Source organism: Notechis scutatus, chromosome 2, assembly GCF_049901735.1.
Source record: "Notechis scutatus isolate UNSWTSFEM ecotype Mainland chromosome 2, rNotScu1.2, whole genome shotgun sequence".
Lineage (NCBI taxonomy): Eukaryota > Metazoa > Chordata > Lepidosauria > Squamata > Elapidae > Notechis > Notechis scutatus.
Window position 1 is genome coordinate 155100108 of NC_142010.1, and position 144179 is coordinate 155244286.

Consider the following 144179-nt stretch of genomic DNA (forward strand, 5'->3'; position numbering starts at 1 on the left):
TTTGCAGAAACACCGAGGCCCGTGATACTTTACAAGAGTATTAATTATGGGAAGGAAATAACAATACATCTTCGGTATATTAAGATATAGGGTTATTTCGAGGAAGCATGCCTATTTAATAGATCGAATTATATAGAGTGGCATAAAAATCCGGATGCCGACTAGATGGCAGCAAAGAAAAAATATCTAGCGGTCTCGATTTTTGCTGAAATTATAGTAGGTACCTCCCATCCATTTACTCCTCATAAAATCACTAAGAATCCAGTTAGACTTGGAGAATGTAACTTATCTGAACTTTGTTTCAATTTTTGCACGCCGTAATTTACGTTCAACATTACATGATTATAGTTTTCAGGGTTTTTAAAATAACTGGACTCCTCAGGAGGTACACTGATACTGAAAGTTAGATACTGTCATACATATGTCATATTGTATCAAATATATATTTATATAAAACATCAATTTGGGTTGAGCTAATCAGATCACCTGGAGTTCTAGTTATAATGAATTCAGAAACAAATTGTTCAACCTTCTCCAAACCATTTTGTTTTCTGGTGGTATTACATTTAAGTTGGTGATCTAGACTAGGCAAACATCGAATATGCTTTTAATAGAAAAGTTAAAACAGGATACTTGAGATCTTAATCAGCAGTTCCAGATAATCTCTTAGAGATATCAGCATAAATAATAAAATAATTCCCAAATAACTAAACAATGAGATCATCATGAGGCAAAGTAATAATTCAGGGTTGGTTTTTGGTATGTGTATGCATATGCATGCCTTTGAATCAGTCTCCATGCAGTTTTCTTGGCAATATTTGCAGAAGTGATTTCTCATTGCCTTCTTCCTTGGTTGAGAAAGTACTTGGCCCAAAGTAATTCAGATTATTTTAAGTGTTCAAAGCGGGACTAAACTCAAGCTTTTCCTTATTCCTGGTCCAGGTCCTCATCCAATAGACCGAAGGAATGAGCTCTTGCTCTCAAAAACCTTCTCTGTATTGTTACAATATTAAAGTAAATGATGTCAAAGGAAGCACAATACCTCAGTATTACTTTCTAAAATTGATTACTCAAAACAGAAGTGGAATCATCAATGCATTCTCACATATCCCACCTCAGGAAGCATCTCCAGAAGGAAAGATGAGATATTATTAGAAACTCAAGAGAACCAGCTAGGTTAGATGAATTTTGTTTTTCCCTCTCCCAATGCAGAATTTTCTCACAAAAGCTAGCAAGAACCATATCAAATGTCACCCATAAATATTTTAACTGTTCAGTACCAGTAACAAATCAATACTCATTAAGCAAATGTTAGTGTGTATAGCTTTTTGGATCCAAATTGTTTCTTTTTTTTTTTTTACACACTCCCCCCCCCCTCACACACACACACTGCCATCCAGCAGTTAGGCAAGTGGGACAAGCATAAAATTCAGCAGAATTTGCCCACACATCTCATCTACGTCCTTGTAGTTCAAAACTGAAATACATCTAACTACGTAAGGCGGGTTTTGAGGGAACATGTAATACGGTTTGATTATGAACCATTCCAAAACCAGCACAGCCTTTTTGACTTCAGAACATGAAACATTTTTTAAAACTTTATGCCAAGTATGAAACAAGCTGGCTCTTCTGAGAAACATATATTTGAAAGTGCAACTTGAAACCATTTCTTCCTTAAAATAATCATTTTGACTTTTCCAGTACAAAGCAACATGTTTGGAGGGTACACTGAGCATAAAAACACATTTTCTATTTCATGTTCATCCTAATTTTTTTGTCGCTCAATTTCTGCATTGCCTCATTGACAATGAGTAATTCGAATATGCTATTCAAACTTTGACAGCATTGTTGCCAAGCTTAGTATCTTTTTTCCACATCTCACCCCACCCCACCCCAAAAAGGCTAGCTGAGTGACATTTCACAATAAAATGAAGATATGTATGTTAAGTCACAACATAGATTAGATGTTATTTTGGATGGACTGAAATTCAGTTTCAGATGAGTGGACAAGGTGGTAAAGGCATCAGGACCTTTTGCAGTTACAGAAGAAACAATAAAAAATAGTATCTGATTACTTTTTCATAAAGTGACACGTTAATTGTAAATACATTCTTAAAGTATATGTATAAAGTATATGTTAAAGTATAATATGTTTTAACTATATTTTAGAACTGAGATTTTGAAGAAGCACTCTGCAGCAATTTGAAAGATACATGATATTTATTTGAACAAAACATGAAAGACACTACCAGGATATTACATTATTCTAAGCTGCTACTAGTCTAGGACAAAATAGATTCCCATCACAGCAGGTTCCAATGTAGAACATTCATGCTATCTCCTCACACTTTCTGAATTCACACATGCATGCACACAGCAGCTTTAGAAACAGAAAAAACAAGAGTGACTGAGCTGAATTTGCCCATGCTTTTGTTGGGGGGATCCTTCTCCAAAATGTTCAGTGCAGTTCCAGATGCAAAAGGCACAATGCTGTGAAGTTTCTCAGTATAATATGTATGCCAAAGATAATTTCCTAAATAAGAATATGACATTATTCCATATTCCAAAGCTTAGAGCCGGCATTGCAAGTTGTAACTGTACCTCAAAATAGAGATAAAAATATAACAGAATGAATTGGAAGGGGCTTTTCAGGGTCTTCCAGTCCAACTGCTTTGAAAGTTTTTTTTTTTTTTTTACATAGAAAGCAGTTTTTCATGCACTCTAGGGAAGAGAGGAAAGGCTGTTCAATAAATATAAATTTAAGGCTGAAGTTGTATATACATATATTTAGCTCATTAAAATAAGTAAGGCTCACTTCCAAGAAAGCACACTATTCAGTTTCTTTAACCATTTACCTGTGCTAGGGGTGGGGGGTGGAAATAAACAAACTATAATTATCTTTTATGTGGAAGATAAGTAGTCCTTGACTTAACAATTCATTTAGTGACCCAAGTTAGAATGGCATTGAAAAAAGTGACTCAGGACTTTTTTTCACACTTATGACCAATGCAGCATCCTCATTGTCACGTTATCAAATTTCAGATGCTTGACAACTGACTCATATTTATGCTGCTGCAGTGCCCTGGAGTCATGTGATCACCTTTTGCAATCTTCTGACTAGCAAAGTCAATGGGGAAACCACTTAACAACCAAGTTACTAACTTAACTATTGCAGTGATTTACTTAACAACAGTAGCAAGAAAGGTATAAAATGGGGCAAAATTCACTTAATAACTATCTCATTTAGCAACAGAACTTTTGGGCTCAATTGTGGTTGTACATCGAAGATTACCTGTTTTAAATCTTAAGTTTCTTCCCTCTTCCATAAAAATTGCCAGTGCTCTCTCTGTATTCTTTAAATTAACTTGACAGGTATATTTGGCCCTCAAGCTAAAAACTACTCATGCAAAGTTATACAGGTGAAACTCGAAAAATTAGAATATCGTGCAAAAGTTCATTTATTTCAGTAATGCAATTTAAAAGGTGAAACTAATATATGAGATACTCATTACATGCAAAGCAAGATAGTTCAAGCCGTGATTTGTCATAATTGTGATGATTATGGCTTACAGCTCATGAAAACCCCAAATCCATAATCTCAGAAAATTAGAATATTACATGCAATCAATAAAACAAGGATTGTACATAGAACAATATCGGACCTCTGAAAAGTATAAGCATGCATATGTACTCAGTACTTGGTCTGGGCCCCTTTTGCAGCAATTCCTGTCTCAATGTGGCACGGCATGGAAGCTATCAGCCTGTGGCACTGCTGAGGTGTTATGGAAGACCAGGATGCTTCAATAGCGGCCTTCAGCTCTTCTGCATTGTTCGGTCTCATGTCTCTCATCTTTCTCTTGGCAAGGCCCCATGGGGTCAGGTCAGGCGAGTTTGCTGGCCAATCAAGCACAGTAATCCCACGGTCATTGAACCAGGTTTTGGTGCTTTTGGCAGTGTGGGCAGGTGCCAAGTCCTGCTGGAAAATGAAGTCAGCATTCCCATAAAGCTCGCCTGTGGAAGGAAGCATGAAGTGCTCCAAAATCTCCTGGTAGACAGCTGCATTGACCCTGGACTTAATGAAGCACAGTGGACCAACACCAGCAGATGACATGGCTCCCCAAATCAACACAGACTGTGGAAACTTCACATCTTGCAGCGTGTGCCTCTCCATTCTTCCTCCAGATTCTGGGTCCTTGGTTTCCAAATGAGATGCAAAAGTTGCTTTCATCAGAAAAGAGGACTTTGGACCACTGAGCAACAGACCAGTTCCGTTTTTCTTTAGCTTCTGACATTGTTTGTGGTTCAGGAGCGGCTTGACAAGAGGAATACGACATTTGAAGCCCATGTCCAGGATCCGTCTGTGTGTGGTGGCTCTTCATGCACTGACTCCAGCCTCAGTCCACTCCTTGTGAAAGTCCCCAACACTTTTGAATGGCCTTTTCCTGACAATCCTCTCCAGGCTGCAGTCATCCCTGCTGCTTGTGCACCTTTTTCTTCCACACTTTTCCCTTCCATATAACTTTCTATTAATGTGCTTTGATACAGCACTTTGGGAACATCCAACTTCTTTTGCAATTACCTTTTGAGGCTTTCCCTCCTTATGGAGGGTGTCAGTGATGGTTTTCTGCACAACTGTCAGGTCAGCAGTCTTTCCCATGATTGTGATTCCTAGTGAACCAGACCGAGAGACCATTTAAAGGCTCAGGAACCCTTTGCAGGTGTTATGGCTTAATTAGCTGATTAGAGTGGGACACTTTGAGTCTAGAATATTGAACCTTTTCACAATATTCTAATTTTCTGAGATTGTGGATTTGGGGTTTTCATGAGCTGTAAGTCATAATCATCTCAATTATGACAAATCACAGCTTGAACTATCTTGCTTTGCATGTAATGAGTCTATCTCATATACTAGGTTCACCTTTTAAGTTGCATTACTGAAATAAATGAACTTTTGCATGATATCCTAGTTTTTCGAGTTTCACCTGCATCTACCAGACCCAATTGTAAAACTGTGAGGACAAGCAAAAGGATATTTCTGTCTCTTTGTCCTATTGTATCTAGGATTACCTTCACACTACCAATTTCTTCAGCTACCTAAAATCACATTATGAGTGGGATGACCAAATAAATTGAATATATAAATCCTCAAATCATCCCCCAAAGTTTTCAAAATTATGCACAAAGATATTTTTTTCTCATGTGTTACAAAAATAAGTTCCAATAAGAAAGGCTCAGCATTAAGTATCTTAAAATATTCTCTCCGTCTTTACTTCTGAGCAAATGAGAATTGGAACCATTTACAGATACCAGTTAAACAAAGTTTTCTCCACTGAGCCAAAGGGAGAATCCAGGATTGATAGTCTCTAGTCTCATAGCTCTGCAGACCGAGTTGGAAAACTGAGGACACTCCCCGGTAAGTCCCCAGTTCTTCACTCAGTCTCAGCGTGTTCAGACCACCCTTAAAGGGCTCTGAATAGTTTAGATTGTTGAAGAATCTTCACCCCCTGGATAGAGATTTTTTCTTTAGAAAGTCTTAGAACAGGTTTGGCAGCTAGCTAGCTAGCCGGTTTAGCCAAATTTGTTTTTTACGCTTTTCCGTTAGCACTTTTTTGATTGATTTTTTTAAACTTTATTTGCTGGTGGACTGGATTTTTGTAATTTGTTGGTTGGATTGGGTTGGAGGTGCCCCTGACAACCCATGTGGCCCGGGCAGGGGGGGAGTCAGTGTCTTATTTAGATCACTTTCTCCCGGTCCGTTCTTTTTTTAGTGTGTTAGCTGTGAAAACCGCAAGGCGCTTCTACCCCTTTTTGGTGTCGGCGGCCATTTCTGATGTTTAGGGACAATTCTGCAGTTTACCTCCAGGATTGTCCCTTGGGGGGGGGTATTGGCCATCTGGATTGAATCCTGACCCCCTGACCAGTCACCAGAGCACCGTGGCAGCTGCGAGACACTTGAGCCTGCCAGTTTGATTACAGTGCAGCCAGCACTCGTCTCCCAAGCCACTCCCAAGCCGCTGATCTGTCAGGGCTTGTTGCAATTTAAAGTGTCAGCCGTTTTCCCGCCCCCCCTCTTTTTTCTCTGACCCTTGCTTTAAGTTGTGGCGCTGTGCTGAACTCACGACTTCTGGGTCACACTAGCCTCCTGAAGTGGTGGACAGCTACTGTAGCCAAAGCAGCTTGCCTTAGACCAGAAAATATTTTTATTTTTATTCCCCCTTTTTTCTTTTTTTCTCTCTCTCTCTGTCAGTGACAGTTATTTTTAGTGGGCTCAAAATGGCGGCCAGGGGAGCCGATCAGGAATTATCAGCTCCTCAGCAGAGTAGAGAGAGACCTGCAAGGGGATCAACTAAGCCCAGGTCTGCTGGACTAGAGGCAGCAGCTAGGATCAGAGCTAGGACCCTAGCCCCTAAAAGACACTCTAGAGCAGAGGATAGGCAGGCCAGGCATAGACAGAAAGCCCTGGATAAAGAGTTTGATAAGGCTGTGAGAGATTCCAAGATGGCAGAGAGCAGAGCCATCTCTCCTCTGATTCCACAAGAGGGCAGGCAGCAAGATCAACTGGCAGATAGACAATATTTGACTCCCTGGTCTCCTGGTGGCTCAAGTACTCAGGATTTGCAGGGAAACCTCCAAATCAGAGCAGAAGCTGCTCATAATGTTTCTGAGCCATCACAAGGATTTTAGATTGCTGCACCAGGAAGCCAAGCCTCCAGCGGAACCAGAGCTGTGCCTGAGGCCACCTTTACCCCCACAGTGGCTGGATTGCGGTCTGAGGAAACCCACATGCAAGAGATGCCATCTTTCATGAGAGCCTGGATCTCCCAAACAATTAGACAAGAATTTCAGGCAGAAGTCAACCAGCGGTGCCAGCTGTCTTGTTTGGACATTAACAGAGGCATTCCTCAGTGGCATGGCCAGGCTTCAGCAGAGCAGCTGATCTACCACAGAGATCATTCTGCATCTCCATCGGAAAGAAGCCAGTCTTATGTCTCCAAAAGGGACCTCCCTCCAGAGAGGAACTTTTCGGATGAGGAGTTGGAGGTAGCAGGTCCCCCCTCCTTCAAGGACCCTTTCCAGACGTCTCTCTTCAGGACTCTTCTGGTTAAGGCTAAGAGTACAGCCCATATTAAAAAGGACACGGTCACCCGGGATCTTCCCCACAGGGAGAGGATCAGGAAGATTACCTTTTCACTGAAAAACATCAGTGGTGGACACTGTGCCTGTGCCCCAAATGTTTTTGAATGTGATTAAAAGACAGTGGGAATCCCCTGGGGTATACACTCGCCCCAGTGGATCTGAGTCTACCTTATTTAATGTGGACAAAGACCTTTTGGACATTTTTGAAGTCCCAAAGGTAGATAGTCCAGTGGTAGCCCTAGCATCCTCATCGGTCATCCTACCTGACACTGAGGATGTTTTAAAGGCAGAGGACTGGAAGGAGGAGATGGTGCTCCGCAGAGCTCATCAAGCTGATGCCTAGGCTATCAGAGCATCTACGACTGCGTCTTTCTTCACACTGGCCTCTTTGTGGTGGCTGAGGCAGTTGCAGGGCAGAATTCCACCTGAGGACCTCAGGGTGCATCAGGACCTGAATAAGATAATAGCCACAGCTCAATTGTCCACTGATGCCACCCTCACATCAGCCAAATTTTCTTCCAGAGCCATGTCCTTATCTGTAACAGCACGTAGGCTCTTCTGGCTAAGAAATTGGCAGATGGACGCCAGAAACAAATGGAAGCTGGTGTCAGCTCCCTTTAAGGGAGAGAGGCTTTTGGGGGAGGTCCTGGATCCCTTTTTAACAGAGACCAGGGACAAGCGAAAGATCCTGCCCTCCCAGGGGAGGCGTTTTGATTACAGGTCTCCGCCCTATTACAGGAAGCCCTCCTTCAAACGGGGAAGCTAGGGCAGGCTTTCCCTGTCAAAGTAGGCCCTTCTTCCAAAGATCCTCGTTTCAGGCCGATAGACTAGCCTTTGCTGCCAGAGGGCATCAGAGGCAAGAAGGCAAGAGCTCTTTTCGGGGTTCCAACAGACCTTTTAGATGCAACAGTGATGGATCCTGACAACCTTACGGTCAGGTCTCTCCCTGGAGTTTCTTTCCTTCCCCACTCCCAGAGCCTTTGGGTGCTGCCCCATCTCCAGGGATCCCTCAAAGAAGGATCTCATGGAATCAGCGATTCACCATCTGCTGGACATTCGAGCCATCCAGCTGGTTCCTGGAGACCAGGAGACAGGAGTTTTATTCAATTTTGTTGAATAAAAGGCCTCGGGGGTGGGGGTGGCGAGCAATCCTCAACTTGAAAGGGCTCAACAGGCATCTAATTTACCGCAGGTTCAAAATGCACTCCATCCTAGAGGGGATCTGGGAGGGAGACTTTTTGGCCTCAGTAGACCTAACGGAGGCCTACCTCCATGTACCAATCCATCCTGACCACTGCCAGTTCCTGAGGTTTTGCTATGGCAGCTGCAATTTTCAATACAGAGCTCTCCCGTTCAGCCTGTCATCAGCCCCATGGACATTTACCAAGTTCCTGGCAGCTGTAGCAGCATACCTCAGGTCTTTACCCATAAGGATCCAGTGCTATCTAGACGACATCCTGATAGCATCCTCTTCCAGGCCCCAGGCGGAGGAAGATCTGATGTCTACAATAAGGATACTTCAAGAGCACGGGTTTTCAATAAACTTGGACACATGCCACCTAGTCCCATTGACTCGTCTCTTGCATTTGGAGGCAATCATAGAAACTTTGGCGGGTCAGGTCTTCCTCTCACAGGAGCATCGAGACAGCATAAGGGACATCACATTACAGATCCTGTCCTCCAGAGAGGCCCCTATCATCTTGCTGTCTCAACTTCTCAGCAAGATGATATCGTGTATCGGCATCATCCCATGAGCCCGCTTCCATGCCTGAACCCTGCAGTGGTTCCTGCTCCTCTATCAGAGGGCGGGCAGGGGCGACTCAGCAAAGAGGATTCTTGTCCCCTTGCTGGTTCTTTGCTCTCTCCATTAGTGGCAGTCCCGGGCCATTGATCAGGGATGTTTGTACAGAGAGCCCCAGAGGATTACCATCATCACCAACGCCAGTCTGTACAGTTGGGGGGCCCACCTGGGAGTCCAGGTTACCCAGGGGAGGTGGTCACGGGAGGAGCTCATCCACAACATAAATTGGCTAGAGCTCAGGGCTGCCCGCTTAGCTCTCAAGGATCTAAGGTAGGATGTGGTGGGGAGACATGTACTTTTCCTCACAGACAATGTGGCCATCAAGGCCCACATAAATCACCAGCGGGGCACTCGCTCCAGAACCCTGATGCAGGAGGCAACTCAATTGTGCAGGTGGGCGGAGAGTCCCTACGAGCAGAACACATCTCGGGAGTTTCCAACATGCAGGCAGACTGGTTGAGCAGGGCCACGATCGACCAGTTGGAATGGCAACTGCATCCCAGTCTGTTCCAGGAGATGATGGAACGGTTCGGCCATCCGATTCTGGACCTCTTTGCATCTCCAGAGAATTCGCATCCCCCGAGGTTCTTTGCACGGTTTCCAGCAGGACGGTTTGGACAGAGGCCTCGCCCCCAATACCTTGAAGAGACAGGTGGCCACTTTTGCCTCGGTGCTTTCATTCAAGGACTCAACCACTCTGGCCCAACACCCTAGGGTGAAAGCCTTCCTTAGGGGAGCCACGAATTTGAAGCCACTGGTGGTCCACCGTTACCCCACCTGGGACTTACCTAAGGTCCTGCAGGCACTGACTGCTCCTCCATTTGAACCTTTGCATGAAGTCAGCCTTCGTCTACTCACGTGCAAGGTGTCATTCTTAGTGGCCATTACTTCAGCCAGGCGTATCTCAGAGTTGGCGGCCTTATCCATCAGAAAGGACCTTTTTCATGCAGACAGGATGGTTCTGCGGTTGGACCCTACCTTTCTGCCCAAAGTGAACTCCTTATTCCATCGTTCACAGGAGTTGATTTTGCCTGACTTCTGTCCAGGGCCTACCCATGCACTGGAAAGAAAATGGCACACCTTGGACATTAGGAGGGGCTTCTGTATTTACATCAAACGAACCTCTTCCTTTAGAAAGACTGAAGCCCTGTTCGTTTCCTTTCAGCTACCAAACTTTGGGCCACAGGGTGACACCTTCCACCATGGGATGCTGGCTCAGAGCCTGTATTGCTAAAGCCTATGAGTTGCAGGCTCTTCCTATGCCCAGGAGAACCACCTCGCACTCAACCAAGAGTGTGGTGACCACTGCAGCCTAGGCAATGCAGGCATTGGTTCTAGACATTTGTAGAGCAGCAACGTGGTCCTCTGTGACCCCATTCATAAGACATTATAGAATTGACTCCTTTGCCTCGGCAGAGGTGTCTTTTGGAAGATGAGTCCTGCAGGGCATTCATGTAGAGCTGGGGACCTCCGACCAGTCCAGTTCCCACCAGTAGGACAACCATCAGCCAGCTTTGGTATGTCCCATCCTGGATTCTCCCTTTGGCTCAGTGGAGAAGGGGCGTTGGTCCTACCTGACACACCTCTTCTCGGGGAGCTGAAGGGAGAATCCAGTCCCACCCTGTATTCTGCCTGGTCAGCATAAGGAGAAAATGTTTTTGTTTTGTTTTTTATCACCAAGTAGACTATCTTTCAGAAGACGATGAGCAGCTGAATTCGCTTCAACGTCGTTCAGAACTGGGGACCGTTAAGGGGTGTGTGTCCTCAGTTTTTCAACTCGGTCTGCAGAGCTATGAGACTAGAGACTACACATCCTGGATTCTCCCTTCAGCTCCCCAAGAAGAGGCATGTTAGGTAGGACCAACACCCCTTCTGGGCAAAAATGAGCAATAACTTCCAGGAATCCTATCTATACCTTTTCTCTTCATCACTTTCTTGATGGTATACTTCAAATCAAATGGCAATCTGAAAGTGATTGCTTCTAATTTTAAAAAAGCAGAATGGTGATTGAATGTTGAAGAATAAGCAGTCACCTCAAATATTCATAGCTCAAAGACACTTGCTGGTATGGCAAAGCTAATAAACTGTTTGTTTTACATCACCTTGCTTGCTTGTTGTTGGTCACAAAGTCGTGTCCGACCCATCACAACCCCATGAACAATGTTCCCTCAGGCCTTCCTATCCTCTACCATCCCCCAAGTCCATTTAAGCTCAAGCCAACTGCTTCAGGGACCCCATCCAGCCATCTCATTCCTGTTGTCCCCTTCTTCTTTTGCCCTCAATTGTTCCCAGCATTAGGCTCTTCTCCAGTGAGTCCTTGCTTCTCATTAGGTGGCCAAAGTATTTGAGTTTCATCTTCAGGATCTGGCCTTCTAAAGAACAGTCAGGGTTATCTCCTCTAGGACTGACCGGTTTGATTACCTTGCAGTCCAGGAGTCTTCTCCAGCACCATAGTTCAAAGGCCTCAATTATTTGATGCTCAGCCTTCCTTATTGTCCAACGTTCACATCCATACATTGCAACTGGGAAAACCATAGCCTTGACTATACGCACTTTTGTTCGCAGGGTAATGTCTCTGCTTTTTAGTATGCTGTCTAGATTTGCCATAGCTTTCCTCCCCAGGAGCGTCTTTTAATTTCTTGGTTGCAGTCCCCATCTGCGGTGATCTTGGAGCCCCGTAAAATAAAATCTGTCACTACCTTCATTTGTTCCACATCTATTTGCCAGGAATTGAGAGGGCTGGAAGCCATGATCTTAATTTTCTTAATGTTGAGTTTCAAGCCAACTTTTTCACTTTCCTTCTTCACCCGCAACTAGATGCTCTTTAGTTCCTCTTCACTTTCTGCCATTAGAGTGGTATCATCTGTATATCTGAGGTTGTTGATATTTCTCCTGGCAATCTTAATTCCAATTTGTGATTCATCTAGCCCTACCTTTCTCATGATGTGCTCTGCATATAAGTTAAACAGGCAGGGCGACAGTATACAGTCTTGCCGAACTCCTTTCTCAATTTTGAACCAATCAATGGTTCCGTGTCCAGTTCTCACTGTTGCTTCTTGACCCGCATATAGGTTTCTCAAGAGACAAATAAGATGGTCTGGTACCCCCATCTCTTTAAGAACTTGCCACAATTTGTTGTGATCCACACAATCAAAGGCTTTAGCATAGTGAATGAAACAGAAGTAGATGATTTTCTGGAACTCCCTAGCTTTCTCCATGATCCAGCGTATGTTGGCAATTTGATCTCTAGTTCCTCTGCTCTTTGAAATCCTGCCTATACTTCTGATAGTTCTCAGTCCACATGCTATTGGAGCCTAGCTTGTAGGGTTTTGAGCATAACTTTGCTAGCATGTGAAATGAGTGCAATGGTGTGATAGTTTGAACATTCTTTGGCATTGCCCTTCTTTGGAATTGGAATGTAAACTGACCTTTTCCAATCCTGGGCCATTTTCCAAATTTACTGGCAAATTGAGTGTAGCACTTTTACTGCATCATCTTTTAAGATTTTGAATAGCTCAGTGGGAATACTGTCACCTCCACTAACTTTGTTGTTGCTCAGATTTCCTAAGGCCCATCTGAGTTCACATTTCAGGATGTCTGGCTCAAAATCAGTGACCACCCCATCGTGGTTATCAGGGACGTTTAAGCTCATTCTTGTATAGTTCTTCTGTGTAATTTTGCCACCTCTTCTTAATCTCTTCTGCTTCTGTTAGATCCCTGCCATTTTGGTCCTTTATCATGCCCATCTTTGCATGAAATGTTCCCTTCATATCTCCAATTTTCTAGAAGAGATCTCTGGTCCTCCCTATTCTATTGTTTTCTCCTATTTCTTTGCACTGTTCATTTAAGAAGGCATTCTTAACTCTTCTAGCTATTCTCTGAAATTCTGTATTCAATTGGGTGTATTTTTCTCCTTCTCCCTTGCCTTTCGCTTCTCTTCTTTCCTCAGCTATTTGTAAAGCTTCCTCAGACAGCCATTTTGCTTTCTTGCATTTATTTTTCTTTGGTATGGTTTTAGTTGCTACCTCTTGTACAATGTTGCGAACCTCCATCCCTAGTTCTTCAGGCACTCTGTCTATCATATCTAATTCCTATTTGTCACCTCTACTGTATATTCATCAGGGATATTCATCAGGGTTCATACCTGTGTGGCCTAGTGCTTTTCCCTATTTTCTTCAATTTAAGCCTAAATTTTGCGGTGAGAAGCTCAGATCTGAGCCAGTCAGCTCCTGGTCTTGTTTTTACTGACTGTATAGAACTTCTCCATCTTTGGCTGCAGAGCACATAGTCAATCCGATTTCTGTGTTGACTGTCTGGTAATGTCCATGTGTAAAGTCATCTCTTAGGTTGTTGGAAAAGAGTGTTTGCTATGATTATTCATATTCTCTTGATAAAATTCTACCAGCCTGTGCCTGGCTTCATTTTGTACTCAAGGCCAAACTTGCCTGTTATTCCAGTTATCTTTTGGTTTCCTTCTTTAGCATTCCAAGCCTTCATGATGATAAGAACATCATTTTTTAGTGTTAATTCTAGAAGGTGTTGTAGGGCTTCATAGAACTGGTCAACTTCATCCTTTTCAGCACCAGTGGTTGGGGCATAGACTTGGATTACTGTGATGTTGAATGGATCCAAACTGAGATCATTCTGTCATTTTGAGGATTGTATCCCAGTACCCTGCTTGTTATAACCACATAAATACTTTATTCTGACATTCTTTAGAAATGAAGAGCTGTATGGAAGTCAATGTGACTATGACTAGAATCTCTCTTATAAGGCAACAAGACTGCTCTAAAGTGATACAGGTGAGACAGGCTCATCAATGTTCCACAATCTCAGATTGATAAAACATGGCAAAAATCAACCCCCACTTAGAAAAAGCCAGGAAACCAGAAATACATGTTAGTAATAAATCAATACTAAAAGCATTGAGTGTATTGACTGCAATGCATCAAGATTTATATCATCTAGAGCAGGGTGTCAAACTCGCCAGATCATGTTTCCATCATGTGACATTTCTCAACATTTTTCCCCTTCATGGAGCTGGGGTGGGCATAGCTGTGTGTGACATATCCGGCCTACAGGCCGCCAGTTTAATACCCCTGATCTAGAGCCTGCAGTTTCACTCCCAACAAATTCTGATACACATCAATGAAAGACGAACTTCATTTGAAAGATAATTTGGGGAGAACAACCTGAAGATCCACAATGAAAACAATTGTTTCAATTACTTAGGAAGCAAAATTATAGTACAACAGGGAAAAGAAACCACAATTGTTCTGAGGTTATATGGCAGCTAGTTTTTTTTCCCAGGATTTGGGATTACCAGCTCAGGCCACCTTTATTTTGCTACATAAAGCTTACATGTCAGAAGGTAGCAACTAGTTAGTGACCAAAAGGCATTTCTTGTCTTCATTTTCAATATTTTTTAAGGCCTATAGTTTCTTTCCACCTCCCTTTAAATTCAAAGTTTTTGATTGACAAACATCAGGGGATTGGTTATTTCAAACCACTAATGGTTTGGGAAATGGTTCTCAGCCCCCAAAAAGATACAATTGTTTTATATCATTTTTTAAAAAAGATTCTTGATTCATCCATCTGGGAGACAGTAAGGATTGCTCTTTGGGAACAAAAATCTCTGGAAACATACATTATCAGATATTTACTTCTCCAGCATTAAGTCAACTATGGGTGCTTCTCACTTCACATAGGCAGATGAATGACCCTTAACAAGCAGATGTGCAAATAATGCTATGCTATAGGTGATAAAGAGATGTAAAAAGAGTGACTGAGGAATAAATGCCACGTTAGAAAAATGTATTTCCTTGTAAAGATGCTGCAAATAAAGGCCAGATGCCTTTCATTCTGTTTGGTAAGCAGTTCTATGTGATACAACAGGTTTTTCAAATAGCAAGTCAAAATATTGCATTCCATTTTCAGGGTTCCTTGAATTACAGATTCATACTCTGCATCGGATCATAAGCTCAAGAGTCCATTAAATGCATTAGATACCAACTTCTTTTCCTATACCAGAAAATCTCATAATGAGACTTTACAAATGACTTGCATCCCAGCTGGATGTAACAAAGGACAAAGTTTCTCAAGCAGCTTCTGCCTTTCAGTTAGACAAAGAACTTGGATGGGCTTTTCCTTATGCCCCATCACATTTGATTAAGTGCAAAAAAATTCAGACAATGCAGAGACACTGCGCAGAACAGAAAAAGTCAGAATCCAAGATCACTGTCACTTGGAAGCAACTTTCATGGCACTGTGGCTTTCCAGACATGTAAGCACTAGGACATAGAGTGCAAATAAGACTTTGGTCTTTGGTACAAAATCTCTTCATTCTCATCAACACACACTGAAAACTGAAGGGGCCTGGGTCTTGTACTTTTCATGGAAGGCTTTGAGAATGGGCACTAGGTTTGTAAAGGCTGGACGGAATGAAGCTTCAGATTCCCAACAGTTTTTCATCAGACGATAAATCTGTGGGAAAAGGCACAGATTTAGAAAACCAAAAAGCACAAAAAGAAAGAGAGAGAGGAAAGGAAAGGAAAGGAAAGGAAAGAGAAAGAGAAAGAGAAAGGAAAGGAAGGAAGGAAGGAGAGAGAGAGAGAGAGAAAGAAAGAAAGAAAAGAAAGAAAGAAAAGAAAGAAAGAAAGAAAGAAAGAAAGAAAGAAAGAAAGAAAGAAAGAAAGAAAGAAAGAAAGAAAGAAAGAAAGAAAGAAAGAAAGAAAGAGAAAATTATCCAATATTTATGTGGCATTGCTCTATTGGTAAACCTAACCAGCTCCCCTCCCATCAACTTGTTTTCTAGATTCCAAGCTAGCTGAAAAAAAGGAAAATCACAGATCAATATGTGACAGTGGAGACACTCTCACAGTTACACTGTTCTGCAGTTTCTGCTCTAAAAACCACCACTAATGGGTACATTAGTAATCACTGAGAGATATTTGATATTTCTTAAACTTCCAAATCAGATTATTTGCAGCATTAACTGCTCTGGAATACAAAGACTATGCTTTCTAATCAAACCTAGTGTAGCTGTGCCTATATATTTACACACTTGTTTATAGTAAATTGAGATATATTTAACTTGATATATTGAACGAGATATATTTAATTTAGGGATTATTTTAATTTATATCAGGAAGCATCCTCAAATTACAGTAAACTATCTGAAGGAGTGGGAATATGTTCAGACATTGGCTAATATTATAAATAATTGGAAAATTTATGCCCTAATATTTGTGAAGAAATATGAATTTAAGAATAGAATGCAATACCATTTACCTGAGATTAAGACCCACTGAATTATGGTATTTCTAAGTACAGAATTGCACAGTAAGTAATGCAGCATTACTTGTGGAAACTAAAAAGATTGTAGCAAGGGTATTTATAGAATACTTATAATGTGCTTCTAATGTATCACAGACTTTTCCTTTGCTTACTACTATATATCATTATCTTCTAAAATGTATCCCTGGCATTAGCAACTCACCTTTATCCATTTAAATATTAATTAACAATTCTGATATCTAGCTATCAGAAATGAATTTGCATTACTTACTGTTGGCTCTTTTGACTATTTAAGCTTAGAATGGGAAATGTCTTGCGAATAAATCCTTGATTCCATAATTTTCAATAATATACTGTTTTCTATACCTTTAGGAGATACTACAAAGATGAGCAACATAGTTATCTTAATTTTGTTTGGGAGCTCTGGATGCAGCAAAATGTCAAGATCCCCAGACTACAATTTCTACAACAAAAAGACAATCAAAGGCAAAGGAGCACAGACTCACCTCACAAGGGCAGTCTTTTGGACTGGGCAGCCTTTCCCCTCTGTCCAGCAACTCAATAAGCCGCAGCACTGTCATCTGACCCTGAGTCATTCCAATCATTTCAATAAATCTCTAAAGCAATACGGGAAAATCAGTCAGTGTTTTCATTAGGTAACATGAAGATGGCTCATGCCAAAAGATCCTTTCTTCAAAAAACTTTACAATGAACCTGTACACATTTTTATCTCAGAGGCAACAGATGTTTGAGAAAAATAATTTCAGAAAAATAATTATATTCTAAACATACTGAATGATGGTGCATTCAGTCAGTCAGAAGGATCTGAAAACATACTAAAATAATATTGCATCATGCTACACCATTCCTGTAAATCATGATAACTGAACAATATATGCAATAGCATTGTGTGATGCCATTAGTCCCTAGGCCAGCATGGACTTCAACATCCCTAGGTAAGTGACTATAACTCAATAAGTAGTCAACATAGTCAACACAACAAGTAGTCCTTAATGGTACTACATATACATGGAGGAAAGTAAGCAGTGAGGTACCACAAGGTTCCATCTTAGGCCCAGTACTGTTCAGTATCTTCATAAATGATTTTGATGAGGGAATAGAAGGAGAACTCATCAAATTTGCAGATGATACTACACTGGCAAGGAATAGCCAATACCCAATAGGACAAGTTCAGGATCCAAAAACATCTTGACAGACTTGGACAATGGGCCCTATCCAACAAAATGAAATTTAATGTGGTGAAAAGCAAGGTTTTACACTTGGGCAGGAAAAACCAAAGGTACAAGTATAGATTACGCAAAACCTGGCTCAAAAACAGTAACTGTGAGAGGGCCTTTGGAGTCCTAGTCGACAATCACTTAAACAGGATCCAGCAATGTGCAGCAGCAGCCAAAAATGCTAATATAAGTCTTGGTTGTATACAGAGGCATAAAATCAAAATCATGTGAAGTATTACTACCACTTTAGCCTTTGGTAAGGCCACACCTAGAATACTGCAACCAATTTTGGTTATCACATTACAAAACAGATGTTAAGACTTTGGAAAAAGTACAAAGAAGAGCAACTAAGACGATTAAAGGCCTGGAAACTAACACATGAAGAAAGGCTGCAGGATTTGGGTTCGGCTAGTCTAGAGAAAAGAAGGACTAGGGGTGACATGATAGCAGCATTCCTGTATTTGAGGGGCTGCCACAAAGAGGAGGAGGGTCAATTTATTTTCCAACGCACTAGAGGGCAGGACAAGAAACAATGGATGGAAACTAATTAAGGAGAGAAGCAACTTGAAAGAGAAACTTCCAACAGCGAGGACAATTAACCAGTGGAACAGCTTGCCTTCAGAAGTTGTGGATGCTTCATCACTGGAGGTGTTTAAGAAGACAGTCTTAAACTGGACCGTCACTTGTCTGAAATGGTATAGGGTTTCCTGCTTGAGCAGGTGGGTGGACTAGAAGACCTCCAAGGTCTTTTCCAGCTCTATTCTGATTCAACTAAAGATAACTAAATCTAACCAACATCCTAGATAAGAAAACTACAATCAAAATGGCACAGACAGTCCTCTGAAGTACAGACATAGTAATAAGCAACTTTTGGGGGCCAGGAATATACAGTATATAGAATTTTGAATGCATGTGGTGGGTGCATTTATAAAATGGCTACTGGAGCAGCCTACCCAGGTACAAACATCCAATTACCAGAAACCTATTAAGCTCTCAAAATGTTATCTACAATTCCAATAAGGTTTAAAGATACCACTGTTAAATATAATGCTAGAATCCAATGCTTTGCTTTATTTTTTTATTCTTTTTTTAATCAGGAGGAGCTTATGGGTATCCAGGAAGGAGCCAGAGAACATGGGCACTATGTTGTCTATGCTAAGTCACCTAAATGCATTCAAGCAACAGTTATACTGAATGTTTTGAGATGGTCCTAGGGCTACAATAAAGTGAATCAGAATAATTGAGTTGGAAGGGAGCTTGGTGGTCTTCTAGTCCAACTCCTTGCTCAGATAGGAACCCCTATACTATTTCACACAAATATTTGTCCAATCTCTTCTTAAAAACTTCCAGTATTGGAGTATCCACAACTTCTGGAGACAAGTCGTTCCATTGATTAATTGTTCTAACCGTCAGGAAATTTCTCCTAAGTTCTAGGTTGCTTCTCTCCTTGATTAGTTTCCACCCATGGCTTCTTGTCCTGCCTTCAGGTGCTTTGGAGAATAGCCTGACTCCCTCTTCTTTGTGGCAGCCCCTGAGATATTGGAACACTGCTGTCATATCATCCTAGTCCTTCTTGTCATTAAAGTAGACATACCCAATTCCTGCAACGATTCTTCATAGCTGCTGTGGCTTGTTGCTGCTAAATAAATGTTATGGATATTACTTTTACTCACTTGTGGAGGGCTCTGACTTGAATCACACCGTGTCAACAGTTCATATAAAGTCACTCCAAAGGACCAGACATCAGAAGCATAATAGAATTTACACTCCTTAAGGCATTCCACAGCATACCTATATAAATAGCAATAAAGAGCTGACAAACTACATCTTAATTAGAGTGAAGTTCATCTAGCTCCTTTTACAGTAGTCCTTTGCTGTAAAAGACTGCTCCCTTGAATAGCAGTCAAATGGCTTTGAAAATTGCCAAATGAGGCATTTGCAACTCATTTTTAAGATACTGTAAGACTGCAATCCTTCTTTTCCAAAGCACTCTTCTATATAAAAGAATGCAGTTATCATCATTCACTCTAATTATTGAAAACAAGATACAATAGTCGACTGCTTCCAGGAAAGTTGGGAATGTTATCCCCTCCAACTTCCACAAAAGAATATCAGAATTAAACCACACTAAATTGTTTGAAATCTTCATTTTAGATTTTACCTTTTTCCTCTCAGCACTTAGACAGGTAAATACTGTTTTAAGACTACTACCTTTTCTCCATGATTATGATTAAGATCTTGCTTTCCACAGATATAATGCCTGTATGAATGAGTTATAGTGCAGTCAGTTCTCTCAAGTATCAAAAATCCATAAAATAGTGCAATTGTTTACATACCAGAAAACGGGGCTGTCTCCATCTTCACAGACACGATAATATTCATGTCCTTCAGGGATGGCTTTGGCAAGACCAAAGTCTCCAATCTTTACTACATTCTCATTCTCTAGGAGCACATTTCTAGCTGCTAGGTCTCTATGGATATAGTGCAAGGAGTGGAGATAAGCCATTCCCTGCAGAGAAAATAGAGCCACCTTACATTCTTCAATCAGATGCCAAAGCAATCAATAGCTATGTATATACCCAAAGTCAGAACTGGCAATCCTGAATTTCATGTATCCTATTCCTTTTATAAAAATAAAAAAAATTCCCAGCATTAAGGAACAATTATGTAAACAATTCATTTTGCTTTATCTATTGGAACTATGATCCAAGAAAAAGGCATTCCCTCAGTCGAGAACCACACAAATGTTGTATCCAACACTGACAAGACTTTACCTCACAAATCTGTTGGGCAAAAAGGAGAATGTGGGCCAAGCTGACATTGTGCTTGGGAAGATAATCCCTCAGACTTCCCAGTGGCACATATTCCATGATAAGCTGTACAATTCTTTCTCCTGGAATTGAAAAATGCAAGAAATATTAGCTAAAAAAATATAATTGCTTCCCCTAATTTTTTTTGTCTTTAAAACACCTGGTTTAAACCCTGCAGACCACATTTGATCGTCAGTATCTTTTGGGCAGTTCATCAGGTCTACTTGCAATATTCATTTCTCCCCCCCTGCTGATTCTGCATACTTTCTGTTGCCACATGAAGGCTTTTGTCTTGCTACCAATATACCTGACACTCCAGAGAATCTATAATAATTTGGCAGATTTAGCAATTGTCTTTCTGAGAAATTTGTCTTCAAGACGATCTACTGGTAGCTATTAGTAGAAACAATGGAATGGACTGGTTGAAGGAGAAAGTGTAAGGGTGAAAAAAATGGTTGAATAAATGGGCAGAAAGTGTAGTTTGCATGTACAGGATATATTGTCTGCTCATATGGGTATGCAACCTAAAAATGTTGCCCAATATGCAAGTTAAAATTATAGGGGCTATTTCAAAAATCACGCCTATGATGAAGCCAGGATACAAACTGGGAGCTCTTGGGACAAGTTCTGTAAGTAGCATGCTTATGCTAAGCTATCCACCATCTTGCTCCTGCAGGAGCTACTCAACAGATTCCATACCTTGCTCGCTGCAGCAGCCTTTGTATTTTACAATATTCTCATGGTAGAGTGTCTTCAAGATCTCAATCTCCTTTTTCCAACTAGTCAAGAGCTGCTGGCTGCAACCTGATTTCAATGACTTCACTGCTACCATCTCACCAGTGCCATCATTGGCAGGATCATAACAATACAGGCTCACTTTACCAAAGTGCCCCTAATAGAATGAGAGGGAGAAAGAAACAAGGTAAGGATTTTGAATTTCAAAAGACAAATGCCAAACTATATTTTTTTGGGAACATTTGCTGTAACTGTCAGGATGTACAGAACAGCTTTTGGAAGGAACCAATCTTAATCATCTCAGAACAATCCCTTGTTACATACAAGTCAATATTTCACTCAGTTGTTGTTATGCTGTGAAAAGAAAACATTCACTTTCACAATCAAGTCTAAATAGTATTTATTTTTCTCCATTATTGAATCTTTCTATGACTGAAGTTAATCTCTGTTTGTGATCCTATTTCACAGTTCATGTGGCTGATACATAAGCAAAATAGGCTCAATCAGCAAAGTAAGATCATTATTTGAAATTGGCAAAACCATGGAGCAAATATTGAATTGAAGCCAATTGGCTTCAATTGGATGTGTTGAATGGGTATGTTGCACATGACTTGTTAAAAATGAAAATATAGTTTCATATTTAACTCAACACAGGTTGATAATTTTGGAAACTATAATTTGGCGTGATAAGTAAAATAATAAAATTATGTTTCATAATTAACAAATAAAAAAACAAAAGCCAGGATTTGTTGTAGGTTTATGAACTATAGATCTGTTTCATAACCAATGAACCTTTCATTGAGCCCTATAATGTATAATCATAGTAAAACCTCACTTTAACAGATTAACTGTTGGTGGGAAGTGTCTATTATGCTTCAGAAATCAATAAAGCAGAGGATATACAATTGTGATAATACAAATGGCACCAATTACATCTTTGTTTCATTAGTGTAATGATACTAATGTAAGGACCCAGACACTAGTATGAAAACCCAGATTGTTGAGGGCAATATGCTGACTCTGTAAAACTGCTTAGAGAGGGCTGTAAAGCATTTTTATGAAGCAGTATATAAGTCTAAGTGCTATTGCTATCATTACAAAAATGGGAAAAATGGATGCAAATGATATAATTTGGAGCATTCACAACTACATCATTTTGTATACTATGGCATTATCTGCACACACATAATGTAAAATACAATCTGACCCATTGCATGCAAAGTTCATAGGTCTGAGATCTATACAATTGAATTTCATTGAACTGAACTAGACAAAATAGTATTAAGCTCTTACTTTTTAAGAATGGAGGAAGAAAATAAGTTGTTATTCCTAACAAAAGCAATTTACCTCACCCAGATCTCGAATCTTTTTCAGGTAGCGCTTCTGAAAGACAGTAGGATCTGATACAGGGAACGCAGGATTCACAGAGCTAATGTCAAGAGGATCTGGAAAATAAGAAGGAAGATGTAGCGGATATACAATGGCTAGAAGGAAAGAAACTTACAAAGCACTCTCAGGAAGCCTACAGCATACAGATCAGAAGAGGCTTTTAGTGGAGTTTAGTACTGAAGGATTTTTCTAATTTTCTAATTTCTAATTCTATTTCATAATTTTCTATTCTCTCTGAGCCAAACAAATTTCTAGATTAGACTAAACATTGTACAATCTCTTTCTTCTAGTTTTTATTGTTAGGGCTAACGTTTATTTTCTCTCTCGCTGGTATTGCAATTTAAGCAGTTGTAATCAGGCCACAAATTGAATGTCTGCTTATCCTCATAGCATCTTAATTGAGCCTGCTTTACAGTTGTCCTTTTGTATCCACAAAAGGGAGTGAGAGAACACCATTATGTTACACAAGACAGAGATTGCTCTCATTTTTTGCAACCTTTGGAGCATCTACCCACCATGCTGTCAGTATTCAGTGATATGCTTGTAATTTTGTTTAAATGAACAAAAACATATACTGTTACTGCTAACCATAATACACCTAATTTTCCTTTTTCAAAAATCACCCCCACAAGTTGGAGCACAACTCCTCTGGGAATCCATTGTCATGAGCCCAATGGATCCCATTATTTTAGCATAACCCTGGCATGCAGAAAGGTTGCTGTCATATGGCTAACAAAATGCTGTTATCCAAGAGTTCTTTGGGATTTTTACTATGTGGCTGCAGTTGAGTGAGGTCTCGTAAGATAGTCCGGAAAGAGGGTCGCTCTCCAGGAGCATAGTTTAGGCACTGGCTGATTAGGGTAGCTAGTTCTTTGAAGGATGGCTCTGGAAGATGATGCTTCTTCTCATAAAAACGTTCTTTCTGCAGAAAAAAAAAATAGAAGTCTGTGACTGGTGAAATGAAATTAGATTAAACATAGAAAATCCACTGACATTTCTTTTGTAATAAGTTATTTCTGGTCTTCACTATATGCCAAACAGCTTTCAAAGGGGAACTAGAAGCCTAATGATTACAGTTAGGTTTTAAAGTTAGTCATAAAAATCTCCTTGGTATCCAGTCTTGGATTCCTATTTCTATCACTCCTCTTCTATTATTTCTGTTAGTACATTTTAAAAATACCTTAGGAAGCTATTCCATTCCAATAATTTACCTGGAAATGGGGTGCAAATTATGTTATTGTTACTTTGCCCTTTCAGACTTTTCAGGAGCCAATGAACATACAGTAATTTCTCCAGGATGGTCTATCAGTAACTTTTTAAATTTCTTCAAAATTCATGATTGTGCCATCAATGACTGTGCCTAGCCACTTTGTCCTCTGTCAGCTCTTTTGTGATTGCCTTCAGTTCTTCAAGCATCAGGTTTTTCTTCATTGATTCTTATCTTTACATTATGTGCCCCCAGGGGTGGGATTCAGTTGGTTCCGGCGAACCGAATGTTAATTTTTACATCCAGTTTGGTGAACTGGTAGTTCTGAAGACCGCCCCAACTCGCCCCTCCCAGGAGTCCCCATGCGCCAGGTTCTGGCTCCCAGGTAAGTGCAGGGAGGCTTCCTAGGCACAAAACAGGTGGGTGCAAAGAAAGAAAGAAAGATGAAAGAAAGAAAGAAAGAAAGAAAGAAAGAAAGAAAGAAAGAAAGAAAGAAAGAAAGAAAGAAAGAAAGAAAGAAAGAAAGAAAGAGGGATGGGAGAAAGAAAGGAAGGAGAGAGAAAGAAAGAAAGAAAGAAAGAAAGAAAGAAAGAAAGAAAGAAAGAAGAAAGAAAGAAAGAAAGAAAGAAAGAAGAAAGAAAGAAAGAAAGAAAGAAAGAAAGAAAGAAAGAAAGAAAGAAAGAAGGAAGGAAGGAAGGAAGGAAGGAAGGAAGGAAGGAAGGAAGGAAGGAAGGAGAGAGAGAGAGAGAAAGAAAGGGAGGGAAGGGAGGGAGAATGAAAGAGGGAGGGAAGGAAGGAAGAAAGAAAGAAAAGGGAAGGGAGAAAGAAAGAGAAACAAAGAAAGAGGGAGGGAAGGAAGAAAGAGGGAAGGGAAAGTGAATGAAATATGGATGGATGGACAGATGGATAGAAGGAGGGAGGGAGGATGGGAAGGAAAAAGGAGAGGAAGGAAGGACCACAACCCCTGGTACTAGACGCAGCTTCAGAGGATGCTTTGAAACAGCACAGCAATCCAGGGCTGGAAAGGACCTCGGAGGTCATCTAGTCCAAGCCCCTGCTCCAAGAGCATTGTTAAAGTGAGTTTCTCTCTTTTGACCCACCCAGTCACATGACCACCTAGCCACACCCAGCCAGTTGCATGACCAAGCCACGCCCACAGAACCAGTTGTTAAAAAATTTGAATCCCACCCGTGTGCCCCAAATATTTAAGCTTTAGCTTTATTATCAGTGTTTCTGTATGTAGACTAACATTGAATAAATGGTTCTTTTGCAGTCCAAGATAATATATCCACCATATTTTTCTCCAGCACCATTATTCAATTTCTTCTGTGTTCTGATGGTCAAGTTTTCATAGAAAATCATAGCCTTGACACTATGTACCTGTGACATCTGAGTGATGTAGCTACACTTTCAGATTTTGTCTAGCACTATCATATTTCTCAAAAGTAGTAGATATTTGTTTCATAGCTACATGACTATCCATATACATTTTTGAGTCTAAGAAGATAAAGTTGTTAGTACTTCAACTTCTCCAGCTATTAGCATTAAGCTAGGATTTATTGCTGATTTGGTTTTTATTTGTTTTATTACAGCTTGTGCACTTTCTTCTTTCATCTACAAGAAGAGATTCTTCAAGTTATCCATCACTTTCAGCCATCAAAGTACTATCATCAACATATCTGAGGTTAATGCTTCCCAACAATTTTAATTAACATATTTCTTCTTGTTCTTACTTCTACCTAATAGCTACAATATAATTAAAGCAGCAATTCTACATCCTTTTTTGGAAATATGTAAAGCGGAACTCAGTGAAATATTTCTATATTTTATTCAATCACTTTAATTTCACCAAACTTATAAAGTAGATTTTTCTGCATATCTAGATGAAATGGTCTATTTTTCAACAGTGATGTGAATGTTTTAGAGTTTAAAGCATAATTTTTAAAAAATGATTTTCATGTCAAAATGTGTTTATGCCTAAAGATCTTTCTAGCTTCCAATCATATTAGTTCCACAGTTAATATACTTTATGTATTCTTATCACAGAATGTATTATTTAATGCAATAATACAGTTATGCATTTATAAACAAATGCTAATATCACTATAAACTAATAAAAAAAGCAGCCCAGTATTCCTATGGAAAAAGTTTTCAGTGATGTTATTATTCTTAAGGTGGGACTAGATCCACCCTTTTCTATAAGAAACCAACCCTGAAGTCTGCAGCAATATAATGAAAAGAAAAGCAGAGGAAGACACTACCTCAGAAGGAGTGCGTTCTTTTAGTGGCACATCTGCATCAAAACATATTTCCAGCAGTGTGGTCCCAAAACTCCATTTGTCAGCTGCTGTGCTAAGGTTGTTTACATCTTTGATACACTCTGGAGCAATCCATGGGATCCGGTCAACCCTTTCTTTACAGAGAAAAAAATCAAAGATTAGGAATTGCTGGACAGAGAACAGAAATTACGCAAAATCTAGTAAATAGATTGATTAGAGTCAAGATAAGAAAGGTAAATTAAATATTTATTCAGATAGTGGCATGCAGGCTATCATGTGAGCATGACACATAGAGATCTATCTATAATTTTTTCCCTTAAAATTGTGGGCATAACAAGTGTTTTAACCTCATTTTCTACAAGTATAGTCCCCTTTAAAAAAACCAGCAAACAAATGTATCCCTCCTTAAATAATCCACACTACTTTGAAATATGGAAATATTGTCTTGTAGCAAGGGTTGGGTCTGCTGAATTATTTCACCAGCAGAAAAAATAGCTTTGCACTCATAAAACTTTATAGCAAGTTGGATGTCCAAAGGCCATTCTTAATGTTCTTTGGAAGACTGAAGGCCATAAAAAAATGAGGTCACATTATATATTAGGGTGGTGGAGAAAATAAGTTTCTGAGTTGGCATTTGGTAGTTTTCTTTGTTTTTCAATTATATGTACAGTATATTTGGTGGTAATTATAATACATATATAATTATATGTATATTTTAGGGCTTTAACTGTGATTTTTATCTATTCCCCACTTCAAATCACAGGAAAGTCTCTCATCAATTCTCATCAATGCAGACCACAGATCATCTTGAGGGCCACAAAAATGCAACTCAGAGATTGCCATCTCTGCTTTACAATATCGGCTGAATAACTTGGACAGTTTCTCGCCAAAGTAGGATTTACACCTATATTTTCCAAGGTAATGAATGTCAGTTTCAGCAGTACATATAAGAAGAATGTTTTTCCAAAGAAAAATTATGTAATGCTTATAGAAACTAGTATGGTAGGAAGAAGGCCAAGTTAGAAAACATTTATAAAGTACAATCTAACATGAATGAGACGTTGTGTTAAAAATGTTCCTGAAAGGCTTTTCAGGAACTGTGAGAATATCAGGACAGACTTTTCTAATGCACATTCTGCCTTTGCAGAAGATTGGGAATGCAGCATAAGGTCCATTTGGAGTCCACTTTGCTTCTGATAGAATAAGGCAGTTACTATCACTACAAATACAAGATCATCTATTAAAAAACCTTCATCCAAGAAGGTCCAAATGCATACAAGCACGCATTTTAAGCAATTTATATTGATTGATTTGATATGCTTTCACAGAATCCTTCTATTCAAGCTTGCTAATATAATACATTCAGCTTGATCACCTCTATGTACCTCAAATGACCACAAACGTGAAGAGGAAACTACTTTCCAAATATTAACAGCTTACCTTCTTGGGAAAGCACAGTGAAGCTGACTCCTGGGTCACTGAGCTTAATGAAGGGCAGCAAGCCATCTTCCAAACCTTTCCTGGCCAACAGGATGTTTTTGGCACATACATTGCCATGTACTAGGTTTTTATCTTCCTACATAAACAAACACAATGGTAGATTGTGACATACTATATTTAACGTGTGTCAGGAAAAAAAGTTCTGCTCTTTTGAAAAAAGATTCCCGTACAAGCTAATCTAGTCATTTTTGCATTGTGCTTCAGTTTTCTCAAAAGAGAGCTGTTAAATAGAAAATTTACAAATTCAATAAACAAAAAACCATATTTATTGTTCCTTAACCAAAACTCCCTATAAACACAATATTTATTCATCACATGTATAAACCACCTAACTCATTAAGACTATGAGCAGAATACAACTTAAATGCAACATGCACTACAATAAAATAACAGGGTGGGAGACACTGATAAAATCCACCACCCACCTCAAGGGCACATACTATTTAGCACCTGTGAAAGGATCCAGGCTTTCAAGGATTGTTTAAAAGGTAGGAGGGTTAGAACAACTTGAACATCTGGGGAAGTACTGTTCCAACAGAGAACACATGCTTACATGAATCCCATCAGATGGTACTGCTTTAAGGATGGAACCTGGAGAAGGTCCACTCTATCAGATCTTACTAGATGGGCAAAACAATGGGTCCCAAAATATATAAACCCTATTTACTAGCTGTTCCTCTTCTTCTCTAGGAATATAACCTGCCCTATAGGTATTGTTTCCTTGTTGGTTCTTCAAGCTGAGAATCACAGGAAATCGTATTGCAATTCTGTCCCTCGAGGTGATGCTTTGAAGTGTATGGATGCGTGTTTGTGGTTGTCTACAACCTTTAAAGCAGTTGTGTCTTTTCTTGGAATCATTGGGGTATAAAGCACCTTTTCAGAATCTAATCCAAAATACTTCTGATCAATATCCATACTAAATTACAATTCCAAAGAGTTCAAATTCAAGGGCTGGTAATTAAAAATATGTATAAGAAAAAGAATCCTACAATTCTACCATTTGGGCCACTGTGCATAACTCCAATAAAAACTGAGAATGGAGATCATCCAAAATGACATCCAAACTTTTCAAGGAGACCCACCCACTGCAAATCCCAACCAACAGACTTACAAGGTAACTGAGGGCACTAGCTAATTGTGTTGCAATAGTGAATTTCCAGCCTACTGTTATCCGGCCTTTGTTATTGCGCAAAAAGACATCCAGGGGACCATGCTCAATAAATTCTTCCACCATTATATCTGAAAACCAAACAAGAAGTAGGAATTAAAAATATGAAGCAAACAAATGGATTAGCATCTTTGCTCTACAGCAACAGGTGTTAATATTAGCTACAAAATATGAGCAGATAGGAATGGACTATTTTCATATACTTAAAATAGATGTAAGACGGGGTGCACACACTCAGGGCCACATGCACCTGAAACTTCTTTTCTGCAGTTTCTAGAACCACTATTTCTCATCATTTTGAGATATAAATTAAGTCAAATCATTGGTGTAAGACCTACAAAAACTTGTTTAAAATTAAGAACTTCCTATGTGAAAAAGGAGGAAAAATAAATCCCACTCATTTAGCACAATAGTCCAATTCCTTGTGGCTTCTGAATATCTCAGAAATATTAAGTGTACTTCTTAGCTATCAAAAACTAAACTAAACTAAAATAGCCGCAGAAGAAAAATAACCTATTGGTTAGAAATTGGACAATCCTGTCAAAATATAGTTGGTATGATTTAACACATTTTTCTGCTAGACACAAAAGGAGATAAAACAGTATTAAGCAAGTCAGAATCAAAAGTGATGCAAAGATACATCTTTAAGTCTGTGGGTAGTTGAGGAAACAGAATAAATATATTTGAAAGAAGCAGACAACACATGTATGGACCTTGCAAAGGATACAATTAATACTCACTCTCTGAACCCCATACACAAACCCCATGAACAAAGGCTAAGTGGATATGGGACACCTGGCTCATCAGGCTGGCTGTTTCAAAGAATGCCTGCAGAGAAGAAAGGAAAGGCGTGACATCCAGATCACTGTCCAAGGAACATAGCAAGAGCAGTCTAATCCAGCCATGGGCTCCTAAATTACCAATTAGTTCTCAGCCTAAAGATGGAGCATCTGTTGTTATAAAGCAATAGTTAATTTCTTATTCATTATTTTGTTTTTCTCCACAAGAACAATAGGTTCATTTTAAAATATAGGCTAAATAAGCTTTCCTAACCAAAAAAAACTTTCTCAAGTCCTTGTTCAGATGTAATTTTATTTCTCCTGCTTATTTTTAAAACAATATTATATATCATTTAGAGACATAAGAGTTTAAGTATAAGGGAATAAGATGTTAGAAATGCTGGTAGCTTATGTTGGTAGGTAAATAGCCTTGGTTTAGTTAAAAATGACATACATCTTAAGAATATAGAACTAGTTTTCCATCATTGGCCTGAATTAAGCTGCCAAACTGAAAAGTCATGAGTGGTATCAACATCAACACAAAGAAGGCTGCTGCTCAGCAGTTGTCTCCTGACAAGCTGGATCAAAACCCAAAGGCCTGATTCAGGCATTTCCCACAATGCTCAATGCTAACAGTCTTTGGAGCATTGCTCTTCAGCACTGAAGAGCATTAAACATTGCTCTTCAGCAGATAGCAGATAAATAGAATATTCCCACAAGATTTACTAATGTCCTGCCCCCCTTCCCCTCAAGATGGCACGTCGAATGGCAGGAGGATTTGTCTCGCCAGCTGATGATATTTCTCTGCCAAAGTTGGTTTTTCTAATTTACTAAAGCCCCACTCCTAACATGTATTTCTACTCACCAGAGCAATGTCTCTATGACTTGGGTCCAACATCTTGAGTACCACATGCATCTCACAGCTATTGTTATTCTGCTCAGTAGAAAAATACTCTGCCTCATCATCACTGTTCATCCCACTGCATACATGAAGTACACCATCATAAATATTGGTTCGTGTTCCTTGTCCCAAGTGTGCTCTCTGATGGAGAACAATTCACCAGTGTTAGTTAAACCACTTTCCCTTGCAACAAAAAAGCTACTCAATCTTTCAATTCCACACTGAGCCAGAACTGATTCATAATTATTTGAAAAACAATAAATTCAAAATCCTACCTGTGTCTGCCAAAGGTTTTTTTAAAACAAGATAGAAATCTCCATTGTCAAGCATTCATCTTGCTTTACCCAAATCTTTACTCAAAGTCTCCTTCCAAAGCCCCAGAAATAAAAGTAAATTGGATCTATTAGTAATCTAAGCCATAATTTGTATTTGTTAATATTACTTCTGAAACTGGCAAACAATGCTAGATCCGTTTTGGCTGTTATCCTTACAAATGCAGCCTTTTATCTTCTGATGCAGTGGTGGCTAACCTTTTTGGGCTTCTGTGCCAAAAACTGCACATGCATTAGTGCGCGCGTGCAGTCGTGCCAGCACCCAGAATGCAATGCATGCCCCCCCCACTCCCCCCACTTGCATGTGCACGCAATCACCACCCCCTTACCTGCATTGCGCCTCACAGCTGATTTTTTGGCTGGTTTGAGGCCTTTTTCGGCCTCTCAGAGTCTTGGAAAAAGCCTTTGTAAGGCTTTTCAGGACGAATAATATGCCCATTTCATCACTTCCGATATTACAGGAAGTGACGAAATGGGCCTATTCATCCTGAAAAGCCTTGCAGAAGCTTTTTCCAAGCCTCTGGGAGACCGGAAAAGGCCTCAAACTAGCAGAAAAATCAGCTGTAAGGCACGCGCATGCATAGTGAGGTAAGTTTGCCTGCGGCACGCATGCCAGCACAAATGGCTCTGCTTGCCACTTATGGCACGCGTGCCATAGGTTCGTCATCACGGTTCTAATATATACAAGCTAACTCTGCTAACCTGTGTAATCTCATTCTTCCGAATCTGATGAAAACTCAGCTGAGTTAAATTCAGAATCTGCCTTGTGCTGTCTTTCACTTTTCGTGTGATGAGCAAGTCTGAGATCTCTGTAGAACATAAATAGTCCAAAAGTTCTGATTAAGAAATTACACTAAAACAATAGCACAAAATCAGAACATTTATAAGGAAACATTTAGCAATTTTATTCATTCCCAGAAAATAATTAGCATGGATGGCAATTGTTTAATACTACCAAGGAAAATATGTTTCCTAGAAACAGCACTTAATTTTAAAAATGTACAATGCAGATGTTATAAAAATTATTCCTGAAAGTATTCAATCAACAATTCTTCCTGAAACTCACTATTTCTAACAACACGTTAATGTCCAACAGTACATTTTGCTAGATACTAGTTCTGGCAACTTTGTCCTCCCTTAATAGCATATGTGCTTGCCAAGGCAATCTAGACCATTTCACAGTTTCTCCTCCAACTACCATTACAAATGAAGCTGTGGGCTGTGCTTGGATACAATGGAGTTAATATTCTAAGACTTGGCCTAATCTATGAAATGCCCATTCTAGGAAATACATCTTGTATTCATGCTCATCTATTTTGATAAGAGTTTTTATCAGCTAGATTTAATTTTAAATGCCTGCACTACAAAACAATAGAGGCTATTATGTTATATATTTATATTTTCATTCTTTTTCTTGAGGTCTTTACTATCAGAATTATTATCTTTATTTATTAATTTATAACATATGTATAGCTGCCCATCTCGTATAGTTACTCTTGATAGTATACACAACAAAACCATCAAACTAATAAAACCATTAAAATAACCAATTTAAACACCAAAATTAAAAAATAGAATAGTGGCAAAACATGCAAAGAGAACATTCAATTAATTGTCATATGGCCATCTAGTAGGTTCCACTTTATCATGGGATTCCCAGGCTAATTGACATAATGTTTTAATCTCTTTCCTTCCTTCTTTCCTTCCTTCCTTCCTTCCTTCCTCCCCCCTTCCGTTTTCCTCCATCGTTCTTTATGCAACTATCCTACTATGCAACTATCCTACTCAGAATCATCATACTACAACACACATACACACAGAAATCTTTTATCCGTTCTTAGAACAATTATCCACAATAATCCTGTTGGATAGGGAAGGAAAAGGCTTCTGAACGTGGTATTCTGAACTTTCTTCCCTCTAATTCCAGGAATGTCTCCCTAATGTGATTAATAAAAGTGGCCAGGCAAAAGAAGAATCACAATATAACTGGAACATGTTTGTAGCATGCTTTTTGCCTAACTGCTTGCCTTCTTTCCTCTACTAAGGATCATATTCAATAGGCCAGTTACTATTCTAAAGAGATAAATCCCATAGAGAATATTTTTGGCAGATTTAACACATCAATGAATAAGCAAACAAATAGCAAAACACTTACAATAAACCTCAACAGAAGCTTATACTAAAAAAAAGAACACAAGCATGTGTCTTTCCTATGAAATAAGAATAAATAGGCAACCAAAATATTCCTTTTCATATTCAAAGGAGGATATTTTGTGAATTTCACCCTCAAAAATGTTTTGAAATTAAAGATTTTGCACATATTTAGAGGCCTATGTTACTTGCCTAACAATTTAGATGCTTTCTTACTATAAAACCTAAAGGCAAGATAAAGGCAATTCTTGCTAGAAAGTCAAATTTAATAGATATAGCTTCTATCTAAATAGAGAAACAGTCACTTCTGTAAATCTTAGCCATAATTTCATCCTAAAATCTGACATTTTAAAGCTACAGTTTATAGAAATTTATTTTTTCAGAAGTGAGAAACTGTATTTAAAAATTATCTAAAACCTGAAGTTTTACTTTCCTCCTTTCACATACATAGGACACCAGCATGCTAGATTAAGATTATGGTTTTGGTTGATTTAATAAAAATGTATCTGCTGAATCAAGGCAAATGCAGATATATATGCTAAAGATATAAATGTAGACTGTATCCACATTAAGGATAACATACTATAACTGCTGGTGTCTCTTCTTTCTATAGTACATCACTATGATCTAATCCATTTTATTCACTGGACAAATTTCACTTTTAGCCTATATAATGGGAAAAGATAATTCTGATTTGCTCTGTACCTCCTGGTTTTGGGAGGCAGCATCTCTTCAAACTGAAGATGTCAGTTCCAGATTTTAGAGTACAGCCTTTGAGAGCATTCATTAGTTCTTGGACACTAGGAAACTCTTGCTCCCAGCCTTCAAGTACAAAGGAATTTCCTTTCCTCTGGATCCGGAACTGTCTATAGTTTGCATTACCTTGGTTACTGGTACTCTGGTGAAAAAAAAAACAGTAAGGAAAAAAGTAAGAGATGGATACCTATTTATATAGTCAGTCAGTAGCATGTTCTGGAAGCAGCTTACCATGATTCTAACAAAAATTCATTTCCATAGATAATTGCAGGGTTTAACTTAGTGGATAGCATTTATTTTTAGAATGGTACATATAGTCCACCTTCCTGTTCTGAAATTCTCAGATCAGGGAGTTACAGATGCTACGATACATTATGCTCTCATATACAAAGTTTTACATGTCTTCCAACTTCACTGTCAGGAGGAAGAGGTAGATTTCTCTATTTTTACGTAATGTATATTTTCTATTTATATTGATCACAAAGAGGCGGTGCAGGACCACTTTCATTCTATTTGGGATTCCTCAGGAAACTATCAGGCATACTTTTTCTGCAGTTCAAACCTGCTAACAGAAATAGAATTCAGTTCCTGGTAGAGTGTTCAAATTTTACAGAAAGATCTCTGGCTACCTATGCCTGATGAGTCCCAAACAAGACAAAGCTTGTCATTCTTTAGTTCATATTAGTGATAGAGCATATTTTACGGAAGCAAAAGTTTCTACATGGTGCTAGATAAGCTTCTGTCTGAAAGCCTGGACAGTTATTCTGAATCCATGTCAATAGTTCTGGGTTTGATTAAAACTAATTACCTGACTTGTTACAAGGCAATTTCATATATTTACCATACATTAACAGAGGATTTTGCACTCCTACTTTAGAAACATGCTGCCTGTACATCTAGGAAGTTGCTAAAATGTATATTATTTGTTTATCTTTAAAAGAAATCCTCAGAACATTAAAACAAAAATTTATGTAGCTTTTCTCTAGTTTGCACTCTAGAGAGGCATGGACATTTGATCCCAGAATTCTCAGCAATATTTGTTGGCTGGGATTTCTGAAAAGCAAAGTATACATTCAGAGAATACAAGCTTAGGAAAGCTGGTTTATAGAATCAAAAAAGTCCATTACGCCATTCTCCCATCTCTTACTTGGCCATTCTTCAGTACTGATAGAATCAATCTATTGAAATCAAGGACACTCCAACGGAGGGCATACAGCCCGTCTTCCTGCCCTTCCCGCTTCAGCTTAGCCAGAATGAACTCTTCCCTAGGAAAAGAAAACTTTTAGATATGATGTGGAAGCTCCCTCCTTTCAAACCAGGTCATGGAGGACAGGAGGCTTGATTGCTTACTGCATGGGTCCATGTATGCCATTCTGGATGCTCATAACGAGTTGTGGTGGGGCAACTTCATGACACAGATAATGGTTAGAATCAGCTGTTAATCTGAAGTAACCATCTACTAATGAAATCAAGGAGAGAGCAGCTTCATGGGATGACAGAGTCAAATCCTATTTTTTTTTTTAAAAAAAAGGAAAAGCACAATTGTTAGTCCTGAGCTACAGAGTCAAAATAAAAGCCCATTAGAAACTGTACATTTTATTCAGGGAATCTGTACAATTTGTTGCTATTTGTTACCAATATTTTTGCTTACACATCCTCCTCCCCAATTCAGTTAATATCACATTTACTGCCTTATATAGAGCCATCAGATTTAACATAGATAAAAAAATGACCAACTCCACCATAGTAAAAATAATCTGAATTTCATTTAACTCTCAATATTCATGTTTTGTTCTTTAATTACCTACAACATTCATCAAAAACATGTCATAACTCCACACAAAAATTGTAAAATAGTAGCGGGACACACTTTCACCTACCAGACACTTATTGTCTTGGCGATGGATGCTGATGTTGCAATCTTTGACAACAATATGTGTGATCTCTTGAAAATCACAAAAGTGTGCCCATTTAGCTTCACGTTGCTCCACTGGTTGGTAGGACTGCTTGGACTTGTGCTCCTTAGTCTTGACTTTCCTCCCAAAATAAATTTTATGGGGCTGACTTTGTGGTTTCTGCAAGAAGAATTTTAAAGTAAATTTTGGATTCTTTGGCAGTGATTCTAATATAATTGTGTAACATTCTTTCTATCAACTAGGCCTAATATACCATCTTCCAAAGATGTAGAATCAAGACATCCATTCCCTTGCATATACCCATACATAAAAAATGAGTAATTTATTCTTCACTTGCAGAAGCTTAGGATTTCATAAGCCACATTACAAACTTGGCCCTCAAGGTGAACTGGATCTGCATTTTCTAGAAGATGTCAATTATTAACTTCTGCTATGAAGAAACAAAACTGTAGGTGATCATGCTGCCTATTATGGGGAAGGAATATTTCAAAACAGGAACAGTAGCATAATGCCATTATAAAAGCAAATTAGCATTGTAGACTTTTATAAGCATTTTTTTGAGTTTACCAAATCTGCAACCTGAACATTAGACAGAAGTCAAATGGAAAGAAAAGGATGCTTATAGACCCCAGAATTCAATAATCTGTCAACAATATCAAATGTGTGATCTATGCAGAGGCTGTTTTGTTTCTTTAACTTTTATTTAAAAAAAATAGGTGAATATTAAATTGCATTTGTTTAAAGCTTTATTTTGAACTGATTTTGGCTGTTATTAAGAGTTCTATGCTAATTAAGATTCAAGTTGTATTTGAACCAGTTTTCCTGACAAAATCTTTAGAAATTTGGACTTTTAATTGGAACAAATAAAGTTAAGCATTCCCAGAATATCAATGTGTTTGTGTGTGTTAATGAATGTCAAAGTGATGATATGATCAAGATGTCTTTTTAACCTGGATGTTGAAGAAGGGCATTAATCACCTGGTCACATCTGCTATTTTGATATTGTTAACCAACTTGCCCACCTATGTGTATCTCAGGAATAATTTGCTGAGATCTCCAGAATTACATGAAGACAAATCCACAAAAAATCCTACCTCAGCAGGGATAGGCCGCCACTGAATCCCATTAATGCCTGTGACCCAGACTTCATGTGTGCCAGGCCTGCTACCATGAGAAGAGGAATAGGAGTTCTCCAAATGCATATGACCACCATTGATATAAAGTGGCACCTTCTCACCATCCGAAACGGTTTCCAGTGAAACAGCTGCAAACAGCTCAGTCCCAAAACGTGGAGCCAAGTTTTCCAAAGTAGCTAAGTACTTGTGCATGAGATCTTGTTCTGTAAGTTTACCAGTGCTCAATGTGTGCTGCTGGAAACGCTGCAAGAATTTCTTGAAAACATTCTTCATGCGGAACTTGGTCAAAGAATTGTTCTGCTGAATCTGTTGGCAAAAGGACCGTGGGATGCACTCTTTGAAACTGCAAGGAACATAGACAAACTGATACCAAAAGCAGCTTTCATAGGTATGAATATGTTTATTCAGTAAAACAAATGACAAAATTAGTAAGATACATAGACTGACATTCCATCTAATCTCCCCCAACATCAAATGATTACTGGAAACGAGGCTCATTGTTGAATTGGCCCCCACACATATAAAACTCCAATCAGTAGCAACGTGCAAGTTAAAGAGTTCCAACAGATGTAAGTTTTATGATAGTGTTTTTATTTCAATAAATAATATGCACAATTCTTTAAAAGTAAATTTTGGACCACATGACTAAAAAGTACATTATTAAACAAAGATGTAGTTTCATAAATAATGACAATACCTTGTTTTTCCTGCTACCTCCTCAAGAGAAATGCCTTTCTTCAGTGCAAGATGACACAGGTGGAGGACAGCCATTCCCAGGCTCTCATTTTTAAATTGGTGAATTTCTTGTTCGGTGTGCAGGTCTTTTAAGGAGACAATATCATTGATGAAGTCATATTTCCCCTAATAAAGAATAATCCAAAATAATACGAAGAAAGGAATTCTCCAAAACAGTAGATCTGAGATCTATCTCCTTGGAAATTATTCTTGTTCTCTTATTGAGGAATGAACGAAAATATTGTCAAAGATTGGCATAGCAATTTTACATAGGCAAAGCATTTTCTGTTATACAAAATACTAAACTTTCCTGCGAAAAAATAAGAATGATTGCATAATGTATAACTGTAAAGAGAAAAAAACTGCTAGGAATGAAGCCCCAAAGACAAAGGAATAGTTAAGAAGAGAGCAAAGAAAATGAATACAAATGCTAACAGAAATTTTAGGATAAAACTGAGATAGGTGAATGCTATAATACTATTACAGATATTTCTATGAGAATGGTAGTGAGATGTTCAACAGAACAATAGTAATACATTATTGGATTGACTCTGTATCATATCCTACCCTGAAAAGGAACAGGGGGATAAATAGGTAAGTAAATATGTAGAATATTTACTTTTCTACATATTTCTAAAAATGTAGAAACAATAGATGCACAACAGTGAAGACAAACAAGAAAGCTCTCTAGAAGTCATTACTGTTGGGCCACATATTTGAAATCCAATTCTGATAATTTTCATCTGTTTGCATGAAAGCTTGAACTAAGTAACTGAACTACCCATGTTTTCCCAAAAATTAGACCAGGTCTTATTTTCTTTTGGGCTGCAAAATAAGCAGTAGGGCTTATTTTGGGGGTCTCTTATTCCCCCTCCCCCCCCCCATGTACAGGAGGTCAACTTCTTCTGCTTGCTCGTAGAGGGGCAGGATGCTGTGGGGTTTACCAGTACCACTGCTGTGAGGCGGGTGGGGCAGAACTGCCCCACGCACCCTGCACCAGTTTAGTTTAGGGCCCTCGCAGCCTGCCTACCCATGCCCCGACACCTCCTTGCCTTGCAATGGCAGCTCCAGCAGCCCCATCCAGCAGGACCCCGCATGGCTGCCAGCCCACTTCTTCTGCTTGCTCGTGGTTGCAACAGAGGAGACCAAGCAATGCACCAGTCATGACATGAGGTGGGGAGGTGGAGGTGCCCCATGCGCCCTGCATCGGCTTACCTCAGGGCCCCCGCAGCCCAACTTTTATCCACGCCCTGCCACCTGCCTGACCTCGCAGCTGCAGCACCAGTGTGATGCTCAGCCTCCTGCTACATTGTGGTCACAAGCAAGCAAGCAGGCCAGTGGCAAAATAGACTCCAGCTGCACATGATTGGTGCTGCTGCCATGAGGCAGGTGTCGGTGCATAGATGGCCTGACTGCAGGGGCCTTGAGATAAGCTGGTGCAGGGTGAATGGGGTAGCTTCACTACCACCCACCTTGCCTCATGGCCGCGGCACCATGAGCAACCAGACAGAATGGGTGGGTGGCTGCATGCCAGGGCTTATTTTTGGGATAGGTCTTATTTTCGAGGAAACAGGCTAGATTTTAGCAAATGTGAAGATAGGTATTCTTCACATTTACAATATGAAATAATACTCTATCTCAGGGAGAATCAGACTATATGAGTTTTATTGTGTGTACAAAATGTAGGTCAGTTTTCTTACTTTTCTGGCTCTAAATGGATAGGTGTCCGGATTCACCAATCTGTTTCATACAGCTTGGTTTTCACTGTGCAATATTTTGTGTGATCACCATTCTTGTTTATGCAGTCTTGCCATTCCAACATTTTGTGGAGTTTTTGTCAAGTTACTTTCTCCTGAACTACAATCTAGTCTAACACAACACTCCAGATATATATTAGACTTAATCCAAATGGACAAACTATGAAAAGAAATGCCATACTTGCTCAAAGAGATAGGCAAATGATGATTTATCCAGGATGGCATTGCCTTGTTCACTCCTATATGATCTGTCCTCTGAGTCAGCTGAGCGAGGAATACTGCGATATATGGCTGGCTCTTTGTCATTTGTCCCATGCCAGTTTCGGAAATAATATCTGTATGAGAAACAGTAATGCAATCAGTCCAATGGGTCTTCAACAGGGGTGTCAAACTCAAGACCTGCAGGCCAGATTTAGCCTGCAGTGCTTAAATCTGGCCCATGGGGCTGGCCTGGAAATATCAAAGGACCTGCCTGTGGAGCCTCTGCCAGCCAAAATGGGCTGTGGGAGGGCCGCATGCACCCCCAATCCATTTTTGGCTTCCTGCACCACTCTGCCGGCCAAAAACAGACCCCATGGGGGTCTTTCAAGGCCTCTGTGTGGCTGAAATGGGAGAGTGCTGCTGGAGACTGAAAATGAGCCCCATTTTGGCCAACAGGGTGCTGCAGGAGATGTCTGTTCCATCTCCCCACCACTCCCCGCCCCATCCCCCACCAGCCCACGGAGAACTACAATGCTGATCTGGCCCTCAAAGATATCCAGTTTGACACCCCTGGTTTACAAAGAAGTCTATAGCATTAATATGAAATATTAGTCATTAGTCAAATATGGAGCCATCTGCATGTTATATTTATCAACATTATTCATAAAATCTTATAATATTAATTTATATACTCATTCATAAACCTGTAAGCTGCCTGAATCTCAACAGCCTTGGGACAATTCATAGAATAGGAAGGGACCTAAGTGCTCATCAAGTACATCATCCCCAGTAGATGGCTAAAAATATGAATGAGATCCAAGAATTGTTACAAATAAAAATCCCTTGAGTCCTTCTGATTTTTTATTATATACTGTATGTCTAAACATTAATAACTTTAACAGGATCTGTACCAATTTACTTTTTACAATATTTTAAATGTAACCACTTTAAAATAATATCAAGAGAGATAAGTGGCAAAGTGTTAAACTGCACGAGTGAACTAACAATGAACACATTTGTAGTATCAAGCAGCCTTAGTTAGACCCCTAACAATATGAGATTAAAATAGTGTACTGCTGGAAGAATAAAGGATATAATATCTAAATGTGAGCACTTACAACAGTGGTATATGAATGCTAATATTGCTATACGTCAATTATCATTCTAAGAACAGATTAACTCAATTGATAGTTAACATGCGTTTCTCAAAAGTCATGATCAAAGCTATCTTAATATATTACTGCCCTGAACAAGCAATATTGATGTCTTCTAAGAGTTTGACTAAGGTTCCTTGACAAGACTGATTTAAAGAAATCAGTATGCTGCCTATATACATATGTACTAGGAATACCTAAGGCAGCACACAGGTCTTGTAGACAATACTTTCAAATAGCTGTCTTAGCTACTTCTCATAGCTACTGATGTGAAATACTGTAGTTCTGGCAAATTGATATCAATTGACTTTAATTCAGTTGTCTCCAAGAGTAGCAAGAGAGTAATGAATGCCAATGACTCATTCTGCTAGCACCCTCAATGCTGCAACTGTTATTTTTCTGACTAGCTTGCCTATAAATATAACCTCAGTAGGCATAAGGCGAGCAATGTGCCTTTACCTTTTCAAGGCTTACCTTCAATAGAATGCACTAAGTTAAAGCTACGAGACCTACACTGCAAAATTCTGGACAACCACTAGATGGAAGTAAAGAGATACAGATCTAGTGGTTTTGTTGATGTTGTTGATGATGATGGTGATGATGATGATAATAAATATTGAATAATAATAAAGAATAATGAATAATAAGGAACATAATCAACATCAAATGAGGAATCTTCCAAGGGAACTCACTTTCGCCACTACTGTTCAACATCGCATTAATTCCACTGATAATAATCTTATGAAACACAAAACTGGGCTACCAAATCTCAAGCCAGCATAGCAAGATGTTGGCTACATGGATGACTTAAAAATTTATGCGAAAAGCCCCACTGAACTTAAATCAATACTCAACACAGTTCAACTGTTCAGCAGCAACATCAAAATGAACTTTGGACTTGAAAAATGTGCTATATTATCCATGCAGCGAGGAAAAATGGAAAAAAAATAGAAGGAATAGAACTGAGAAATGAAAGCATAGTGAATGCATTAGCAAAGGATGACAGTTACAAATACCTAGGCATATTGGAAGCAGATAATATCTTGAATGGAAAAATCAAAGAGTCAACACAAAACGAATACATCAGGAGGGTCCACAAAATATTTAAATGCTGGAAACATAATTAAAGCCATTAATACATGGGCAGTTCTAGTGATACGCTGCCCAGCTGGAATCATCAACTGGACTTTGGCTGAACTGGAAAATTTGGATCAGAAAACGCATAAACTTTTGAATATGTGCCATGCTCTACATCAGGGGTGTCCAACCTTGGCAACTTTAAGTCATGTGGACTTCAACTCCCAGAATTCCTCAGCCAGCTTTGCTGGCTGAGGAATTCTGGGAGTTGAAGTCCACAAGACTTAAAGTTGCCAAGGTTGGACACCCCTGCTCTACAGCCACAAAGTGACATCGACAGATTGTACCTGCCAAGAAGAATAGGGGGCAGAAGGCTATTGCAAGTCTATCAAACTGTAGAAGAAGAAAAATGAAGTTTGAATGACTATATGAATCAAAGTACAGAAAAACTGCTGCAGGCTGTGAAACGGAGAACACTATAAAAACAGAAAAAAGGCAGAATATAAACTGGATGACAGATTAAATGGATGGAAAACCAAAGCTTTGCATGGACAGCACTTGAAAAACATTGAAGGAAAATGTGATAACAACTTGACATGGGCATGGCTTAAGATGGGAACCATCAAGAAAGAAACGGAAGGTTTAATACTGGCTGAAGAACAAGCACTACAAACTAATGCCATGAAAGCAAAGATAGAAAAATCCACTGACAATCCAAACTGCCAACTTTGCAATGACAAAGTTGAAACTGTTTCAAACTTAATATGTGAGTGCAGCAAAATCGCGCAAACTGATTACAAAGCTAGACATGACCGAGTTGCTAAATTAATCCACTGGTCATTATTTAAAAAATACAACTTACCTGTATCCGAAGTCATGGGAACATAAAGTGGAAAAAGTTGTTGAAAAGGAGAAGGTAAAGATTTGTGGGACTTTTGAATACAGACAGATCATCATTTGGAACACAACATACCAAATATCACAGTTGTCAAAAACCAAAGTGTACAATTTACTGATATCGCTGTACCAGGAGACGCCAGAGTCAAAGGAAAAGAACTGGAAAAAATCATGAAATATTGCGACCTGGCCATCAAAACCATGCAATTATGGATGTAACATGTAACAGTGATACCCATTGTCATCGGGGCACTTGGTACCATGTCCAAGAACTTTGCAAAATACATCAAGAAGTGCACCTTCCTGCTGTAGCACCAGCGGAGTTGCAAAAGATTGTGCTACTCGGAATTAGAAGAATTAGAATTAGAAGAACTTTATTGTCATTGTACAAGTACAACGAAACTGTGGATGCACCCCAGCAACTATTTGCAATACAATAAAACCAAAGCACTTAAAAATGAAGATAAAAAAGATAGAGTACCCACAACATACATTTTAAGAAGATACTTGGTTGATGCCTAGGATGCTGGCAGCAACCTGCATCAACCATCAGTGCCAGTCAATGATATTTGTGATACATTTTTAAAAGTTCAGTTGACTGAGTTTCATGTTTAATTAATAAAAGAAATAATAATGATAACGATAATGATAACAATAATAATCTATGAAACTTAGATGGCACTGACTCCCTGCGACTCTAGTTGGGTGGTTTACAATTGTTACAATCATTTTTAATAGTAAAAAAATACAAAAAAGACAAAAATAGTGTAAGACAAAAGAACAAAGATAGCAAAGGAAACATTTGCCCCCCACACCCACTATCAAATTGAAGCAGATTTCCTCTTTTCTTTTCCTTCTCACCATAATAGCTGTGGCATAAATTCTGAGAATCTGAAGTGGTCTGATATCACTTTATCTAGATTAACAAATATTATTAAAAGGCATACACTTTCATGAAGTTGAGCTAATTTCGTCATATGTATGAAATGGCTAAAATGATGTAGGACTTAAATTGGGATAAGGGGAAAGAGGAGAGAGGGAAGACTTATTACATCTCTATTAAGGTCTTCCTAAAAGCGTTTTCTTGTTTAAAATGCAGTCTCAATATATCAGATAATTGTGAAAAGTAGGTTAGAGTTATACTGAAGGAACGATAAGCTAAGAACCGCTGTGCTCTTGATTCAGAAGCACTATTTTTCATTCTGTACAATGCTCTCAGGAAGAAATAGATAATTCTGTCAAAACATGTGGTTAAACCACATTGACCAAGAAACAGACAAATGCAAGCTCCAGTAGCGTTTGATGGAGTTTTTCATTATTATACCAATGGCCTACTTTTCAGTCACTGAACATTATAATTTTATACAAAACTTTATTATTCAGTACAATATTTAAAAAAGAACATCAACATTACTGATAGTATATATATACCTAATTACTTCTGGAAAAAATGAGAATTATGGATTTTCAATACAAATGCATAATATTCTTGGCACTCAGAATACACAAAGCAAATAAAACTCTCCATATGTCATAGTACTGCATTAAAATATTATTCAATCCCAATCATTTCACTATATATAAGGTTATACTCAGGTTAGATTTCCTTAGACAAATTAATTGACTTAATATGAAAAAAAAGGCCTGTAACAAAATAACTGCAGAATAATCCCATTTCTAAAAATGTATGTACCATTAATAAAAACAAAATTACCCCAAATAAAATGACTCAAAGAGCAGCAACTCTGTATTTAATCCTGATTGCAACATTTAAATATCTTTTTTTTAAAGAACTTGAATAGACTTCCAACCATCTTCAAGAAAACAATTCAATGAACAATAGAACAGTGGCTTCTCTAAAAACCCACTCTTTTTTATTTAACCTCACACAATGACAAAATACAGAAATGGGCATCTAAATGAGACTTCCAAAGGAAGAAATGGCGGACTGAAGATGGCTCCGCAAAAAGCAGAACCAAAGAACAAGCAGCCACTTAGTAGGCCACCTCTTCAATCTCTGTGGATAAAGAAAAGACAGGAGGAGATTGCCCACAAGTGCCATAGGCCATTGCTTCTCATGAAGCAATGAGACAGTAGTCTCTGACAAATTTTGAGTACTGGGAGACAAGGGAATAGTTATTTTGCTCAGACTGTAGTCCAAACCTTTAAAAGGATACTAGTTTGCATATTTCCTTTTTAAACACATTCAGAAATTGCTTACCATATTTGCCGGCGTATAAGACGACTTTTTTGCCCCGAAAAACATGCCTCCAAGTGGGGGGGTCGTCTTATACGCCGGTATATCCACTGCCGGCTTTCGGATGCTTGTTGGACGCAGCGAAGGCGCCTCTGGCTTCCCGGATCCCCTGCGTCGCTTCCGCTTCATCCCGCTCGCCTCGCTCCGCCCGAGGCTGCAGCCTTCCTGCTCTTCCCACGGCCCCTGGCACTCCGCCCTGCCGCTGCAGCCCCGGGGATTTCTGGAGGGCGTTTCTGGTGGTGGTGGGGGGTCGTCTTATACGCCGGGTCGTCTTATACGCCGGCAAATACGGTAACTACTTTTCAGCTATTAGAAACCTTTGAATTGACAAGTCTGAAAATATCAGGTGAGTTTGCCTCCAATATTTAATGAATGAAAAATTTAATTACAAGCTTAAGAACTCAATCAATTTGAAATAAATAGCAAAACCTAACCAAGACTTTGATTTTAGAAAGCTAAAGTGCAGATTAAGTTCCAGATAAATTTGAAACGTTTTATTTTATTTTATTTTATTTCATTGCACCTCGTACAACAAAATCAAACACCATCTTCAGTGCACATCATGACCATGACCATGACCATGAAAAGAAACACAAACACACATCCTTCACCCTCCACACATTGAACCGAAACCCCCTGACACCGCACCAATACTGCACTATACAGCAGAATTTAAAAGAGCTACTGCCTTGGGATAAAAGCTGTTTTTCAGCTTATTTGTCCTTATTTTTATTATTCTGTACCATCTGCCAGACGGTAATAGTTTCAAAAAAAGGGTTCCCAGGATGAGATGGATCTTTGAGAATGTTTTGAACTTTCTTAAGGCAGCGGGAGCTATAAAGTTCTTCCAAAGAGGGGAGAGGGCAATCAATGATCTTCTGGGCAATGCCCAGATCCTCTGGAATGCTTTCCTATCTGCCACTGTGCAATTGGCAAACCATACAGAGGTGCAGTAAGTTAAAATACTGTCTATGGTGCAGTGGTAGAAGGTCACCAGCAGTTTTTCATTCAGTTGTTGTTTTCTGAGAAGTCTCGGGTAGTATAATCTCTGCTGGACCCTTTTGACCAAGGCTGCAATATGAGCACCCCAGGTCAGGTCTTCTTTTATGGTAACACCCAGAAACTTAAAACTGGCCATTTGCTCCACTCGATCTCCATTGATGAGCAAGGGCTGGATGTCTGATCTGTTCCTTCTATAGTCCACTATAAGTTCCTTGGTCTTATTGGTATGAGGACCAAGTTATTGTCTCCACACTACGAAAGCAACCAGTCCACCTCATCTCGATAGGCAGATTCATCCCCCGGAGATGAGTCCCACCACTGTTGTATCATCTGCAAATTTAGTAATAGTATTACTAGCGTGAGTGGGAATGCAGTCATGCACATAAAGAGTATAGAGTAAAGGACTCAACATGCAACCCTGTAGTATACCAGTGTTAAGAATAAGGGCTGAAGAGGTATGATTATCTAATCTGTCCCTCTGGGAGCGGCCAGACAGGAAATCCATAATCCAAAGGCAGACTGAATGAGAAAGTCCAAGGTCCAGAAGTTTAGACACCAGTCTATGTGGAAGAATTGTGTTAAATGCAGAACTAAAATCTACAAAAAGCATCCTCACATAGCCTTGCCGCTGTTCCAGATAAGTCAGAGCAGTGTGAAGAGGGATGGCTATAGCGTCCTCTGTAGATCTATTTCTTCTGTATGCAAACTGGTGTTTATCAAATGTATGCGGAATCTATTTCTATTTCTTCTGTATGCAAACTGGTGTTTATCAAATGTATGCGGAAGACTAGAAATGATGTGCCGGCAGACCAATTTCTCAAAGCACTTCATGATGATCGGAGTGAGTGCCACTGGTCTATAATTGTTGAGGTTATTGATAGGGAACTTCTTTGGCAGCGGAACAATGGTGGAAGCCTTCAAACAAGATGGAATAGTGGACTGGGATAAAGACCAATTGAAGATCCTGGTAAAGACTCCAGCCAACTGATCAGCACAGTCTTTAAGCACTTGGCCAGAGATACCGTCAGGACCAGCAGCCTTTCTAGGATCCACAGCCCTCAGAATGCTCCTCACCTCCTGTTCCTCCACAATGAGGTCGGGGCTACATTTGGCTGGCAGTTGTATTTTAGCTGTCTCTGATGTCTCCACTTCAAAGTTTGGGAATTAATTTAATAATCTTTCCTGTGAAGCAGCTAAATTATTAAGTTAATTCCCAAACTTTGAAGTGTCCAAAAGATGTTTGGAAGAAATCACAGAAGAAGAGCAACTTCATCTGATAAAAAAGTTGGCACTGAACATGGATCTATATATGGCAGGTTACAAGAATGACATGGAAAAAGATGTTTCATTGATCATACAAAAGATATGTTGATGTTTTAAAAAATCAAAAGAGAATTATAAATAATAAACCATAAGATTGACTTGGATAATTCTTTTACAAAAGAGATTTGGATGAATTTTGTCAGAAGGTAACAAAAAAAAAATGAAAAAAAAATCACATTGAATGGACTAAAGATTAATATTGTTAGATGTAAAATGAAGGAATATAAAGTTGGTTTATGTGATCAAAGTTGAAATAGATATTTTACTTCAAGCAACCTTAATGGATTTTACTGATATCAGTTCTGAAATGATAATGCATTAGGTTTTAGGTAAACTTGTTTATACTTGTTGAGATGAAGTTTGGAAATCACTTCTTTATATATTTTTTTAATTTTAATTACTTTTTTTGTGTTTTCTACATTATTTCTTTTCCTTTGCACTTTTTACTTTTTTTTTTTTACTTTTTCTTTCTTTTAGTTTGTATTAGTTTTTACTACTGCAGTTAGCTTTAATAAAGTTGTTTTAAAAAGACAAAATCATAAATCATATTATTTTGTGTTTCATGCCAAAAGTCTATAAGGGGTTTTCCAGTCAGCAATAAATGTAGATATTTGTCTTTTATCTGATCAAAAAAGTCAATTTAGCTATTTCAGCAAGTTCTATCATCTTACCAATCATACCTTCATTGCGGGTAGTGCAGAATCTTTCCATCTTTGTGCATGCAATTATCTTACTGCAGTTATATAGAAAAAAATGTTTCCTGACTTGACTCTCACTATTTGTCCATCATTCCTAAAAGAAAAACCTCTGGTTTCAGGTGCATATTAAACTTATTTTATTTATCTATACTTATCTATCTTGTTTATATTAATCTTTACAATCCATTGAATCAGTGTATGCATTTAAATCCAAAATCTCTTGGTTTTATACACATCCACCAAACACAAAATGTCCTTTCTTGTTCCCATTTCCAACATAAATTTAAAGTGACTGTATACGTTCTAAACAATTTCTCTAGTGACACATATCAATAGTAAATCATTTGATAAAAATTTTCTTTAAGATTATAACATAGTATATATTTCAATCGTTTTAGCTACAAATTTTCTGTTTTATCTGTAAATGGAAACCACATGATTTATGATTTTGATGGTTCAACAGGACAAATTACAGAGTAAGAGATAAATGTATAATTGTATTGCTGTAAATCAGTAACACTCATTGATCAAATTTAATTAATTTTACCAATAATCTTTTCATAGATTCTGAGTAACACAGGAGACAGTGATGAGCTGTCACACTAAAGCTGAGCTTGTTTTAATTATAATTCTGCAAACTGCTCCAAAACTGAGTGTAAACTCCCAAGTATCAAGAAAATGTGCTGGTAACCTGATTGAAAAAAGTCAAGACAAAGGTTTTCCAACCAATTACTGGAAGAAATTTTTCCAGTTCATTCCCAGCTGGGAGACACTGCAACTGCTGAGAAGAAATGAACGCAGAAGCCAGCTGCCAGAAAGTGGATTTTTTTTTAATGTAGGAAGGCAAGAAGCAAAAAAGTGACACAGCCAAGCCTTCCTGGCTTGCAAGTAGGTTGGGAGTGTGAATCTGAGCCTTTTATGCTTAATTCCCCTTTGAAGCTCCTTCAGCTTGATGGGTTTTGTTGTTTCTGATTGCTCTGGGTTTTGTTTCCCTGCTTTAAGGGGTTAATCCTATCCTGGCTTGTGTATTTTCTTGTCCTAAGGGTTAATCCTGTCAGGGGGCAGGAAGTAGTTTAGATTTACCTTGGAGAATTTATATTTAGCCTGATTCCCCTTATCTTAATGATTCTATTTAAGTGTTTCTGTTGTCAGCTGTTACTTTTGTAACAGCCATTAGCAGGGCTGCTCTGAGTTTCCTTTCAGCTGGTGCTTCTTGATTTTCTTAATGAAAGGGCTGGCTTCAGTCTCTTGGCACTGTTTTCTGAGGTTTCTGGTGCTGTGAGGTTTCTGGCACTGTCCTTTTGGGGTGTACTCCTCACACAATTATGTCAGAAATGATCAGCTTCTTATTCAACAACAGTTTTAAAGAAAAGATGGATTGCTGTTTTGGAATACCAATTATTGATGATGATAATTAATATCCCATAACCAAACCAGTCAACCTTAGTTATCCAGAAAAACATTTTGGGTTCAATCTTTCTATAATGGGCATTATGAGGAACAGGAGAAAGAACTGCAACCAAGCCGATAAGCTGAAGAAGCAAAAATGTATTTGACCCTTGCTAGTTCTCATGAAGGAGGGAAAGGGAGAGACATTCAGACTTACAAGATTCTGTTATTGTAAATTTTCCTAGTACAGGATATTTTGAAGGGTTAACATAAGGGTATTTATCACATTTGCTACATTATTTACATCTTCAGAAACACTGATAAATTCTTAAGAAACAGTCATAAAATGAAATCCAATGAACATTACAATAACATATTGAACTCAGATCAGAAGTGAAGATTTTAATAGCAAATATTTCAAGAGAAATAAGCACAATATAGACATAACCTAATAGATTGAAAGTTGGGCATGCTGACTCATTCATCTGCATAGGTTTCCTAAACACAATTCAATTGTGGGAATCCCTGGTCCTCTCTGAACTTGGTTGTTTACTTGCAGGTGTTTCTTTACCTAACTAGGTAACATCTTCAGTACTACAAAGGAATGAGGTTTGATCTCTGTTTATATACACAAATGTTACACCAATTAATAGTTGAAAACACGTGTATTTTTACAATACAGGAACAGACTTAATTCTCATTTCAACTGGGAAACTGTGAGCATCATAGATCAAGCTAAATCCAAAAATGCTAGGAATTCTGGGAATCTTAGCACTCAGATAAATCAAATATCAACAGACACCTAAAGTTTAACAATATTTTCATATCATTCAAAAGAGACAATTAAAAAGATAAAAGAAAACAAAAAGACCAGAACACCTCCTCTCCAGCAATCCAGATAAGCAGGGATTAACAGCAGTATTAACACCAGACAAAAAATTAAGCAATATACAATACCTTAATCAAGGAACTGTCAATTCACACAAACAATTAAGCAGTAAACAACAGCCTAGTCATACCAAGGAGAACCACACTTCCACTAATAATGACATGGCAAACTACTACATATACTACTCCCCAACCCATATAGTGACGCACAGTTCCCCACATACCCTTCCCAACCCACAGTGCCTCTCATGCAACCCACATCTTTTCCAATCCTCTTGCACCTTTGTGCACACTCCCTATTTACCTTCTCCCCAAGACACATAGGTGCCTCACATTCACACTCTCACTCACTTCCCCAACTGGCAGCAGCCACTTACCTACTTATGGACCAAGAACTTGCAACTTCCTGCCAACTTCCAGAACAGAACAGTATAGGAAGGGACCTTGGAGGTCTTCTAGTCCTTCCTCTTTTGGATGACAAAGTCTCCTAAGGAACCTATTTGATCTCCCATTTGATGCAAAGTTTGAAAGTCAGTGTTTAACATTCTCCACTGACTTTAGTTGTGAAAAGCCAGTAGAAATCACCTCACTTAATGATTATGGGGTTCAGTTAATGATAGCAACCATCTGCCAGGGATCTACGTTAGCTGGGTTTCAGGAGGCAGGCCTTCTCTGCTGTGGCACTGGCCTGATAGAACATTCTCTACCACCAAAGTCAGGTTGGCTCCATTCCTATCATCATTCTGGACATTTCTCAAGATCTATTTATGTCGTCAGATCTGAGGATACCAGGGAAATAGACACATTTTTAGATGGCTCCCTTGTGGTTGATCTTTTACTCTCCCCATGTGATTTGTATATTTTAATTTTTTAAGTGTTTTTTATTTTTAATAATTACTTTTTATACTTTTATAATTATTGTTTTTGTACATTTGCTGCATTTATTGTTTTATGCCACTCAGAGTCACTTCTTATGAGCTACCATAATCTCATATAAATGAGATAAATAAATAAAATAAGAACCAGGACTACAGGGACTATAGTTGCTAAGTAATGTGGTCATGCTTTATAATATCACTTAGTGACAACAATCATGGTCCCAATTGCTCTCGTAAGTCAAGGATGTATGTATAGCCAAACTCCATGCCCCTCCAAAATCAGGAAAGCAAAAGAATGTCACTTCCAGAATACGTAAATCCACAAGAGCAACAATCTATCCTGGAAAAATATTATTTGCTTTCTATTCATATGTTAATGATAACAGTCTGACCACAACAAAGTTCTCATCATAACTGTAGTTTGCAGGTTATCAAAAAACTGATTGATGCAACTTGGTAGATTACATCACTATTATATGTAATAGCTACACATTGTAGATTACAAACATCTGCAATAGATTCAGCTCTGCATATCTGATGATGTAAGAATTATTTCAAGGTGTAATGTTAAGTCAAAAATCTCAGACCCTTCAAAATCAGCACATTTCCTTATTTTAACCTTGCCAGCACTCCAGTTAATTTGTAGATTTACAATATAAAAATCAACGTCAGAAGATAATTAAAGACAAATATTTTTTCAGTGTTACTGCTTCATATTCTAATTAATATTTACATATCACAGTATACTGTTCCACCACAATTCTATTTGCTTATCACAGTTATTTAAGCTGTTAAGAAATAAAATGTTTTACCATTTACTCTCATATGAGGACATAACAAAAATTCCCCTTTTGAAAGTTTGAAAGCAGAATATACAAAATAAAAATACACTCACAAGATTAAGTGTAGGAAACTATGGCATTTAGGCTGTTTATGAGGTTGTAAATAATGATGCAATATGCCTAGGGCAGTGGTGGCAAACTTCTGGCATAAAACAGGGGAAAAATGAAGGGACATAAAAGTGCATTTATCGTGTTTTTCTTAGAACAATTAGCTGAACTCTGCCTTATCATTATTTCAGGTAGTAAAACGTCAGTATTCAGGTTAAATGGCCATGTTGGCACTTTGCAATAAATAAGTGGGTTTTGAGTTAAAATTTTTATAATTTAGTAACTAAATTAAAAAAATTGTCATAAATCTTAAAATTTATGGTTCACCCTCACTGGTCTAGAGTATTTAGAAAGCTTTTAGCTCTCTCATTCTACCCTTTAAGGATCTATTGTCTTTATTATTAAATTCTGCAAAAAGTAGAAATTTACTTAACTGAAATTATCTTTGAAAGGTAGAATAAGGATTAATGTATGTTGTCATATATATAAATCAGTAGTTCCATAACTTCTTTCAGACTGAAGAATAAAAGTCATCATCTCTTAATTCTTCCATAAAAAGACTGGATACTGCTTATCAATTACTACTGCAGCTCCTTAAATTTAACTATTTAACTAATAATTTGATTAAATGCATTAAAAGAAAGGCAGCACATTACAAATATACACATTCTCAAATGTATGAAACAAACAACTATTTCAATATCAACTATTCTGAGATTACAACCCCAAATGTACAGGCAAACAAAGTGGAACACACATGGAAGCAAAGAATATTCCTACCTCATACGAAAATGCAAAGTGATCTTGATATCACTATCAACATAAAAGACATAATTGGGAGGGAACCAAAGTTTGGCCTCTGGGTCATAGAGTGCAAACAGACTGAAGCAGGTTGGTGTGATTCCTATCAAAAATAAAAAAATACAGAAAAATGAGAAATTCTTCAGTTATGCCATCAAATCATACTGAGCACAATCCTAGAAGTTACTTTTACTGGTTGACACCAAAGGTTACGTAGTCCAGGATCCAGCTTCTCACAGTAATCAACCAGAAAACCCAAAGCAGGACATGAACACAGCAGCCCTCTCTCTGTAACCTTCTGGTTATTGACTAGTAGCCACTGATTAATGAACTCAGGGGGAATAAAACCAATTGCCTTGGTTAGAACTGCCCAAATAGTTGCACAATGATTCATCTTGTGGAAACAGGTGCCATAACTAAGCTTTGTACTCTTAGAATGCAAATAGAATTAGAATTTTTAACAAATATTTTTTTTATTTTCTCTATTTGAATTTCCTGCCACTCAGCTGCATTGGATTATTTTGGGTTCTTGCAAGAAAAAGAACCTTTTATATCATATTTCATGATAGATAGGTAGATAGATAAAGAATGAGATTGGTGTGGGTGGGGGTGGGTGGGGGGGGGGCTACTTCAATAACCAAACCTTTATACAAAACTTTATAAGCATTATATAATTAAAAGAGAATACAAACTCAAACTCATATGGTTTGCTGGGAAATATGAATGAGTATTAACCTAACAAAAGGTAGCTTCTATTCTTCCTTCTGAGGAATCTCTTTAGGCCATAGTTTTCTAAATTATTAATTGAAAGGATATTTATCAAAAGAATAGGGGCTACACATGTCTACCACAAACAGATTTAGACAAGCCAAAACCTATTGTTTCTTACCTATCTTCTGTGCGATATCAATGCAGATCTCTTCAGCGCAAGGTGTCCCTTTGATGTATGTCTGGTATTGTTCCTCTGCCTCACCCTTCCAGTGCAAGAATACCCTCAGACCTCCAGCAGGTGAAAAATGTTCCCTCTCCATGCCTGATTCACTGTGTTTTACTGCAGAGTGGCAGAGAGGCATCATGCTAATTTTCAATCCTTAGTGGAGGAAAACATAAAAACATCATTTAGAAAATTTGAAACATTTGCAAGAGCAAATCATTATAAGGAAACCCTATCTACTACAGATTACAATTATTCTCAAAATATTAAATGAACCACTACCTGGTTATCAAACAAAATTGCCTATTTCATTTATCTTAGAGAGGAACTCAAGTCCAAGGGTCGATACATTTGGGTGGATTACCTAAATACACACTCTGATAGCCAGCATGGTAAGTCTTACACATTTCCTGTTCTTCACCCCAAAAGAAAAATCCATTTTTTTCTTTTTGCACACAGAACAGGAAGTTACAGAGAAAAAAATGGGTGGAGTGAATATTTATCTCCTCTCTTAAAAAAAATAGGCACATTGCTATCTCAAGACGCAACATGGTATAATTGTAAAAAAATGCCTTATTCTTGTGCAGCTGATGGAACCTTTTAGAGCAGGGGTGTCAAACTCAATTTCATTAAGGGCCACATTAGAGTTGTGTTTGACCTCGAGAGCTAGGGTGGGCATGGCCAACTTCATGTCACTCGTGTTGATGGTATCTGTGGTGGCCCAAGCATTCTGGTAGCAAAAGCGGCTCTTGAGCTCTGTTTTCAGCTGCAAGGGCCTCCTGCCACCCTCTGCCAGTGAAAATCCACAGACCGGTCCTTCACTGCTTCCAGGGTAGACTCGCAAGCCAGATCTAAGCCCCCTGCAGGCCGGATCTGGCCCCTGGGCCTTGAGTTTGACATCCCTGTTTTAGAGATACTATTTCTAAGTGAAACTTATCAGGTATTATTCCTTGGATGTTACCAGAATGAAATCACTTTTTAGTAGTGGCAACCAGATACTATTTTCTAGACTCCTACTTAAAAATTCACACTGATAAAATTAGCAATGTGATCAAAATTACCTTTACCAAATAATAGCACTCTAGCTTCCAGATTTAGTACTTTTCAACTGAAATTCTAAAAGTGAACAGAATCATAGATTCTGGATTCTTATTTTCCTAGAAAAAAGATATTTCAGAAATTAGCATTAACAATAACCAATACAATATTAGTTCAAGCATCCAATCATTCGAGCCATCATGATACTTATACTTAATAAAAACAAAGATGATTAACATTAAGTCTCCCTGGCAGTTACACAAATCAGCAACAAAATATAACTTTCTTAAACAAATTTGAAAATGCCACTAAATATTATTTCTTCATTAATAGTAGGAAGAATAGAATTCTGTCCATAAGCTCAGCTGTTTTTGTTTCTGCCTCACCATTGAACAAACCCCCCCACTTCCGGTTTGGGTCTCTTCAGCGACAGACCGAAATCCGCGATCGGGCGCGGTTTTGATCTGTGCTTGCCGCTGGAGCGCCCCGATCCTTTGGATTCAGGGCTGAAGCCACCCCATAGAGGTGGTGAAGAGGGTGGAGATTGCTAGCTGAGTGGAGGGGAGCCGCATCTCTCCTCCTTGGCTGGTCTAAACTCCCTTCCCCGAAGGCTGTTGCAGCAATGGTCAGAAATGGCCACCTCAAAGAAGAACCCGACTGGACAAGATTGTGCAGGAAGAAGACAAAGAGGAAAGCAGGACAGACCGGGCTAAACAACAGAGAACATCTAAGCAAGGTACCCTGAATCTAAAAGTACCTATAGGGATACTTCTGAAAGAAGATCTTTACGTGGCTAAGGAGAGAGAAAAGGAGGTTAAAAATCCTTTTTTTGCCTTTATATTGACAATTACAAATGGTATGGAAAGAAATTTATATGAATTTATTTTGACACTAATAGGGAACCTTAAGCTGAAATCTAAGTGTCAAAAGGAGAATAAAGATTTTTTCTTGGTCATTTTAAAGCCCTAAAAAGGAGAAGAGTGGAGGCAAAAGGGTGGGACTTGGAATAATGGAAAAATGGAGTGCCACCTGGAAAAATCAGGAGGATTAACAGTGAAACTTTGAAAAGACTCCCAAGGATACATTGTAACTGAAATCTTATTAAAAGATACAGTAACCCACGGAAAGGAAAAGTAAAGGAAAGAAACAGGAAGGAACAGCCTGGGATCATTTGGTGATTTTAAAAAAAAGTTTTTGGCATTGGTTTTTTCTTTCTTTTTCTGTTTTACTTAAAGTAAATTGGGTGGTTGTTCAAAAGAGATCCTGAACTATGAAAAGCAAAAGGAAAAGCTTCAAGAGCAAGAAGAAGAGCGGAACAAAGAAGAAACCATTTTTAATGATCAAATAATGCAAAATGTGGTAAAAAGGGGGAAAAGGGGGAAAGGAGTTAAAAGTTTGAGATCAAAGGCAACAGCCAAAAAGAAAAATAGTCTGAAAAAGAAGTATAACAGCAAGGAGAAGCAGAAAAGAAAACTACAGAAGGGAAAATTAGAGACAGAAGGGTATAAAAAAGGGATGAGAAAAGGGGGGGGGAGATAGAAAGGGAAAGAACTTGTGAGGGACAAAAGCAGGAAATAAAGAAAAAAGGGAAACATACTAGGATTAAAGGTATTTGCTCAGCTAGAAAACACAAGAGACAATGGCTAAATTAAGTTAAAAGTGAGGATTTTGCAAAAGTACAAAAGATAGTGTTGTGACAGTAGAATACTGTAATGAGTTAGAAATGAAATAAGTAAATAATCTATGAGATAAAACTGTATTGTTACGTAATGGTATGTTTATTTATAATTAATGCAATAATAAAGAAGTGAGGGAAACATCGTAATTGTTTCTAAAGATTGATAAAATATTGAAAAGAAATGTGAAAGATATATAAGGAAATTTATACCAGTTACTAGAATGAATTTGAATAATTATTTTGCTTATCAATAGTAAATAATTTATAAGATAAAACTGTATGACTATCCAATGGTGTGTTTATTAATAATTAACGTAATAATGAAGAAGGGAGGGAAACATTTCAATTGTTCTCAAAGATTGATAAATATTAAAAAGAAACATGAAAGATTTACAAAGTTCATACCAGTACTAGAATGAATTTGAATAACTATTTTGCTTACTAATGTTTATACAGTATATATATATATAGTTTTTGCTATGTTTTTAGAATTTTTGGAAAAAGAGTAATAAGATATGAAGTTGAATACATAAGATGAATATGCATATGAAATTGTGTCTGTATGGAAATGTGATAACCCGGAACGATGCTGTACTCAAATAAGATGTTTTATTTGTTTTGTTAAAACTCAATAAAACTTTATTAAAAAAAAAAAAGAACAAACAAACCCCAGATTGGTTATAAAACAATAGAAACAACCAAAATTAAAAATTTAATTTTGTAATTTCAGTCCAGGATACTCACAAATACTTAAACTAAGCATGAAATGAGCTCATTCATATTATTAGAATCCCAAGCTCGATAGCAAAATCAGGTTTTTAGCACCTAGAGCAGGGGTGTCAAACTGGCAGCCAACAGGCCGGATGCGTCACACACAGGCCAGGCCCATCCCAGCTCCGCAAAAAAACGTTGTGATACGTCATGTGACGGCAACGTGATGCAGTGAGTTTGATACCCGTGGCCTAGAGAAAGGCCAGCACTATCTGGGTATGTCTGATTTCAGGAGGGATGAAGGACAGGTACCATGGAAGAAAAGATTCTCCTCCTGTATCCCAACAGGTGACTCTCTCCTGTGAATGTGACCCAGAGCATTCCTCTACTACTGGAAGTAGCAAGAAGGGTAACCACCACTGGGTAACCTTTATAAATAAACTGGCCCCAAGCCATGAAGGGCTTTCAAGGTAACTACAAAAGACTTGAATTGCACCCTAAAGCATATTGGGACCCAGTGCAGCTCACTGAGTAGAGTTGCCATACGTGCTGGACAACCAACATCTATAACTGCTTATGCGGCTGCATTTTGCACCAGCTGAAGCTTCTGACTGCTCTTTTAGGCAGCCTCCTGCAGAACATGTTAAAATAATCCAATCAGAAGGTGACTTAAGGCATGAGTGACTGTGAGCAGGGCCTTGCAGTCAAGGAAAGGACACAACTGTACATAACATAAAGCTTTGCAAAATTCCTCCTGCCACTGCTGCTACATGCTCATTGAACTGGAACTGTGAGTATAGGAGGACACCCCACCCCCAACTTTGTAGAAGATCTGTCTGAGGCTACAGTGTAATCTCATCCAGAACAAGTGATGGAAGGTTCCCAGAATCAGGAGGCTCTAAAACCCAAAGCCAATCAGTGTTATTGTTTCCCATTCAGATCATTCCATTCTCCAGACACCAAGACATGACCTCTATAGCATGGGCCAAGTGAAGATGTATAATTGGATATCATCTACATACTGATTGCATACTTGATGACATAGCATCTTCTCTAACAAGAGGAACTGTTGCACCTACCCAGCAAACTAAGATAATTAACTGCTAGATTCCATCAAGTTAAGCTTAAGGAGATCGCAACACTGGTATAAACACAAATCTCACCAATCCTTCGGTATCCAGCTATTAAGATTTTTCTGGCTTTCCTGATTTGGGATTAAGTACTGATTTAAGATAACACTTTCTATCCTTCTTGATCCAAGCTATATAAGTGTTATCGATGCCAAATTAACAATTATGGTCTGTATTTATATTCCTTAAAAATGTAAGCACTCTACCCACTGTTTTGTGCAGGGTCTGCTCTGGCTCAGACTGATAAACCTACCTCATTACTGACACTTAATACAAGCCATTCCACTGGACGCTTGTATGAGACTGCAGATGGCCCTGAATTTTGCTATCCTCCAGAAAAGACTGCTGGCTAAGCATACAGTAAGGAAGAACAGAAATGTTAGCTAATGAGTTAGCATAAATAAGGAATAAGCCTCTTCTTTATTTTATTTTATGTAAATCACTTTGTGAATATATTTAACTATATAAAACTTCTTTTTAAAGTTTGAGCATGTTTTATTTTATCACCCCTATCATGGCATTCCTAATCTGAGGCAGACTAAGGAGGCAAATCCAGGTGTCCCTCATTAAAATTTTGTTTTTCAATGAGCTCACTATTTTGTCTGCAATACAGAGATAGTACTGTTTGTAGAGTGCTAAATACTTGTACAGCATGCCTCTCTAAAATAATTTATAATGTTGTTACACTGTCATTTGAATAAATGTATTTCTGTTTCAAGTCTGTATATTTTATGATCTCAAATCTTTAGAAAAACTTTGTTTTCCATAACTTTTTTTTCTCTTGCTCATAAGAACTGCTTGGCTGAATCAATCCAAAGACTCATCTGAGAAAACAATTCCAACAGTAGGCAGATATATATCTGCAAATAGGGATTTTTTTTAAGGCTACTTAATCTATAGTCATTGACAGATATCTATCACAAATCTAACCTTGATTTCTTTACTTTTTGAAACGTCAACATTAAAGCTAAAAGTAAAATATAGGAAGAAGTTATTCAAATTAATAGCCATCATCTTGGAAGTTTATGTGGTTGTTAAAAGTAAACACTGACTGAGTGGCAATATCATCACTTCATTGTAAAATTATATTTTTCCAGAATTAAAAATAAATTTTTAAAACTGTCAAACATTTACACATTTAAAGGACGGCTGGTTTCTTCGCCATCCCTTGCTTTGTGGTAGTGCAATATTTTCGTTAGAGAAAACACACCCCGCCTTCAGCAATTTCACGGTTTCGAACTCCCTCGCAGCCCCATTTTTACGAGTTAGTAGATGGAGGAACATGCCCACCCTACCACATACATAGACTGAGGCTCCGTATCAGCAAATGACAGCTGGCGGAAACTTGACAGACCTTCTCCCTCGTCGGTTCCTCAGGCGTTTAGTTCAAACCCCCCCTTTTCTAAAGTCATTTCAGCCTCTCTCGGCGCCCCCGTCATTCCGGACTTCTCGCACCCTCGGCGCGCCATTTCCTCCAGAGCCACCCGCCAGCTCCTCTATTCTCCCGGCCCCACCACTAGGTCCGCGCAGTCTCCACGTGCCAAGTCCCCCGGCCCAACCGCTACCTACCTCACAGGCAGCAGGAGGAGGGGTGGCGGGGGGGGAGGAAGGGAAGCCCACCGCTACTTTCACGCCGCTGCACCGGCGGCGGCCAAAACAATCTCGATAAAAGCTGTCTGTCTGGCTTGCGAAACCAAGACAAACCTTATTATTGGCTTCATGAGACAACTTCTCTCATTGGCTCGTCTTCTGCCCTCCCCCCTCCCTCCTTCCCCCCTATCAGGCTACGCCGCAAAGTTAAAGTCGGCCCACCTCGGAGGCGCGTGATTGAAAGCTTGAAAGACGATTGGCGTCCCCAAGTCCGCGAAGGGCTCTGCATTTAGCCCCGCGTGCTACTGTCCTCCGCCCAGCCCTGATGGCTAGCTTGGACGCATCGCTTGTTTTGGCGGCCGGCCGCCCGCTGAGCTACTGCGTAGCTGGAAGAAAGAGGCAGTCTCCAAGCACTGCAGCTTGAAGGCCCAGGAGAGCTTATAAGGGCGCGATCCGAAAGAAGCCAAAGGGTTAGTTTCAATGTATATACGGTATACCGGCTGAAATAACCAGACTGGCGTGCATTCCCGTGTCTCCAAGCAAGGAGGTTGGAGGCCCGTGAATGAACGCTGGTCTGGCGTCTCAGAAAGCGGGTGTTTCCCCCTCCCCGCCCTTTTCCTGAATGGGAAGGATCCGCATTCTGCATCAAGTAAAGTGTAAAGAAAATTAAGCAGTCTGGCAGCGAAAATCCTTCCTCGTACATGAGCCCCCTCTCCTGGATTTTCTCTGCCAGACTGCTTAATTTTCTTTACAGTTTACTTGATGCAGAATGAGAAGGATCCGCATACTGATACTGATGTAGTTTATACATATTGTTTGAACCATAATATTTTTACTACTTGAGCAATACCAGCTTATTTTTGTGATATTTTTGCCTTGTCCCAGCTATTGGCTTATCTTTTATATATTTTCCTTTTTCGTTCGATTCTAATTATTGCCTATATTCCTTATTCTATAATAATAATCTGGTGGTTGCAGTAATACGTTATAAAACTTTGCATTCTTTATTATGCGGCCTCTTGCTTGTGTGGGAAGAAATATCCATTGGTTCAGTTCCAAGCAGGGAGAAAGGCACTGGAGATAAACTAGATTGGGAAAATGGTTTAATGATGAAGCAGAACCACATGGGTTCTGGGCAATTGATCAAGTGGAGTTAAGGGTGGGGATGGTTTATTTCTCTTGGGCTTTGCACTTGAACTTCCTGTTCTGTATTCTATGTATTCTATTCCCATGGGGCCATGTAGGGGTCATAACTGGCTCTATAGGCAAAGAACAAATCCTAGGCATTTGTCTAAGTTTGGTTGAAGTTTCTGAGAGTGATGCAATGAAAGGGCTTGTGTTCTGAAAGACTGTTGGGCCATTCCTATTGTGGCTTAATGGCTTTTCCCTGTGTTGGATCTTAAGAGAGGGCTGCTAATCCTACCATTCTGACTTTGTTTCAAAATACCCTGTCTTGAATAGATTACCAAATCTGCATTTCTAAAAGGTAACCTCAGTTTGGTTTCTGAATAGGCTGTCCCAATCTTTGTTAATGGGCACAAAATATCTGCTGGGACTATTAAGAAAGTGGGGGGTTGCTTTCTGCCTCTAAAAAAAACATGTTTCTCCATTTCTCCCTTTGGGAAATATAATATTCTGCCCCTTTTTAAAATATTCCTTAAAGTATTTCATTCTGCTGGGGGGAGGTGGCTTCCCACACTTGGTTATTGATGCATACACAATATATTCTGATCTTCAATAAAGGGTATTAATGTCTGTAAATATTTTTATAATATATTAAAACATTTTTTATTTTTTTTCTGCAGTAGCCCTTAAACGGACGAAAAGGCAACAGAGTCTGACAGATTTTTTTCAACAAGAAACCAGTTATATCAGAATTGGCCATGGATGCTACAAAACAGTCACAAGCACAACCACTCCAACTTGAAGAAAGCAGCAAGATGAATGAAAACCACTTACGTATTACTTGTAGAGTATTCAATATAGTTTACAGTGTGGCACAAAGATGCAGACCACTTTCTGACGTAGAAAGTAACATAGAATTGCACATTAAAAATGGACTAGATCTGGGAATAGGATTGCATTCACGTGAAACTGCAGTGAAAATAGTTGATTTCATTGCAAAAGAAATGAAAACCAAATTGTTTACTAAAATTATTGAAAAGAATCTGAAAATATGTTTGATTATTGACGAAGCTCCAATGATCGCTTGCAAGCCAGTTGTGATACTTTTCATAAAAGTTGAGGATTCAGTTTTCTCACCAACAATTTTCCTTGAGCTAGTTGAATTGGAAAAACAAGATGCAGAGACAATATGTTCTTCAGTTATGGAAAGTTTAAATAATGTTGGACTTACTAAGAACTACCTAGAAAAAAACTTAATAGGATTTTGTTCCGATGGTGCCAGCGTTATGCTTGGGAGAAAATCTGGAGTGAGCACTAGGATAGCAAAAGAGTTTCCAAACATCATAATATGGCACTGTTTAAACCATCGCCTCCCTCTTGTTTTAGATGATTCAATAAAGGAAATAAAGGAAGTAAATCACTTTAAAATATTTATTGATAAGATATATACTATTTTTCATTGCTCCTATAAGAACCAAATTGAACTTAGCGAAATATCTGACCAACTTGAAATTGAAATGATAAACATTGGTACGGTTTTGGGAACAAGATGGGCCGCCTGTAGTTTAAGGTTAACACTAGCTGTGTGGCATGCTTATCCAGCACTACATCATTATTTTTGTTCAAATGAAAAGTACTTGGGTATGGCTGCCCGTCTTGAAAATATATATTTTATAACAGATTTGGCATTGATGATTGACATTTTAAATGAGATTTCTCTTCTTTCGAATGCACTGAAAGCAAGTAAGATAGACATAATAAGGGCTGAAAAACTTGTGATAAGATCTATTACAGCATTTCAAATGCTTATAAAGAAAAAGGGTATATACGAAAAAAAAGTTGATGAATTAATTACTTCAGAAACCTTCAAAAATATAAAATTTGTAGAAAATCATCAATTTGTCGGGCTTCCTCGGGAAAGACTTTTAGAAAACATTGTAACAAATTTGCAAAAAAGACTAATGGATTGTGAACATTTAAAAGGAAGTTGTAGCCAATTTCATGATAGGAGTAAATTACAATTTCTCAATTTTTTGGAGCCAGATTACTGGAATGTTAAAGAAGTACTAGTTCCATGGAAAGCAGCTGAAGAACAATTGCTGGTATTTAATGATATTTTTCATTACCAAATTGATATTAATGATTATCGAGATTTTGTGAGAAACATTTTAAAAAATTCCCAGAACTATGCAATTCCTGAAAGTGTTCAAAAAGCTAAAAATATTGTCAGAACAATTGCTGTAAGTTCAGCAGAAGCAGAAAATGTTTTTTCCAGGATGAACATAATATGTTCAGAAATGACAAATTGTCTAACTGTTTCTAATGTATCAAACACGATAACTATTAGTCAAATCGGCCTACCTCTAGGGGAATGGGATCCTACTCCTACAGTGAAAAAATGGTTAAGGATAAATCACACAGATGCTGCTTGGATTGCAAGTGAGGACGCCAATCAAGAAGTAATATGACAATATTTCACATAAGTTTTATTGTTTGTCAGTTATGTAATATTTTTCCTTAATATTTTAAAACTTATAACAGTATAGTTTTGTGTACCTCTTTTATTCTTAAGTATTAAATGCATGAAACTATAAACTACCTTTGGATATATCTTTTTTTATATTTAAAAAGGTCATTAGGGCAGAGAACTGATAGTTATAGTATACCCTCTATAATTCCTATATACCATATACCTGCATATATCTCCCTATATACCAATGATTGCATCTCAAGCGATCCGTTAAAATACTGAAGTTTGCTGATGACACAACAGTGATTGGTCTCATTCGAGACAACGACGAATCCACAAACAGACGGAAGGTTGTACAACTTGCCCTATGGTGTGACTGGAACAATCAAACTGAACATTCAAAACCGTAGAAATGGTGGTGGACTTTAGAAGAAACCCTCCCATACTATCACCTCTTACAATACTAGGCAACACAGTATCAGCAGTACAGAACTTGAAATTTCTAGGTTCTATTATATCACAAGCCCTAAAATGGACACCTAATATCAAAAACGTCATCAAAAAAGCACAACAAAGAATGTTCTTTCTGTGCCAATTCAAAAAACTCTGCCCATGGAGCTGCTGGTACAATTCCACAGAGGAATTATTAAGTCTCATCTGCACCTCCATAACCGTCTGGTTTGGTTCTGCAACCCAAAAAGGCAGACACAGGCTTCAGAGAGTAATTAGGACTGCAGAAAAAAAAATTACTACCAACCTGCCTTCCATTGAGGACCTGTATACTGCACAGGTCAAAAAGGGCTGTGAAAATATTTACAGACCCCTCACATCCTGGACTTCCTACCCTCAAAACTATAGAGCATTGCACACCAGAACAACTAGACACAAGAACAGTTTTTTCCCGAACACCATCACTCTGCTAAACAAATAATTCCCTCAACACTGTCAAACTATTTACTAAGTCTGCATTACTATTGCTATTAATCTGCCCATCCTTCCTTTCACCTATCTCCTCCTACTTATGACTGTGTGACTAACCTTGTCGCTTGTATCCTAATGATTTTTATTGACTTTCCTAGTACGATTTGATTGCTTATTGTACCCTATGACTATTATTAGACTCAAAAGGACTGTTGTATCTTTTGACTCTTGATTAATGTCTCTTTTATGTACACTGAGAGCATATGTACTAAGACAAATTTCTTGTGTGTCCAATCACACTTAGCCAATAAAGAATTCTATCTATTCTATTATCACTGTTCATGATTGCGATTTAATGTATTACCTAAAGTGTAAATTAGCAATCTTTACATCCATTAGATTAGATAGGACAGAAGAATCCATTACATTAATAGTTGAAAGGGACCTTGTAGGTCATCTAGTCCTATCCCCTGCCCAAGCAGAAGACCCTATACCATTTCTTTTTTTTTCTCCAAAAAATTTATTAATTTTTAAGAAAACAAACATACAAACAAAACACAAAACATGAAAAACATAAAACATCTTTTTTGAAAGCAGCTTGATCCCGGGTTACATCTCTTCGTACAGACATAAATTCAAGTTCATGCTCACTTTTATATACCATTCCATATCTTATTACCATTCTACATTTTTTATATAGCTTCTCCCCTCTTTTCACTCTCTTAATTTTATTTTATTTATTTCATCTTAATTTAAATCATTATACTTATATCCTTTGTCTGTCCTGTTTCAACTGTCTATTATCTTTTCTCATTAACACAAAATTTCTCCTGTTATCACTGATTGGAGTATGACGCCTTTATATCTTTCCCCTAAATTTAACACTTAATATAATACATAACTTTCATTCGGATTCTGCTTAGTACATTCTAAAGCTATTTTAAGAAAAGAAAAAATTATAAATATATAATATAATTAAAACAACAATCCATACCAATTGAACTCTATCGTTAAAATTAATATTCATTTAAATCTTAAACATTTTACACATTCCTTTTCAAATAGGTATGCTTCTATGGGAACAGTTATAAATTTTGCATAGTTACTTCCCCCCCCCCCCATTTCACTTATATTTTAAAACATTATGTAATTAAAATGTTCCCATTCCTTCTTAATTCAATTCTCTCATATTTCATTTCATTTATTTTGTTCAAGAAAAAAAGTTTCACTGAATTACATTGAATATTTTATCCCATTTTATAATCATATATTATTCCAATTTTCTAACATTATTTCTAATACAAATACAACAATACAGTCTTATGTACCTTTGCAGAATCTCTTTTTCAGTTATATTTTTACCCATTATCTCTAAATAAATCCTGTTTCTTTACATCTTGTTTCAAACCTTTGTAGCTTCTCTTCCCTTCCTCCCTTGCTTCTTCACTCTGCCCTTTTTACCCCCTTGTCTCTCCATCTCCATTTCCCTCTTCTGTATTCCTCTTTTCTGTTGCTTTCTAACATTATATCCACTTTTCACCTTATTTTTCCCTTTTTTGGTTGTTTTTTAGGTCTTAAATTCTCTATTCTCTTTCCCCCCTTTCCCCTTTCTTCCCCAGATAAAGTTATTTGTTCATTAAAGATGGGTTCTTCTTTGTCCCAACCTTCTTGTAGTTTCTCATAAGTAGAAATCGCCATTTCTAAAAAATGAAAAACGGAGCCAAAAGAGCCCTTCCCTTCTTGTTCCTCTTCTTTATATTTTTTAAATTCCATTTTCAGTTCATCCACAAGTGATGCCAGTGTAAAAAAAAATTTAAACAACCACCCAAGTGTTTTTAATCATTGAAATATAATTTCCAAAAGTCCCAAAGTCACCAAGCAGTCCAAATACACACAAGCTGTTTCAATTAACACTTTCTTTTTTCACTTTCTCTTCCTGGGGTTACAATTCAGTTACAAAGTTCCAATTAAAATGTATCTTTTAGAAGTCTTGTTACAATTTAACTTTAGAGTCTTTTAAATTCCAAGCAGTCTCCTCCAGCCAAATCTTACTCTTATTCTTTTCCTCTCCCTTCCCACTTACAGCGAAAAAAAGTTTTTTCAGTGATCAGAAATCTTTATTGTCCCCTTGGCTTTGATTTTCCAGTTTAATTACCTGCTGATGCCAAAGCGGGTTTTTCCGATTTCTCATTCATCTGCTGTCACTGTAAGGAAGGAGAGTGAGAAAAAACAAACTTTCTCTTTTCACTTTCATTCGCTGCTTCCGGATCTTCTTTGGGAGCAATGTATCCTTTTTTAAAATTTAAATTCCAGGGTATCTTGAATGTTGCTTCTTATCCCGGTCAGCCAAAACTTTCACTTCTTAGCTTCCTCCTGCACATTCTTTTCTGGATGAGTGCTTCTTTGTGGCGGCCATTTCTGACCACTGTTCTACCGCCTTTGGAAAAGGGAGTTAAGCCAGCTGAGGAGGGGAGGTGCGGCTCCCCTCAAATCCTGCCGGGTCTCCCCTATCTTCGACCATCTTTACGGGGTGGCTTAGCCCCGAAGCCGGCTGGCTCGGGGCACTCCAGTGGCGAGCACAAGCAGAAACCCGAATTCCTGCTGCCGCCGAAGCCCTGCAAACCGAAAGTTCCGACCCTACATCATTTCTGACAGATGGCAATACAGTCTCTTGAAAGCTTCCAGTAATGAAGCTCCCATAATTTCTGAAGGCAAACTGCTCCATTGGTTGATTGTTCTGTCAGAAAATGCCTCCTTATTTCCAGGTTGAAACTCCTTGATCAGTTTCCATCCATTATTCCTTGTCTGGCCTTAGGTGCTCTGGAAAATAGCTTTACCCCCCTCCTCTTTGTAGCAGCCCCTCAAATATTGGAACATTGCTATCATATCTCCCCTGGTCCTCTTCACTAGACTAGCCATGCCCAGTTCCTGTAACCGTTCTTCATATGTTTTAGCTTCCAATCCCCTGACCATCTTTGTTGCTCTTCTCTGTATTCAACATCTTTTTTATAGTGTGATGACCAAAACTGGATGCAGTACTCTAGCTGTGGTCTAGCTAAGGCTTTATAGAGTGATATGAGTACCTCCCTTGATTGTATCCTTTGTTAATGCAACTTAGGATTGCATTGGCTTTTTTGGCTGCTGCCTCACACTGCTGGCTCACATTTAGCTGGTTGTCCACTGAGACTCCAAGATCCCTTTCACAGTTACTGCTATTCAGCCTGGTTTCACCCAGTCTATATGCGTACTTTTGGTTTTTCTTGCCTAAGTGTAGGACTTTACTTTTCTCTACATTGAATTTCATTTTGTTAGAATGTCAAAAACAATTTCAGAATAAATTCACCACGCAAATAATAGGCAGCATCAGGTGATGTTTAGAATATGCTTCCCTTACCAAAAATAGCTCAGGGATGGAGGAATGGAGTTGAGCTCTCCACTTTTCATTCCAGAATTGGTTGTCAAATTCTTTGAATGGTCTGGCCACAGGACCCAATACCGAAATCAATACATAGGAGGAGGATGGGGTAGAATTGATTCAGTGGCTGAAACCCAAGTAATCAGATACTTTTAGAATAAACTGGAATCTGTCCACCGAATGAAATCTGATGCACCCAATCCTAAGCAGCACAGTATTTAGGTAACCCCATATCTAATATCAAAGGAGGAGTGCTGTCTACAGAAATCTTAACAACCTGAAGGCAGTGTGACCATAACCTTGATCCAAGGGGTGGGTGGGACTTGTCCATGCAGTTCATAATAGAAATTTTACCTGTGCAGTAGTAGGTTTCAGCTTATCTGAACAATATAGATGCTTGAATAGAAGCAGCGATGCAATAAGAAACACCAACATAAAGATAAGCAAACTTTGTTCTATTTATACTTCAGCAGTCATTAAGATTGAAACAACTATGAACATTGTTATGAGATGGGCAACCATTAAACAAACAAACATTGCCTTGCATAACTCCTTAAACCAAACTGCATTCAGATGTCAAATGGAAAATCTTGCCAACTATTTGTAACTGTTTATGCAGCAATTTAGTATTCACAACCCTTCCTATGCATTTTGTTTAATAATCCTTCAAACAACCGTTCAAAGAAAAACATTGCAGATGAAGAGATCTGAGGCCAATATTTAACAGTTGGCTTAAAGCTACTGAAAATGAAAGCTAGGGTAAGAAGAAACTTGATACATTTTTATTCATGTAGTGATTAGTTACTATCTGAGCTCAGATTTATTTATTTATAAACTCCCTTTATTATTTGTATAAGTACTTCAAGATGGTGAATGCATACAATACTCCTTTCTCCTCCTAGTTTCCACAAAAGAAGAACAACAATTCTGACGTGAATTGGAAGAGAATGACTGCCCCAAAGCTAACAAGCCAGCTTTCATACCTAAGGTGGGATTAGAACTCACTGTCTCCTAGTTCCTAACCTAGTGCCTTAACTACTAGACCAAATTGGCTTTTAGATGCTGTCAGGATTTGCAGAAATCATATTTACTTAGTTACCAAGTGCTACTACTTATCTAAAGTTTTTAAATTAAATCAAGTATAATTCTCTGTTATTCTGTCTGTCTTTTGGAATAAATTTAGATTATTACAAAGAGCTTTTTGATTATGACATACAAGATGCTGCTTCTACATCATACAATTCATGTGGTTGGAAAGGGAACACAGAATGATCAATAGAGGGCATTTGTGTAGGAAACTATAAAAACACTGGGAACAGATTCAAGAGAACAAGATCTTAATTGAGATGACTCCGAGCCAAAAATGCCTGAAAACAAAGCAAACACAAACTTGGAAAAGGATTATTGCTCTACATAGCTGAGTAACCTTACACACTTAAAAAGATTGTGTTGCATAGTTAGACAATGAGAAACGTATTATTCCAAAGGCAGGCATGAATCCTTGATATAAATTATAAACATTTCAAAGAGGAGGTACTGGTTTTAACATACATACATACTGTACATATCCTCAAACTATTCCATTCTGTAAGAAGCATAATGTAGACCACAGAAAAGCAATATGAAATAGTAGGTTCAAGAAATTAAAGGCATGAGAGAGGAGAAAGGAAACAAAGCCAAAGCTAAAACTACACTAACACTACCCACTGTGTTTGCAAACCATCCTTGCTTATCAGAGGTGGTATTCAGCAGGTTCTGACCAATTCTGGAGAACCAGTAGTGGAAATTTTGAGAAGTTCAGAGAACCAGCAAATACCACCTCTGACTAGAGATTTTACAGTATCCTTCCCCTGTCATCCCCACCAAGCCACCCCCACAGAACCGGTAGTAAAAAAAATTTGAATCTCACCACTGTTGCTCACCAGTTTTATATATTGCCTTTTAAATCTTCATCTTGTTCCACCATACAGTACAATCCAATCACAACTTTCCCAGTTTTAGTATTTACTCTTCCTTCCTATGTATGTTTTGTAATTGTAATTTATCCTCATCTATTCCCGGTGCCACTCTTTTTCATAATTTGTTTTGTTTATTGATATAATTTCATTTTCGCTGAATTAAATTCAAACATTTAGGACCTGTTTCTCATAGAAGTTCTAGTAATTTCAGTCTGTTTAATAATATTTGTAATATACCAAATCAGTTTATGTGCTTTAAGTAGAATAACTCGGCTCTTGCAATGTGTCTGTAAGTGGTTGCCCTTGAAAACCGCTCAGATGCTTCCACTGATTCAGTAAGCAGGGGTATGGGCAGTAGTGGGCATGACTTGTTATGTCCAGCTGACATTTCTGCTCTGTAAGGTGCACTGGCTCCCAGTTTGCTTGCAGGTGTGATTCAGAATGCTAATTATAAACTACAAAGCCATCCGTGGCATAGGGCCTCGCTGTCTGAGTGATCAGTTATCTCTTAGAGTTTCTGTTCAGCCAGAATTTGGACTGCTCTGGATCCCTCCAGTTAAATGCTATGATGTTTTGGAATTGATGAAATGTGCCTCTTCAGTTGTAACACCTGCCCTGTGGAATAAGATTCTCCCTCATAATCCCATCTGATTGCATTCTGGAAGGCTTAAAAACCTAACTGATCTCCCAGATCTTGAATTGTAGTCGTTGGAGGCAAATTATGTTGGCCTATGTTTTAAATTGCTGATTGGATTTATTATTTTCCTTTTTATTTTTCTTCATTATCTTTTTTCTCTCCATTTTTTATTATATTGTGCGCTGCTCAGAGTCATTTCAGAGATGGGCAGTGCCTAAATTAAATAATTACATTCTAAAAGTTTACTTCCTGTTCTTACATATTTAAGTTTGCTTGCTTTAATTATTTCTGGGATTGTACATATTTCTGTTCACTAGGTCAGAAGACAGTTTCCACAAATCTGACGTATTAAGCAATAGTAGCAAAATCTTGACAACCTGACTACATTTTCTCTTCCTTCTTATGATATAATGAATTAGAGAGGTAAATCTGAGCACTTTTCTCACACATTGTACAACTTTTCTTGCCATAGTTGTTAAGTGGCAAGGCTACTAGGATTAGTGAGAATATATGAAAATACAAAGATATTTCCTATGTTTTTATATACATAACTGTATAAGAGTGTAAGCTAAGAGTCTACTATAGCACTAACTGCCTTAATTGACAGCATCCATTCCCAGTGTGGTAATAACCCCAATTCAAAAGACAGGAAGAATTGTTAGGTTTATGAAATTCAGTTAAAATCTGTCTCAGCAAGGCATCAAGAATTATGAAAATTGATGTATTCCATCATATTATATTAATTTGTTATTCAATTATATTAACTGAATTATTTATAGATTATAATGTAATCCAGTTTTTACATATTGCTTTTTTTGTGACCATGCTCATTTAGTCAGCTTTTTATTTATTTATTTATTTATTTTTCTCCAGAAACTTATAAATTGCACATCTTCCATAGATGGCAAAACAAGTGCACAACTCCCAGGAGGATCAGTTTTACAATACTGATGCAACTTACAATAGAAGGGGAATAAAACACAAATGGAAAAGTGAAATCTTTTGTAGTTATTTTGCTCTATCTAGTGAAAATTCTAGGGCTCTTAATTCCTCTCAGGATTTTGGGAACCTAGAAGGAAAACACAGGTTTTGGCAATGTAAGGAGAGCTCCTTTATAATTAAGTAGAAAAACTTTTTAGAAGTGGCAGCAGCATTGGAAATATCTATTGTATTCTTGTTAAAGCACATTAGAAATGATGGGATTTGACAAGTATCTCCAATTCACAGACAACCTTTGTGGTTTTTCCAAATTATATTATTGATTTTTCAAGTTATGCACTTGTCTTTTCCCTTAATGGGTTTGCCTCAGACAATTAGATGGAGTTGGATCTCATGGCCTTGAGTTAATTAATTCTGCCTTTGTTAAGATACGGAGTATTTATTTTTTATCTTGACAAGGAAAAAAATTAAGAGGCTTTGTCCTGGAAAGAGAGTAGGTTCATTAGGTGGGGGAGATTATGGGAATTGGACTCAGTCTATGTCACTTTGATGTCCTAAAAATACATTTTCTTTTCATTTCAGCCATAATATAGTTCTGCAGAGGTGGTTTTCCACTTCCTGAAAGGCCTGTCCCAGTCAAGCCCTACTCTGTGGGGTACTTCAATGCTCTGCCCATCCCCCACCCAATTTTAATATCTACATGAAGCCATTGTGGGAGGTCATCTGTCAGTTTGGGATCAGGTATTATCAATATGCCAGATAATATCCAGCTATATATCTCTGGCCGTGGCCTGTCAAGGTTTTTTTTTGCAATGTCTGAAGGCTATGAGAGTCTGGATGGTGAAGAAAAGGTTGCGGCTCAACCCTGCCAAAAATTGAGTAGTTACTATTTTTGGGGAGCCCCAGATCCAGGAGTTGCAGTTTGCATCTATGGTTTTGGATGGAGTGGCACTATCGCCATTCATACTTGGTACACAATCTGTTTTTTTTTTCTTCTTGTACTTGTTGGAAGAAATATCCTTCTGGGTTCAGTTCAAAGTGGGGAAAAAGACACTGGAGACAAGGAGGCTGTTTGGAAAGATGGCTTAATGGTGGACAGGATTACATGCCTGGGAGCTTTTGGGGGGAAAAGGGAAGAAATGCTGAGAGTCCCTGGGTTTTATGCCCTCTGTTGCAGAGGTGGTATTCAGCAGGTTCTGACCAGTTCTGGAGAACCGGTAGCGGAAATTTTGAGTAGCTCAGAGAACTAGCAAATACCACCTCTAACTGGAGATTTTACAGTATCCTTCCCCTGCTACACCCATCAAACCACGCCCATAGAACCAGTAGTAAAAAAATTTGAATCCCACCACTGCTCTGTTGGGATTTGAATTTGAGCTTGTATTCTGGTTGTCAGACTCCCATGGGGCCATGCAGGGGCAACTCTGTAGGCTGTCCTGAGTTCCAGGGTTGGTTGAACCTTGCTGGATGATGATGTAAAGAAAGATCTTTAGTTATGTAGAATAGACTGGCTCAGGCCCATTGACAAAGGTGGGGGGTGGGGTGGGGGCTGAGTTTCTGCCTCTCTGAGTTTCTACTTCTCTTTTAGAGGAAATATTCTGCCTTTTTAGTATATCTTAAAATATTTTATTTTTCTAGGAGGGGTGGGTTATAACTTCCAACATAGCCTAGCTTCACCTTCTGCTTCCTGCCTGTTAGGAAGCTTATGATCCACTTACAAGTGTGTTCAGGTACCACTAGTTGGTTTAACTTACTTAGATGAGTGTCTGGAATGATGGTAGTGAATGCTGAACTGAAGTCTACAAAGACAGACTTCTTCTGTTGACAGTTGCTCCAATTTTTAGACCAGGACACCCTGCCCATGGTCACTCAGACTTTAGTCAGCTCCTAATTAGTATTGTGGCCTGCCAGCTGACCTGGCAGAAGACTCCCACAGTGAGGAGGATGAGGAGGAACTTGGGCCAATTCTGGAGCCTGGGAAAGGCTCTGATGGATGCTCTGCGTGGGAAGCAGAGATAGAGCCAAGGCTGTCTGACATTTCCCAGCCACCAGAGAGGCAGCTGCCTTCGGAGGCTGAGATAAGTGGGGGAGAACAGCTGGGGCCTGTTCCAGATGCACGGATGCACAGAGCTTTGAGGAGAACAACTGAGGACCAGGCCCCTCCCTGGCTGGGGAATAAATAGAAGGAGAGGGAGAGTGGTTGTGGGAGACAACTGTTTGGATTTCTGTCAGAAGATTTGCTCATCGGGCCTCAGCCGCTGCTTGCAAGAATTTTATTTATTTTTATAAATTAATTTATTTGATTTGTCAATCGCTTACAAGATAACAGGTATAAGTATAAACATGAGTAAGAATACAGGAAATACCGTATTTGCCGGCGTATAAGACAACTTTTTTGCCCTGAAAAAGATGCCTCCAATTGGGGGGGTCGTCTTATATGCCGGGTCGTCTTATACGCCGGCAAATAGTAATTGGGAAGCACTGCGGCTGCCAGCGGCTGAGGCACTTTGCGCACCGTGGAAGCGAATCCCGTGAAGCCGAAAGGAGCAGCCAGCCTTCTCCCAGCTCCCAGGAAGCAGGCTCGCACCGCCCGAGCTCCGCTGAGGTATCCGGCTGGGGCTGTCAGGAGTTGTTACCGCTGGCGCGGCTCGCGCGGCTCCAGTCCCGCGTTGCCTCGGGAAGGAAAGGCAAAACCAGGAGCCGCTGCTGCCATTGCAAAGCGCCGCCGCGGCTCTTCCTTTTGCCTTTCCCTTCCCGAGGCAACGCGGACTGGAGCCGCGGGAGCCGCGCCAGCGGTAACAACTCCTGACAGCCCCAGCCGGATACCTCAGCGGAGCCCGGGCGGTGCGAGCCTCGTTTCCTTGGGAGCTGGGAGAAGGCTGGCTGCTCTTCAGCTTCACGGGATTCGCTTCCACGGTAGACAAAAGTGCCTCAAAAAAAAAAAAAAAAGTGCAAAAGTGGAAGGCGTGCGGAAGAGGGGCGAGTATATAACAAACTATATTTTGAGTGGAAATGTTGGGGGGTCGTCTTATACGCCGGGTCGTCTTATACGCCGGCATATACGGTAGGTATGAATAAATGGGGATAATAGGATAGGGATGGTAGGCACGATTGTGCATTTATGCACGCCCCTTACAGACCTCTTAGGAATGGGGTGAGGTCAATAGTGGATAGTTTGAGGTTAAAGGAGGTTAGAGGATGTAACAACAGAGTCAGGTAGTGCATTCCAGGCATTGACCACTCTGTTGCTGAAGTCATACTTTCTGCAATCAAGTTTGGAGCAGTTTACATTGAGTTTGTATCTGTTGTGTGCTCTTGTATTGTTGTGGTTGAAGCTGAAGTAGTCATTGACTGGTAGGACATTGTAGCAGTTAATTTTGTGTGCGGCTGAGAAGTTCAAGGTTGTCCAAGCCCAAAATCTCAAGCCTGGTGATATAGGGTATTCTGTTGTGAGCAGAGGAGTGTAGTACTCTTCTCATGAAATACTTCTCAATTGTATTAATGTCCAATATACAGTGTGGATTTACAGCTTTGTGGCTGGAAGCTCTCGGGTTGGCATTTATCCCAAGGAACTGATAAGGTCTATACTTCACTTAACCCTTGGAAGGATTATTGCCTGGACTTTTCCATGTGCGAATGACAATAATTCACAGTAGCTAAATAAAGAGGGATTTTTCGGGACCAGGAGCCTGTTTATTGTTTCTGCTAAAGCTCAGTCAGAACAATTACATTATTGCAACATGTTTTATATGGTGATGTCATCTGAAGCTTCAATTGATCTGCAACACAATGTTGGTAATTATGCACATCATATTATGCCCATGTAACACTCCTGCTCCATTAACTGCACTGGCTCCTGATACAAGATGCTGGTGATTACCTTTAAACTTGCTTGAGCAGGGAGTTGGACTAGAAGACCTCAAAAGTCCCTTCCAAATGTTATTCTGAACAGGACTGTTTCAGAAGGACATCTGCCTGCATCACACATTCCCACAGGAAGGGCACACTCCAATCTTTTAAATTTTATCATCTTATGGGAGCTAGGAAATGTGCCTTTTCTGTGGTTGTCTGGAATGATCTATTCCACCAAAACCAACACCACCATGCCGATATACAACAGGTCCCAATTCTTTTGGGAAAGCCCTAAAGACTGGGTCCTTCCCTGTGGCATTAGGGGATGGTTGAGTGGGAATTCCCTCTGTCAGTTTTACTGTGTACTGTGTACATTTTTTACATGATATATTTATGATTGTTGATTTTGATGTAGATGGTTTTTCTTTTTTGATTTATTGTACGCTGCCTAGAGTTACACTGTCTGATTTGGGCAGGTTGTAAATCTATAAATAAATACATCTTTCAGAATTGATTCTAGTATGACTTCATATTTTCCCCAGGAGTTATAAAATGTTTGAACATAAGAGTTCAGTTTTTCCTGATTGCTCCCATGTAACTAAATAATGGAAGATTAGATTTGCTTTGGTTCTCACACTTTAAATGTGTGGAAAAGGCAATGGGCTGGCAAATTTATATAACACTAAAGAATCTTGAGTAATATTTTAGTTAAGGGTTGTTGTTCCTCACTCTGGTTTAGTAAACAAATTAAGATATCACCCAAAAAAGGTCTTTTGGGACAAAAATATTAAAGATTGCTATTTAAAATGCATATTTTTCCATATTGGTTGTTCTGTAATATTTGTTTATGTTACTTTTATTTTCAATTATTTTGTTGATATATTAACTAAAAAAGAGGGGTTTGGAAAAAAAAGTAAATTCTCTCTGGTATTCCTATACTAAGCATTTTATTGGGAAAAACAGAAAATAAAATCACTACCAGTAGAAAACGATTAAATTGAGTCATTTGAATCATGGTACTGACATTATAAATGTAAATGACAGTGGATACAAATAGTACATCCATCCATCCATCCATCCTAACTTAATCTTAACTAACTTAACTACTGCAGTGATTCACATAACTGTGGCATTTAGCGAAAGAAATTTGGGGCTCAATTGTGGTCGTAAATCAAGAACTACCTGTACTTGATATTTTTTAAAAAACCTAGATTAAAAATGCTGCACCAATATCCCACGAGAAACCAAAATGTAGACTATTTCATCCCTCAGTCTTCTATTACATGAACTATAGAAGTTAGCGAGTTATATATATAATTTAGGATATAGTAAAATAACACTGTTTGCATCCATTCTCCACCATATTTATAGCAATATAAAAGGGTTCTGTGTTGCAGACATAGAAATCAGCAAGTTATTTCCATCTCCATAAATCATGTAGAGGCTATATATCAAAGACTAATAGCCAAATTTTGTTAACATAAAGTTCTGCAGCAGACTAGGTTCATATAACACATTCTGCCAAAATGTGACTTAGCCTATAGTAATGTGACTTAGCCTATGCTAAATGGTAACAAAATGTGACTTAGCCTATGCTAAATGGTAACAGAATTATGGCTTTTGTTTTATGCAAATCTAGTAGCTGTAATTTTCAAAGCTATGACTTATGGAGAAATAAATTATTTACTTCACTGAAAACTTGAAACTGGATCTTCCTTGATTGAATACATTAACCAGTAAATTGTAACCAGCCAACCAATTGTAATTTATTAAAAAATTCTGTATAAGAAAATTGTGAGTTAGCATGTCATGATCAATATATCTGTTCTTTTATGTACACTGAGAGCATATGCACCAAGAAAAATTCCTTGTGGGTCCAATTGCACTTGGCCAATAAAGAATTCTATTATATTCTATAGACTAAGTTTGAGGAATGCTAAATGGTAACAGAATTATGGCTTTTGTTTTATGCAAATCTAGTAGCTGTAATTTTCAAAGCTATGACTTATGGAGAAATAAATTATTTACTTCACTGAAAACTTGAAACTGGATCTTCCTTGATTGAATACATTAACCAGTAAATTATTGTCATTCTATATATTATTTCTATATGTCTTTCTTAGATATATATTATATATATCTAGGTAGTTTGAGTGACAATAGTTTACTGGTTAACAAATTCAATCAAGGAAGATCCAGTTTCAAGCCTTCAGCTATTAAAGAACTGACTGGTTGACATTGATTGACAGATTGGTTAACAATCACTGAGCACACTGCACAGCAGTCTTATTAAAAGGCTTTTTTCTTTGCTACCATTTTAACTACTCAAGAGGTTTGCTCAATTTAAAAAAGAAAATGAAAGAGGCAAATAAGATAAGCAGACTTATTAACTGAGCTTGAGATCAGTTTGGTTGTTTTTTTTTAAACCTGCCCTTGACTAATTCTTTGATAAAAATCAAACTAGGAGAGGAAATTACTGCTATGTCTGCACATGCTCAAAATCTACTCTCCAAGCAAATGCACGAAGGGTTGGTTTGGTATAAGATCCTATAACCAGCCCCCTTGGAGGCAGTTCTCCCAGACTTTTTTCACTTTCTGCCTATTGACCCTTTGCCTGTTCTTCCCTCTATGAGCATATACTAGGGCATCTCAGGGCATTAAGTTGAAACACACACCTCACAATCCCTCAGACCTGTCTTGGCTGAACTCTATCAGAGAGTTCTGAATTTTGCTGTAATACTTTCAGAAAATGTTACATTTGTGTAATTTCAGTAAATTTTAATGTTCTGAGCTGAAGTGTGATTGTGATTGGCAATTTGCGTTTAAAAATTAAAATAAAACTTTCAAATCTATGTGATTACATAGAGTCCAGGAATAAAACTTACAAATTCTTCATTGACAGGTCTGCATACTGTTGAATGGTCTAAAGCAGAGCTCCCCAATTTTTCTGGGTTGGTGGCAGGAAGTGGGGGCAAGGGGGGAAAGGGGATGGTTTTGTGGGTGGGGCAGGCATGTGCAAGCACCTGTTGCTCGCCCAAATGAAGCCAGCCACCAGCAATGTTCATGTGAGTGGGGCTGTGCATGCACCAGCTGGCCACTCATGCGGCCCGGTTACGAATAGTCCGCAGACTGGTAGTGATCTGTGGTCCACAGGTTGAGGATCCTTGGTCTAAAGTACGTAGTGAATGAAAGCCAGTTCCTTGTGTGTGAAGGCAGCAGGAATTTCTTTACAAAAGATTTTGTAAAGGGTCTAGGACAAGGGTCTTCAAACTTGGCAAGTTTAAGACTTGTGGACTGCAACTCCCAGAATGAGCTAACATGACTGGAGGAGGAATTCTGGGAGTTGAAGTCCACAAGTCTTAAAGCTGTCATGTTTGAAGACCCCTGGTCTAGGACAACACAATGCAGCCAGCTTTGCCTGGCCAGCTTTCCGCCACCAACTCACTACTATCAATTTGCCTCTGCCAACTCACCAAGTGGCCAGACAACTGTACATGGCCAATTTGCCGCGGGTACAATTCACTGTGGGCTGCTAAAGGGAGAGTCGGGCAGGCGAGCAAATGGACAAAGTGCTGAGCAGTCAGAGGCTTCCTAATTTAACATTTCCCTACTGCTGTTGCGCCGAGCTCTGGGCTATTCAGAATTCAGCTGTTTGGTGGTGGGTGGGGGAGGTGACAGCTGGAAGTGTCCCATTTTCACATCCGCCACAGGCCATATGTTGGTAGGTGGGCCATTCAGTGGTGGTGGGAAGGGCAGGGAGGCGGCAGCGGCCGGGCAGGTCCCATTTTCACATCCTTCGTTGCACTGAGCTCCCAGAGCTGTTGCCCGCTTGCCTGGCTCTCCTTCCAGTCACCCGTAGTGAGTTGTCTCCAGAGCAAGTTGGCTGTGTGGCATTATCCTGTGGCAATTTGGTGGCAGAGAGTTGGCAGAGGCAACATGGTGGTGATCTAGTAATAGTGAGCTGGCTGTGCTGAGTTGTCCCATTTCATTTATAAAATGCTAACCAAAATTTTTCATCTTTAGGCAAATCTGTAATTCTTTTCAACGACTGTGGTTTAGCTAACTGTTCAATTGTTCTGTATCAGTGATCATATAAAGTTGGGAATATGCAAATAGAACACAATCACATGAAACTACAACTCCAGGAATAGTTGGATTTTGGGAAAAAGCAAGCAGTCTCATAGTTTTTTACTTCAAGGTTATGGTGCAATAAGAAATACACTAGTAGCACTTCAATATTTTTATAAGAGCAGATTAAAAGTAAAAAGATAAGCTAAAAGAAACTTCCCTTTCAGACAGGCTTAACTGGGGAATTCCTGTAAGTCAAGGCAAAGTACAGCAGACACCCAGAACTATGAAGCAGTTAGTCTGCTAGATCATTTCAAGCTAAACATCAAAGATATGTATAGTGGTTACAGCTCAAAACATCCAAGATGTTGCCTTGATTGGTTGTTCATTGCCCCCATTCAACCCAGGACAGTCCATCCAATGTTTACCTACATTTACAGGGTTTCAAGACATTTTCCAAAGCTGTCAAGAAAATCTCAGATGCTAAGGGTTATATCTTGGACGTCACACACCACACCCATTCCAGTGTCTTTTCAAACAATTTGAAATGGAACTAAACCAACTGAATAATTTGAATCCATGTGAAATAAATACAATGGCCACTGACACCATATCAATCTCAGCTATTTCAACCTTTTTATTTGCTCGGTAGCTTTCACTGGTTGTCAAACAAAAAGATAGATATGAATAGCACACTTGTAACTAGGACGCTGACTTGTGTCATCACAGCAAGACAGAAGCTGGAACTGCTATGCCAAGCCACTCTGAGCCTGCATGATGGTGCGTGGACTCCCTTCAAATCTTGGCTTCCAATAAGATAACAAAGCTGTACAAGTTGGGAACTGTGTTCACAGGATGAGCAAGCGAGCCAGTCAAGAAGCAGCTCATACAATTTCAGTGTCTAAATATGTAGAACACATCATCGTTGAACAGGTTGATGTGAAAGGATGGGCAGAAGATAATGGGGCAACAATCTGCTTTACAGACATACGGCCAAGGCTTCAGGGATTTCCTTTTTCTTCCTCAGAGCTCTCCTTCTTAACTTCCTCATAGACACCTTCAAACTTGTCACCCTTTACCGCTCCTTCTGCTGATTGTGCATTTGGTACCCACAGGCCAGAATCAATACACCGCTGCATATGGTATTTTGCTTCCTGTAAAAGATACAAAATATATATTGCTGAAGGGCTATATCTTGCACCTTAAATATCTCTACAACTCTAACTCATAGGGGGCTCCTTTTGCTTCCAAAAATTACTGTAGAATCTAAAGTTTAGAAAAATACTTGAGAAAAAATACTCAATGGTAGTATCTTTTGAAGATAGCATATATAAACTCAAAGAGAAAAATAATTATGAAGGTACACAAGCAATAGTGCCAAAATTAGCAGTTTTCTGATTTCAGTAAACATACTGGTCCAGCTCATAAAGTTCGGCTATATTATGAATTAAGTACTGTGTCTCGACATAGAGCTATGGAAAATTCTAAATCAATATATTGTGTACTAATGAACAAAAACCTGGAGCTACAGTCAATATCCCATCTACCCAAGTGGAACTGAGGTTGCTCTCTGCCAAAAAAGCTTAACCAGAATAAAAACTACTCCTTACATTATTGGGTCCCATTAAATACAGCATTTAATTTGCATCGATACATATCAGAAATTAAGAGTGAAGATAATCAAGGCTTTTCAAATTTATGAGGCACCCGGAGAGTTAAATAATGATCACATTGTGTCTAATTATCTTCAAGCAACTGGTCAGACAAGAGAGTGCACATAGATATGCAAATATATAAAAAGAGAAACTAATATTTCTTGGAAGTTATCTGGAAATAATATTTTGCAGCATGGAGGAAATCTGGAACCTAACTCTTAAAGCAATTCCAAGGATACTCACAGTAGGATCCATTTTGCTGATAGAATCCTGAAGCATCTGCACATCTTTCACATCAAAGCATTTCTGAAGTTCCTGGCCAAAAAAAAAAAAAATAGAAAGAAATGGTAGCAAACAAAGGAAAGAATCTACATAAATACACAATACATTTTCATCATTCTATTAAACATTCAAGACAATAAAGCAGTTTTCTCTAAGGCATGAGAAAATGCAATTATAAGGAAAGAACATTTTCCAGTTTGGTATTTTTGTATTTAATGTTTTACAGAAGAAAAGTCCTTTCAAAAATTCAGGAGAGAAAGAGGAAAAGCTCAGCTAGTTAAAAATATCTCCAGATATGAAAGCTAGGAAAGACTTCTAATCAAGAACTTGGGAGTTGCTGTGATACACACTGAATTACTTCTATAACTGGGAAGAACAAAAAAAAAAAAAAAAACCCAGCATAATCTGTTGCAATGAAATAACATTATCAGGGAAAATTATATTCAAAAGAACAGGACATCAGGATCACCTAGTCCTTTGAACCCAAAATCAAATTTAGGTTCAGCATTAACCTACACCTTACATGGAAAAGGAGAGACATAAAATGTTTACATAATAATGTAAATGTTCCAAATACAAAACATCACTAGCATAATTATTAGTCAATGGCTCTTTTTAGAACTGGCTTGGCAAAAAAGGTAAATAAATTAAGATGATCTTCTTGTGTTAATACATAATTCACTTTATATTATTATAAATTTATAGTCATAAATATCATAAATTCTAATCTCAGTTCAAAAAATGTACAAAGATAACAAATAATCAGAGTTGGAAGGGACCTTATAGGTCATCTAATCCAACCCCCCACCCCGCCCAAGCGGGAGACCCTACACCATTTCTGACAAATGGCAGTCCAATCTCTTCTTGAAGGTCTCAAGTGATGACGCTCCCACAACTTCTGAGGGCAAGCTGTTCCACTGGTTGATTGTTCTCACTGTCAGAAAGTTTCTCCTTATTTTCCAGGTTAAATCTCTTCTTGTTCAGTTTCCATCCATTATTCCTTGTCTGGCCTACAGGTGCTTTAGAAAATAGCTTGACCCCTTCCTCTCTGTGGCAGCCCCTCACAGATCCTCTCACAGTTACTGCTATTGAGATGTCATTTCTATTCTTGTAAATTAGTATATTCACTTTCAGAATCCGTTCTTTGATTTATATGTAGCTACTATTATGTCTATATGGACCTTTAGATAACTCCTATTGTTTCTAGTAGACAATTTCTGGCCTTAATTTTATCATACACCCCTGCAAATTGAGCCAAGCAAAAAATTATTTCAGTAGCTTCAGGAAAACACATGGCATTCTGACCATTTTCTCCTTCTTTCTACTCCTTTAAAATAAGCCAGCTCTGTTCCCTCTGTCAAGTAGGTGGGAGAAAAAGTTGTTATTACTAATTCTTTCCACGTCGTTTGTCCCAAAGGTGTTTTTTCAAAAGGCAACTGGACTTTGTTTTTCCTTGTACTGTACATCTATGCTGTCTTCGTCCAACTGACACACAAGGTAAGGATACAAGAGTATACCCAGCGGTGGTAGACAGCATAGAAACAAGAAGGAAGCCATAGGTAAACATAAGCTTAGTAGTACACTATAAAATAGCTACAAGGGTTAGAATATTAAGAACAGATCAGAAGAAAACCACGGCAGGGGGCAGAGATCCAGATATTATTGACTACCTTTTACTGGCGAACCACCCATTCGTTTTTATTTCTCACCCAAGAGCCTGTATTTGTCTTGAATGAGCAGACAAAATAAAACTTTGACATTTTGCATTTCAAAAGCTTTCTTTTTTAATACGTTTTTTATTTTTTATTTCTACAAACACATCATTGCATGAACAGTATTGTTCCAGGTTATTTATTTCCTGATTGTTCCAGCTGGATTTCATTGTTGGAGCGAGGTCCGCAACCACCGTGCTTTTGCTCCAAGCTCAACTCGTTGGAGGGCCCCAATCAGGGCCGGAGCCACCATGGAGGAGTGGTGAAGAAAGGGGGACCTTTCAGGTAGAGGAGAGACGCATCTCTCCTCCCTGACATGGAAAGCCCCCTCATCCAAAGACGAGCTGCAGTGGCAACCAAAATGGCTGCCATGAAGACGGGGACAGTCTGAAAACCTAAGACTGTGCAGGAGTGAAGAGACGGTGAATGGTGTGAGAACTGGGTGAAAATATTTCTGAATCGCTAAAGGTAACCCCGATAAATATACCAGGAAAGAGAGCTCACAAGGACTTCTGGGCATTAGCAGCGATCTATTATGAGAGAAGAATGAATAGAATATAAAGAACTCAATTAAAAAAAAAAGACGGGAGGACAACAGAAGAAAGCTTTTTAAAAGAATATGTGAAAATTGGAATTGGTGATCATACAGGATTTGGCATGGGATAGGCATTATTTAAAATGCTGTAATCGATTGATTAAAAAAAAGAATATATAACTAACTTTTGGAAATACTGACAAACTTGGCAAAAGTCTAAAGAAAAGGAAAAAAAGGTGGAAAATGGAAACTGATTTAAGAGTGCCACCTGCTGTTGAAGAAAAATCCTGCAGATCCCTAAAGTTTTGAAACAATCTAATTAAACTAAAAGATCTAATAAAAGAAAGAATTAAAATAATTGTATTGATAAGAGAAAGCTAAACATCAAATTTAAATTGGTGAAGGAATATATGAAGATATTCCCTTGGAATGTTGAAAAGAATCAGATGGATTAAATCTGGGATATAAAGACTTTTGAATATTGGACTTATAGTTTGGAAAGTGACACTGGTTTAAATAAAGACTGGGATATAAGAAATAATAAGATATAAGATTGGATATAAGAAATTGAACAAACAAAAATAAAAATGAGTAAAATATGCAGAGAATTGGTCCTGGAACTACAGAATACAATAGATATGATGAGCAGAAGATTGAGGACATTTTGAACAAATACAAAACATGGAAGAAAATGGAGACACAAATCACAGAATGAAAACAAGAGACATAGAAGGAGGGGGAGTTAACTAGAAGAGAAGCCAGCAAAATGGAACAGAAGGAACAACAAATAAAACGAAAGGATAAAAAGGAAATAAAATTTAAAATGCTAATAATGATTGATGTAATAAACCAAGGGGATAGCATAGGGGGAAAGCAACAGGGAAGGGAACTTCAGAGAGAACATTTTGAGAGGGTAGAGTTAGATAACTGGAAAGAGACAGTTGAATATAATAGATAAAAGAGAAATGATTAAGAGGAAGGGTCAAAAAATGATTGAAAATGGAAGACAAGCTAAGAAGAGATTAATTAATGTTTTATTGAGAGTTAGAGACGATGGCTGAAGAGGGGAAAGATAAAGATTCCACATGAATGGGTGTACTACAATTTAAGATATAGAAGTGTTAATTCTAATAAACATTAAATTTAATATTTTATTATAGGATTACTAACAAAGAGTAATGATAGTAATACTATCAAATTATTAATTGTAATAAACAAAGATTTAATATGGTAATTGCAAGAAACATGAAACTAAGATCTTATTATAGGATCATTATCTAAGTTATATAACTGATAAATGTAATATGCATAAAGTCAACATTGTATGGTAGGGAAAGAAGTGACATGTGGAATCCAATAGACAGAAATATAGTATATGATAACAGATAAAAGTGATTATATAATTATTAGAATTGTACAATTTGTTAAATGAAAATAGAATGGAAATTATGACGTATATATTGTAATGAGATTAGAAAGGGACTTTGTTTTAAAAAACATAAAGATGGCATAATTTAAAACTAAAAAGGGGGATAAATAATGGGTATAAATTAACATGAATCTATGAATTATTAGCTGAACTATATTATAAATTTGTTAAACATTGCAAATATGACAATATAATAGTTGTAACAAAACAAGTGATGTTAAGAATATAGAGATTGACATAAAATAATATATGGGAATATTGAATGTTAAAGATTGATAATATGTATTTATATCAAACTAGATAAGCAAATAGTACCAATATGAAATTATTGTCATGTTTGTTGTTAAAATGTAAAATAACCTTCAAAAACTTTTTAAACCTCTGGATCTTCCCTTAAGCATCGGGGCTAAGATTAGTAATAGGTTAGATACTGGTTGCCCAAATGTACCTTTTCTTCTTGCTAAGGTTTTATTGGGAAAATGTTTTGGTTGTATGGTTGTATGCTGCCCAGAGTTGCAGTTTTATGAGTTGGGAAGCCATATAAATCTTTAAACATAGAAAAGGTATTTTAAATTAAGAGCCTGCAATATTAGCCAGCCTAGAATTTTCTGTGGGTGTCTTCTTACAGGTGAGTGGCAACAATTATGACATTCTTCAACAAGGATTCTCAAGTCTGTTAAAATTTAGTTAACAATTCAAATCACATATGTTCTGTTGAATATTTTTCTCTATCTGAATATTTTGGGGATAAATTAGCCTTTGGGCATTACAGGCAATACGTAGGATTGGATTATTTTTATGGGTTTTGGTTGAATATTTTAAATGTGTGGAATTTTTTACACATGTGGCTTGTATTGCTTTTGAAGGAAAAACATTTCCAATCCTAAGTCAATATGATATACTCATTTCCACTCTTGATGAGACAATAGTATCTAAAGAATATTTTTTTTCTTTTGTGCTTTTGCTAATACTCTAAATTCGTCCCTAGAAATCCTGTTTCAGGTACCCTCTTCTAGTGGAGTGCAGTAAGGGCTACCAGAGAATGGACCTATTCAGTGGAATGTTCCTCCCATTGAGCTGGGAGGGCCTTTTTATTTAGTTTCATGTATCAGGCAAACATATTTTCATTTTCTCAGGATATTTATCTTCATATTGTTTTAAATCTATTTCTGTACTATTTTTGCTTTTATTGTATGTTGTGCACTTGTAATCACTATTTTAGTTTCATTTCAAAATGAGGAAGAGTGCGTCACAAAAAAATACCCAATTGTAACAATTACATGGAGCTAACTTTGCACCAGACACATGAGTAAATGAAAACCAGTTTTGCAACTGCAACACACACAAAAAATTTTTTTCACATCACAGCAACTAAGGCAGAAAGCAAAAGATAAAGCAATTTTTTCTAAACATTTTGTATTTGTTAGCTACTCAAATATGCAGATATGAACACATGGTGAAACATAAGGATCATGTAATTCTGAAAAGAGGCACTAGCCTCCTTTCATAACTCACTTGTGGGAGAGATTCGTACACATCTACTGGATCAAGGCCCCCTGGCCCCAGCCGTTTCTGCCGCTCTTCTTCTTCATATTCTTTCATAGCTCTTTCAATGCGAGCCTTAGCCCGCTCCTGCACTCGAACCTTGAAGGATTCCAGTTCATCATTAAAACCTTCCATATACTGCTGGTCAGCTGTCTGAATGGTGATTAGAAACGAACAGGTGATTTATCCAGCAAAACTGCACATATCAAACAGTTAGACTTTTGGACTTCCATAATCAAAAGACTTCCTGTGAGCAAGGTTTTGCTATGAAAGAAAAGATGCTTAGTTTTTCTTTATCCCCTTTGCATTTATGACAGTATGCTTTCTCTCACCTGCATAAAACTCACCTTGATTTTAGCAAAAAATTGTCTGAAACAAGCTCTAGGGTCAACCTTCAGGCTCTTAGCCAGCTCTAGAATGAACTGCATCACTATGGTCTGATGGGCTACCTGTTGCATCAGGGCATGTTTCTGAGAAAAATAACAAATATGTATTTCAGCTTTAATGGTTCAGAACAAATGTATATTTATATATTTTTCCCAAATGAGTTGTTCTAAGCAGCTTATAAGATATACAAGTGTAACAAAAATAGTTGTAGGTGGCATTCTATGATTTTTAGAAGGACATCCAATCACAGAACTGACTTCAGAAAAAGGAAAGATTTTTGTTTCTCATCTTATTTTATTTAGATATAAAACTACTGGCACACCAGTTGCAGTTGGGCAAAGGATCTGTTAAACATCTGATTAATAATCCTACCTCCAGGAAAACTCACAGATTGCAAACCTGGTATTTAAAAGCATCTACAGGTGAAACTCGAAAAATTAGAATATCGTGCAAAAGTTCATTTATTTCAGTAATGCAACTTAAAAGGTGAAACTAATATATGAGATAGACTCATTACATGCAAAGCAAGATAGCACAAGCCATGATTTGTCATAATTGTGATGATTATGGCTTACAGCTCATGAAAACCCCAAATCCACAATCTCAGAAAATTAGAATATTACATGCAATCAATAAAACAAGGATTGTACATAGAACAATATCGGACCTCTGAAAAGTATAAGCATGCATATGTACTCAGTACTTGGTTTGGGCCCCTTTTGCAGCAATTCCTGTCTCAATGCGGCGTGGCATGGAAGCTATCAGCCTGTGGCACTGCTGAGGTGTTATGGAAGACCAGGATGCTTCAAAAGCGGCCTTCAGCTCTTCTGCATTGTTCGGCCTCATGTCTCTCATCTTTCTCTTGGCAATGCCCCATAGATTCTCTATGGGGTTCAGGTCAGGTGAGTTTGCTGGCCAATCAAGCACAGTAATCCCACAGTCATTGAACCAGGTTTTGGTGCTTTTGGCAGTGTGGGCAGGTGCCAAATCCTGCTGGAAAATGAAGTCAGCATCCCCATAAACCTCATCTGCGGAAGGAAGCATGAAGTCCTCCAAAATCTCCTGGTAAACGGCTGCATTGACCCTGGACTTAATGAAGCATAGTGGACCAACACCAGCAGATGACATGGCTCCCCAAATCAACACAGACTGTGGAAACTTCACACTGGACTTCAAGCATCTTGCAGCGTGTGCCTCTCCATTCTTCCTCCAGACTCTGGGTCCTTGGTTTCCAAATGAGATGCAAAAGTTGCTCTCATCAGAAAAGAGGACTTTGGACCACTGAGCAACAGACCAATTCTGTTTTTCTTTAGCCCAGGTAAGATGATTCTGACATTGTTTGTTGTTCAGGAGCGGCTTGACAAGAGGAATACGACATTTGAAGCCCATGTCCAGGATCCATCTGTGTGTGGTGGCTCTTGATGCACTGACTCCAGCCTCAGTCCACTCCTTGTGAAAGTCCCCAACACGTTTGAATGGCCTTTTCCTGACAATCCTCTCCAGGCTGCAGTCATCCCTGCTGCTTGTGCACCTTTTTCTTCCACACTTTTCACTTCCATATAACTTTCTATTAATGTGCTTTGATACAGCACTTTGGGAACATCCAACTTCGTTTGCAATTACCTTTTGAGGCTTTCCCTCCTTATGGAGGGTGTCAATGATGGTTTTCTGCACAACTGTCAGGTCAGCAGTCTTTCCCATGATTGTGATTCCTACTGAACCAGACTGAGAGACCATTTAAAGGCTCAGGAACCCTTTGCAGGTGTTATGGCTTAATTAGCTGATTAGAGTGGGATACTTTGAGCCTAGAATATTGAACCTTTTCAGAATATTCTGATTTTCTGAGATTGTGGATTTGGGGTTTTCATGAGCTGTAAGCCATAATCATCTCAATTATGACACATCACGGCTTGCTTTGCATTTAATGAATCTATCTCATATATTAGGTTCACCTTTTAAGTTGCATTACTGAAATAAATGAACTTTTGCACGATATTCTAATTTTTCAAGTTTCACCTGTATATACTTAAAAATCAGATTTTTATCAGCCTAGCATATAAGCGTATTTACATTATATGTTATGACTAAAATTGTTAGGAATATGATCACAGAAAAACAGTTCAAAGCAATCAGTACTGGCCTTATCTTCACACTGATGCTGATGTTGAACACATTTTAACTCTATTCAGTTTTTAAATAAATTTTCCCTGAAATGTTCATGGTTTTGAATTTTTAATGTTTTCTCTTCTTATTCATTGCTCTAAGAAATCAGGTAAAATCCATTCTTACAATGCAACTGCAGCCTCCTGCATTATCAGCACCTAAAATCTGTTCCAAAAGGTCCAACCTTCCAGAGTAAATTTTGACTCCATGTGTAGGAATGGAAAGGGAATTGTGTCATCCACATGGAAGATAGCACTGGCTTTCACTCCATTTAGAATAAAACATTATAACTACAACAAAATATTCAAATCTCTCTGCTTTTAGACTCCAGGCAACCCAAACTTTTTGATTATCAAACTCCTGGCATATTATCTCCTTGGTTATGTTTCCTTCTAATTTTTAGCACTTGACTATTTTCATATGTCAGTTTGTAACTTCAACAAATCAATGAGAACATATCTGAAGCAAACATTTTCTTTTGGGCATGTAATCTGGCTGCCAGGTAACAACAAATGACTCATCAAGGTTCAACTACCATACTACCAGACACAAACTGTAAATTGAAATAATTCTACTGCCAGGGGAAGCTCATCTTGTGAAGCAGAAACAGATGTTTAATGTACAGTACACTAACCATTTATTAGGCAACTATAAACAATAGTTGCAGATTCCAGAAAACGGAATGCTGGCAATTATTGGTATCCAAATAATATTAAGTGTGCTATTTGGACACAAGTTAAGGAACAGATTAGGGCAAGGTTGTTAAAAGCTTGCCTTGCAGTAACCAAGATTTTCAGTATTTCTTCCTTAATGTATTTTGAAACAGTAAGTCATAAAAGCTATTGATTTGTATAACAAAGTAATTTTGAAGAATTTTGTAGCCACTACATAAAAATTATTTGGTGCCCAGAAAGAATCCTCTCACATTGGAAGAACATATTGCCTTTCATACACTTCAGTGACCCAGATCTGTTTGTCAAGTTTGATAGACAAAGCCTATCATTATCATCCAAAATTCCTGGACAAGTTCCACAGGCTTCATGCTCACCTCTTCTACTTCCAGATCAATGCACCAGATGACTAAATAATTGGCTGTCTCTTCACAAACAAGATGTGGATTATCAGATAGGTATTTCTGACTATCATCCCAATGCCGCAACATTCCTTTAGAACAGAAAAATAGCAATGTCAAATCAAATTCTTTCCACATCTTATAAAGAGAACTATTTTCCCAGCCAGAGCTGGGAAAAATCTGACATGCAATAGTGGAGAGAATATGTGTAGCTTATACGGTTCTTGGTGTTCTCTAAGCTAGATGGGGAAGAGTGCACTTAGGGCTGTTTGCAATAGCAAGCAGAGGTCAAATAGCCCTAAGTACATTCTTATTTACTTATCTATTTACCAGCAACTAAATAAGCAGAAACGAATACCATATAAATAGAAAAATCAAAGAAACAATAACACCATTTAAAGAGCATTTTTGTTATTTTATAGTATTATTTCATTTTATTACACTGTAGAAGGGAATGTAAGCTGCTCACAATATTGCTGAGTGGATTTAAGTGCCTCGTATGTCCCAGTAAGTAACAATGATGTTATATTTTCTCATTTTTACACTATGTGCCTGACTGTGGACTGATGAAGGCAAAAGTTTCTGGCATAGGTTTTGGAGCCCTTTCCAGCATCATGAGCTTCAGTAATATTTTTCCTAAGAATAAGATAATTCTCTTTTAATCTTGGCATAAGCCTAAGTCATGTACAACCAAATCTTACAGTGGTTATTAACATGTTTTGATTGTATTTTGCTTTTAATGGTAGATGTCATCTCCCTGACTGGAATTTCTGATTCAGTTTACTCCCTTTAATTGTTCAATACAATCTGAATATATTTAGGTTGCCTAATTTGCAAAAAATGTGCCCTTTCTGCCAAACAATGTGTGTTTTTGTAATCCATAAAAATGTGTATTGCTTTTTCACTACAAATTCCTTTACATAGATCACAAGATCCAAATCAATATATTTTTGGAAAAGCTAATTTTGGATTTACCGAAGTGCTTGATTTGTTTCTCATATTTTTCCACAAATGTTTTGTGCTTCTTCTCTTTTTGTTCTTCAGATTCCTCATCTTGTTCAGTTTTGACATTAAAGACACTCTACAATAACAAAGGAAGTCATGTTAATGACACAACTGCGTAACTGGGAAGCATGTGATCCTTTAGGTATTGTTCAACTTCAATATCCCTTCCCTTCAGCACTTAAATATCAGCCCTGAAAGTCAGCAATAAATGACATTTCCCATTCCTGCACAGTAATGTTCTCTCACTGTTGACAAACCCTCACAGTGTCTCAATAATATTAAATTATTTCCAAAACAACCTAAGGCAAATAGTAATGCAATAGCAAAAGAATGAAGAGCTGAAACAGTTCAGAAGTTTTAGGAACAATTAAATCAGTTTTCTCAAGGAAGTTAAATCAATCCTATAAAGTATTTAGCAAATGACTAACCTTACACCCTATTGCTACCCTAATCAAACTGTTGCCAAGTAATATGAATATTCCCAACTGTAATCCATGTTATTGATTTGTTAGTCTTAGAGCCAACTTTCCTTTGGAAAACCTCGAGGCTTCTTCAGCTATTCATTCTACGGCTCATTTTTGTTTCTGTCAAATTACAATACACTGTGTTTGTTGAAAACAAATGAATTTGTAACCAGAAAAAAATGAACTTCTGCCCACTAATCCCAAAGAATTTCAGCAAACTTTTTTTCAAAGTCCTTCCATTTGATCTATATCTTTTGTTGGAGAACTTTTTTTTATAAAATGGCTACATTCATTCTCCATAAAATACTACCACGGTTGCTTTAATTGTGCACTTACTTTTGAAATTACCCATTGGATATATCTCAGGTTTTAGTGAATGTGGACATTGGGCAGTCCTTATCTCACTATTATCAAACACAGACAGTAGTACGGCTGTATGATCCATATAGCTTTACTTACAAGTCCTCTCCATTCCATTTTAAGGTTCAGAAGCAAGGCAGAAAAAGAACCTAACCAAGAAGACCCACCTTACTGAAGCCATCTTTGCTAAGAGTGTCAACATTCCAGGGCATATTCTTTTCCTTCTTCCTGAGTTCTTCCATCTTATTGTCCCAGCTCTTTTCTTCTTTCTTGAATTGCTGTGCCTCAGCCTGTAACCTCTGCAGCTCATTTTTGCTGCTCTCTACGTTGCCCAACTCAAGTTCTTTTATCTTCTTCTGGCACTCAGATAACTTGCGTTTGCAATCCCGGGATCCTTTGTCTATTTCCTCTTTCTCCTTGTGGAACTGTTCCATCCGTTCAACTCGGGCCTAGAGAACAGGTTGTTTAAATACATCTTCCTAACATCAAAATATCCTTTACTTTTAAATTCATATTGTGAGTATAATGGAAGTACAATGGATGTTATCAGTCCACAAACTGTAGCACAATATGAAGACAAATAGGAACACCATGTGACACAGACACACAACGTGCACGCACGCACAGGTAATCACCCTCTTAGATTGAGTAACTGGTTACATACATTAATCTTTAATAACTAAAACCGTATGTTACCTGTAACTAGTGATCAGTCTTTCACTACTCCATATATGAATTTTCGACCAGCCTTCATGGCTTGGTGGCATGGTGAGCGGGGAGGGGAACTGGCCCATGCAAGTGGTAGGCTGGCACACACACGTATGCACCAGCCCATTGCTTGTGCAAGTCAAGCTGTGCATGTGTGTGCCAGCCCACTGTTCACGCAAATCGAGATGCACGCACATGCACTAGCCACCCACTTGTGCAGCCTGATTCCAAACAGGCTACGGCCTGGTAGTGGGCTGCAGCCTGGGGGTTGGTGGACCCGTTTGAGAACATCCTACCAAGGTAATGTATTTTCTAGCAAGACCTGCTAGCTTTAGGTTCTGTCATGAAATCTTTATGGGACTAAGTCTAGATATCTACTTGGGTCAGCCTAAAATATTAAATTTGTTCTCCATCCATTCTCTTGTAGACTTGTTTGATTGATACCACTGCTTTGCTGCAGATTCATCTTGTATTTGCCCTCTTGGATTTTGACAGTATAACCACTCTTGGTGACTTTAATGGGCAGCCACTATTATTCTTCCACTTACATAGGGCAAGACTGGTCCAAATTATGTGTATTATACTTAATTATGTACCAAATTACTAATATATCAGACGTTAGTTCAAGCTATGTCTTATGCCTTAGTTTGACTGCCCTGTCTCCTGCCCTTCCCTGGGTGCTGTGGCAAGTAGCCCTAGAATCACACAACTCTGGGGCTACTTGCCACACTGCAGCTCAAGGGCTTCTTGGCATGCTGTAGTTCTGGGCCTGTAAGAAGCCTCTGAGCTATAGCACAGAGCTGCAGCTGCCCTAGCAGTGTGGTGCCTCAATAGTATCGTGCAAACCGGCAGCTCCCAGGAAAGCTCAACTACTCCAGCTGTAGTTATCATCCTAAACTCCAAGGCTCCTGCCACACTGTGCTCTGTCACTTCAGCTGACCTTTGCTGTCTTCTTGCTTCTGCTGCTGACAACCTACCCAGGCCCTTTGTGAAGCAGCTACTGGCCCCTTGAGTCCATCTCCCCGAGTCTCGTGAGGAAACCACCATAGGCGACTTTGGGAAGAAAGCCTCACGCTGCCAGTAGCTTCTTTGTGAAGGGCCAGACTGAGTGTGCTTGATCAGCAACAGAAGTAAAAACATGGTGAATGTCAGGTAGGCACCAGGGGCCAGGGAATGCAAGAGGCCAAAGGACCATAGTGGGTGGGAGTTCAAACACCTCTGTGGTTATAAGTGTAAGCAGGCTGCCAAGTGCCCAAATTGTAATCACTGCAGAGCCACTGCAACCTGCCATAACTTTGGGCACTCATTCAATACTGCTATAATTGAAAGGTTGCTGAATGAACGGTTGCAAGTTGAGGACTAATTAATTGATTTTCATTACATTTTATTTATGGCCATCAGTTGGTGGAAAGGCAAGTTACACATTTAATAAATGCTATTTGACAAATTCCTTTTAAATTGGTAAAAGAAAATGTGTACATCCTCAAGAACTATCTATAATCCTAGAGTCCTGTGACTTAGAGTGCAATTTGGACTTCATCTCAGTTTTACTAAAGAAAAATAACTTCTGGTTAAAACATGAAACAGTGTAATATGTCATGTCTTCATTGAACATATTGAGCCAACAGTCACTGCTTTGTTAGAAAATGTTATGTGAAGACATTAATCAGCTCCTTTAGTTGAGACGGATGTCCCAATCTCTCAGGAGACATATGCACCTGAGTTTTAGGAGTCCTCCCCCCCAATAAAACATACACAGAAAGTTTACCTCTATTGGGTTCTAATACAGTTCTTGGAAGTGAGTTATATCCAGATTAAAGATAGATTTTTATAGCTTTAAGAACAAGAAGAGTGGAAGTTCATGAAACTGGAAAGAAATAAAACTGTTCACAAAGATTTTGGCCATCATCAATCCATGGTCAAGAAGACAGTATACTCCCCAGCAATGATTGTCCAAGTGTCACCTCAACAATAAGTTATACAACACTGTAGGAGGTTGAAAAGAACCCAAATACAATAACAAAGGATCTGCTAAAAATGACAAGACAAGATGAAAGTGTAACTTTCTGTTACTGATAAGAAATGTTAAAATTGCAGAAAATAACACTGCACTGAAGCAAAAGAATCTAATCTCATCTGCGAAGCATGGCAATGGAAGTGTGCAGTCCCAAAACCTGAGATATTTAAAATCATTGACAAAATAATGGATTTAGGATTGCAGGAAATTCTACAGCAGTCTATCAAAGAATCCATCTTGTTTGAAGCTTAAATCAATTGTTTCAATACAATGATGCTAAAAATACTATTAAATCTATAACAGGATAGCTTAAATAGAAGAAATTTTATAATTTGAAATGGGGGGGTTAAGTGACTGGGTGGGAGTGAGTGACATCAAGTTGGCCATGCCCACCCAGGTTTTGTGGCTCCCAGTGTTTTTCTTTCCATGGGAAACGGGTCCGAATGGCTCTTTGAGCGCTTAAAGTTGCAGACCCCTGGTAGGAGAAACAATATTACATCTTATTAGTCAAATTAAATTCAACAGCAGGAAGTGGGAATCATTCTAGATAAAGGAAATAAAATATTTGCTATGCGAAAAGCAACATCTTTTAATCAGAATTTTCTGTGATTTAGCCTTGCAGAAGCACTGGCTTTTACAGAGTTCATCTTTGCAAGATTTTTAATACAGGTTCTTATCTTCCATGCCCCAATACAATTTAGGCTAAGCCACAGCCTTACATACAAGATCAGAACAGATTATATCTCTTCTTAGCTCATGGACTATGAATAGTTTATGCTATTTATGCTAGATATAAGCATTTTAGAGATCATGTTGATCTGAAAACTGTTTAAATTTTGCTGTTTAAATTTTTTCAGCCTATCTTTTAGAAGGGTTTTTTAATGTTTTGTGTGAAAATACAGTGGTACCTCGATTAACCAATTAACTCGTTAATTGGTTCCAGGAGCTGCAATGAATACCAAGAACAATAAGTATGAAACAATTTTTCTCATAAAGAATAATGTAGCGGGTCACAAGGTCGTCACATTCTAGCTTGTGCGTTGAGCACCGAACAAACAACATACTGGAACAAAATGTTCATATCGAAGTGCATTGAGTACCAAATTCAATGAGATTCAAAGCAATTGAGTACCAATGTACCACTACATGCCACTTGCTGAACACTGAGTTTCATTTTGAAGTACTATACCCATGATGGCAAACCTATTTTTCCAAAAATACCAGAAGTGACAAAACGAGCCTAGTTTTCAACCTGAAAAGCCTGCAGAAGCCTTCCTCAAGTCTCTGGGAGGCCGAAAAACATCTCAAACAGGCCAAAAATCAGCTGTGAGGCACAGTGCAGTAAGGGGGCAGTGGGGGTGGGTGGGGATTGTGTGCGCATGCATAGGGGGGCATGCATTGCCTTCTGGGTGCCGGCACGCAAGCGCAAGCATGCAATCGCGCGCCCACCACTGTACTATACAGTCCCTCTCATATGGAAAAATAGGAATCCTATTCTACATTTTCAGAATAGACAGAAAGAGGTAACTCAGACCAGCTTCATGCATATACAGATAGTCCTTGATATATAACTGGTCATTCAGCAACCATTCAAAGTTCCAACAAACCTGCCTTGGGGGGGTACTTACAACTTGGATTTAAAATTCTGACATCTCCCCCACATGGTCTCATGATTACACTTTGGGATCTTGGCAAATGGCTGCATTTATGGCCATTTGCAGTGTCCTGCGGTCATGCGACTTCATTTTACTTCTGACTATTGCCCAAACTGCAGCAACTACACCTATAACATTCACCTAAGTAACGATCAGTGCAAAAAAGCTCACAACGCAGAATATTGGGCAACAGAAGTATGATTATTTAGTGCTTTATATACTGGAAACGATAGCCAGCTACTGCAGGAACTAATAACGGCAATATAATAAAGTAGACTGGCTGAGGGATTGGTGGCAATCCTCCTCCTCCTCCCAGAAAATCTAAAATGGAGTTTATTTGTTAAATGTTATTTGCCGCCTATCTCGCCGGGGAGCGGGGTGGGTCGCCACGAATTGACGGGATTTTTAGGGAACGCGGGAAATTTAAGAGGGAAAAAATTTAAGAGGGAAAAAAAGTGGTTTAGTATTTGGTCCTCTCGGACCTTGAGCCCTTTTGAAAGGAAAGCTAAAGGCTATATGAGATTTTTTTTTGGGGGGGGGAGTTGGGGACAGCTTGGGCCAAGGAAAGGCGGGCGCTGAAAGGAAAGTGGAGAAAGCTCCCTCCGTAGGAGCGCCTCTAAAAAATGAGCAGCGAAGCAGGGGCGGCGCCTCTGGGAGCAACGGAAGGCCTTGCTCGGCTAACCAGTCAAAGAGCAAATTTCGCAGGCGAAGGCTGGGGAGCAGCGCTCGCCTTCATTACCCCAATGCCCAAACCCCGCGGAGGAGGAGGCCGAGAGGGAGGCCCCGTGTCGTCTGGGAGGAGGAGGCAGCGAAATCCCCCGCGACCCAACCCTTCAAAAGACCCCCCCCAACCGCCCCCACCTCTTAAGGGTCTTCTCCTCCAGTGTTTCCCTATTCCCCAACGCCACGCCCGCGGCAAGGGGCTGCCGGGGAGGGGGGCTCCGTTCCCTTACTTGGTGCCGCCATCGGAAAAGACTGGGGGTGTCGATATTGGGGTGAGTCTCGTCTTCATCGTCGGACACCTCGATGTGATCCCAGACGCTGTAATCCACCATGGCGCTGCTGCTGCTGCTGCCGCCGCTCCCACGACTTTCCCTGCGGGTGGGGGTGCCGCCGCTCCTGCTCGGAGATCCGCTTCCTCTCTTACGTCACTACCGGAATCACCGGCCTTCAGGAGAGCGGCGGAGGCGTGGCTCCTCTCCGCCCCGCCCTCGCCCCACCCCGGCCTAACGGCGAGAGCACGCGGGCTGCGGCTTAGTGGCGGCCTCGAATCTTCACCGGAGGGGAGTGAAAACACTGTCCGAAGCAAAAGTTTCACTTTCAAGGAAACCGAATCGCGTCGGGAGTTTCTGCCGTTGCTTTTCCCTCTTTGGGAAGATTCTTCGGTGACAGTCGCGATCCCCTGGCAATTAAAAAACAAAAAAGAAAAAATCCTTTGAGTGTTCGGCTATCCCGGCCCTGATTGGTCTTCGAAGCAGAATGGTGGATTTCCAGTTTTCTTAAAGGAAAAGTAGCTGGAAGTTCAGAAACAATTTGCGCTTCAGTTTGAGATGCAATCGATACACACTCATCCCCAATCGCCTGCTCCTGTGTCCAAAACACTGGACACAAGGCAGAAGACTAAAAATAAAAATAAAAATAAAATCCTATGGTATCTCTGGACAACTGAATAACTGGATAGAAGCATTCCTGTCAAACAGACAACAAATGGTCAAAATCGGGAGCGTCCTATCAAATCCAGTACCTGTCAATAGTGGTGTCCCCCAGGGCAGTGTTCTAGGACCAACTCTCTTCACAGTCTACATAAATGATCTCTGTGATCATATTAAGAGCAATTGCGTTCTCTTCGCTGATGATGTAAAGCTGTTCAATACCACAGACAATACTGCTACCCTACAAAAGATCGTGACTATGTATCTGAATGGTCAAACAAATGGCAACTTCAAATCTCAACAAATAAATGCTCTGTCTTACATATTGGCAAAAAAATCAGAAAATAAAATACAAGCTGAATAGTCAAGATCTTGTTGATGACCCAAGCTCTGTAAAGGACCTTGGAATACTCACCTCTAATGATCTAAGTGCTAGAGCCCACTGCAACTACATAGCCAAAAAGGCATTAAGAGTTGTTAACCTAATCCTACGTAGCTTTTTCTCTGGTAATATCACACTACTAACCAGAGCATACAAAACATTTGCTAGACCAATACTCGAATACAGTTCATCAGTCTGGAACCCTCATTACGTATCTGATATTAGCACAATTGAGAAAGTCCAGAAATATTTCACAAGGAGAGTTCTCCACTCTTCTACTCGTTGTAGAATACCTTATGCCACCAGACTTGAAATTCTAGAACTAGAAAACCTTGAATTACGCCGTCTTCGGTCTGGCGTAAGCATGGTATATAAAATCATACATTGCAATGTCCTACCTGTCAATGAATACTTCAGCTTCAACCATAACAACACAAGAGCACACAATAGATACAAACTCAAAGTAAACCGCACCAAACTTGATTGCAGGAATACGATTTCAGCAATAGAGTGGTCAATGTCTGGAATACTCTACCCGACTCTGTAGTCTCTTCCCCAAACCCCAAAAACTTTAACCTTAGACTGTCTACTATTGACCTCACCCCTTTCCTAAGAGGTCTGTAGGGGCGTGCATAAAGCGCACCATCGTGCCTACCGTCCCTGTCCTATTGTTTCTCTTATTCTTTTATTTTTCTTATATGTACCCATATCATGTATTCACAACTATGTATACACTTATACTTATTATCTTGTAAACAATTGGCAAATCAAATAAATAAATAAAAAAATAAATAAGACACAGAACATAGAATAACAGAGTTGGAGGGGATCTTGGAGGTCATCTAGTCCAACCCTTTGCTCCAGCAGGAGAGTCTATTCCAAATATTAGCTTCTACCTAGGATTGAACTCACAGCCTCCTTGATTGTGAGTTGAGAGCTCCACCTCTAGGCCACTACACTGGACCTAACATCCTGCAGAAAGCACAGGCCTTTCCAACAGCTCCAAGAAGGCTCCACACCACTCAGGTGACACCCCCCCCACACAGATAAACCTCCAAGTGGCCTCAACAACTCTTTAAAAGGATGCAAATGAACAGCTGTCTGCAAGGGATGTAAATCCTTCCATTCCCCACTATTCTGTCAGAGCTGAAGAAGCTTCTTGGATGAGAAATGAAACTTCCTCGAAGAAAAACAAGGAAGTCCAGTTGCCTCTTGAAAAAGCACCTTTGGGATAGCTGAAAGTTCTGAGAGTTTCCGAAGGAAGCAAGAAGTTCAGAGTTATATTTATTGCACATGTTTAGTTTGCTTACAAATAAGAATGGTGGGTGGCTGGGCATGTACATTGCATTAAGCTGCGGTTTGCTAACCATGGTTTATTGAAAACATGGTTGGGTTTTGTACAATACTGTTCCAAGAACGTTACTGTTTATTATTGTCTCATTAAATTCAACGATGCATATTCTGCAATATATCAAAAACCCAGTTAATAGGGCAGTACACACCTGCATCTTATCCACCACTCATTTCATACATCCCTTTCATCAAGTGCTAACCTTATGGCGCGGGGGCGGGAGTCATACTGCCCTATTACAGCAACATGATCAGGGGAAATTGTAATCATACCTGGACAATATATCAATCTGGAACATAACACGAAAGATGTAACTTCAAACTGTATTTATACACAGCAGATTTTGGATCCTTTTCTAGATTACACATTAAATACGGACCGTCTTTTATTGGGAACAACTAATATAAAACTTGGATTTGCTTGATTTCCTAAAAAAGAAAAAAAGGTGGCAGGGTATAAGATTATGCAATATCAAAGTTGTGGGCTGGATCAGAAGTTGAAAAATTATTTCAAAAGACAATGGCAAAGTCAAGTAACTTTTATTTGGCCATCAATCGGCCCAAAGTTCAGGTAGCCCTCAACTTATAACTCCGTGATGGCGAATCAATGGCACGCATGCTGGAAGTGGCATGCAGAGCCATTTCTACCAGCACGCAAGCCATTGCCCCAGATCATGTCCACTGCGTATGCGTGCATGCCTCCTGCCAGCCAGCTGATTGTCGGGTATCTGCTGCGCTGGGGCATGGGGCACGCCGGAGATGCACCCACATGCGCAGAGGCGAGGATGCAGCAGGCGCACACATGTGCAGAGGCATGGGGCACGCAGGGGGAGTATGGGGGTTGCACACACATGTGCAGTAGGGCGGAGGGTTGCATGCACATTGTATTATAGCAATGCTCTACAGCCGTGGTCTACAGCCCTCTCTAAGCAGTTTACAGAGTCAGCAGTTTACAGCAGTTTACAGCCCCCACAATTTGGGTCCTGATTTTTCCCACCTTGGAAGGATGGAAGGCTGAATCAACCTTGAGCCTGGTGGGATTCGATCTGCCAAATTGCAGTAGGAGTTGCTTGCAGTACCGCACTCTAACCACTGTGCCACCGAGGTTCATTATGAGTGCACGCACGCACACACACACTTTTGGCACACGACGAAAAGGTTACGCATTACTGTTCGAAGTTACAACAGAGTCCCCAAAATCTATTTATGATCCTGTTTTGCTATTTTGGCAAAAACCAGAATTTTGACCTTTTTGACAAAATTAAATATTAGGTGGTTTTGCTTGTACAGTGAAGTATAGCTGTTATTTTCTTCATCCATTTGTAATCAGTAAAGATGGACATATAGATGGAAATACAGAAACATGCTGACTGAACTCATCTTAAAGATTTCAGCTTTTTAAAGAATGCAAAAAGGAGAGCGCATAATTTGACTAGAAAGCAAATGAGGTATTAAACTAAAATATAACTCTATACTTGACAAATTAAAATGAATGTTTGCATAAGAGAGCAAGACGTGTAAAATAATACGCTGTTGTAGCCATCCCTTAAAATCCATTCAGTGCTAGCTTGCAAGGTGAGATGATGGGAGTTGTACCCCAAGTGGCATTGTAATTACAGTGCCTCAATTAAAAATCATAATTTGCTTCATACGTTTAGCACATTTAACAAAAAATAAGTACATTTTGTGATGTATGAAGTTAGTCAGAGAACAGCAGAAGCACTTCCTGTTTCATAGGTAAGAAATAAAGACACATGAAACAGTCAGGAGTTCTTCTAATTGAAGATAAACTAGATTGGAACTGGAATTTATGGAATGAAAAAATGGAGGAAGCAGTCTATTAACCTGATAATAGTTTGGGATTTGAGAGTGCCTTTTTTGCTGCTGTGTCCATTTTAGGGTGGGCTCCATGAGGAAAATTAAAAGATGCTAATTAATTTAATCAGGTAGTCCTCAACTTATGACCACAATTGGGACCAAAATTTCCATTGCTATGCAAGGCATTTGTTAAATGAGTTGTGCTCAATTATGCAATCTTTTTGCTACAGTTCTTAAGCAAATCATTGCAGTTGTTAAGTGAATCGTGCAGTCATTAAATGAATCTGGCTTCCACTACAGACTTTATTGTTGGAAGCCAACTGGTATGGTCACAAATAGTGACTCTAGGAGCTGCAACCGTCATAAAGGCATGTCGATTGCCAAGTGCTCAAATTTTGATCATGTGACCATCCGGATGCCGTGATGGTTGTAAGTGAGAGGACTGGCTGTAAGTTACTTTTTCCAATGCCATTATCACTTTGAATGGTCATTAAATGAATGGTTGTAAGTTGCGGATTATCCATAGTTGTTAAATAGCTAATGGGCAGCCACTGGGAACCATTAAGAATCGCCTCCTCCAGGGGTGGGATTCAATTTTTTTAACTGGTTCTGTGGGCATGGCCAGGTGGGTGTGGTCATGTGACTGGGTGGGCATGATTTCTTCTATTTTTTTTGAAGCACCCCCCTGTGCTCCTTTTTTTTTGGTCTCCTGGGCGAAGCAGTAAGACAGCGAGGGGGATCCTGGCACATCTGATCGTCGGAACAGCTGATTGTCGGGAGGAGAAAAAAAAAGAAATATCTTAAGGAGTGACTGGGGGGCGGAGAATGCAGTCAGTGATGTCGGGCATGCGCGTGATGTCACACATGCGCGATAAAGACTGACTGGTCGGGGAGCGGAGGGGCGGGTGGAGAAGGGCAGGGCCAGCCAGGGGCACGATTTGCCAGTTCTCCAAACTGCACAGAATCCTAATAACTTGTTTTATAGAACCGGTCGAAACCGGTAGGATCTCACCCCTGGCTTCCTCTAACCAACATGTTGCCACACACTGTAGATTTCAACTCATGTCATTTCCAGCCCCATTACGTTTGCCAGGCTTTCGATAATTGATATTCAGACAAATGGAAAACCTATGCAAAATGCTACGCTAAAAACCCTAAACATACTTCTGTAAATAGAAAATGGTTTAACCTCCACTGTGTAGCCTGCATAAGCTAGGTCCAAGGAGTTGCAATCTTGGGTTGTACTCATGCCATTAGTTCCCTTAAAAGCAACTGCCCTTGAACTCAGTGAAATGTAGGCTTAAGATTGTACTTCTTGACTGTAGTTTCCAATGTAATTTCAGTGCAAAGTCTATTTACAAAGGAACATTGTAAACTTGTTGTTCCCTTGAAACGTTTCAGTACCAAAGTGTTTAGATTTTTTTTCAACTCTATTCAAAAGAATTTGTTACACTACTTAAATTGAAAGTACTAGTGTTTTAAAGCTTCATGGGAATAGGAACAAATCTCTGCAGGCAAGCTAGCAAATTAATTATCTTTTATTAATATACTTTGTGGTTGATGAATTGTATTACATGTTGTAATACATGTTGTAAAATAGCTTCGGATGAAAATGAAAAACTGCCACCTCTTTTTGAAAGCTGTGCGTACCAGATGCTCAGTCATCCTGCTCCACGATGACTGAGGGTAAAAGCCTGGACATCCATTGTGACACCTGAGGAAACTTGGCTTTATTCTAAAGCTAGCAGTTCCATGCACAATAATAATCCATAAGATGCTTTGTTAATTTACAAGTGACATAATTTGGTTTTGCATAGAATTATTGAATAATGAGACTGAACAGAATCTACCAACTTGTCTGCATACTACAGTTTGTTTTACCAGGATATATTGAATAAGCCAGACTAGTGGGATTCAAGTTTTTTAAAAAAACGGTTCTATGGGCCTGGCTAGGTGGGCATGTTCATGTGGCATGGCTTTTTTTGCAGCCCCCCCCCTTTTTTTCCTCCTGGGCCTCAGGGAAGCCTCCGGGGGGGGCATTTTTTGCTCCCAGGAAGGTTCCCTGGGGCCCAGAAAGGCAAAAAACAGAGTGAAGGGGGAGCCTCCTCCAGGGGTGGGATTCAATTTTTTTAACTGGTTCTGTGGGCGTGGCCAGGTGGGTGTGGTCATGTGACTGGGTGGGCATGGTTTCTTCTTCTTTTTTTGAAGCACCCCCCCTGTGCTCCTTTTTTTTTGGCCTCCTGGGCCTCAGGAAAGCCTCCTGGGCGAAGCAGTAAGACAGCAAGGAGAATCCTGGAACAGCTGATCATCGGAACAGCTGATCATCAGGAGCGGGGGGGAGAAATACCTTAAGGAGTGACTGGACGGGGGAGAATGCAGTCAGCGATGTCGTGCATGCGTGATAAGGACTGACTGGGTGGGGAACAGAGGGGTGGGCGGAGAGGGGCAGGGCCAGCCAGGGGCATGATTTGCCAGTTCTCCAAACTGCACAGAATTGTAATAACCGCTTCTACAGAACTGGTCCAAACTGGTAGAATCCCACCCCGATGTAAGCCATTATGCGAGCTATTAAGTATGGTTTACAAATGATATTGAATGGTTCAATGCAGTACTGTGTGCTAAAACATAAAATAAATCACAATGCAGCTTAATATGTTACATATGCTTGTGTGAATGCTTTTTACTCTTTATTCCTTGGGGATTCTGATTCTAAAGCTCACCTCTTTATTATTATGTTAGCTATATAGGTAGTCCTATGACCACGGTTGGAATTCTGGGTGCTATGCAATATGGTTGTAAAGGCAAGACATTTTGTAACCGCACCATTTAGCACCCAAAATTCTAGCCATTCCTGTTGCTATTGTTAATTTACCAATTGTTAACCAAGGATCCATCACAACCAAAGCTATTCCAGGTTTGGCCCCTCCCTGACCTGAGGTAAAGGACTGCTTCCAACTCCCCCACCCCCCACCATCTATCTCCCACCCCGATCTCTACCCTTTTGGACACCCTGCACCCTTCCTTGTGGGTTAGAAAAGACCTCAGAACTGTTTGCCATGCACCAGGAAATGTCAGCAGCCTGAGTCCAGTCCTGGTCACCTTTGCAAGCCTGTACTCCAAGACCCTTGCCACTCTGCAGTCTGTGGCCCCAGGTGACTTTAACCATTTTCTTGCTTCTGCTGCTGACAAGGGATGCCCAACCTGGCTTTTGGGCAGGGCTGGGGTTGGTTTCATCCTGTGGGGAGGGGAGAGGAAAAAGCAGCCCCTGAGCCACAGCACATCAAAATGTCCCTTTGCAAAGAGTTCCCAGGAGGGCTGAGGCTCAGGGATTGTGATTTCCTCTGTGTTTTTCTTTTTTACTGTGTAAAGCCAGCCCCGACTCAGCCCTGCCCAGCCCAGTCCAAGAACTCTTTGGCATTACTGCAGCTTGGGTTGCTTTTTCTTTTCTTTTTTGCAATACAAAGCCAGCCCCAAGTGTGGCCTCAGCAACCAGGCTGGGCATACCTCATCAGCAGGGTAGGCAAAAAAAATACCTGGGTCAACAGAGAGCAGGAGCCCAAAAGAGCATAGATGTGGAATAGTTGCAACACCCCTGCAGTCATGTGCCAGCAGAATGCCAAGTGCCCAAATTTTGATTATATGACCAGGGGCACTGCCACAACTGTAACTTTAGGCCTGGCTTGTAAGCCCTTTCATTCCATAACCACTGAAACTTTGAATGGGCACTGAATATTCATAAGTTGAAGACAAATCAAGAAGAATAAAAAATTAGAAGAATCAAGAAGAATAAAAGCATTAGTATAAGCATAGTATAGCATAGCATAGAAAAGAAAAGAAAAAAGAATAAACAGAACAGAACAGAATAAACAGAGTTGGAAGAGACCTAAATAGTAGTGTTGAGCGTTCAGTAGAATTCTTCCTCCAGTTCAAGCTTAAGAGTGCTAAATTCTAACCATAGCAATAAAAGGGTAAAAAGGTAAAACTTACTGTAGGGACTCAGCTCCAGGTGACTTCATGGATACATACGTGTGGTTTTCTAGACAAGAGCTAGAAAATAGCTGCCTTTTTCTTGGAATACTTTAGTCTTCCCAATTTAGCTTGTAGTCTTGGGATTTCTTGGTATTGCCTCATCCAAGATTTAAGGAAACCTAATCCGTATTAATTTCAGAGGATGTGACTAAATTGGCTAACTTCTGCCATTGATTCAGTTACCTTCTTTTTTCCCAGCCTTGTGCTTGGTACTTATAAATCTCTCCCCTACCGTTTGCAATTTCCTCCTCGGTGCTGCCTGGCAGCTCTTTTTCCTTACTCTCCCTCATAATTCTTTCTGCAGAATGATGATGATAGAGTTGAACATAGAAGCCTTGGGCCCTTGGGACATAAATACTTCTTTGAAATGTAGCACTCATGGTGTTTTGTGGTGGTGGGGGAGTAAAAAAGAGCACTCAGATTTCGAAGAGCAATTCCATTCCATATAGTTTTGTAACAAGTTTATTCAGAAAGAATTTGCAAGAAATATTCTAGTAGTCCTCTTTCCCAGCGGCCCCCAACCTTTTAAGCACCAGAGAGGTTTTACAATGGAGGGGGCATGGTTTTGTGTGCTGCCTGCACCCTGCAGATGGGGCTTTGCTTGTTTGTGCAACCCAGTGTCTTGCATGCTGCAGACTGCCAGTCCGCAGACCATTGTCTTATAATGTTTCTGGTACACCATGACCCATAGTCTGAGCAAGGTAAGGAAGGCTAGGATTTTGCTAAGTATATACCTATAGAAAAGCAACATTTTCTCCACAATTTCAGAACCATATAATCACATTGTTAGCCACATTAATTCACAATGAAACAGCTTCAAGTTGAGCTTGAGTTTTGAGGTATTTTATGGCTGGGCTATAACATGGTAGCAAAATTGTGACAATAAGACAATGCTCTTTCTGCCAAACATAGGTCTGTGAACTGATTTCAGTGCAACATTAAGAGCAAGACTATAAACTCAAGCTGGGGTCCGTTATTTCCAGCAGCTTTTATTGTAACGGATCAGTAGAAGATCAAAACAATGTTAATCAAACAAGTTATATTTTTCATTTTTAAAAACAAAAACAAAACCTTTGAATAAGGAGGCTAACTCAGAATATGCAGAACCAAGTTGTCAAGACCAGATTAGTAAAAACTACTTGGCATAAATAAATGCTATACTATATACAGCATATTGGATATTTGGCAACCATATTTCACATAACAATAGGCAACTTTATTAACCCAATTTCCTCACTGGATTCTTAACTCTTTCATAAGGTATTTTTCCCCATCTGGCCAAACAAGGTAGGAGAAAACTGAGACCCACTTCAATTTTTTATGGTCCTTTTTTTAGTTTGACTCCTAATTGAGATGCTGGATAAGAAGGTCTGTCTGGTACAGAAACATCTCCATTCTATCTCGGTTAAGGACATGACTGGCCTTTTGACAAATTGTTTCATCTATTTAGCACAGAAAAAGCTGAATGCTGTGACAAGGGAATAGCAAGATGATTTAAGATCCTGGAGAGGGTCAAGAAGGGCTGTATCTTGCATCTGATGGTTTAATTTAATATTGCAGGCACATATGAAGCTAGAGTTTAATAAAACAAAACAGGAATGGGATGATGACTGAAAAAAAATATGTGTTCTTGTTTCATTTCTACAATGTAAAATGGCATTATTTGAAAATCCAGGAGAGAAAAATACACATTTACTGTCAGTGTGTGCTGCTGAAAATACATGAATTTTATTCAGTGCCTGCCTGTTAGGAAGCATCATGAAAAAAACAATACACATGTGTAAAATAACATCAGTACTGATGGGGAAATGCCAATTGAACAAGGTTTCCATAGTTGGTTATGTCTTAAATAGACTACTGTCATCAGTTTTTAAACTGTTTTTGAAGGCTGTTATCTTTTTGAAAAAGAAAGAGAAATGGGGAGGCGGAGATAAATAATTTGTAAAACAGGAGAGAAAAAAGGAAGTGGCCAGGTTCATACATAGCACTCAAGCAAAATGTGATTTGTTTTAACTTTGGCTTAGCTCTTGCTGAATTTAGTCATATAATCTCTATATTACTAAAACTTGTGTCTGTAACTTTCAGTTGGGAGAAATGGTGCATTATAGGGCAACAATTCTTGAATCAAGATACCTCAAATGAGCTAATTTACAGAATGTGTCCAACATCTAGGATCCATTACTCCTATGGGATTGAAATTTGGCTAAATTGTGGCCACTTGAGCACCATTTCACTTGCTGACTACATTTGCCAAAAACTTGTAGGTTGTGTGACACATGGGAAGATAAAACAGCCATATCCCTCTGTCCTCTTTCCTACCTCCCTCTGGCCCCTGCACCCAATTGGTTGGTAGCATGGCCCTATGAACGAGTAGCAATTTGGTATTTTGAACCAAGGCTGAAATTTGGAACCTCTTAACAATGGAGGGCAGTGAGAGAAGGGTGAGGGAGTAACTAAGCTGCCTGTTGGTCTGGTAGGGTTGGCTGTAGGGTGCTAGCAGTTTGATAGGTGAGCCCTCTTTCTCTCTGCAGGCAAGGGACCCTTGCGAATACATCAGGATAGGGAGAGGGATGCAATTTTCCTTCTGTCCCCAGCCCCCTTTGTTTCCCCTCCCCTCAAAAAATTGGAAGGCAGTTCTGTGGATTAGCCAAAGAGAATAAGTGATTTCTGATGCTCCCTGCCGGTTTTCCACAAGCAAAGTCAATGGGAAAGCCAGCAGGAAATTGGAAGTTTTTGCTCCCATCGCTTTCCCCCCACCACATGGCCATTCTGTTTAGTTAAAGAAATCTCTGAAATACTGACCCAATGGTTCATAGGTTGTTTAGTAGTACAATAAAAATAAATAGGGATCCCAAGCTGGTGCAAAAAGAAGCATCCTTTTAAGACAAAAAATGAGTATTCTATCATGGTGGCCTGAACTTCCAAATATTTGTGTCTAGCATGGCATTCTCTGCTATGGTAGATGCCTCCACCTGCATCCAGCTACTCTAGTCTAAATCTTTTTTTTTCTCCAGTTAAAAGATAGTCTTTCCATGCTTCCAGCAATACCCTGTGATGTCTCTATCCTGCATTCTTAACTCTCTCAGTCTGGAGGGACTGGTCTTTATCATTACTCAGATATTGGCAGATAGGTTACATAGTGACTGCATGATGAATAATCAAAGGGAAAGAGTCCCCGAGTTCTAAAAGGTGTAAAGGAATAATTACAGGAAGCTTCTTGGAGATTCGCTATCCTTCCGCTTCCTGCCTACTTCAGAAAATCTGTAATTATGTTTAGCAATCCTTTAATTGTATTGATTTTTAGTTGAGACAATAATAAACTATCTTATTAAAGCCTCGTTCTCTGTACAGTGACTTTCTTCCAGGGATAATTGGATCAAGTCTATGAATTTTTTAAATATTTTGGTTCATTCTTAACTCTTTACTTAACAGTAAATGTAGAGAGCTATTCCATAAATAGATAGATAAATGAATAGAATTAAAATGCCATGTCCAAGCCAACAACAACAACAAAAAAACAACACAAAACAGATCTTCAAAGAACTAGCTTTCAGCAAATGAGAGAAATCCTGTCTAAGTGAGTCCCCAAAGCAATTCCATCACAAGGCTTCTGAATGATTCTCACATGTAAATACAATTCTCTAGAAAAAAAAAAGTAGAACTGTCAGGTTTGGCGACTATATTAGTTTTGGCATGCTTCCTATAGGAAGAATATATCCTGTCTTCCCCCTTTCTCTTACTATCAGGCCAGAAAGCTCATACATGCACGTATTTCATTAAATCATCGATTCCTTCCTAAACTTTTCTTGTCTTTGAACCTTACCATTTCTCTCAAGATACTCTAAATAGGCTTCTTTCTACTGATGCACACAAATGTGGACCAAAGAATGAAGCAGAAGAAACAGAGAATTACTTTCTCAATATCTTCTTTAAGCATATGACCCAGAAGTTTTTCAATCTTGGTTTAGCTTGATGAATGGATATGGTCAAATGTAGACTGGTGAGCTGGAGTTGCCTTGAGAATTCCTATTTTTTAACCTCATAAACGTGTCTTTATTTTTAAAAGGGGAAATGTAGAGAATAGCAAGAAAGAGCTACTTGAAATGAAGAATAGGGATGTGTAAAAGAATTTTTTTTTTGAAACAATTGGATAGCTTTTTCCATTTTCCATGAAAAGACGTAACTAAAAAAAAAATCCCTGTACATAATTAATCAATCCTCTTCTTTTTTTCCTCCTCCTCCTAATTAGATGCTTGAAAAAAAGAGGGCACTAATTTGTTTGAGGAGAAAAAGGCAGGCAATCCAATACTGCAGTAAAAAGTGTGGTAAAAGATTGGATTTGCGAAGATGACTCTAAAAATTTATGTAAGAAGAAATACAATTTGGGACTATGAGGTGAATCTACATGCCAGAGCACAGTCCCTTTAAACTTCTTACTGTACCCTGTTTCAATTAGGAAAGGGTTCTCATGGTAAGAAAACTTATCTTATAGAGCAAACCAATCTACAGAGGATGCTGTGGCCATCACACTCCATAGAGCGCTGAGTCATCTGGAGAACAAACAGAGCTATGTGAGGATGCTCTTTGTGGACTACAGCTCTGCGTTTAACACTATCATCCCAGATATACTAGTAACCAAACTGTATAATCTGCAGGTCCCCACCCCCATGTGCTCCTAGATTAAGAACTTTTTGACAAACAGACCACAGTCTGTTAGACTTGGCCCCCATCTTTCTTCCACTATTACACTCAGTACTGGTTGCCCCCAGGGTTGTGTCTTGAGGCCCCTGCTATATGCCTTCTATACCTTTGACTGCGCACCAAGCCATGCAACAAACACCATCATAAAGTTTGCGGACAGCACGACCGTGATTGGTCTCATCTCCGGAGAGGATGAGACGGCATATAAGGCAGAAATAGAGAACCTGTCTATCTGGTGTTCACAGAATAATCTGTCACTGAATGTCCATAAAACCAAAGAACTGATTATGGACTTCAGGAGACATGGACAGGACCACGCCCCACTCATCATCAACAGAGAATGAGTGGAGACTGTTCCCTCACGATCAGATTCCTTGGCATCCATATTTCAGCTGATATCTCCTGGTCCCCCAATACCAAGGCCATAGTGAAGAAGACTCAGCAGCAGCTGCACTTCCTGCGGGTTCTCAGGAAGAACAATCTGGATAAGAAGCTGTTGCTGGCTTTCTATAAAGCCTCTCTGGAGAGCACTCTGACATATTGTCTGGGTGTGTGGTATGCAGGCTCCACAGTTGAGGACAGGAAAACTGTGCAGAGGGTGATAAACACAGCTCAAAACACGAAGTCACTACCTCATTAAGATGTGAAAAGATGTGAAATCTCAATACCCAATTCAGATGTATAATAACATATTACAGTACAATCCATTTCTTGTGTATTATACTCGGCTAAGCATTACAGTCAGTGTTGGATGTATATTTTGTGTATATTTGCAGATATTGTACTCTCAAATTGCAAATGGAGACATGGGTACTCTATCTTTCTTATCTTCATTTTTAAATGCTTTGGTTATTGTGAACAGTTGCTGGGGTGCATCCACCGTTTCGTTGTACTTGTACAATGACAATAAAGTTCTTCTAATTCTAATTCTAATTCTTTGTGTATTATTTTATGATTTAGACTGACATTGGTTGAAATTATGTCACCCCTCCCAAACATTCACTTGGTGCTGTCCAAGGTGCTGGGACTTAGTGCACATTCTGAATCACATGTGTCATAATTCTGCTTTTGAATTCAATATGATGATATCATTGTAGTCCTTGCTGGTATTTTTTTTTTATACAGTACCAAAATTTCCTCTAGGATATCAAAATATTTAGTTAGATATTTGACTATCCCCAAACTTAATACATCTGCTCTGGTGTTTAACACAGTTGATCCTTCCCACATTTAAATGGATCAATATCTACATCAGTAAACTCAGTTGAAAGGAGGTTCAGAGTCATATATTGTATCAAGCCAGAAGTTCTTTATTTGACACCAGCTTCATATATTATGTAAAGTCAGTTGATGCAGTTTGTAAACCACACTGCAACAAACACCATCACTTTGGGGCTGTATTGTAATGGATGAATAATTTTAGTTGATTTGGGATTTTATTATCAAGGTGGCAAACATACAGTATCTAGTACACTTTCCTTCTATTTTCCTCACACCAACCCTGTGAGATGAGTTGGGCTGGGGTATGACTGGCCCAAGTCACCCAGCTGGCTTTCATAGCTAGGGTGGGACTTGAACTCATGGTCTTCTGCTTTTTAGCTTGGTGCTTTAATTAAACCACTTAATCACTTAACTTTTGTCCACAGCAGCACTGCAAAAAGATACTGTAAGCATACCAATCTAGGTTCTGTCAGCTTTCCCCACTCAGGTACCTTTGAAACTTGAACCAAATATGGCATTGAGAAAATTATCTGAGGGAATGAGACTGAGGACTGGAATGCTGATCTATGGGATTGAACCAGAAATGCAGTGCAGTTCATCTTTCATAGAGTATTAGAGTATTTATTGTCACTTTATACTCAGTTAGCTTATTTTCCTGTTTTCTTCCTGACACTTCTTATGGGTTTTGTTAAAAATAATGACTATCACATTATAAGCCTGCGGGCAAGCAGTGACCCAATTCACATATTGTACAAAACTTTACTTAATTATATTTTACTGTATAATATATAAAAGACTGGATTTGCATAACACCTGGAGGTATAAACCATGCTTTACAAACTACAGTGTATAGTTTAACATAGCACAGCACAGCATAGTTTCATATATGCCTAGGGGTGGGTTTCTACCGGTTCTGTCCACCTCTGTAGAACTGGTAGCTCTGAAGAGCAGCAGACATAGAACCGGTTCTATGTCTGCTGATGTTTTTGCCCACCTGCCCACCCGGGCTCTTACCTGATCTTTATTTCCTGATTTTTCAACTTCAGCTGCCCAACAAACCACAGCTGCGGTTAAAAAAACAAGAAAAGAGGGCTGTTTCAAAGGCTGCTTCTAGGCAGGCAGCGTGAGATGCTAATGATGATTTATGACGATTTACAGGTGTGCGGCTCACAGCAGGCAGGGTAGTTAACCCTTTCGTATCCCACCCCGGTATATGCCATGCTAAAAATCTAGCCTACATTGAAGCTTGGAGCAATGACTGAGAAACCCCTCACTGATTGTTTCAATGTTGTAGGCATGCTTCTGCATAATAAGTTTATAGTAGTAATGAAATTATTGTTTGAGTGAGGCTCCTGCTATAATATTGCCAGAATATCACCATCCATACTCAAATGAGAAGAATCAGAACTTTTGCCAAATCATGGCTCAACACAAAGTATTAGAAAATAATTAGGAAAAAGGAATGAGTTGAATCAAGTATATTGAGAAAGAGCAGGGATTTTTAAAAAGCCCTAAGCAGGAGCCTAGCCTATTACAGCATTTTGACCAGTTTCATGCTTCAAAGACCATGTTTGTTTTTATTTAATCGTGTTTCATTGAGAAATCCACAAATGGCTGTTTTTTTACACATTGGAAGGTGATTTATTTAAGTTTGATTTATGACAACAGCAATCTAGTCAATTGAAACCTGGTCTGCTTTTTAGCTTTGCTACCTGTCTGCCACACCTTCTCAGTTTTCTCAGTTATTGCTGTCTTCAATCATGACTTTCTTACCTCACATGTATTGTTAATAATTATCTTGCTGAACTTCATTTTATTTGGCAAAAATGAAAAGTCTTGGATTTTGTAAAGAGCAAAATTGTGATAAATATAAAATGTCAATATGGCGATACATTGGGTGGTACAAAATGTACTGTGAACTTTTGTGATATAAACTATCACTGGTATTTTACCATCTAATTCACAAAAATACAAATACTGTGAATGAACTATATTAATATACCTGTAAGCTAAAAAATGTGTTAATCAGGTGGATAAACTGATAAACTATATCAGTTTTAAGGCGCACTTTGAAGATGGCTGAGAACTTGTCTTTTTTAGTTAACTAAATTTAAAAAGCAAGAAAAAATACACACAATTATAAAATAAACTATGAAAGGAAACAATATACAAAATACATATTTGCAAGCATACATATACTGCTAAATTGAAGCTGTAATTCATTACAGTTATCCATAGTTGATCTATATTAATCAATTCTGCAAACCACTAAATAATTGCAGCCATATATTTGTGTTTCCAATGCTGAACAATAAATTGTTTGATAATGTTGTTAGCTTTCTCATGTGATTGAAATAAATCTCAAGTTGAATTATACATGTAATTGCTTCTTACTGAAATGGAATATATTCAGATAAATGATAGATTCACTATATCTCCAACAACATAAAAACAATATGGTCATTTGTGAAATATTGTTGAAAAGGATATGATCTAAAAATCTATTGAAATTATGAGATTTTTTTCTTTATTTTTTTTATTGGTTCAATAAAATATTCAAGCAAAAAAAAAAGGCAAAAACATAGACATAGATAAAAAGATTTGAAGAAAAGATTTAAAAAGCAAAACAGATCAGAGACAGAGAGATGCCTGGGAGATCACAAGTTATAGTCCAGCATTGGGCATAAACCCAGCTGGGTGGCTTTTGGCCAGTCCCTCTCTCCTCAGCCCTAGAAAGAAGGCAAGGGCAAACCACTTCCAAAAATCTTGGCAAGAAAACTGCAGGGACCCATTATTTGCAGTCCGCAGTCAGTAAAGATGTATGTGTGTTTGTGCCTGTATCGTACATATCTGTATGAGTCCATACAAACACATGAACATAATACTGTACATACATACATATATTCTGGTAGCTCCCCATCCTGTTTTCTCCACCACCTCCTTTCCCCCCCAGCTACTGATTGCTATTTGGATATTTTTAAATTTGGGTAGTATTACTGTACTCATTTCTGTTTGAATCATTTTAGTTACTATTATTATAGTTCTTCATACGATCAGCCAGATGTTTAAACTGGATTTGACAGTCTACTGTTGACTCATTCCCAAGGACTTGGGACAGGCGGATGTAGTTGTTTCATGGTGTTAAAGGTATTATTGCAGGATGTAAGCTGCCTTTTGCAACTGGCTGAAGGTGGTTTTGTCAATGCTAATGGTGTTCAAGTATACTCCAGTTGTTTTGGGATTCTACCGAAGGTGCTTATTGCTATTGGTACAATTTTTGTTTTCTTTTGCCACAGTAATTCTATTTCTATTTGCAGGTCTTTGTATTTTATTACTTTTTCTAGTTCTTTGTCTTCTATTCTGCTGTTTCCAGGTACTGCCATACCCACTATCTTGACTTTATCTTTCTTATCTTGTTAAGTCTGGGGTGTCACGTGGCAGGTGCTTATATGCTTGAATTCTAAAGTTCCAGAGCACGAACCTCACAACTACATCAAGATAATGCATCATTGAGGGATTATTACCATTGCTTCTAAAATCATATTCTGCATTTTAGGTTGCCTTTCCTTTCCTTTGTATATAAGGGAACCATTCCTGTTTGAATTTGGTCAGACTTCTGCTATGAATGTATATTATCAGTTTCCCCCCATTATTTATTTATTAAATTTATATGTCACTTATCTCAATAATAGGGTGACTCTGGCTTACAAACAGTAAAAAAGATAAATATAAAAATAATTAAAATGAAGAAGGATTATATGTAAAACTAGAACCAAGGGAATGGATGGCAGGGGGATGAGATCTTTCCCTGTCAAACAACTCCAGTAGCAAAACTAGTGGAATTTAATATCTTTCTAGAAGGCCAAAAGGGTCGGAGCAGTTTTTACCTCCAGTGGCAGATTGTTCCACAGGGCAGGAGCCACATTACTACATATTCTTTAAATTTTACTCTCCCAGTTCTGCACTGATGGTAAGGCTTCTCTTTTCCAATATTGTATTAGAATCAGATTGATTCTTGCCACTGTCACCTTATGTCTTAATAAAATAAGATGTTTATTACTTATACTCTCTGGGGTTATTTATGGCTTTTATTATTTTCAGAACTTTTTTGGATATTTTATTACTTTCCAGTACTTTAGGGGGTATTATGCTAATCACAACTGATAAAATGTTCCTTGTTACTGCATTTCCAATTACGGTTATATAATTTATCCATTTATCAATTTTATAATCGTAGATGGAGTTATATATATCACCTTCAGAACATTTTGTACCATTTTTTCCTTCATTGTAGCTTGATTTATATTTGATTGATCTGTTTTCCTTCATAAGTCTTCTCATTGATCCATCATTATTACCTCTGAAATTTTGCAACCATTTTATCATACAATTTTTTTAATCTGTTGCCTCCACAACATATTTACAGTAAATGGCAACTGCTGTTGTCTTTCATACGATGTATGCAGAAATTTTCTTGTTTTGGAAGGGGATCCTGTTCCAGTAATTAATGTAAGAGATTAATTAACATGTCATGCTAAACCCTAAGTGATTGGTTTACTTGTGCCTTGGCAGAGCTATGGCATAATGAGTTACAATAATATAATTATAATTTATTTTTATCAGTTGGTTTTATACCTCTATACTACAGTAGTTAACTTATTCAGAATGTTTAAAGAATAAATAAATAGAGGTTCTGGATATGATGCTCTCTGGTCTGGGTCTTTGCTTGCAATTTCACTATCCAACTAGGTAACATCATCAGTGTACAACAATTGCAAGGCAACAAGACTTCCGGTTTGGGTTTCTTCAGCAACAGACCAAAATCCATAATTGTGCGCGGTTTTGATCTGTGCTCGCCGTTGGAGCGCCCCAATCCTTTGGATTCGGGGCTGAAGCCACCCCATAGAGGTGGTGAAGAGGGGGGAGATTGCTAGCCGAATGGAGGGGAGCTGAATCTCTCCTCCTTGGCTGGTCTAAATTCCCTTTCCCAAAGGCGGTTGCAGCGGTGGTCAGAAATGGCCACCTCAAAGAAGAACCTGACTGGATAAGATTGTGCAGGAGGAAGACAAAGAGGAAAGCAGGACAGACCGGGCTAAACAACAGAGAACATCTAAGCAAGGTACCCTGAATCTAAAATACTTAGAGGGATACTTCTGAAAGAAGATTTTTAAGCGGTGAAGGAGAGAGAAAAGGAGGTTAAAAACCCTTTTTTTTACCTTTATATTGACAATTACAAATGGTACGGAAAAAAATTTATGTTAATCTATTGTGACACTAATAGGCAACTTTAAGCTGAAATTTAAGTGTCAAAAGGATAATAAAGATTTTTTTTCTAGTCATTTTAAAGCCCTAAAAAGGAGAAGAGTGGAGGCAAAAGGGTGGGACTTGGAATAATGGAAAAATGGAATGCCACCTGGAAAAATAAAGAGGATTAACAGTGAAACTTTGAAAAGACTCTCAAGGATACATTGGAACTGAAATCTTATTAAAAGATACAGTAACCCACGGAAAGGAAAAGGAAAGGAAAGAAACAAGAAGGAACAGTCTGGGATCATTTGATGATTTAAAAAAAATGTTGGCATTGGGTTTTTTGTTTTTGTTCTGTTTTTACTTAAAGTCAATTGTGTGGTTGTTCAAAAGTGTTTAAAATGCCATCACTCCTGGAGGAACTAAATATGAGTCTTAAAAAACAGAAAGAAGATGCAGAAAGGGGAGGAAGATCCTTTGGCTTCGTATTTGAATTTTTTGAAATGGAGATCCTGAACTATGAAAAGCAAAAAGAAAAGCTTCAAGAGCAAGAAGAAGGGCAAGAAGAAGTATAATAGCAAGGAGAAGCAGAAAAGAAAACCACAGAAAGGAAAATTAGAGACAGAAGGGTATAAAAAAAGGGGTGAGAAAAAAAGGGGGGGAGATAGAAAGGGAAAGAACTTGTGAGGGACAAAAGCAGGAAATAAAGAAAAAGGGGAAACATACTAGGATTAAAGGTATTTGCTCAGCTAGAAAACACAAGAGACAATGGCTAAATTAAGTTAAAAGTGAGGATTCTGCAAAGGTACAAAAGATAGTGTTGTGACAGTAGAATACTGTAATGAGTGAGAAATAAAATAAGTAAATAATCTATGAGATAAAACTGTATTGTTATGTAATGGTATGTTTATTTATAATTAATGCAAAAATAAAGAAGTGAGGGAAAAATTGTAATTGTTTCTAAAGATTGATAAAATATTGAAAAGAAATGTGAAAGATATATAAGGAAATTTATACCAGTTACTAGAATGAATTTGAATAATTATTTTGCTTATCAATAGTAAATAATTTATAAGATAAAACTGTATGACTATCCAATGGTATGTTTATTAATAATTAACGTAATAATGAAGAAGGGAGGGAAACATTTCAATTGTTCTCAAAGATTGATAAATATTAAAAAGAAACGTGAAAGATTTACAAAGCTCATACAAGTACTAGAATGAATTTGAATAACTATTTTGTTTACTAATGTTTATACAGTATATATATATAGTTTTTGCTATGTTTTTAGAATTTTTCTTTTTACATTTTCAAGGGAAAATACCAAGCAGAGTCTGAATGATGAGATTTACATGATATAAAATAGATATTAGAAATTTGAACGTTATAATTTTAGAATGCACAAATTTAATGTTTAATGAGATTTCATATGATAATAACAATAAGACTTAAAGGTGTTGCACTTCGATTGGCAATCATAGGGGGGATTTTGCTTTTTAAGAATGTTGGAAGAGAACATATGAAATTGTAAACAAGACAGACGAAAGTATAAGTATAATGAATAAAAAGATATAGAAATTTAGGTAAAAGAAATACAATTGAATCAGAAGAAAATGACATAACCATAAAAGAAAATTAAGAGAAGTAAAGGGAAAAATAGTGAGAAGTTGGAAAAAGAGTAATAAGATATGAAGTTGAATACATAAGATGAATATGTATATGAAATTGTGTCTGTATGGAAATGTGATAACCCGGAACCATGCTGTACTCAAATAAGATGTTTTATTTGTTTTGTTAAAACTCAATAAAACTTTATTAAAAAAAAACAATTGCAAGGCAACAACCAAGCTCAGACTATTGGAACTCCAGTTTAATCCTGAGCTACAGATATTCTCTTCTATTGGAACCATGAATGATTTCAATTACTACCCAAAGCAGTATGATTCCAGCTGCATTTGGCCTTTAGGCTAATTTAACTGAATGATATCTGTGATGTGTTGTATTGTATTGTATTGTATTGTTGATTTTTATTATTTATATATGGTATTCCATGGCTTATTCTTGTTTTAAAATTATTGTACCCTGCCCAGCATCTTTTAAAACTGTAAAATAAGAAAATAAGGTATTTGGTATAAAGTATATCATTGTTTTAGAAAAGTAGCTATTTCATATTCCTTGGATGGATAACCAATATGGATCTGATTCCAGTTTAGATTGTCCAAGCTCTGAATTCTGGAGCACAGTACATATGACTGCTTAGGGATAAAACATCTGGCGACTTCTTTTAATCTTACATATTTGTTGCTTTTGGATTTGCCATTGTACTATCTTTTTTAAAGCAACTTTGTTACATTAGCAAACTATTATTGCATTATTTATCTTCCATCAGTTCTGAGTAAAAGATTGGAGGAGCTCTGACCTCAGTATGTTCCTTGGCAGGACACAGACTGAAAGAGTCAAACTTTCCTGAACTTCAGACCACGTGAAGCAAAAATGCATTCTAATAGAAGTCCCCCCCACACACAAAAAGTTTACAATTTGGAGATCAACAATTATGTTTTTATTAAGCAATAACAAATAGGGAAGGCTTAATGCCACATTTTCTTTGGCTGACAGCATTAAAGGATGATGCCTTCACAGCTTTCTTTGCATCTCCAAAAATAAACCATTTAGAAAAAATTAAAAATATTAAATTTTAACATTTGGTAAAGAGAGGACTGACTCAATCTTAACTTTCGTAGGGAAGCATCCTCCACTTTCAAGGAGCGATAACCTTAAGTCCTATTCTGGAAGCATTTACTATAAGCACCATGTATGTATCTAGGAATTCAAAATACATGGCTTCCTTGTTTATTTAAGGCACGTTGTATTCATTATTTTAAAATGTGCATCAATCTTATTTTCTTTGAATTAAAAAAAGGAAAAGTTTTAAATATGCTGATGAAATCCTCCAGCCAGTTTTGATAGCTTGAACTATGGGCTAGCCACAGATTTTCACCTCAGTTAACAAAAACCAAAATTGTTTCCAGCCCAGCCATGGCCTGGGTTAATTGTAGTCCAACTTGTGTATACCCAGCCTAAGAGTTTTGTCCATTGGCCTTTTAGCTCCCAAGGGAGTAATGATGCTAGGAATGAAGTCGGCAGCATTTTCAAATCCAAATTCTTTGAGCCAATGCTTCCTGAAACAGCAGTAAAGGAAGATGTGTACTTGGTCAGGAAAAAAGCTTGGTAAGCTCAAAATCAACATCTGGCTCCTTTTATAATGGAAAGTCACTTTTCATTAAAGTGATCTGACCTTAAGAGTTTCGGATTGTTTTTTTTTTTTTTAAAATCGACCCCCTATTACTATTCGGACAGAGTTAGAGCTCTGCACATGTTCACAGAGAAACAGTTTATGCTTTATTCACGTGATCCTGAACTGCTCTGGTTTTTCTCAGGGTTCACACCCGGGCGCTTACTACTTGTACCAGTCTACTCCTTCGTATTTTTTCTCTGCCTGCTGGAGCTGCGAGGCCAAGCTCTCTTCTCCTGCATCGCCCAAGCGTACGGTACACTCTGTTTACGCGAACCCCAGCGCTAGCTTGCCTCGTGAGCGAACACACACACACACACACACACACACACACACACGTACGCGCGCCCACCAGCCGCTTCCCACTTGCCACAATTAGCCTTCCCGACTGCCTCCTTCGCTCTCAACCCCGCTAGCCTGTCCGCTGACTGACTTTAGGTAGAAAGCGCCTGGCCGAGGCGGGGTTTCCCCGGCTTGCTAGCCCCGCTGGGCGGGTGGGGTGGGGGTGGGGGCGCGGCGGTACGCTTTCCTTCGCGCGCTACTTCGCTGTGGAATCGCGTCCACATCACGCCAGAAATTCAAAAGGCATCGGCCTCCCCAACGGACGAGGTTGCTGGCACCCTGCAGAAACCCAAGCCGGGCGGAAAACAGAACTCGACCGACTTGCTGCACCTCCCTGATTTGCGCCGATCGGCTCCAGGGACCTCAGTTGCTCTGCAAGGTAAGGGCAACGCGAAGCGTCTCTGCCTCTCCCGCCTCTCTCTCTTTCTCCCCGTCCCTTCTGGCTGCGCAGGCAGCTGCCTCCTTCTGTTGGATGATCCGGGCTTGCTGCAGAGCATCTGCTATGGTGCGTTCGGTCTTGGTGGCTTGGTTTTCCTCCTCTAGCTTTGCCCGTCCACCCTGCTTCGCGTTACTCCTGCAGCGGGAAAAGAGGCGAGAAAACCCACTCGAGGCTTCAAAGCGCTGGCCGTTTCTGCGCCAAAACGCCAACCTCGACGAGAAGGGATTGATTTTTCTGCAGACGGTTTCCGGAGGGTGCGTTGAATCCACTCAGGGTGGCAAATTGCTGCAGGGACTCCGGCCTCTGCGGGCGCGCTTCGGTGCCGGCGGAGAGGCGCTGCCTCCTCTCCCCTCCGCGCGTGTTTATTTGGTCGTGTTTTGGCGTGCAGGGCTGTTCCGTTGACCGCCCCTCTATACTGCGGCGACTTTCCCCGGGCGCTAGGTTGCAAATGTGAACAGATTTACCTCACGGATGCCGAGTTGGGCGGAACGGATTGGACTCTTCGTGGAGTATCGGCTTCTTTACGCGTGAGGGTCTGCTCAGCCCTGCCACGCGCCTTTTGGGTTCGCGTGGTCTCCTGTGCAGTGAAACGCAAAGATTTAGTCCAGATTTCGTTTGGATTCTTTTAGGGACCTTCCAGGTGGATTTGAAAGAACACAAGTCCCCGCCCCTACCCCATCCATCCTTCGTCTTTACATCACTTTGTAGTTTCCTCAGATAGATTTTGTAGGGGAATCCCAAAATAGAAATCTGGGCCGATTTGCATAAGCAGGACTGCCTTCAACATTGCTGTCGAATCATCCTAGGTGCAGTGTAGCCCATCTAAGGGCACAACAGGATATTAAATTCATGCTGGTGCGAATTGGTAGACTCTAAACCAGATTCCAGTAAGACCAACTGTGTTGGGATGGTACCTGGACAGAGTGCGAGTTGTCCATGAGGAAGGCTGACTTAAAAAGGCATAAAAGAGCATTTCTGAAACTAAAAAAAAAGAAGAAGAAGTCTTGTGTTGCTGGTTGATAATGCATCATTTCTGTCAGGGTGTTTGCATGGATGAGTCTGAAAAGATTGTAGAAACTCATGGCTACAGATTATTCAATGGATGCCCATTATTTCTGACTACTCAGGCTATCAGTTTGACTAGGACCAAGCTTCTTTGAGAGGTTCCTTTCCTTCTCTTTTACAGCATCCCAGCCTTTCTTTAAACTCTGTCCTTTCCAGTCAACGGCTGGGCTTTGAGCCAGGAGGAGGAGGGGCACCTCCACATTGGTGTTGAATCCGGGGTGGATTCCAGGCAAGACTTTTATTCTGCCAATGCCACAGCTCACTCACAGCATTTTTCAAAAGGTTCAAACCACAAAGTCTCTTGATGTGTGCAACCCATTTGTGCTTTTCCACCTGCTTCTTTCTCACTTTTTTTTTTAAATTTTATTGGTTTTTAAAAACAAACATAAACAAACAAAACATAAAAACATCAAGCTGTCTTCCATAGGTGTACATACAGTGTGCCGGTTGGTTTACAAATTGTTTTGTGTTTCCATTTCGTAGTCTTCAATTACAATTACATTACATATAATCTCATATTGTCAATCAAAAACTAAATACCTTAACATCATTATTGATCAATCATTTGACTATACCTTTATTCATTCATGTTTTACAAGATAACCATAATTTACTTAATTTATTGTATAACAGTTCATATTATCATCCCAAATCTATCTTAAAATCATTTTGTACTTATAATAAGAAAGAAGTACATCTTTATATATTGCTTCTTTCTCACTTTTTCTTTCCGTAAAAATACCTTAAAGAATCCTTCCAAGATTACTTGGAAGAACTCCAAGAAGGCTTTATACGGTTCACAGCTAGACACATTCATTGCAGGTTAGCCCCACCTCTGTCCCCAACCAAGTTTGTACCAAGGGACCTTATTATGTCCCTCCCTTTCATGTTCCTGTTGTTAACAATGCTGCTGGTCCGAGAGCTGTGACTGGCTGATGAACTTCAGCCTCATAAAATTTCAAACACGCTTTTTCCAGCAGGGCAGGCAACCTGCAGCTCACTAGAAGTTTGGGCCAGAAGTTTGCGGATTATAGTTCAGAGCACCTGGAAGTCATGTCAGGTGATAGTAATGGCAGCCTAAAGCTTGATTTAAAGTTGCCCACAACTGCACATAGATGTCACTGCATACCTATGTTGCAAAGGGGTTGATGAGTAAGAGGAGGTTGCGGATGGTTGGAGACAGGCCGAGGCGCACACTTTCCAGATCCCAACTGCACCTTGGGCAGAGATGTGCATTCTGCATGCTGATTGATCCACTTCCTGTTCTGTGCTTTGCCAGAACATTAACATTTGCAGAAATATAAATGGAACACCTGTACAACCACCCCCGAATGACAGGTGTATACGTTTCCTATTGTGTAGTGCTGGAGAAGTTTAATCCAAGCTTAACCTGGAGCAAGGGAAGGTAGGCTCTTCAGGTGGCACTTTAGGAAACAATATTCATAGCAATAGAGTAGAAGTCTGGTCACATCTAATTCATAAAATCCTGTGGAATTTTTTTTTCCTGAGGCTATGTGAGTGCTGCTGAAATGAATGGAGAGCATTATTTCTGAACACATGAACTTTTGATGGATTATGCTCTTCATTAATGATTGGCTGGGAGTGGGATGTTGTTTATTTTACCTCTGACATTTCAGAGACTTGGATGGGCTATGCTTTTTACTTGCCCAGGGTCATTAGCAGCAATAGTCTTGCTTACCATGTGGCTGCTGTGTTTTGGGAGGGAGGATTAGGGGAAATTCACTTGTTTTTCTTCCTAGCGGTTGATAACCTGCTGTTGGAAACAGAGGAACATCATTTGCAAAGCAGGGCTACCCTGCTTGCCCAGAATACAAGAGGAGAGCGTGTGCTGCATCCCAAACAGTAGAAACCAAGCAGCGTATCTTGTACAACAAGCCAAGGGAAAGCGAGTTCCAGCATTCTTTCCATTATTTTCTTTCAACTTTGGTGGTACAAATTCAAGCTAATTCTGTGAGTTTGTATGTGTTTGTGTGTGTGAGAGAGAGAGGAAAGAGAAAAAAAGAAAAGAAAGCGAGCTTTGTCAGCATCAGGCCACAGCAGTTTGAACGTTCTTCTCAACAACTGGTTTTGGAAACCTTTACAATGATGAAAGGACACAAAAGATCACACATGTGACCTTTAATGTATGTCTAGAGTGGAAGGTGACCCCAGTGTGGTAGCTACTAACTATACAATGCACTTTATAGCCAAGTAAGACTTTAGATATGGATCCTGGGGGGATGGGTTGCCAGGAGGTGTGAGGTTCCACAGATTCATCTGATATTTTCACAACAGCTCTTTTTCCCCCCGAGTTTCCCATCCCATTGTATTCGGTGGTCAGAAATATTTGCAGCTCTTTAATAAAAGGGAAGTGGAATCTTATTGTAAGAGGAATTCACCTGATTATGTTTCTGGATCTCAAATTGCATAACCACGTGTTATGAAATTGCTATAGCTTGGCGATTGTCAATGAGCCACTTTGGTTTGATTAAAGCACCAGGCTACAAACTGGGAAAGTGAGTTCTAGTCTGGCCTTAGCTATAAAAGCTGTGTGGGTGACCTGGGGCCAGTCAATCTTTTTCAGCTCAACTGGCTTCACAGGATTGTTATTGTGAGAAAAATAGGAGGAAGGAGTATTAGGTATGCTTGCTGCCTTGTGTAATTTATAAAAATAATAGGATATAAATAAATGTGTTCTCTGTAAATTGACATTTCTGATGCATCTGTATAGAAACCATTGTAGATTAAGGGAGTGAAAGGCCACCTGGCTGTCATAAATCTGTATTGCTGTGATTAGGACAGGCCCAAATCATAAGAGCCATTTGCATTTATCCATCAGAGCACTTTCAAGGATATTCCCTGATGTCCCTTAGTTTCCTTTGTGGCAGTGTGTTATTTTGACTGTGTAAACTGTGCACTCTGGAGCAAAGTTACCATTCCCCCCCAAGTTTGGAAGAAGACAAAAAAAAATCAGTGGCTAATGAAGTACTCCAAATGTTTAACTAATTAATGTTAGAAATTGTTGTTTATTCATTTATGATACATACAGGCTGCTTTAATTTCTAGGGGCTCTTGATACTGTGGGATAGAAATAGCAACATCAGTGCAGCCAGTATTCACTTGTGCTGTGGTTCTATGAAGTTGTCTGATGTAAGCATAGTGCTGCAATTGTATACAATCAGCTCACATTCAGTTGGCCTATTTTGCTTGTATTCGTTGGAGACTTGCCAATAAATTTTCGTTATTTGTATGCATGCATTTCTGCATGTATGCATTTATTAGCTTTATAAACTGCCCAATTTCAGAAGCTCTGTATGTTCCATCACCTAACACACCATGTAATTTTTGTGATAGCAGAATTTGCAAAATTCGTAACCATCTCCCAAAGCCTTTCCCAATCTGGTCCCTTCCAGTTCAGTTGTACTCCCAATTTCCATTGGCTTGCTGGCTGACAATGATGGAAGTTAGAGTAAACATTTGGACAGTGCCATGGGATAGAAAACTGCTTTTAACTAGAACCATCTATACACTTTTAGCCCTTAATGTTGATCCATAAAGCATGAAACAGTGTTTTAAACCATGCAGTCACTTGGGAAATATATACTATGCTTATACTGATACAGGTTCATGATAAAGGACTCTGCATAAGTGAAACCAAACAAATCCTTACTGCTGATTAACATGCCTTTTCAAAGAAAGTGAGAGAGAGATTATTAAGCATGCTGTTTTGCTTACTGTACTCCTCAGTTTTTTTCCTGCAATGAAACAATTGCTCTTTTTGTATGACTCTTAACAGGAATTGGGTCAAGGATAAAGTTCATCCAGACTGGGTTTTTTTCTTTTTTGGGTGGTGGTGGTGCTAAGTTATTCTTTTCCCATCTGCAATTAAGATAACACCCTAGAGAGGCTAAGTGAACATTTGGGCTATCTCTAGGCAGTCCATTTTTGTGACTGTTTTGGTTTTACCATATCTCTTGGAGAAAAAAATATTGTGGGTATATATTGTGAGACCTTTGGGCAGCAGAAAACCAAAATAATAAAGCAATTCATAAAAAAGCTGGTCTTTTAAAAAAGAGAATTTGTATTAGAAAATTGCATTTTGATAGAAAACATTTACCTGTATTCTGAATAAAAGAATGAAAGGTCCTCAGGGGTCGCCAACTTTTTGGACCTCAGGGACCACCAAACTCATAATTTTAGATCCCAGGGACCACTAACCGGTTCTGTGGGTGTGGCCTAATTTGTGGGTGTGGCTTGGTGGTCATGTGACTGGCTGGGCATGGCTTGTATGTAAATATTATAAATATTTATATAAATATTGAATTTTTTATAAAAAAGAACAACTTTTACCCAAAATCAGGCAAAGCAGACAGGCAGATTGAGTTCCTCACAAAATCACAGATTCATTCAGAAATCTATCTATCTGCCATTGGCTAGCTCAGTCTGTCACATAAAATTTGCTTGCAAGCAAACTCACAAAATTAACTCACAGCATACCATGTATGTAAATATTGGATTTTTTATAAAAAAAGAGCAACTTTTACCCAAAATCAGGCAAAGCAGGCAGATTGAGTTGCTCACAGAATCATTCAGTGATCTATCTATCTGCCATCGGCTAGCTCAGTCTCTCAAATTTATTTTTACTGAATTTGCTTGCCTGAGTTTGCTTGAATTTGCTTGCAAGCAAACCTTCAGTCCCAAGGTTCGGCTGTACTTAAAAGCAGAGCCGAAGATCTAAAGACTAGCTAGAAAGCAAGAAATCCAATCATTTCCTGCTTCCTAGCTAATCTAAATCTCCCAGCACAGCAGAACAGATGATGGTTGGAAAAAGGAAAAATAGCAATTTAGCAGACAAGTTTACCCGGTAAGGAGTGAGTGGGCGGGGAGGGTTCCCGTAGGCCATGTGGACAGCGCAGCGTTGTGTTTCTGCGAGCCTGGATTAATTGCTTTGGGGGGGGGTGCTCTGGGGGTGAGATTTCTCTGCGGCCCACCAAAATTTTCTCGCGGCCCACTGGTTGGCAACCGTTGTCCTAGTTCATATGCAATCTAGTGTGGTGTTTATTCCTGTTGGAAGAAATATCCTTCTGGGTTCAGTTCCGAGTGGTTCGTGGAAGTTGCTTGGAAAGAAGGTTTAATGGTGGACAGGATTGCATGCCTTGGAGCTCCTGGGCGAAAAAGGAAGAGATGTTGAGAGTCCCTTGGGTTTATGCCTTCTCTGGGCTTTGAACTTGCTTCCTGTTCCTGTGGCAAGAAATGTTTCCTGATTGGTTGTCAAACTTCCATGGGGAGTCATGCGGAGGTAGCTTGGTTGAATCTTGCTGGGTGATGCAATTTTCCCAGGTGCCATGTGGTGAGATCGGTAGAGGGCTAATCCTATCGTGCCCCGATCCCATCACCCTGGTGCGGGTGGGGGGGTGGGGGGGGCAGGGAGCTACAGGAAGCTGCTTTGTCTTTAAAAACATTTTTCTCCTTTTCTCATCCAGGGAAATATAATATTCTGCCTTTTTAATATTTTCTAGACTCCATTGTCAGAGGAAGTAAAGAGGAATTGTGAGGACAAAGAGCAGAAACTGGAAGTAATTATAACCCTGAGAATACCAGTCTAGCAAATTAGAAGCAATAGACTGAAAAGGTGCAGTGAGATAGTGCACAGATACCCAACAAAATACATCCCCCCTGACCAATACAGAGTCATGCTGACTTGATCTTTCCACCCCAGATATTTTACTTACTTAGTTGGTGTAACTATTTATTTATCTGTCTCAGCCGAGAGAACTATAAATTTGGCAGCCAATTGGGACACCCTTAAGCATGTGCTACTGGTGCATAAAGTTGTGAAAAGAAATCTAGGAAGTGGAGGCGAAATGTCTTAACCAGTCATGTCATGCAAACATTACCTGTATGACAGCATTTTATTTGGTGTTTTATTTACTTTTCCTATTCCGTTGTATTTCCTGCTTCTCACTGTTGATATTTGCAATAAAATGCAGGTCCAGCAATTTTGATGAAAAGGGGATTCCATAACGAAGATGGCTCTCTTTTAGGTAAATCGGAGTGCAGCTTTTAATGCCACATGCAATTGAAATAAATTTATAGTGAAATTACTAAATACTATAAATAGATTTAATATTTATACTGTACGTTGTTTTGATCTGCAAGTTTGTATGATTTGATAAAGAAGTTCCTGTCTGAAATTGCTTATAGAAAGATTTGCTAGTTATATTCTGCAAGGTTCTGTAGAGCATGGATTTCTCCAAGATGATAAATTATCTTTTTTTTTTTTTTAGTTCTGAGAGGTAAGGTCTGTATGGTTTGGAAGAAATGAAACTTGAAGCAATTAATGCCATAGTTCTGATCCTATGTAACTTTTATTGTGTGATTTTACTTTTTTCTACATATAGTATCCAAGGAAAACAAAACACACAATGCAATACTTAAACTTCAATAAAGTTTTTTAAGGAGGACATCAGATGAAGAACTACAGAGTGTCCTAATTTGTTTCTCTGATCAATAATAATGATGATGAGAATGCATTTCCAATTGGCAGGCTGACAGGAACTGGCTGAAATAGTCTCTGATAGTTCCCTTTTTCCCTTCAATCACAGAGGTAGAATAGGTCCTTCTTTTTATCTTTTCTTGCTCCCAAGCCCAGCAAGATCAGATATTGGGAGTGTTCTGAAATTACTTCTGATACTGGATTCCAAAATCAAGATTCCAGAATCACATTTTTGAATAGTCTTCAAAGGGCACAGCTGCCAAAGCCTTTATATGGTCATTACTGTTTCCTTAGTATCTTTTAAAGAGTGCTGAGAGATTTGCAATGACAATTGAAACAAAAAAAAATATGACAAACTGGTTACTATCAAACAGAGGGGAATGTTTTGTCAAACACAACAGGAATGATCTGACACACCCTCTGCAAGATCAACCCAGGTTGCTATGTCACAGAGAAAGGTCGCTCTATTTTCTGTCTGTATGCCTGAAGTCCACTGGAAAATCACTGACAGCTTTCATCACTTTCATAAAACTGTGGCAGCTACAAACATCCGGAGCATTGTTATTACAGAAAAAAAAAACCTTTAAAAATGCAAACATATGAAAAAATAATTCATTATAAGCATCAACATTGTTTTTGGCTCCTTCAGAATACATCGAGACTCTTTTCCTATGACTCCTTTCACATTATCCAAGTGGGAACAAGGCTGTGGGAAGAGTGAGAAAGTGCCAAGACCCATTAGAACAGGGGTCTCAAGCACAATTTACCTGGGGGCCGCTGGAGGCAGAGTCTGGGTGAGGCTGGGCCGCACATAGAAGTGTTTAGCCAGCTAGTGACGCATGGAGAACACACTAATATTATACTTTCATATCACGGTGGGGGCCCCAGGATATCGTCCTGCGGGCCACAATTGGCCCGTGGGCCACGAGAATGAGACCTCTGCATTAGAACAATGAAGAGTTTGAGAAATATTGCCCTAGAATATTGGGTTCAATTTTATGAAGCAAAGAGAGAGAAGACATGGGGCTCATGTTACAGGCAGGAGGGAACTAACAGGACTACTGATATTTTTGTCCCTTTGCATTCCTCATCCATAAGGAGGTTCTGCCCACTCCTTTTAGCCCCCTCTCCCCACAAATAACATAGCAAAAATTCATCTCTAAACAAGCAGAGACAAGGTACTTGGCATTAGTTACTGGAAAGGCAAGTTCTTGGACCTTAAACAGCGGAGTGGCAGATGGAAATCCAGTAGGTGCAGAAGTCTTTTGTTTTTCCTGCCTGCCTTTCACCTATTTATTTGGTCAAGTTATTTGGCCACCCATCTCACTAAATGACTCAGAGCAGTGAACAATATTTAAAATTGCAATGACAACTATAACAATTAAAATACATTCCAGCTGAGAGAAATCCGGCAATCGCTAATACAACCAGGAGACAGGTTGTTTCACACACTTGGAGGCCCGGGTCTGGGAAGAAGCCAGGTTTTTAGGGCCTTACAAATGGCCATCAGGATGGGAGTCAAACTTGATCTCCAGGTTTTTTTTTTTTTTTTTGACCAGCAGCCCTGCTGGGAGGTCCCTAAAGCAAACCTCTCATCCTGAACTTTGCAGGATTTGAGGAGGACAATGGTTGAATTAAATGTCACTTTGGAAAGGTGTGTGTTGCTGGCCAACCCCTAGCTTCTGACTTTTCTGTCTGTGGGGGAGAAGTGCTGGAGAGGGAGGAAAAGAATGCAAAGTGATCTGGGGAACACTTTAAAAAAAACATTAAAATTGAGTTTGGAGTAAGAAAGGTGTGTGTTCCTGGCCTGAGTGTTGGAGGCCCTTGGAAAGCTGACTTCCAAATCTTGCTCAGGCCATGAAGAGTATCGTTTCCCCCTTAGCTGAAGAGAAGGAGGGAGTTTTTTGGAAATGGATTTGTAAAGTCCAGCATGGATGACAACCAAACACTTTGCCTGCCTAAACGAATTAGAATTTGTGGACCTCTCAGAAGATAGCATCTAGTCCCAGCAAGATCTCCTACATGTACCTTGATGAGCCACAGAAATTGGACAAATATATAATTTTCACTCTGAAAGAAACATGGGTTAAACCTCTTTGAATTGAAGAGAATTACATGCTTCCATTAAAATAAAACTAGTCCCCAAACCTCCAAAGTTCTCTTTTTATAGAAATTTGCTTTTTGCTTGACAAGCAATTTTTTTTTATATCGAGGGTTATTTTTCATAGAGAGAAGATTTGCTGTTTCAGATTGAAATGGAATAATTCTATCAACTTGGAGAAAAGGGAACCTGAATCTGGCTTAGATGTCCCAGCCATTCCATGGCTGAGATGAACTGTCGTTCTGGAGCTTGATATTTCATTATCCAAACTAGGTTACATCATCAGAGGATATTAGCCACCTTGGGCCTAGGTACTAAGAGAAAGGAAGCATCCATCCGCGCGAGCCATCTGCCTACCTTCCAAAATAACCAGCTCCCTTCAAATGACTTAGAACAGGGGTCTCCAACCTTGGCAACTTTAAGCCTGGAGGACTTCAACTCCCAGAATTCCCCAGCCAGCAAAGCTGGCTGGGGAATTCTGGGAGTTGAAGTCCTCCAGGCTTAAAGTTGCCAAGGTTGGAGACCCCTGACTTAGAAGACTCTTTGGTTTTGCCCATGGCATAATATGATTTGGTGGATCATCCACTTAATTTCTAAACAGCTTCTGTTTTTAGTCTCACAACAGCCTCAGCCAAACCTGCTGCCCTCTAAAGGTACAGAATTGGGAGTGCAACTCCCAGCATTCCTTGTGAGCATGTAGTCCTCTCTACAGGGCTGTGGAATATGGGACTGTCTTCTATACTTCTGACAGCAAGGTACTGTAGTGTGGGTTAACCATGCCAGCCTGACTGTGACGGAGACATTTCTAGGGCTGCGGTTTTTAGTATGTGCTACGAAGAGGATAAATACCAGGCTTAGGCCTAACTATAAATACCATTAGATAGAGTGCTAGTTTACCTTAATGAATGAATGCTGGCGTATGTATTTTTTATACACTCATGGAATCATTTCCTCTATCTTTGACTTGAAAATAATTTGAGGATATTTCTATGTGCCTTCTTGAACATGCTTGATTGTCTTTCTGAGGCTAAGTAAAACAAGAGTTATTGGGTAGTGGTGAAATGGCCTTTCAGGGAAGCAGGGCTGGCATTGTAATTTTTGCATTTTGAGGAAATGCTGATAGATGTCTAAGGAACCCCTCAGTTCCCTATCATGCACTTTGAAAGTCATTGACGTAGCCTTCCTTCCCTTTTATGTCCTGGAGATGAAACAGTGTATGCTGTTAATGTTGGTGAGGTGCCAGAGTTGCTGTAATTCTTCTTGCATATGGGAGCAATTGGAGGAAATAGAACTCCAGAGGACTTTAAGAGTGCACAAGGAGCCGCTTTTATTGCAATTGCAGTCACGGAAGTTACCTCAGAGCTTATAAGTGTCATGCTGTTTCCACTATCTTGTTATAAATAAAGAAAGTGACTGGCTTGCTTGGCTGAACCAGCCCATGAATATTGCCAGTGCTATAAGAACCAGTCCTGATAGATGTAATATGAAGATTATTAGAGTAGTTGTATTAGCCCATGGTAAGTATTGTCAGTATTAGGCCATCTATTATCTTGGGTATAAAATGTGCAGTACTGGATGGGTTTCTGTCAGGGTCAGAATCAGATAGGGGCTACAATAGGTGTAAAATTGTTGATCTATTTAAGTCAGTTCAATTCAATATGGGGATGGATTGTGAGTGGGAATCCACAGTTTTTGTTGCCCCCATCACCTTTGCATGTTAAACATTGATAAAAAAGTTGCATTAACATAACCTACTAAGCAAGAACAAACAAGACACATTGTAGTGTAGGGGAAGACACTCTGAAAACCCATGTTGATTTGAAAGTGGTCTTGAATACCTTTCTTTTTGCAGCCCATAAATTTCTGCTCACAGCAGAAACACACACGAACTGTTGCAAACCCCAATGCAGGCTTCACATATGTTCTCAAGTACTGTAATATCATTTTGGAAAACAAGGTCCTTCTCCCAGAGAACCTCCTACCTAGAGACTGTACCCCGAAGGTCCTACCCACAATGCATGGCATGTCCCTATTCGCAGATACAAATTTTATTTTATGACCATCCAACTCAAACAGTGCAACTGCGGGCAGCTTACAATAGAAAAAGAATCAGAGATAAAAACAAGGATCGTTAACAATGTACATTAAGGATCGTTAACAATGTACATTAACTGAGAAGGTAATTGCAACAACAAGCCCCAGTTCATAGGCAATGTGTACTTTTGTCAGATTCTCCCAAGGACAATGGCCATTATGTTAGAGGACTGTTGAAAAAGAAGCCATGTTCTCTTTTCCTCAGTCATCTGCAAGAAAATGGATGGCTGTACTTTGTAATCTGATGGTCCTTAACATTATTTTCAGAGGATAAATATTTAGATATATGCAAGATTGATAAGGAGCCAGATATAATCTTTTGCTGCTAATTGGAAAAGAGGCCCAACTACATCAATATAAAGGTAGCTTGGAGAAGACTGCCAGAATGGGAATCTGGCTTTTGCCAGCTCTTTGGGTGAGTATGTAATTCAGAAGGAATGGTTTGCCAATTTACTGAATATCTGTCAGTGTTATATTAGTTGAAAAACTAACCTAGCTGACTGGGGTGAAAGAAATAGGAATTTCTATTTTTATAAATAACTCAAGCTGGTGAACATACTCTTTCTGCCTCCTATTTACTCCACAACAACCCTGTGAAGTAGCTTGGGCTGACTGGGCCAGAGTCCATTTTCAGACAACTATCTTGCAGCTCTTCCTGAGGACTGACTTCAATTTTTGATCACAAAAATTGTGATCAAAATCACCCTAAACCACAATTGCAAATTTCTGGATTTAAAGAGTTTGAGGTTAAAGCTTTGAACCAAAGCAAATGTCCATTCAGGCAGAAGGCTGTGAGTGCCTAGCTCAATTTAAATAGTTGTGAGTGTGTGAATCCCAACTTTATATAGAACCAGGTCAAGGTCCAGTAAAGTCTGATTCAAATTGTGTCCAACTCTACCTCTTTATTCAGTTCACAACAACCACTTTGGGACTGACAATATGACTGGAGCGGTGTATAAATATTGAAAACCAGTCAGTTTAATGAGTTGAAGAACTTCAACAGATTAAAAATCAGATGTAATGTTTGGCTTTTCCAACATCTGTCCCTATCCTCTTCTTTTGTATAACCTTTTGTCAGATAAAAGGTTTTGGAGAAATTGAAAGTTTGCAGATCTTTTGTGCTTGTTTTGCTAGTCAATTTTTGTAAGGACATTGCCCAACTGTGAATATGGATTTACTTCCCCATAGAATGACAATAGGGCAATTGTTTCTTCACATGGGCTTTGAAAGAATCCAAAGTTAGCAGCTTGGATTGCATCTCTAATTAATACATTTGAGTGTGTCTGTGTTTATACAGTATACAGTATTATATTATTTGTATGGTATTCAGCTTTGTTCGGGTATTTTCCCACGTCATTATAGTTGTGCTTTTAAAGTTGTAGCAACGTTTCGGCAGAATCTCATCTGCCATCATCAGGCTTCTATAGAACTGTAAATATTATATTATTTCTATATATTTAAAGTATTAGCACTCCTCACTATAATACTTGGGAGTGGATTACAAAAAAAGAATTAAAACAACAGAAATATTATGAAAACAACCATTAAAACATTATTAAACCAAAACAATTTTTAAACAATATAAATGCAAACAACTGAAGTAATTAAAAAGCTTGGGTGAAAATGTTTTAATTGATTTTTCTATTTGGTTTCTTGTGTGAAACCAATTTTTTTCTTGAGCCTACTTAGCTATTTTTAAGAGTGTAGATTTTTCATTATTATTATTTCTGTTCTTTGCAGTGATAGGGATAAATGTTTTTTGTATATTTAGACCTGGGAGACCTTTTTGCTTGAAGAGTAGATGTAATTGAACATTAACAACACCTCAACATTGATTTTGTATACAATTTACAATATCTAGGGACTAATTTCAAATGGCAGGTTTCATGTTTAAACATCACATTTAATTTATCAGCTTTGTAGTTTCTTTCCTGGTGTAATCCTGATAGAAAGGAGTTCTCCAAAGCTTAAAATTTTATTTGTTTAGTTTTGGTTGGTTGTCATAAATAAAGGCAATGACTATTTCTCATCACAGTTATGATTGGTTTTCCCCTGCCTGTCTTCTCCTTTTTAAATAACTGTTTAATAACTTTTTTGATAACTTTTTTAATAAGCTAGACTCCCATGGTCTCTCCATGCTGGGGATGGCTATATTTATTGCATTTAGTCAGGACAGATGCAGAAACAGTTTCATTTCTCAAGATAAATTACCAGCTATTGCAAATTTCTTCATAAATATGATGAATTTGATGTGACAATTTACACTGCTATATCAATGAAACCGATGCTTGTGTCCATCCTTGCCTTTCATTAGTGTAGAAAGGAAGGAAAGAGAAAGAAAGAAAGAAAGAGAAAGAAAGAAAGAAAGAAAGAAAGAAAGAAAGAAAGAAAGAAAGAAAGAAAGAAAGTGAGAGATAGATAGAAAGAAAGAAAAAGAAAGAAAGAAAGTCCTCGAATGGTGGTCTTGGAAGACAATGAACTTCTTTAGAAATGAATGCATGCTTACCTATAGGACCATTATCTCATTATCTATTTATTTTTATTTATTTATTTATTTAATTTGCCAATTGTTTACAAGATAATAAGTATAAGTGTATACATAGTTGTGAATACATGAAATGGGTACATATAAGAAAAATAAAAGAAGAATAAGAGAAACAATAGGACAGGGACGGTAGGCACGTTGGTGCGCTTATGCATGCCCCCTACAGACCTCTTAGGAAAGGGTCAATAGTAGACAGTCTAAGGTTAAAGTTTTTGGGGTTTGGGGAAGAAACTACAGAGTCGGGTAGAGTATTCCAGACATTGACCACTCTATTACTGAAGTCGTATTTCCTGCAATCAAGTTTGGTGCGGTTAACTTTGAATTTGTATCTATTGTGTGCTCTTGTGTTGTTATGGTTGAAGCTGAAGTATTCATTGACAGGTAGGACATTGCAATGTATGATTTTATATACCATGCTTAAATCAGACCGAAGACGGCGTAATTCAAGGTTTTCTAGTTCTAGAATTTCAAGTCTGGTGGCATAAGGTATTCTACAACGAGTAGAGGAGAACTCTTCTTGTGAAATATTTCTGGACTTTCTCAATTGTGCTAATATCAGATACGTAATGTGGGTTCCAGACTGATGAGATGTATTCGAGTATTGGTCTAGCAAATGTTTTGTATGCTCTAGTTAGTAGTGTGATATTACCAGAGAAAAAGCTACGTAGCTTTTTATTAATATTTTTATCTGGTCCATTATAGGCTAGACAACTGACTCTCTGGAAGTCTGGATCAGTCCTCCTAGTTTATCCAATGACTCATCATGTAAATAAATAAAATCATTCTATCAGAAGTAATAAAATGGTACTTCTTTGGAGATGAAATATAGTAACATTTAACAATTTGGCTTTATGTTTCTTTATCAGTTATTATGGGCTTATTATGTTGAATCAAAACCAAGCAAACAACTTGTGGGTTAACACAGTGCACAAAGGCGCCATTGGTATCATTCTCCCTACTCTTATTTTTAGAAAATTAAATGAGAGCCTCAGGAGATTGAGGCTTGTGGATTTCATTAAGAAATTCTTTGTTGGTCTATTTCCTTTCAGAACTTACAGTGTGCAGATGATTGATTCTTGCCCAGCTGAGCCAATCATACAATGCACTAACTAAACAAATGATATTTGAGCAAGCCTAGAATACAACCCGCTGTACTGACATTACATGCTTTCTGTGAGCTAAGAGGCAAGTTTCCTCCAAATAGGACTGTAAGGGGCACATTGGGAAAAACAGTGTCTTCTTCTCTATATCATCTGAGAACATCTAAAGTTGTAGTTTTTGGCAATCTCATGCCAATAACATGCAGTGCTGTTTACTGTTGACTTGGGCTGACAGCCAGCTTTGGATGTTACTAGCAAGCGGTTACACTAAGTGTAATGATTTTAAATTTCTTCATCTCCCCCCACTAAATGTAATGCCCAACTTCACGTCTTTTCTGTAAACCAAATCTATGAATCCACGTTTGTATAACCAGAAGTTGTTGCATGCAAGAATGAAAGGACAGTATAGCCTGGGCAGTGAGTAAGAGAGGTTACTCATATTAAGAGTTGATGTGGCAGAGATCTGGGTAAGATTGACAGTGAAGAAGCATGTGTGTTGTTTTAGTGAGTGCTGATTTACACAGGCAGAGGCATTCACAGAAAGGAATTTTCTGAAATCTCTTTTCCAGGATTGTAGTTTGCAAGGTGCTAGAGTGTGCAAGCACGGGAGCTTTTTGGAATATTGGTACAGTAATCGGACTAAGTGAAACTGAGCACTAGGAGGCAGTACATGACCAGTTTTGTCTTGTTTGTGACTCATCAGACATACACAGCGATCAGTCTTTCTGTGGGGTTCAAATCTTTTACTGCAAACTGGGCCACTCCATTTTAGAGAGGAAAAGGAGAGAGATACGGAAGTCACATAAAACTTTGTGCATAAGAGATAATGGAATGCCCATATACAGTATCCCCCACCCCGGTACTTAATGCTTAATGCTTAATAAACAGAAGCAGTCTGTATTTCTTTGTTGTTTGGTTCCACATCTACAAATACCTCTCCTCTGGATATTTCTACAGCCAACTCTAAATCATGGGTCTCCAACCTTGGAGGCCCCTGCTCTAAACCACATTAAAAGCACATAATGGAAGGGGAAATGGAAGAGGAGGATGTGAAGGCACACAGAGATAATGGCCTGCCCTCCATCTTATTACTCTCATCTTGAAGCTGGAGCTGTGTAGCCCTTTGATTTTGGTTCTTAAAAGTTGTTTTTGGAGTGCAAGGTGTGCAAACGCGCCGGCTATTTGAAACTGTTTAAAATGTTAACTATGTCCATGGTTGGGCACCCTCCAAAGCTACTGTAATATTTAACATTGAATCAAGCACTGTGTGGTTGTAATGGATACATTAGGAGTATGAGCATATCCCTTCACCCCTTTTTCAAAGGGAATCTGCAGCATGACCCAATCCCAGGACCAAAATGTGGTATCCTCCTCAGATTCTGGGCCATTTGCATCTAAACATACAATTGTACAAAAATCTCTTGGCAACATCTTTGTGGAATCCCCAGCATATTGCTTTTATAGAGCCATGATGGCACAGTGGTAAGAATGCAGTATTGCAAGCTAACTCTGCCGACTGCCAGCAGTTCAATTCTGACCAGTTCAAGATTGGCTGAGTTTTCCATCATTCCGAGGTCAGTAAAATGAGGCCTCAGGTTGTTGAAGGGAATGTGGTGACTCTGTAAACTGCTTAGTGCTGCAAATACAGTAAGTCTAAGTGCTATTGCTATGAGTTCTCAGCCCAACTTTAAGTCTTCCTCAACTATACAGATGTTGAATATAGTGTTTTACCCTTAAAATGACAAGTATTAGCACTGTGTCAGAGGGGTTTAGAGCATACTCATTGCCACCTATTATTGCCAGCTCTGCCGTGTGACTTGCACACTGACAGGATTAGCCCAATATCTTTTGCCTGTATCTTTCCTCCCCCTCTAGTCTCGGGCATTCTTCTCCCATGGCATTCCCCACCACCACTTCCTACAGAGATAGCTGGGGAGATGCTTGTTTTTGAAAGAGCAACACTCTACTTGACAGCCGGAAAGCACAGCATTTTCAAAACCATCCAATACAGCAGTTGTCTCTTTCCAGCCGCCTGACCTCAGCAAGCTTCCTGTGGTGTGTGGTTTGGAAGGAGCACTCTTTAACATGAGCCTGGCTCTTTCAAAACAGTGCACTTTTCACCAGCCTGCTGAACAACTTGGTGGTAAACCAGGATAGCACACTAAGGAGAAATTTTCTGACAGCAGCTTGCCTTCAGGAGTTGTGGGAGCTTCATCACTGGAGGCTTTCAAGAAGAGACTGGACTGCCATCTGTCAAAAATGGTGTCGTGTCTGCTTGGGTGGGGGGTTGGATTAGATGACCTACAACAGTGATGGATAACCTTTTTGTTGTTGCGTGCCAAGAGTGCGTGCGTGCGCGCATGTGTGCCTGCACCCATAATGCAATGCACGTGCCCCCTTCCCTGTGTTTCCCCTGCCCCCCTGCCCATGTGCACGGGACCCCCCCTGCATTCCCCCTGCCCCCCTGCCCATGCATGCAAGAGCCCCCTGCGCTTCCCCGCCCCCCTGCTCATTTGCACGCATCTCCCACATGTGGCCTGCCCCACGCATGCGCAGCAGATACCCGAAAATCAGCTGGCTGGCAGGAGGCAAGTGCGCATGCGCAGTGGAACTGAGCTGGGGCGACAGCTCGTGTGCCCGCAAAGATCCCTCTCACAAGGAACTTCCAGACATCTTCATTTGATGGCTAATTTTTATCATCTTGTTTTGAGGAACCTTTCTTTCCTTTCTTTCTTTCTTTCTTTCTTTCTTTCTTTCTTTCTTTCTTTCTTTCTTTCTTTCTTTCTTTCTTTCTTTCTTTCTTTCTTTCTTTCTTTCTTTCTTTCTTTCATCAATTAAGGGCAAGGTAACCCGGTCATGTAAATAAACAAACTTAACTAATTATTTTTAGTTAAGAGTTGGCTGTTTTCTTTATGTTGGGAATTTAAAGAGTTTATAATTTATTGAGCCATGGTTAGGAGGAAAACAGAAGGATTGGACGGAGCTCTTTCTGGTAAAGTTCTGATGTATCCAAAAGGAGGTGCAAATAAAAAAATAGGGTTTTTTGGGAGGGGTTGGTTTGTATATGTTCAACCGGTGGTCAGAAGAGGGAACACTGAAAGTTAAAACAAATGTTTCTTTTTCAAAAACTGCTGCAAAGGAGCAATTGTGGGGAATGCTGTTGAATCCCTAGTTCTACCCTCATACAGGCAGTGCTTACAACAGTTCATTTAATGACTGTTCAAAGTTACAACAGCACTGAAAAAAGTGACTTCTGACCGTTTTTCACACTTAAAACTGTTGCAGCATCCCCTTGGTGAGTGACTCACAGTTATGACAGTTGCAGTGCCCCAGCGTCACGTGATCACTTTTTGCAACCTTTTGCCAAGCAAAGTCAATGGGGAAGCCAGATGCACTTAACAGTGGTGTTACTAACTAAACTGCAGTGATTCACTTAACAACTGTGGCAAGAAAGGTTGTAAAATGGGTCAAAATTCATTTATCAACTGTTTTGCTTAGCAACAAAAATGTTGGGCTCCATTGTGGTTGTAAGTCAAAGACTACCTGTACATAGAAATAAACTCACTGAATTTGGTTGGAATAGGCTCCAAACTTGCCTGTCTTCCTGAAATCAGCTTGCATTGAGGGCTAAATTGGCATTTTTTGGGCTCTGCTTGTTTCTGTCTTAAGCTAAAACATTTCTAACAATGCCAGGACTCATGGAGAAATCTGTTCTTCTACAATCTTCGCTATATTATTTCAGCGTATCTCCCACCACTTAGGCACAAGCAAGTCCTTGGTATTCATCAACTACAGCAGTGGTGGAATTCAAAAATTTTTACTACCAGTTCTGTGGACATGGCTTATTTGGTGGGCCATGGCTTACTTGTGGTCATGTGACTGGGTGGGCGTGCTTGGTGGTCATGTGACTGGGGGGGCGTGCTTGGTGGTCATGTGACTGGGTGGGCGTGGCCAATGTCACTCACATCAAGGGGTGCCTCACCTGGCCCCTCCCCTCCCAGCCATTCCTTGTCACCCAGCCTCAACTTATCTATAGTTCTGTAAAAATGTTGTTCACTTTTTTTGACTTTATTATCTGCATACTATAGATGTACTTTCACGGACCACTGAAAGGAGGAAATGGCTCACATGCTTTACTCAAGAGTGTGATAGGCAACAGGCTTTTAAGGGGCTGTCACAAAGAAAGGGGGGCAATGTATTTTCCAAAGAAGCAGAATGCAAACAAGAAGCAATGGATGGAAACTGAAGAGAGAAGCAACCTAAAATTAAGGAGAAACTTCATGACAGTGAGAACAATTAACCAATGGAACTGCCTGTCTCCAGAAGTTCTGGGTGCTCAACCTCTGGAAGTTTTTAAGAAAAGACCAGACAGCCATTTCTCTGAAATGGTATAGGGTTCATCCCAAGGTCCCTTCTAAATATTATTCTGACACCTTTCCCAGGATTTCTACTCAGAGTTTGGCATCCTCAGTTTTCTTGCCTGAGCTGGGGGTTGGACTAGAAGACCTCCAAGGTCCCTTTTCAACTCTTGTTAAACACATGTGTATTTTATGCTCTGGACTACTGACACTGAATGCATGTAAACCCTGAAAAATATGTGGTAGCCCTGGGCAAAAGAAAGGCAGAAAAATCACTCTAGGTGTAGGGACAGTGTAAAATATTAACACATGATAAATAATGGAACAATTAAAAATAATAGCACAGAGTTTTATCTCTCTCTCTTCCTATTTTTTTCTTTCTTTCTCTCCCTTCCTCTTTCTTTCTTTCTTTCTTTCTTTCTTTCTTTCTTTCTTTCTTTCTTTCTTTCTTTCTTTCTTTCTTTCTTTCTTTCTTTCTTTCTTTCTTTCTCTTCTCTCTCTCTCTCTCTCTCTCTCTCTCTCTCTCTCTCTCTCTCTCTCTCTCTCTCTCTCTCTCATACACACACAGAGAGAGAGAGAGAGAGAAGAGAGAGAGCACTTAACAGACAAGCATTTTGGAAGCAGCTCCTTTAAATTTCTCCAAGGCTGGAGTGGATTCCCCCACCCCCTCTGTCAGACCGAACTCCTTCTCACTCCAGACACTTTAACTCACAAGGGGAAAGCAATACTTGCAGCGTCCATGGGGAATCCTTGGAGAAGTTTTTAAAAGACCTGCTTCCAAAATGCATTTCTTTTATGTTGCAAAAGTGCTCCAAGGCTCGATTCACCCCCACCTCTTCTGTCAGACCGCACTCTTTCTCACTCCAGACACTTTAACTCACACGGGGAAAGCGATACTTGCAGCGTCCATGCCTTTCTTCCTTTTCCCAAGAGGACGTGGGGAATGGAAAGCTAGGAGAGCGATCACAAGTGAGTGACCAGGCGACTAGGTTGGGGGCGTGGCCAGCGAAGGGTTGCCACCGGTTTGGCGACCCATGCCAAATAACCGCTACAGGTTCGCCCGAGTAGGTGTGAACCGGTTGAATACCGCCTCTGAACTACAGTATAACTATGTTAGGAAAAGAACATAGGCTGCATTATAAGCAAAGCAAACTTTAGTTCTTCTCTAGTCAGTCACACAGTCCTAATAAAAATAGCTTTGCTTGGTTTTCCATAATAATAAACAGCATAAAAATACTCTGGTTATCTTGAAGTCAGTTGCTTTCTCTCAGCCCAATCTACTTATTCAAAGGAGCAAGATCCTATGTAACCTGCTGGAGAAAAGTTGGATATAAATTGGATATAAATTTTCCTGGAGAAAAGTTGGATATAAATCAGACAAACCATGTATAACCTTGTATCTACCCCCCTTCAATCTTCATCCTTCTAGTCAATTTTCTATTATTACTTAAGCCCCCAATCCTTTGTCCTTATTTTTTCAAACTATTCAAGTAGTGTACAATGAATTTTTGTTTCATCCCAGCCTCAGTTGTGCTGAGGTGTTTCATATGTTCATTGACCCATCACATATAATCTTTTCGTTTCTTTTTGACAGACACATGCACACTCAACAGAATAATGTTAGAGGTATAGTAAAAAGTATCTGACTGCCAGAATATTGCTATGCTACTTATTTAGCATCGCAGCGCATAAAACCAAAAAGAATCAAAGAATCGTGCCTACCTAGAATGATGGCTTCTCTGACCCATAACAACTGCCCAGGAATTTTCAGCGGCCAGACAAATGCTCACAGAATGTGTTCAAACTGAGTAGGCATTTTACTCCTTTTTCTTGCTTTGAAGTGAGGCAAAGAGGTTAGCTCCTTGTTACTCCAGGTGTGGTAGTGGGACTCCAAATTCTAATCCTGGATTTTCCCCATAGCTGAAAGAATTGGTTTATGGAGTTCTCTGCCTGATCTGAATGGCAGAAATGAAGGCCATTCTGTGTGGTTTGTAAGGAATTGGGGGTTGGAAATGTAGTGAAACTGTATCATATGTAAATGCCCTCATTTTGAGCTCCAGCCTTATTTAGCTTTGGTATGGAGCCAGGGGTGGGATACAACAGGGTTAACTACCGGTTCGGGATTTACGAGCTTCCCTGCACGCTGTGAGCCGTGCGCCTGTAAATCATCATCAGCACGCTGCGTGCCGAGAAGCAGTCTTTGAAACAGCCCTCTTTTCCTGCTTTTTTAATTGCAGCTGTGCCTCGTTCGGCAGCTGAAGTTGAAAAATCAGGAAATAAAGATCAGGTAAGAGCCTGGGTGGGTGGGTGGGCAAAAACATCAGCAGACATAGAACAGGTTCTATGTCTGCTGCTCTCTTCAGAGCTACCGGTTCTACAGAGGTGGACAGAACCGGTAGAAACCCACTCCTGCATGGAGCCCTCAATAGATTATTCCAAAAGTAGCTTCAGTTCCTCAACAGAAACAAGAATCTACACCCTATGAAAAATGCTCACCTATGCAGATTTACCTGAGTAGTCACTCAATTATTTAGAACTTACATCTTTTGTAGAAGTCATCTTCTTCCCAATATGTAAGCTGTTCATAGTTGCTAGGTGAGTTTATATAGCACAGAGAGCCATATAAGGGTTCTGGAAGAATGAATTTTAATATATAAAAACAGAGAGATGGAATGATAGACATAAGATTCCTCAGTGCCTCAAATACTTGACTAGTGAAGCTTTTGTTTTCTTTCCGAAAAATGGCCTTGCCTCATTTTCTACCTCATACTTGTCAAAAGGAGAAATCCCCTGAGGATTTCTTAGAGAGCATAAAAATCCTAGTAGAAACAGAAATAGCTAAAAAACAGGAAGGAAATGATATAATAACAAAGGCAAGAAATAGAGTAATAAAGTCAATTTGGCATCATTGTGTTGGTGTTGTATGTCCTGTGATGGAATGACTGATGTTGTTTGGATGTTGGTAAGCAAACATCGGAAGTTATAGCTTTGGTTGTGGTATTTGAAGTAAGGAAAAGGAAAGTGGGCAAAATCTCCTTCTCAAAACCTTCAGCTCTTGAACCTAAATTTTATCAACTCAGACCATCATCTGGATTGAAACAGATGCATGTGCATAATTCATGAAATGGAAAGGAACCCAGTGGTTAAATAGCTCTTCAGGAATATAAATATGTGGATTGTATGATAGTTTTCCCAGTGATGGCCAGAGTGAGAAGTCGGTGCTGTATAGCGTAATGTAATTTTTCCAATTTGGTGTCCTCTAAACTTGCTGGACTAGCAGAAACATATTGATTAGGGATAATGAGACTTGGAAGCCAAAATATCTGGGAAGCAACTGACTGGAGGAAAATGCTTTAGATCCTAGCTCCTTGGCATATTGATTTATATGTGAGGACCCAGATTGTTGGGGGCAACATGCTGACATTGTAAACTGCCTAGAGAGTAAGGCGGCTCTTTGCCATCGTAGTCCTTAAATTAAAAGGCCTTTTAAGACTAAATTGTTAAAATGTTAATCCAAAATTAAGTATTTATTTATCACCTACTGTTATTGCCTGCCTGCCTGCCTGCCTATCTGTCTATCTAATTTAGAGATTGCCCATCTCACTTTCAGACCAGTTCTGGGCAGTATACAATTAAATGGCTCCAAACATATAATAACTATAAGTAGTCAGTATTAACTTGCTGGTCAGGAGTATTGATAGTGGTATGGATGGGATAAAAATATAACAAATGTTTTTCAACAAAACTACTTTTATATTATATATTTTGATCAGCTGACTGATGGTGAAAGTGGCAGGTGGGAGCCAAGATAAGGAATGTGCAGGCAATGAATGGAGTCTGAGACCAAAGACATATTAGGTGGCCCCAGTGCTGGCTTCCCTAGCCACTGCAATTAAGTGGTCATTCTTGGCAATTTGTAGACAATTCTTAATAGAAGGGAATGTATTTTGCATTATACTGAGAGAAATGGATTAAGGGAAAACTGAAATTAAAAGACAGTGATTGAGAATA

The 144179-nt window shown here is 39.0% G+C and overlaps 3 protein-coding genes and 1 pseudogene across 6 annotated transcripts in view; 2 read left to right on the plus strand and 2 right to left on the minus strand.

Annotated features, from left to right (window-relative positions):
- Positions 1-14218: 14218 nt before the first annotated feature.
- TYK2 (tyrosine kinase 2) lies at positions 14219-59669 on the minus strand. Of its 2 annotated transcripts, none has more exons than XM_026688899.2 (24): positions 59539-59669; positions 53368-53568; positions 52458-52581; positions 39205-39358; positions 37229-37392; positions 36490-36874; positions 35360-35554; positions 34830-34987; positions 34627-34744; positions 33429-33621; positions 31275-31381; positions 30205-30381; positions 29301-29388; positions 28504-28631; positions 27333-27468; positions 25875-26026; positions 23178-23328; positions 22365-22462; positions 20982-21174; positions 20247-20365; positions 19809-19981; positions 19146-19263; positions 16741-16851; positions 14219-15421 (listed from the first exon to the last, which is right to left on the minus strand). In XM_026688899.2, the coding sequence occupies exons 2-24, from the start codon at positions 53552-53554 to the stop codon at positions 15287-15289; spliced, it is 3564 nt and encodes a 1187-aa protein (XP_026544684.2). In that variant the 5' UTR covers positions 53555-53568; positions 59539-59669; the 3' UTR covers positions 14219-15286. The 2 variants fall into 2 exon arrangements, with proteins under 2 accessions (XP_026544684.2, XP_026544686.2); XM_026688901.2 differs by lacking the exon at positions 59539-59669 and adding an exon at positions 59272-59337.
- Positions 59670-59867: 198 nt separating this feature from the next.
- Positions 59868-63282, plus strand: LOC113426531 (E3 SUMO-protein ligase KIAA1586 pseudogene; annotated as a pseudogene). 2 transcript variants are annotated; one of them, XR_015747863.1, is made up of 2 exons: positions 59868-60029; positions 61368-63282. The product of XR_015747863.1 is annotated as an E3 SUMO-protein ligase KIAA1586 pseudogene, transcript variant X1 (transcript). The 2 variants fall into 2 exon arrangements; XR_015747864.1 differs by having other exon boundaries at positions 59889-60029; positions 61365-63282.
- Positions 63283-79557: 16275 nt separating this feature from the next.
- CDC37 (cell division cycle 37, HSP90 cochaperone) lies at positions 79558-97217 on the minus strand. Its single transcript, XM_026688895.2, has 8 exons — positions 96887-97217; positions 91721-92002; positions 90700-90805; positions 89701-89816; positions 86450-86572; positions 86073-86255; positions 80843-80914; positions 79558-80098 (listed from the first exon to the last, which is right to left on the minus strand). Exons 1-8 carry the CDS (start codon positions 96986-96988, stop codon positions 79946-79948), a joined length of 1137 nt encoding a protein of 378 aa, XP_026544680.2. The 5' UTR covers positions 96989-97217; the 3' UTR covers positions 79558-79945.
- Positions 97218-120231: 23014 nt separating this feature from the next.
- Positions 120232-144179, plus strand: part of PDE4A (phosphodiesterase 4A) — a 498332-nt gene continuing 474384 nt past the window's right edge. The window contains exon 1 of the mRNA XM_087956926.1: positions 120232-120349. The gene's annotated coding sequence lies outside the window, so the exon portion shown is untranslated. The remainder of the gene's footprint in view (positions 120350-144179) is intronic.

What these genes read in the sequence shown, in the direction of transcription:
- TYK2 (XM_026688899.2), bottom strand. Translation starts at nt 53,554, where the DNA reads ATGATGCCTCTCTGCCACTCTGCAGTAAAACACAGTGAATCAGGCATG. An exon ending in GCCAAGACAATAAGTGTCTG is followed by an intron (nt 34,988 to 35,359) that starts GTAGGTGAAAGT and finishes AAAAAAAAATAG; the next exon opens with GATTTGACTCTGTCATCCCA. An exon ending in AAGAACGCACTCCTTCTGAG is followed by an intron (nt 23,329 to 25,874) that starts GTAGTGTCTTCC and finishes TTTTTTCTGCAG; the next exon opens with AAAGAACGTTTTTATGAGAA.
- CDC37 (XM_026688895.2), bottom strand. Translation starts at nt 96,988, where the DNA reads ATGGTGGATTACAGCGTCTGGGATCACATCGAGGTGTCCGACGATGAA. An exon ending in GCAAAGATGGCTTCAGTAAG is followed by an intron (nt 90,806 to 91,720) that starts GTGGGTCTTCTT and finishes TTGTTATTGTAG; the next exon opens with AGTGTCTTTAATGTCAAAAC. An exon ending in GAAACAAATCAAGCACTTCG is followed by an intron (nt 89,817 to 90,699) that starts GTAAATCCAAAA and finishes TCTGTTCTAAAG; the next exon opens with GAATGTTGCGGCATTGGGAT.